We start from the raw sequence: 134462 nt of genomic DNA, 5'->3' as shown, positions 1-134462 counted from the left end.
TGTCCAGATCGCATTTTAATTTCCACAATCGTCACTAGGCTTCAGATAGTTAATTTTAGATGGTTGAAATTGTGCGTGTTCATATTTTATATAATATACTGGCAAAGAATGTGGCGGCCCGTGTGTTTTGAGGGGCACCATACTTTAAAGATAGGAAAGAAAATATTCTAACCCAGGGATCTCCGACTCGATTTCTGCACGTGCCCCTTTCAATGTCAATGAGCATCGCACCGGCTTACGGTCTTGTAACACTGTTGTGTGATCACCAGGGCCGGATTAAGGTATAGGCTAACAGGGCTGCAGCCCTGGGCCCCAGGCTGTCAAGGGGTATTATTGCCATGGGGCCCCATGCTCCCAGGGGGCCGCGTGCTGACAAAACATTGCGTGCTAAACCTTAAAAAAAATTGTTGCTAGCAGCACAGGAGCTTCCGTGCCTTGGCCTTCTTAACAAGGAGACGGGGATCCCACGAAGTTCCCGCGTCTTGACTAGCTAATGTTTATAAGCTTGTTTATACAAGAGTGCGCCATAGGAACAAAATGTAACGCGGCCTCCCATCCCCTTGTCGGTGAGGGGCCAAGATGTCGACCCTGGCGGTCCCGTTGAAGTGGAAGAACGGACACATTGTTCTCTTTCGAACTGGTGCCACCTTGACGTGTTTTATAAACTGTGACATGCCAGACGTCAAGCGAGTGTTGCCAAGGACCAGTCCAGCAAAGCAAATAGTACACAATATCTTTGGTCTATGTTCAACTTTTTGGCGGGGTTCCATATAGAGATTCCTCCAAAACCACCAATTAAGAACAAGCAACTAGAAACATGTAGACCTTCTTGAGACACCTCCAGAACCGTAAATGGACATTTTAAGGAGCCGGTATATGACACGCCCCTCATCAGATTTCGATAGACACGTGGCTGCAAGCAACTGGAGTCGGTGTCTGATATGTGAGTGTCAGGGAACACCCTTCCTTCCACAGACTGATACGATCGCTGTAATGGTTTCAGCACCCTTTGAGGTATTACTTTTTTTTTTTACTTTTAGTGTTATACGTTCAAACGGCCAAAATGTTCTAAATTACTGTATTTAAAAAGAACAAGATTATTCCAGAAAATATATCGCAACATTCCCTCTTTCAAAAAGGCGCCATGTAGATACCAGGGTTCGAAGATATATCCTTTATTTTCCCAACGAATGCCTTGAATGTAAATATGCTCAAATGGCAAAGTGTTAAAATAACATGTAATTTAGCTTACGTTTTGACTTATTAATATTAGAAGGGGGGGGGGGGGAGGAAGTGGCCTGATTTTGGAAACATTGTTTCAACCACGAATATTTATTTCTTGCCTGGATTGCTTCCTTTACTGTAAACGTAAGACACAGAGCAACAAAGGGCTGGTTAGACAACTTCGCATCGTTCAAAGCAGTTACAAGAATAAGTGCTCTAAATTATCATGGCAGTTGTCGAGCTGCAAGGCGTGCCCTTTAGAAAAAAAGAAATATTTTTTATTCATATAATGATAATTTTACGGGTATCCTTTCGATTACTGCCTAATTCCTGTCTGAGCTATCACGCCACTCGACATGTTAGAGAGAAGGTCACCTTCCCTCAAAGTTGACATCCTTATAAATGTAAATATACTGGCCTAGATATATACTTTAGAAATCGAATTGCAGTTTTGGTAAGATGAGTTTATTAACGGAATCAACATTTTTACCTGAGTTCCCAGTTTGCGGCATGCCTCACCTCCAAGATGTTGGGTGGGAACGTAACTGCTGAATATTTTCCTTAGCTGTTAAGTTATTTTAATTTTGTACATCAATACTACTCTATGAAAGTGCTAGAGGGATCGATTATTTGAGTCAGTCTCTAATCAAAAGTCGCCTCGGCTTTGTTGTCAGCGAGGAAAACCTTTCCATTGCATCCTTTGTTTAGTAAAAGGCTGAACAAATTTCATAAAATTAATGATATTAGGATTTTGCAAGGTGATAAAATATACATATCGCTGTTGCCGTCGGTGTTACTCCCTACCACTATTATCATTGCCATCATTATTATCATCATCATGGTCATTATTATCATCACTTTTGGCCTCATTACAGCCTTAGCCCTTGGCCCCAAAATGCCTTAGCCCGGCACTGGTGATCACATGCTGTCTCCCAGTGTGCCGGCTAAATATTTCACCTGCAGCAGTAAGCGTGCCGCAATAAATGGGCAGATTGATTTCACGGCTGTAAGGTAGTGCCTAATTTGTGTTTGGTTTGTTTTCCAAGCTAGTCTATCTAAAAGGCAGAGACCATGCAGTATTCATTGAGACAAAAAAACAAAACAAACAACAACAACAACAGCAACAACAACAAAAAGCTTGTTCCGTAGGTTTTTATTTTTTAATATAGCATAATATTTTTTTAAAACGTTGAACAGGACGTGAGAAAGCGTGCGGGTTCAAATAATATTGAGGTAATACATATTTTTTTATTTTCTCATAGTGTCAATGCTAAAATTAATATTAACTGAATTTCGCTAATGCCTCGTTTCCATTTCACAGCTCTGTGTCAAATCGGAAGACCTGTTCTGATCCAGGGCCAACGCCATCAGCAAGGTCATCAACCTCGAGTCTACTCAATCTACCCAGCTTCATCACCACCAAGGCAAGCTGTGGAAGCTCCATCTGTACCTCGAATGATGAGCTGCCATACACAGTTCAGGTCTGCCCTCCTCCACTGGACGATCTTTAGGTTGAAGGTAGAAGAATAGTTTCGGTTGGGCATTTCATTACCGAAATCGTAAGCTTCAACTCCATGATTGCCCTAAGGACACGCGTGGCAGATTTCGATTTGTTCGTGAGCGAAGGCAGGGCTTATACTCTTGGTTTATGTTTGTGTGCACACACTGCAACGAGGAACGGATCATTTTGATTAAGCACTCGAAGCGAACCAACATCAACGAGGCAGTTGCAATGGGCACGTTATGCACCAGAAATGAGTTCAGCTCGATAGAAAAGATATTCCTTCTCCTGAACATTCCTTGCATGTCACCGACAACATTAAGCAAATATAAAAAGAGCGTAGGGCTGAAGTGGGAAGACATTTTGCTTTCTGAAATGGTCACGGCTGGATAAGTAGAACGCAGAATGGTATGCGAATCTAGAGACTACACTGAGGATGGAGTACCGTACATAACTGTCGTCGTCGATGGCTGATGGGCCCACCGCAGTTACGGCCACTGAAACACGTCAAGCTCGGGTGTTGCTGTCGTCATTGCCTCCCGAACATAAAACATCCTATACATCTCTGTTCGTAAGAAGTAGCACAGTACTTGCAATTTGTACATGATTAAGAACGAGACTCCACGCAATCAGTTCAAAAACTGGGATGGGCATTCAGCTGCAATAGAGTCTGATATCATTGCCGAAAGATTTCGGAAAAGCCGCGAGATGCATGGAATACGAAAGAGTTGTGCGGATGAAGATCCCAAAATCGAGAAGGCCCTTAAATCCAGGATTGATTATGGAAGGATGATAACAAAGGTGGCTTTCCTTTACCCTGTCATCAAGAAATACACCAAGTCACTCTACGGCATTAGGAGCTGAGGAGGAAGGGACGCAAATCCTTTGACAAATTTTAAAATGGGAAGATTGACACTCGCGGCAATGGAAGCTATCTCTACATTCCATGCTCTCAAGCAGACAACCCAAGGGCTCGCCAGGAATCGGCAAAAAGGACCAAGACATGTATTTGGAACGCATGACAACTGCTCCCCTCACTACTGTCAACAGCCTCACCAGGAGACATCAACCACGTTTGAAAATCTCCCGTACATGCTATAAACAGACCTGATGAGTACTGCGAAAAATCTCGCAGTCAAAGATTCTTCGCTTACTCCGTACCAGCAATCTGGCAGAAAACTACATGCCTGTAGTCTCAAAAGTTTCTGGCGGAAAGCGCTTAAACCACGAGCGAAGAGGATCGTACCAAAGACGGTGTGTCGGAGCAGCAATCTCGTACAACGGTAGGAAAGTGTAGATGGCTTTTTCTTCCGGCTACTTCTTCTACCTCAAACGGTACCTTTGAAAAGTGAAGAGAAAATGTCTGGCCACCGTATCATCCAAGGCATTGCGCTCAACTTCTCGATGGAAATCCAAGGTGAACACGCCGCATGGGGACAGACATTACGAACCTAATGCTTAACAGTCTCACCCAGATATTTTTGCAGAGAGTCAAGCAAAGGTCCAAAGAAAACTTGCGATGCTTCAAGTCACCGGCCCTCAACAACATGAGCTCCAGAGAGTAACGGTCGGGCAGTCTGCGAATAAAAGGTGCGCTCTGAAAAGTAGAGATCTGCTGACAGCTTCCATGTTCGGAAAGGTTTGCAAGCGCTTACCAACGACGCTCTGCGGCACACTGGTCCATCGCCTTCTCAACGCGTCATTAGCCCTGACAAAAGCCACGATACGTGGTCAAGAAAATGAGCTTAAAGGAATTCGGGAGTACGAGCAAAAGACGAACGTCGTAGAAAGACGCGGTTTATTTCCGAGCACAGATCGGTGGCCGAGTGGCTAAAGCGCACGCCCAGCTCGACGCGCGTGGAGCGAAAGCTCGCGCTGCAGAACCCAGAGATCCTGGGTTCGAGCCCCACCTCTGCCCGTTTCGATCTGGATGAGTATCGTACGGCGTGCGGTCGTGTATCACTACTGCGTAAGCACGTTAAAGACGCCAGGGCCCGTTTTCTCGAACGCGAACCGTGGTTTAAAGTTAAATATTGTACCTAGAAGGGGGAATTCCAGGTCACGTGACTGGGAGAGCAGGGGCGCCGAGAGAAAAGCAGTACCTAGAAGCAAAATGGCCGCGGCGTCGCTTAATGAGGGCTAATAGTTCTGCTGAACATTCATTTCGATCTGGCTGTTATATTAATGACTCACCATCAACCTATTAGCACGTCAAGCAAAGCGATAGTTCAGAGGAATTACTAAACTAACCGACGGCAGCATTCCGCGAACGAATCACTCTTCAGCAGTCCGGGATCCAGGACATGACGGTCCATAAGCCTTGCAAGTGTTTTTATGGTGAGTAAAAAAAATGTTTTGCGAACGAGTGTTGGTACATATTTATACTAAGACGTTTAATTTGTTACACTATGCACGCCAACTCGTGAGCAGCAATTACTTTGCGGAGAAAGGGGGTTATCCTCAATAAAGTCTTCGTTCCGGGTGAACAGCTGAAACATTGTACTGTTTTTTTGTTCACAGTGCGCCGACAGTATGCCGACAGCATTGAGGTTTCTACATATCCCCGGTGGCCAGCAATTCAACGGTGACGAGAAGCTTAGCTTCTCGTCACCGGTGGATCGGTTGGGCAAACGGAAGAGAGGGCAAACAGTTGAGATCAGCAGGAATCGCAGAAACGTGCGTCGCAAGGAACAAAAACGAGACTACAGCACCGGGGTTGCCAGACTGGAAGGAACACCGGAAAGTTATGCGTTGTTTATGGCGAAACATATTGAAGGAAAAGTTTCTTACATTTTCGAATATTCGTCGACAAACTCTAGCATAGTAGATAAAATTTCTTCGTACCATCGGAAGCAAATATATTGGTCTTCAAGTACAACATTACTATATTTTGATTTAAAATACCATACTAGATCGATGACAACCAGCGGAAAAAGAGGATAAACAAAATGACTGGCTTGTTTCACCGATAGATGGCGCATCTTATTGCCCAATCAAAAATAATTATTGTTGTTCTATATCCAGCCGTTTATTACAGTACAGAGGTACTTTTTCCTTGCTGTAGTTCGTTTCAGCTTCGATCCAGACGCAGCCGATATGCTACAAGCGGGAGCATGTGGCCCAGAACAGTGCTTGCACTGCACGAGCACGCGTGCTTGGCAGGGATGCTGAAAGCCCGGAGCTCGCGCTTGTAGCTTTGGCTGCGTCTGGACCGAAGCTGAAACGAAGTATAGGTACCGTGGTTTACCAAAATGGGTTTACCATCGCTTCGAGAAAACCGGCCCTGATCGCTTTCCACATTTTGAGATGCAACTGAAAGCATGACCGGAGCCCGTAGCTCGCCCCACTCGTACTTTCTAGTACACTTTCCAGTACACTCTAGCACAGCGCAGCACTAGAACACTGTAGCAGCACTAGGCTAGATTTCCGACGCCATGTTCTTCCCAGAAGTGTGCGCGGCACGTGACTCAAGCATTTCCCCAACAATAGATGGCGCCATTTTTCCAGGATAGAGAAGCTTCATGTGCGCTAAAGGTACGTTTATACTCCAACGTAACGTCGACGGGCGCGGCGTAGCGCAGCGCGCACAGATACTGATTGGTCGCAGATATCGAGTTCCTGGTTGCCGGCCAATGAAAGGCGCGCGTTCTGCGCTACGCTGCGTTCACTGCGCTCAACATTCACCGAGCTCGGCGCGCGTGGAGCGAAAGCTCGCGCTGCAGAATCCTGGGTTCGAGCCCCACCCCTGTCCGTTTCGATCTGGATGAGCATTGTACCGGCGTGCGGTCGTGTATCACTACTGCGTGGTGCACGTTAAAGACCCCAGGCTAACGGTTGTACTGCACTGGCTAAATTGCTCATCCACAGCGAGTGACTCGTCGCAACTTTAAATGGCTGACCTATAGGCTGTATAAAGATCCCCGCAACCCAATTTGCTTTTTTTTTTTTTTTTCGCTCAACGTCGGAGTATGAACAGCCCTTTGTGTGCTCGACTGCTGAGCGCTTGCTGATGGAGAGCTCCCACAGTCCTTTTGCAACGTGCATTTCACACCACCAAGATTACCTGTGTTAGCAACCTGTATATGTGAGCTCGTTCTTGACGTGCGTGGTGAATGAAGAACTAAAATATAATGTCTAGTGATGGTTTATTGTCAATGAGAAAGGAAAAAAAAATATATTTTTTTTTTGTTCAGAGGCTTCTCGATATATTTAAAAGCTGTGGTGCGCCTTGGATCTAAATGCCTTGTTCCCGGTTAGCTGGCTGTGGAGGCGGTCTGAAGCCGAGATGACCGCTTGAAAATGTCCGTCCCAAAGAGCAGCAGTGTGCCAGTCCAACCGACGAACAGGGCCAGCAGAGCGGCGAACAAAACGACGCAGGGCCACAGCGGGTTCTCTGTTGCATCCGAGACTGGTCTTGTCGGAGTCGCCACTTCTCGACAAGGACTTGCCCTTCTGGAGTCGGTCATCGCCTTACCAGATTCATGCCTGTGGCTATAGTCCATCGCAGAAATGGCGGCAGCGTTGTGATTACGACTAGAGCCACTCGATATGGCAGCGTAGCTATATAGAGTGGCTCTAATTACGACCAACTGGTTGTGACGAAGACACAGTCGAGAGGGCTAGGCTTGGCTAGGCTGACCAGATTATTGTGGGCTAAAAAAGAACGTGCGAGGAACGCGTGCGAGAGAACGGTCCAGAAGAACATACAAACAAAATATACACTTTCTAGGCTTGATTTTCGTGTAGACAACTATCATATCTACATTTAAAGAAAAAATAAAAAAAATAAAAAATGGGTTTTTTGAGAAAATCAATTTCAAAAATGGTACTTTTTGGTTTTTGCATAATATTAACGTAAACGTACCGCAAATGATAGTTTATACAGCCAAAGCATTTTATAATAAATATAAAGAGCGTGTTCTGTGCTCTCCGTGGATATAAAAAATATTGCTGTAACCCAAGTAGATCGACAGTAATTAATTGTCAAAGTTCGTCAACAATTGACCGAGGAGGCGTTTTTGACATTTTTACAGAAAAAAAGCAAAAGGCCTAAAATTATTTCATGGTATTGGAGCCTTTTAAATGTGTCCACAGAGTGCTTTAAAAAAGATAATATAATGTGGACTGAAAATCCATAGCGGTACATCAAGCGAAACATCCCACCCACGACGGGTGTGAAAAACACTGCTTTTCGCCGCGGCCACTTTAAAAATTCATAAGTCGAGAACAAAAAATCCGACGAACTTGCGGTTTGTGTCGACTGAGGTTTTAGAAACGGCGCCATAACATATATTTTTTGCATCGAAATTAAAAATTTGACCCTTTTTGCCTGCACGATTTGAGATGAAACCACCCATATATATATATATATATACCGGGTGTTTTTGCGAAGACTTTCAGAAATCCTAAAAATTAGTGCGTTTGAAAAAAGAAGAAACTGTCTTCGGGAACAAACTACCAGCCACGGCGGACGTCAGGGATTGCGAAAAACACACTAATTAGCCAGCTAATTAATTAATATTTGTTAATTAACTTTTTAATTAGGGGAAATAGACATATGGTTCCAATTAGAAAGTTGCTGAGCGGTATTGAAAACCACTAAATCAGTCGCTTTCAGAAAGACTTTGAGCGCGTGAAAAGCGTAGTAGTGCACTAAAGTTACCGCTCTTTGAGCAGGTACAAAGCTAGCAGTTGCGATAAGGCGCCCGAGCAATTTTTCCGTCGCTTATCTAGCCCCAGCCTTGTACCTGCTCCACGAGTGGTAACTTTAGTGAAATACTACGCTTCTCACGCGCCGAAAGTCTTTTTGAAAATGACTGATTTAGTGATTTTCGATAACGCTCAGCAACTTTCTAATTAGAATCATATGTCTATTTCCACTAATTAAAAAGCTAATTAACAAATTTTAATTAATTAGTTGGCTAATTACTATGTTTTTGGCAATTTCTGACGTCCGCCGTGGCTGGTAGTTTGTTCCCGAAGAAAGGTTTTTCTTTTTTTGACGCTTTAATTTTTACGATTTTTGAAAGTCTTCGCAGAAACACCCGGTATATATATATATATATATATCAGTGTGTCGAACCGAAAAAAATACGGGTTCGGTTACGGTTCAGGTTCAGGTAAATTTATTTTGTTCCGGTTCAGTTCCGGTTCGATTAATTCAATCCGCGAACCGGTTCGCGAACCGGTTCGGGGCGCTGAACCGGTTCGCGAACCGGTTCGGAAATTATAAATGACAAATTAAAACATCAAAATAAATTACAAATAAAACATCTGAAATCAGCACATACGAAACGGGATACATCGTAGTGTAAGGCTCAGGCATTTTTACCAGGAATGGTTTATGTGCAATCAAAGATTACCTCACCGACGTTTACGCATTCGGACTTCATCTAATTGGGTCCGACGCAGTAGCTGTAAAATCCGCGACCTCCTTACAAACCCACTTACAAGTAGAACTCGCTAACTATCCCGCCACCTCGGCGTGTAAGCAATTGAAGGAACAGTGGGGAGAAAATACAGCTTTCTTTATTTGAACTAGCCTTCGGTAACTCAGATTAGACCCTTAAAGAAGTTTTCATTAAACAAGATACGGAATATGAAAAACACTTCACCGAACGCAACGCCAGAAGGACGTAATAGGATAAATATTAAAATAGAAGAGTTCGCTGTCTCACAAATATGTTAGCTTCCAAGTGCCTATACGAAACCGGATGCATTATTATCAAACTCCACAGCCTTTTCTTTTCTCATTCCGATGGAAGCAAGCTTCAAGAACTCGCGCGTTCTAGAAACGTGTTTTGAAATGGGCACACAGCAGCATTTAGGATTTACGAGATTGTAAGAAAATAAAATCCCGTGACGCGATTTTTTTTTTTTTTTGCACATTTTTAATTCCCTTTTTTCTGTGCAAGCCGCGACCAGCGGAATACTGGTTCCTATGTCAAGATTCATGGATGCAGCGTTTGTCAAGATTCATGGATGCAGCGTTTATATTCCTAAGACTGAGTGGAGAAGAAAAATATGTAAGCGATGTGTGTCTCAGTTGACGGCACTTAGAAAACAAATGGCATTGATAGCACATTCAATGTCAACAGCGCGTGGCCGAACCGTTTTGACATGAGCGGGTAACCGTTATTTTTTTCCGGTTCAGTTCCGGTTCGGGTTCATCGCGATAAAAATATAACGGCTCGGGTTCGGGTTCAGTTCCGGAAAAAAATACCGGTTCGGTTCCGGTTTTCGGTTCGGTTCGGTTCGACACCCTGATATATATATATATATATATAACGGGCATGGTGGCGGGAGGCCGAAGGCGTGGGTATAAAACTGAGAAGAAAAAAACCCTTAGTGAAAAACAGCAACAACGGGCGATTTAATCTTCGACGTTTCGGCCGGAGTCCGGCCTTCGTCAGGAAGACTTCCTGACGAAGGCCGGACTCCGGCCGAAACGTCGAAGATTAAATCGCCCGTTGTTGCTGTTTTTCACTAAGGGTTTTTTTCTTCCCAGTTTATATATATATATATATATATATATATATATATATATATATATATTGTAGGGTTCGGTGCTACTGCTCACCCGCAAGAAGGACCAACGAGGCAGATCTCATAGAACAGACCTTTACTGTCTGGTGGCAGTCAACCGAGTCCCGACCGCCGAGCCCCGCGCCTCCAACGTGGCTCGCGCGCACGTTGCGCGCCGGGCGCAGAGCACACGTTCTTTTGGCCCATGATGGGCCGCAGAGCCCACAAACTTCCCCCCCCCCCCCCCCCCCCCCCCCCCCGAGTTCGTTGGAGTTGACGGGGTGCTTAGAAGGGTTCTTCGTTTTCGTCAATGTTAATTGCGATGTCGGCCGGCGAGGGGGGGCGGAGGAGGGCGGGTCTTAGGCGCCGGACGACCGCCAGGGCCCGTTGGAGGTTATGTTCGTCTATGGCCGCGAGGCGCAAGACGGCTGCCCTGGCGGCGGCGGCCGACTCCCGGGCCCGGTGGAGAGCGCCGGCCTGGTGGGTGCCCCTGTGGATCTCGGGCACCCCACAGAGGGGGCACAGGAGCCGGCGCTCCTCCTCATCGTAGAACTGCACCGGGTCGTTGGGATGGCGGTCGGTAAGGGTGTTTCCCCGAAACGGCTCCGGGACTTCGGCCGGGGGGTCCGTGGTCAGGGGCCGGGGCTGGACCTCCCAGGGCAGGTTCGAGGTCCATGAGATGGCTAGGCCCTGGGGGCCCAGCACGGTCCAGGTTGCGGAGTTGCCCCGGCGTCGGTAGAAGGGCCGGCGGCGATGTTGTCCCGGAGCCGGAGGGCGACGGCCGTGGTGTCCCCAGGGTGGTGGTGGCGGTGGGGGGGAAGCTGAGCGTCTCCGTCGGTGGTAGCGAGGCATCTTGGAGAGCAGAGAGAAACAAAAAAAAAAAAAGGGGCCCGTGAGTGGTCTTCTACCGGGGTTTCTTCTACGAGAAAGCGTTCATAACGTTGGGCGCGGCAATAGACAAGTTAAATTTGCGAGGATACTATCCGCGTCTGCGCGTCCATCACACAAAACCCCGCGGAAATTCAGTCGGGAGAGCACTAGTTCTCGCTCAAGTCTATTGCAACGCGCATCTTCTTAGATCTTCGTCTTCGTCACCAACATCAGGTATAGTCCTCGCAGAATTAAGTATAACCCGGATCGGCATCACTCTCCACCTGCGAGAGAAGTTCGTCATCCAATTCATAATACCGTTTGAGGTTGGTGACATGAACAGGTCCGGCGTGTCGACCAGACTCACAATGAACAAGCGTGTACTTAAGGCGTGAGGCCTTGTTTCGCACTCGATACGGACCATCCCACCGGTTCGCCAGGGAAGCTGTGAAACCTCTGGAGGCGTCACTAAGTGGGTGTGTCCGCCGGAGTACAAGATCTCCAACTTCGAATTGCACGTCCCGGTGGCCACGATTGTACTGCTCAGCCTGCTGAAGCCGTGCGGCGTCCAAGCTCTCCCGGGCATCACGAACGATGTCCCTGAGTCTGCGTCGTAGGCTTCCTGCGAACTGACCGTATGAGCGAGCAGCGCCACGGTTGTTGGTCGTGCAAGTGTTTTCCAGCGGGAAAGTCAGCTCTTTTCCGAAATTAAGGCAAGCTGGCGTAAAACCTGTAGACCGGTTAACGGTTGTGCGAGTTGCGAACGCGAGCTCTGGGAGCTTTGCGTCCCAGTCAGGGTGACGCTCGGTGTGAGCTATTAACATCGATTTTAGGTTTCGGTTCACCCGCTCTGTGATGTTTGCCTGTGGGTGATAGGGAGACGTCCGCTTGTGTTGTATGCCCAATGCGGCACATGAGTCTCGGAACACTTTGCTGGCAAAGTAAGTAGCGTTGTCGCTAATCAATTTCGCCGGAAATCCGAAGCGTGTGAACGTCTCCATCAGAGACGACCAGATTCTTTTGGACGTCAGCGACCGTAATGCAAATAGCTCCACCCACTTGCTAAAGTGATCCGTGACAACCAACAAGTACTGGTTGCCACGCGGACTGCGTGGGAAAGGGCCCATGACGTCGACAGCGACGCATTCCCATGGGGATCGACTCACGACTGGCTGCATGAGACCAGGGGGCTGACCACCGCGCGGTTTGGCTTTCTGACAAACCGGGCATGAACGAGCGTACCTCAGCACGTCCTGACGAATTCCTGGCCAAGTTGCAGTACGGCTTAACTTTTCAAAAGTCTTGCAGCCGCTACTGTGACCAGCCAAAGCAGAGTCATGGTAGTATCTAATGAAGGACGTGCGAAGTCGGCGAGGTATCACGGCTCGAAATGGAGTGTCTGTGGAGCCACCCTCCTCGTCGTCGATCTGAGGTATGTACCGGAGGAGCAGGCCGTCTTCAGCCAGCAAGTACGAGTCAAAACCCATGTCAGCGTCTCTGTTGCCACGTCGGTCACGTGAAGATAACCACTCAGAGACCCTGCGACAAAGTCCATCGTTCTGCTGTGCAGCACGAAGCTCGTCTCGGCTAATCAAAGTACCCCAGCGCGAGCCAGCATCTATCGCAGCCACAACATTGGCATCCTCGGGCACGTGCTCTTCGCCGAGCGGAGCGCGCGATAAAGCGTCTGCAACTTTGTTTTGTGAGCCTGGCTTGTGCACAATAGTGTAGTCATATTTCTGAAGCGTTAGTGCCCAGCGTGCTAATCGTCCTGCCGGATTTTCCAGCCGCTGAAGCCAAGACAAGGCGGCATTATCCGACTGGATCACAAAGCGCGCGCCATCAAGATACATGTTGAATTTCTGCAGGGCGAATATGATGGCTAGGCACTCAAGCTCGCAAACGTTGTAATTCCGCTGAGCTGCTGTCAACGTATGGCTAGCAAACGCTACGGGTCGTAAGACACCATCAAAGTCTTGAAGCAGCACAGCACCTAAACCGTAGCCGCTCGCATCGGTTTGCAGCACAAACGGACGGTTGAGGTCTGGGAGCTTCAAAGATGCTGTCTCAGCAATAGCTCTGGACAGTTGAAGGAAAGCATTTTGCTGTGCCTCCGTCCAACGCCACTTGACGCCTTTGCGCAGCAGGTCGTTCAGAGGCCGCGTTATCTCTGCACAGTGGGGAATAAACTGGCGGTAAAATCCAACCATGCCAAGAAATCTCTGCAAACTCTTTGCATCATGTGGGGGAGGAAACTCAGTTATGGCCCTCAGCTTGTCCTCATTAGGGCGAAGCGATCTATCGTCGATTACAAAACCGAGTAGGTTAATCTTAGATGTTGCCAGTTGCATTTTTCCCGGGTGAACTGTCAAACCAGCATTCTGCATGCGCTCAAGTATAGTCCGAAGGTGCACAAGATGTTCTTCAAACGTGCGTGAAAAGACTACAACGTCATCCATACATGCCATGGCGTAGTTGTGCCGTGCGTCTCCAAGCACAATGTCCATAAGACGCTGGAATGTGGCAGGAGAGTTGCTCAAGCCGAAAGGCATGCGCACAAACTCGTACAACCCTCTGTAGCATGTGAATGCTGTTTTCTCAATGTCAGCGGGCTCGACCTCTATCTGGAGGAAACCGCGACTGCAGTCAAGAGTCGTGAAAAAACTCGCGTTTCCCAAGTTGTACATGATCGACTCAATCGAGGGGTACGGGTAGGCGTCACGAACGGTTACCGCATTCAGGCGCCGGTAGTCGACGCAAAGCCGAGCCGTTCCATCCTTTTTGGGGGCAAGGACGATCGGGAAGGCCCAAGGGCTCTGTGACTCACGTACTGCACCCGTGTCGATCATCTCTTGGAGCGCCTTGTCCAGCAGGGCTCGCTTGTGTACGCTGATTGGTCGAGGGTTGCAGCGTAGAGGCCGTGTATTCCCGGTGTCAATTGAGTGCTTTAAGACACCGGTTCTGCCGGGGTTCTCCGTGAACATCGTTGAAAACTCCTCAAGGAGTCTTTGGAGACGCCGCTTTTGCTGGTCCGTAGCAGGACACTTCTGCAAAGAATCGCTTACCGCACATGGGAGTCGCAAAGCAGGCGTTCTAACGCCAATGTTATCGACACTGACGATACAATCCTCTCGTCTGGTAAATGGAATCAGTTGCGCGTCACTACCCAACCGGTAGCCTTTGTTCGGAAAGTCCAGAACCAGGTTCTCCCCGAAAATGAAATCTCGCCCCAAAATAATCGGTACCGTGAGACCAGGTAAGCAAACGAAGTGCTGACGGCGTTTTTTCTCGTTGAACCCGATCTGTAACCTCACGGCTTGACTCGCGAGCATTTCTGGTCCTGACGCTAGCTGTAAGCGCGCGTTAGTCTCGCGCAGGTTAGCTTTCTGCTCTTTGCAGCGTTCAATCAGGTAGTCCCCAATAAGCGACAGACTCGCACCGGTATCAATCAGCGCTGCCACAGCTACTCCGAGCACTGTAACTGTCATACGAGGCTCAATTAGCTCAAGGTCAGGCTGAATTCGACATACCGATGGAAGTTTTGCCGAGTTGTCCATGGTCATCGCGGCCGGCAGGCGTTCAGGGGTCAACGCCACCGGCCGTACTCGTTTCCCGAAGCTGCAGGGCTGTTGCGCAGTGGGTCGGGGCAGTCACGCCGGAAGTGGCCATGGCGACCACAGCCGAAGCACCGCACCGAGTTGCGCCGGTCAGGGCCGTGCGTCTGGCTTGCCTGCGCTTGTCGTTGCGGCCCTTCTTGGTGTCCCTCGTTGGACCAGCGATCGGCGCCCCGGTTGGCATTGCGGGGGAAGGACCTTAAACGGCTTTCACCCTGCCGTAGTCTCGATCCAGCCGGCCGGGCACGTAGCCGGAGGTCCGAACCATCGAGTGGTCTCCCGCGCTCCCATTGTCCGAAGGCGTAGGAGTCCAGCGCACGGGGGGGACAGACCGCGCCATCCAGGGTTTGGCGCTGAGTCGGACCTCTTCTGGGCCCGGGAGCTCGCCAGGCACAGGACGGCTCAAGAGCTTCTTCAGGCGGTGGCGGGGGCCGATACTGCAGCTCGGCCAGGAGCGTCTCTTGTATGCCGTGAGCGTCCCGGGCCAGTTGCTCCAGGGTGGAATACGTGCGGCCATGCAGGTAGGGCCGGAATCTTGGGTGGCTCTGCTGCATCACCCGAGCAACCCTGTCCGACTCCGACGTCGTTGGGCAGGCTCTTTCATAGAGCTCCTGCATCACCCGTACATATTCGACGAGGGTCTCGTCCGGGTGCTGGGTCCGGCGCTCCAGTTCTCGCTGGACTCGAGACTGGTACCCAGGTGGAAGAAACTCATCTTGAAACTTCCGCCGAAAGTCTTCCCAGGTGAGGAAGGGGGCCACGATGCGCCACCAGCGCGAGGCGCTAGCCCGGAGCGCCACGGGCAGCACCCGCGCAAGGACGTACTCGTCCGAGGCTCCCGTGGCGAGCTTATAGGCCGCCAGCTCGGCCAGGAAGTCGGCCACGGACTTCCGGTCGTCGTAGCCCGTGTGCAACGGAACCGGCACTTGGGGTCGTGGCCCTTGCCCTTGGGGTCCGTGGTCAGCCAGGACCAGGCGTTGCGCGACCGTGTCGCACAGGTTGGCCACCCGAGCCATCAGGTCCATGGACGTCGGGTCAGGCCCCTCTCCGGTCTCGCCTTGGTCTGTGGCGGCTCTATGGCGGGTCTGCATCGCAGTAGCAACCGCAGAAAACAGGCAAACAGAACAAAACAAAACACAAAAGAACGGAAAAACACGCAATATACTACAATATGCACACTATTCACAACGGCCAAGCCCCGATGGCAAAGATGGCGTCCGGTGGCCGAAGCCTAGTCGAACGACCACGTAGGCCTATCGGGGATGGCGAAAGCGAGAAAACCGGGCGAACACGCCTAAAACGGGCTAAAAGCCTGCGGTCCAACCCGCGGGCGAGCAGTAGGCCTCGCAGCGCCAAATAATGTAGGGTTCGGTGCTACTGCTCACCCGCAAGAAGGACCAACGAGGCAGATCTCATAGAACAGACCTTTACTGTCTGGTGGCAGTCAACCGAGTCCCGACCGCCGAGCCCCGCGCCTCCAACGTGGCTCGCGCGCACGTTGCGCGCCGGGCGCAGAGCACACGTTCTTTTGGCCCATGATGGGCCGCAGAGCCCACAATATATATATATATATATATATATATATTCTTGCCTGCTCCGTTTAACTTAAAGACCCATTTCCAAGGAATAAACTTGACTTTGCTCTTGTGGAGCTGTCGCCAGCTTCCAGATGATACCATGGTGATAATGACGTGCTCGATCGATTTATTTGCACCTCCTGCACCGGTGCAGCAAAGTGTTGGGCGGCGTACTTCCGGTCGTATCTCAATCCACATGCCGGATGTAGACTGCCCTATACTTTTCTGCGCCTGTGCAGGACGTGCAGGGGAATCGAACGAGCCTACGGACACATGCGGCATAATGCGCGGCATCGCCCTCGGTCGGCTGGGAGAGGCGAGTGACTACCACACCTAACCCACCATATCGAAACTTTGTTTTCACGCGAGCATTTGCGGATAATAATAATAATAATAATAATCAATCAATCAATCAATCAATCAGTGTTTTTATTCGTGCCCAGGAACAACCTTGCGGTCTTGGTACAGGTGCACTGTGTTAACATGTAAGGCAGAACAGGGCATAAAGCAATAGTACGGACAACACACACAACGGACAAGCCCTAGAAAAATACACTTAAAAATTATAAAAAGTAAACACAAAGTCACAACACACGATAAGCCTAATGGTTCTACCGCCACCACCAATTGCTAGAAAGAAAGAAAAAAAATGCATTCAAGTGGGGAATTTCGGCGTGAACGCCGCAAGTTAGTGCATACAGTTCAAATTTAAGTGATGGCCTTTAACGTTTTTACAAACTGCAGCGTGTTATTGTTAAATATGTCGAGTGTTTCAGAAAAAGAAGAATTATAAGTATGCCCAAGTCTGGACACAGGATCGTGGAGGTTGAGTAGACGCCTGTTGCAGAAGGACGCATTTTGCCTTGTTGTTTTTAGAGGAATTTTTAAGAGTACTCTTGACGTCAATACCGTGCAATCAGTGATGGCGTGGACAAGTTTGTATAGAAATAAGATATCGGCAAGTTCTCTCCTGCGAAGCAGGGTAGGTAGTGCCACGCTACGCTGAACAGGGACAGGGACATCAGTAGTGGTGGGCACAATGCGCGCTGAGCAACGATGTCTATAGATGGAAAGAAACTTGTTCTGAACCCGTTCTATTTTCGAGGAATTTGTGGCACAAATTCCATTCCATACAACAGAAGTGTATTCAAGCTGTGGTCGACACAATGCACTGTAGAGTATAAGAAATGTGCAGGGGTTAATAAACTCTTTAGTGATGCGGCACGCACTCCCGAGCGTGCGTAGAGCTGCGTTCACGATGTGATCCACATGACTGGAGAAGTGTAAGGTGCTGTCAAACACCACGCCAAGATCTTTGATTCTGTTCATACGTTCCAAAAGGTTTGTCTGAATAACATATGGGAATACAATGTTATGTGTCTTACGAGTGTACGACACGACTTTCGTTTTAGAGCTATTTATCTTCAGGTCATTCTCCCGGCACCATTCATCAAAAGCATCAACATCTCTCTGTAGCAAAACACAGTCTCGGTCTTCTCGTACCTCCATGAACATCTTATTATCATCGGCGTACTGAAGAAATGAGGAGTGACGAATCACAGTCGAAACATCATTAACAAAAACTGAAAACAGAAGAGGTCCGAGAACGGAGCCCTGAGTAATAATAATAATAATAATAATAATAATAATATTTATTTACTTAGGAGAGCCGTGGCACCGTTAAAGGCGACAGCCCGTACCATGGAGGCCCGCGGTGCCAACGTAGCGCGGTGCCACGTCTATGAAGATTATGAGGGAATATGTACAAGGGGAGGACGACGGCGTATGGATGACAGAGAGGTACTGACGATGTTAAAATAGGCCCCGCGGGCGAAGGCGCGGGCCGATGTTGCGGGCGATGAGGGCCCAGTGGTTCCCAGTGGGCTGCTCGCTGGGCCGGTTCCCCGTCCAGCTGGCAGGAGTGTCCTGGTAAGCTCTTCAGGCTGGCGTCCGCAGGCCCCACCGAGCGTTTGGGCTGGGAAAGTTCTGGCGGCCCGGCGGTGATGAAGGCGACATGCATGACGAGGACGACCCGCTCCTCCGAACCACTGCGCCAGTCCTAAAGACCTGGTGGCGGCCCAGGCAAGAAAGCCTACGAGCCAAGGCGACACTCGACGGGCCGTCCGATGCACGTTCTTCATGGCAGAGTCCTGGCGGCTGACGGTGCGGTCGCTCGCTTCGGTGAAGGCAGCGGCTCCATGGGGTGGCCCAGTCGAAGTAGACGGCAGCCACCCACGATGCATTAATGGCCAGGGCCAGAACGCAGCGCCGCGGTCACCCGGCACAGCTTCCTGTCATCGTCGTCGGATAGAAGGTACTTTAAAAAAGCCACGCGCTGGCGTTCGTGACCAGCCCTGTAAGATAGATATTGCACGACCAACTCTATACTAATGACCACGGCATGTGAGTGCTCCCAATGGAAGAGCCTACTCCCGGTCAAGGGCCGAGTTTTAGCGCCGCCTAGTGACAGGCGTTTTGACTAGGTGGCACAAAAACTCGGTCCTCCTAACTCGTAGGGTTCTTCCGTTATCTGTGGGTGCGTACCAGCTGACAGCGCTTTCTGATGGGCAGGCTATAAAAAGCTCTGGGTAGGCTATATACACTCCGTGCGGGAACTATAGGGGGCGCTTTGAAAAACGCGCGTAGCGCCGCTAACGGAGGAGCTGGCGTTCGACCGTGAGGCGCGTTCAACAGCCTGCGGCGCCTTTTCGCATGCCAAGCTGTGGCGGCGGAAGCGCGCACGGACGAAACTTTTGCTTTTTGAGCCGATACGTTGAGGGTGACGTTGCGTGAATGCTGGGGCAGACCTAAGAAGGGCATTTAGCTGTTCTCCTCTTCTTATATATTGAGCTTTAGTCGTTATTCGGGGGAATTTCTCTAGTTGCGGCCAAAAAAGGAGTTGGAGCAATTTTCCGAAAAGCAAGACGGCCGCCACCATAATTGCTTTGAGTGGGAAATCTATTCCGCTCGTCGCTATAAACGTAGGACTGCTGGAACGATGATATTGGAGGCGAGTGAGATGTCCACTAAGTTTCTGCACGAAGTGTGCCAAGTTTCATTAAGACAGCAGGAAGAAATAAAGCTGTATGGTATATCCAATATTGGACCCAAAATGTTGTGTTATAGCGGGCTGTGCAAAGTGCAGATTTGGGCACACAGGTGCTTGGACTTGATAGTAACATGACACAGCACTTATTATACAAAAAAAAAAAGGTGGCATAGGGAAACCAGGTGAAAATTTGGTTTGGGCGGCGTAACTCGATGGGAACCGGTTTTGACCATGAAAAGGCTGTCAAGAGAATACCACTGGTCGGGGGAGGTGGAGACTTTAGAGGTAGGAAGGGACTAGTGGACTGTACTTCCAATTGAAACAACTTTACGAAAGGTGGTTCCAAAGCCGAGAAAACGAAGTTGTCGGCCAACACACGGTTTGGCCGCCAAGGGCTTTTGCGGTCAGCTGTTGTGTAATAACCTGTTGTGCTGTACGGTATATCCAATATTGGACCCAAAATGTTGTGTTATAGCGGGCTGTGCAAAGTGCAGATTTGGGCACACAGGTGCTTGGACTTGATAGTAACATGACACAGCACTTATTATACAAAAAAAAAAAGGTGGCATAGGGACTGGTAGCGACTGGTAGTGGTAGTGGTAGCGACTGGCCATGGGTGTGGCCAGAGCGAACCAGGTGCGTGTGAAGATGATGTGCTCCCGCTTGCACGGGGCACGAGACTGGGAGCTGGACTCGCACGAGACAGGGTCGGGACTCGATCGAAGCAGGGACCAGTTATGCTGATGTAAATAAGAGGAATTACATAAAACATGGTGTCAGAATAGAGGAACAACGAACAGTCTTCACCTGCTGCACAAAAAGGTGAGCAATGGCTGAAGCCAGCCTCAAACCTTCTGCTTCGGTGACATCGTTTATGATTCAGCCACCTGAACCTTTCTGCTTTACGTCACCAAATGAGTGGCCCAAGTGGAAGAAACGCTTCGAACGGTTCCGAACCGCATCAGGACTTTGCACAAAGCCTGAGGAGCACCAAATTGACGCCTTCCTTTATATAATGGGAGATCAGTCAGAGGACGTTCTCAGCACTTTCCAGTTGTCTGCGGAGGATTCCAAGAATTTTGACGTCGTACTGCAAAGGTTTGACAGCTACTTCATCCCAAAGCGGAACATAATTTTCGAGCGGGCACGCTTCAACATGAGATCCCAACAAGACGGAGAGTCCATTGAAGATTTCGCAACAACACTTCGTACCCTGTCGAAGGACTGCGACTACGGCAATCTGCGAGAGCAACTGGTGAGGGATCGCTTCGTTGTCGGCATTCAAGACTCAAAAGTCTCTGCAAAGCTACAGCTTAACGCCGAACTAACGCTTCAGACAGCGCTGGAAACAGCCCGACAAGTAGAAAGCGTGCGCAAACAACAGGAGGAACTAAACCGGGATCGAAATTCGAACGTCCACAAGATTTCTTCATCGGACAAAGAGAAAACTGCTTCTACGGCCCTCAGTACAAACAAACGCGAGGGTCCTGACGATAGAAGACAGAGGGAAAACACTCCATACCAGCAACGTCCGCTGACCATGCCATCAGACAACCGAACACGATGCAGGTGGTGTGGGAGAGACACGCATCCACGCACTTCGTGTCCAGCGCGCTCCAAAGTATGCACAAATTGCCACAATAAAGGACACTTCTCCGAGGTATGCCTGTCAAAAAGAGTGGACTTCGTAGAAGCTCCAGGTCCCAACGTCCGTTTCCTTGGAATAGTGACATCTCCGCAAGTTAATAGTTGGGAGGTTGATGTGTTAATCCAGTCCGAGCCAGTGAGATTTAAGATCGACACGGGCGCCGACGAAACGGTAATCCCACCAGCGGTGTTCAACAAGCTTGAACCACAGCCGCTACTGCAGAATCCACCTCGCCAACTTCGTGGCCCAGACGGAAAGGCGCTAGCAATACAAGGTGTGGTACGCCTCGCAATGTCCTACAAGGACCGAGTGTCCGAGCAGAACATTTATGTTCTCCAAGACGTTACCATACCCCTTTTAGGAAAGCCGGCTATCGAAGGGCTCCAACTACTTTCACCAATCAACAGGATCGAAACGACGGTAAACCCGAAAGTCGACTTTCCATCACTGTTCACAGGGTTGGGAACATTCCCTGGGGAATATCACCTGCAGCTCCAGGAGAACGCGAAACCGTTTGCTCTAAGCTCGCCACGTCGTGTCCCGATCCCACTGTACGAAAAGACGAAGCAAGAACTTCAACGTATGGAGGACATCGGCGTCATCTCCCCTGTCAGTGACCCAACCGAATGGTGCGCACCCATGGTGATCGTACCAAAGCGGACTGGAGCAGTGCGCATATGCGTTGACTTCACAGAATTAAATCGCTATGTCTTGAGAGAGTGGCATCCCATTCTGTCCGTCGAACATACTCTTGGCCTTCTTCAGGGCGCGAAAATCTTCTCGAAACTCGACGCTAACTCCGAGTTTTAGCAGATTCCCCTTAGCGACGAAAGCAAGAAATTCACCACGTTCATCACACCTTTCGGCAGATTTTGTTTCAACCGACTCCCATTCGGGATCTCATCTGCTCCAGAACATTTCCAAAAACAACTGTCAAGCATCCTTGAAGGACTCAGCGGTGTCGTATGCCTCATGGACGATGTTCTCATTTGGGGATCCTGCAAAGAAGAACACGACGAAAGACTCCGTAACGTCCTTGAAAAGGTCTGCAGTGCAGGAATTACTCTCAACAAGGACAAATGCTTGTTTGGTGTACAGGAACTCACGTTTCTTGGTCACCGAATAGACAGCCTAGGAATTCGACCCGACATTTCAAAACTCAAGGCTGTTATGGATATGCCACCGCCTACATCAAGAACAGAGCTACAGAGGGTCCTCGGAATGGCGACCTATCTGGCTCGGTTCGTAGCCAACTTCGCCGAAATCCTGCAGCCACTAACTGCGATGCTCTCAAAGAAGCAAGAGTTCGTCTGGGGACCAGTCCAGCAAAACGCATTTGACAGATGGAAAGCTGTCTTATCATCTGAACCAGTACTAGGCATCTACGATGCCAACAAAGAAACGGTAGTGACCGCAGATGCCTCATCGTATGGACTTGGCGCCATTCTCCGTCAACAACAAGACGACGGGAGGTTCCAAGTCATCGCCTATGCCTCGAGACTGCTGACAGATACAGAAAAACGCTACGCGCAAATAGAGAAAGAGGGCCTCGCGTCAGTGTGGGCGTGCGAAAAGTTCAGCGACTACCTCGTCGGGAAAACATTCAAATTAGAGACTGACCACAAGCCTCTCGTTAGTCTATTTTCTTCCAAGTCTTTAAACGATCTCACTCCACGACTTCAGCGAATGCGCATGCGTATGATGAGATACACGTACGAGATAACATACGTTCCAGGAAAGCAGCTCATGGCCGCAGACACGCTCTCAAGAGCACCTCTTCCCCTAAAAGAGTCGTCTGAACTGGAAGAAGAGGTTGAAGCGTTGGTCCAATTTGTAAGGTCAACCGCTCCGGCTGTCAATTCCAGCCTCCAGTGGCTCATTGACAGCCAGGAAAAGGATCCGGTTTGTCAGCAAATAAGATACTATTGCAAGAATACATGGCCCTGCCGGCGTGACCTGAACAACGAAGTTAAGCCTTTCTACACATTTCGCCATCAGTTCACCTTTGAAGACGACTTGCTTATATTCACAGCAAGGATCGTTGTGCCAACATCTTGCAGATCGGAAATTTTGCGTCTTCTTCATGAGGGACACTTTGGCATCGAGAAGACCCAGGTGCGAGCTAAAGAGACGTTGTGGTGGCCAGGAATGATGAAAGAAATTGAAGAAAAAGTTAAGAGCTGTCATCTTTGCATCGAAAGATCAACAAATAGAAAGATGCCGCTTAAACCCACCGAACTCCCCGAGAGACCTTGGCAACGGATCGCAATGGATTTATTCTACCAGAAGGGGCAGTGGTGGTTGATCGTGACCGACTATTTCTCAAGATATCCAGAGATCGCCCGCCTGGAGAATACGACCGCACAAGTCGTAGTGAACCATTGCAAGAGTATCTTTGCACGACACGGTATTCCAGAAGTTGTCGTCTCGGACAATGGCCCACAATTTTCACGAGTGTCAACCTCAGAATTCGCCACTTTTGCTAGAGAATACGGCTTCCAACATATAACCTCGAGCCCTCACTATCCACAAAGCAATGGACTTGCGGAAGCTGCAGTGAAAATAATAAAGAGCTCCTTGAATAAGACAAGAGACCCGTATGAGACCCTGCTGTCTTATCGAACAACACCCCTGAAAAACGGATACAGCCCAGCCGAGCTACTTATGGGACGCCGACTGCGGTCAAAGCTTCCCATCCCGAACAGACTACTGAGGCCAACAGCTCCAAACCTAGAGCAGCTCGCGAAGTTTGAAACAAGCTACCGGCTCAAGCAACGGTCGGCTTACGACAAACACCATGGTGTCCGCCATCTGCCCGACATAGTCGATGGAACAGACGTATGGGTTGTCGATCTCCAAAGGAAGGGAACGGTGCAGTGCCCAACATCAGAGCCACGCTCATATCTCGTTGACACCGGCCAAAGCGTCGTGCAAAGAAATCGTACACATTTCGTACCATACACCAATGAGACCACTCAGACCTTCACAAATTTTGTGGCTCCTGCCGATAGTGATGGGCAAGAAGTACCACAGGAGGGGTGCGAGGACGCATCACATCCTCACACAAGGACGGGACGCTGCATTAGACGTCCTTCTCGATACTTAGATGACTGATCATTCCCAAGGGGAGGGGGATGTGTGGTAGCGACTGGCCATGGGTGTGGCCAGAGCGAACCAGGTGCGTGTGAAGATGATGTGCTCCCGCTTGCACGGGGCACGAGACTGGGAGCTGGACTCGCACGAGACAGGGTCTGGACTCGATCGAAGCAGGGACCAGTTATGCTGATGTAAATAAGAGGAATTACATAAAACAGTGCGAGGTGCTGATTTTCGGCCCACAGGTACTTTGACATGACCGTAACTTGGCACAACACTTATTATAACAAAAATAGTTGGCATAGCGAAACCAGGTAGGAAGGGACCAGTGGACGATACTTCCAGTTCGAACCACTTTGCGATAGGTGGCTCTAAAGCCGAGAAAAAAAAATTGGTGTCTACAGAACTCGGGGTGTCAGTGTTTCCACATCCAAAAGGAGGCTGATCAAGAAAGAAAGCACACCACATAAACTTCCATACTCAAACGCCGATTCTCCAGTGATTCCGAGTTTCATGGTTGTTTTTGTTTAGATTTATATTTGTCACTTTTTTACCGTTCAAATCTTTCTTCATGAAGTACAGATTGCGTGCCATATTTGTCCGGAAATATCATCGACACGTACGATGGGGACGAAACTTCTTTAAAGGGCATTCCTCCATGAAATTGGCACTGCGTACTCGCGAGTGTGGAATGGCATTTCAGTTCGTCCCATCGGCGCTGACACATGTAGGCGTTACTGGTACGAAAACAAACGCAGAGCGCAAAGCGGCAGTGTAGAATATGTCAACCGTGCCGACACAGTGGCAGACATGATCGGGACACCAAATTTCTCGCGTCGTACGGCATGGCTCAATCGTTGTCGCTGTCCCACAAAACATCGGCGAGGTGAAACGTGAAACTTTGTCTCCACGAGATACGACGCATAACTATTGAAGCGCTTAATGACGCAGCACAGGCAGCACTTCATGCTGTGAAGTGTGAACCCAGCGCAACAGCACCACTCCGACTTCAATGCGTACCAATGTACGCGGCGTGGTTTCGGTTTCGTTTTCTCTGGGGAGCTCACTGCCTACCTTCGGTACCGGCCGCGCGGCGGCGCGCCAGTCGGTCGCACGGAGTGTATAGGGCTCTGGAGCAGTCAACGGGACTGTGATGCGTGTGTTCAGTGCTTCATGGTGTTTGTGCTCGTTTCTAATGTGCGGTTGTGGGATGTACGTAGTAGTACCTTCAAATACCAGAGGGACACCATTTACTAAAACATCCCCCCAAAAATTAAAATAAATTCGTGTATTCAGTTTTTAATACACAGCTGGCATCCTGAGGGTGAAGGAAATATATTTTTGCTATATTTAAAACCTTTTCTGAATAATATTTACGATATGTTTTGAATACCCTACGCGCATATTTTCACCGTGCAGAAAAATAATACAGATTGAATACAAAATTAATATGCATATTCAATATATTTCAACTGTGTTTCAAGTACAGCCTTTTTTTGCTAAGGGGCCGAGCCACTGAAGCGGGCGTTGACGAGTCTCCACAAGAGCCTATGCTGGGGAGAAGAATACAGTAACACTTAAAATGAAAATAACCTGTCCGGCTGGGTGATGATGAAGTGGAGCGAACGGAATAAGAGGGAACAAAAACTGAAGGTCGGTTATGGCGGCGCTCATGGACAGTTGCTTGAAAGCGTCTATACTAGAGCCACTAAATGAACTACGCTCGGAGTATCCGCCAACGACACAAACTCACCCCTGAAATCCGGACGCATATTTTTACGGTTCAGGCGATAGACACCCTAGCAACGACGCTCAAGCCGAATTGGGTGCTCGGCAATGCGCGGGAACTTAGATTTCTGATTCGGACGGCGCGTGTATAAATTGAAAGCGCGTTAACGCACTTGCGATTGATTTCTTAGATTCTTTATTTGTCCTCGTACCTTCCGGGCTCCTGTCATTCTAGAAGATACAGGTAGAGGATGCCATTCTTCAGATGCTTTTCTTGTACTTTTTTCATAATATGCGACAACTGATAACATTTCTATTGCCTTTATTCTTGCGCCTAGTTTAAAGATTTCCCATTTCTAACCCCCTCCTTTCTTGGTGCACTCAAGTATTTCTAAGGCATATTCCACGCCTTGTTCAAAACTGTCATTTTCAAGGAGCCTTTTATTAATTTTTCAGAGTAACCAAGACCGTGGTTTTCTATTTTTCTGGTGTGTTTTCATACCTACTCGAACTTGAACCATGCAGTGATCAAAAAAGAAGGCAGAGATCCCGCTGTAGTTACTCAGCGCGGTACTAACTGAATCAGATATGTATATCCAATCTAAACGTGCTTGAGACGATCCTTGAAAGTGTGTGAAACAGTGCGCGTGATTTGTTGCAGAGTCTGTCAAGTCACAGTCTCGAGTCAATGATCTTAAAACTTTCGCACTTGGATCCATGATGTTTGTTGATTGAACCCTGTCGTTCTTATTCAAAGGCAATTAAAATGACTCAGTACAATGACGTTAAATATGACGTGGCGTGGATTCTGGCTTGACAAAAAGGCTATTCATCTTTGCTGCGTTATTGTATCCATTATAACAATCATAAGCCAGCGCTGGTTTTGCAAGAGAACACTAGCTACCATGAGGCGACAACAGCCAGTCCCTTCGAGTATACTTATCATGTTGTACTTCATATGTTTTTTCTAAACAGAATTGCGCCCCCTGCTGAGTACTCAACAGCGGGACAGTGGAATACATTGTAGGAATCCATCCACAAGCTACATTCAGAAAATAAGGTAATTTGTTCGGACAGTTTTCCTTCTTGGAGGGCCACAATGTCACTACCATATTTCGGTACAAAGCAAAAAAGTTGGTATTGTTTTGTTCTCAAATTTATTTCTCGCACATTTATTGTGGAAATAGTGAAGGGACTTATCCTGGGTGGTCATGGTAGTGCTCCTATTTCTTTGTGTCAAGTTCGGAAGCTGTCGGAAAGGTGGTTTCACGATCCTTGAATATGGGCTCCAGCCGCGGCTTTTTGGGCTCCAGTCGAATTTGAGGCTTTATTGAGTCCACTGAAATTTCAGCTGCTTCAAGTACCTCCATCAAGTTCTCGCTGATGTCAACTTTAACTCTCTTGAAGTGCCGTCCTTCCTTCTTGCCAACCTCGGCCGACGTCTTGGTGTGTGCGGATTGCTTTCTCATTCATTTTCCTTTGTTCAGGTTGGGATGTTGGGATATCTACATCAGACCTGTGTTTCTCCATCGAACTTTCGTTTGAACTGCAGGCGGGCTCTTCGATTTCGACTGCTGGATCATTCCCCGCCAGCGTCGGTAGAACGCTGGTGGGGAATGCACATTGCAAATTTCCTCTACGTACATTTTGTGCTCGCTATGATCAGCTTCAGGTGTTATGATTCCCTGGAGTTTGGAAGCGTATGTCACAACACATTTTTCGTTTGTGTGACCGAATCTCCAGCACCGTGTGCACCGAGGAGTGCAGCGTTGTTGACGGATGTGCCCGATTCCTTTGCACCTAAGGCAGAGAGGTGGTCTTCCTGGGATGACGACGAGCGTGTTGGGGCCGAACACATTCAAGAGGTGCATGATCTTGTTGACTGTCATGTCCTGGTTCAGGACAAGCGTCACTTCTCGGGTTGTAGTTTCGATATCTTGAAGTCCTGAAAATATCCACGTTTCTCTTTTCAACTCCTTGATTGTCACAAAGGGCTCTGAAACCTTCCTCACTTCAGAGTCTCGCATCGGTATCGGCATCCACAAAAGCTTCAGTTTGATCTCCTCTTTGCACGGATCGATGATTATGCACTTCTTCCCTTTGATGAGGAACTCTTCGTAAGCCTTGATCTTGAGCTTGGCAGCAGCATTTCCGAAGGTCACCATCCATACGTGACACATTTGTTATGGGCTTAAGCCCAGGACTTCCTTCAGATCAACGACAGCAAAGATCGCTTCCTTGAAGTCGATTGCCATGTAAGGCGTTCCGGGGATATCGGCATGTATAAATAGAGAGTTTGTGACGAGTAAAACTTGCGGTATTTTTGGTAGAATAACCTTGTAGTCTGAGTCTGAAAGTTCCGCTGCCTTCTTGAAGACCCGGCCGTCAAATGCCGTCGAACTGCTCCCGGTGGAGCTCATCTCCCTCCTCGTAAACGACGTTGCCATCTACAAATGACCCTGGGCAGCTGTTATTGAAATATATTGTAGACAGGCAAAATATTGCTTCTACCATAGCCTCCTCTATACTCACAAAGCCTGGCAGTTCAATAACGGAGCCATAGAGTGCCCGGTCGCAGAATTGGAGCGTGAGGATCCGGTATCACAGAACATTTCTCGGGGAGTCTGGTATTCAGCGCACAGCTTTTGCAGCGGCGAGGACCCGAAACATGGTTTTCAAACCCAACACGAAAAGAAGCGGCAGCCCGATAAACGCGAGAAGCACGAGCGGACATTTTATCGCTAGGGACAAGTGTGTTTCGGTGTCTCGCCGCAGCGGGGCGCCCGTTACATGACTAACTGTCTGCCGCCCTACCTTTTAACTTTCGGCGGCCGCGTCACGTGACGGTCTGCCAGGCTTTGTCAGTGTAGAGGAGGCTACGCCTCTACTCACTATCACTTCTTCATTCTCCTCCCTCCCTCTCCCCTAAGCTACGCCACCGATTGGAAAACACTATGCAACCGCTGCCTATGTTGACGGCTGTCGCGTCTATCTCCACGACTCAGCCAATCCGCCGTGAGCGCCTTGCTAGGAGGTGTATCGCCTGCGCGTTAAAGGAACACTGACACCCCCCAAAATTTTTTTTTCATTTTTTGCCAGGGGCTTCATTATGGTGTCGGAGGACTACCCAATTAATATTTTGCAACAGAGTAGCGTATTTTTTTAATAAAGCCGAAAGACGCAACTGCTCGAAACCGAAACCGAAACCCGACGGAGGTCGGAGAAGTGGAGAGAAGAGAGTGAGTGGCGGAAGTCACGTGGCTACACCCGACCGTGCGTTTTTTTTTTTTTGTTTTTTTTGTTTTTTCTCCTCTCCGTAGCAGACGACACGACATGCGGTGTGCGATGCGGCGTGCGGGAACTGCTCGCCGGGCGATTCTTTTGCAGTTATGTTTGTTACGCTCGTTGTTCTGCACTCCAAGATGAGTTGTTTTGTACATTGAGGAGTCGGAGATGAGTAGCGAGTGCCCGTGGTGAATTTCCATGATCGGCTCCGAAAAGAATACACCCAAGATGTTGCGTGAAGAGCTGGCTCACATGTCCTGCGTCCGAAAAAAAGTGGCATTGTGCGACAGAGTTTCCGAAAGATCAACGGGATCGGGACCATTGGCTGGCTGCAATTCCTGTAGAACATATACGGGCACCTCGGAAAGCGGACGCTACCCGATTTATATGCTCCTTGCATTTTGTGGAAAGTGATTACATTGAGTTCGCAGGTGTCAAAAAGGAAATCACATACCATTTAATTCGGCGAAGTATCGTCCGCAACATTTGTTTGTTTCTTCAGTGATGATTGTAAAAAAAAAAAAAAGATACGTAAACATCGGGAAATGTTTGAAAAACAAAAAAAATAAAGTTTCACGGGGAATCGAACCCGGTCCTACCGCGTGTGAACCGGGCGTCTTTCCCACTGCGCTACTGGGGGATCTCTTTTCTGGTGGATTTCTTTCCTTTGTAATAATTAAGCCGGTAAACTGTAAGCTGGAAAGTTTGCTGTCGATTTTTCTCTAGCAAACGCACTCCCGAGTCGAAGTCGGGAAGCACCACGCTTTGGGGACATTCGCACCTAGTAAAGAAATCGTACGCGTGCATATTCAACTCAAAGTAGACACGTCGTGCTTGACGTTTGCGCGAGCGATGTCTTCAGCCACGACAAGGGAGCGACGGCTCGGCGACGTCTTCGTGCAAATCGGCTTGGTGGCCGGACGTGTCGTACGGGATGAATACCAATTCTTTTCATCAGTCCCAAATTCCTCTTTTAAAGGTAGACAGAATTCGCCGGTACCGCGAACGACAGTTCTGAAATAGAGGTCCCACGCCCGTCGTCCACTGCCATCGCCGTCCCCGCGAGTCCCACGATACGCGAAACGACGAACGCACAGAATGCTTCCGGTTCTCTGTGGAACTTTTTTTTTTTTTTCAATCAACGTATTTACAGCTTTTTAGAAGCCACAAAAAATGGGTTTCATATTTTTTTCTCTTTTTAATATTGAGTGTGTGCCTTCAGTGACCCACGACTTTGATTAAATTTGGTGGTCGCATCGATACCTTAGAAAACGGCCCGTGACCTCGAAAAAGAGAGTGAGCGAGACTCGAACCGGCCAGTTCTTGATCGGCGGTTTTCGGGCGGAAAGAAACCGAATTTCGAGCCGCAAATTCTGTTCTGGGTAGTTGAGCTCTCATATGACACGTACAACTAAAAACCTCGGCGAGCATAAATACCCTGTCAGTGTCCCTTTAACAACCTGCAGCCCGCACAGCTTGGATCCACCGAGACCAAACAAATTAAAGCCCCTCTATAGCTTCATAAAGCGTATCATCATCAGTCGCTGCGAGACCATTTCTTTACATTGCCTAGCCATTACTCTTCCCGTCTGAACTGTCTGAATAAAGTTGGATGACACGTTGCCCAACAAACACTCTTTTTTATTCATTTATCCTGCATACATCAAACGACTGGAACCACCTTCCAGCAGATATCGCAACTATACCCGATTATTTTCTTTTCCGCCAATCTTTGTTTACATTACTGTTTTATGAGCAACATGAGTAATTTTATTTTGTTTATTTTGTTCGTAACAGATATTGCTTACTGCTTTTGCCAATCGCAGGGTATTTTTGATATTTGAATTTCTTGCCAAATTTTTTTTTTGTTTTGTCAGTTCGTTTTATTTTTGTTTTCTTTACCCCTCCCCTCTACAATGCTTCGGCGCTTGAGGATATGTACAATAAATAAATAAATAAACAAATACGGTGACGGCGCCCCTTCTGGCGACGAGTCAAAACATAAAAGTTTATTTATATATTTACTGCGAAACAGCACTGCGAGATGGCACCACAGGTCTTTGTGGGACTTGAGCTGAACAAACGTTACTAAAACATTGCAGTTGGGAAACTGCCATAGAGTCTGCTCTGAAAAAGTGGCACCGATCCGTACACAGGAATCGAGCTAACGGCGATAGCACCGCTGCCATTTCTCCCGCAGCGGCCACGCAAGGAACTGCAGGACTATATCAGTTAGGGACGGATTCGATAGCGTCTGTCGTGACAGTTCTATTAGAGCCACTAAATCAGCTACGCGTAGAGTATCGGCACTCCGTTCCCCGATATTGTTGTGGGCGCCGGCATCTTGAGTCTTGCGCAGAGCAGACTCAACTGCCGACTCTCATCATTCAAAAGTGCAGCTTTCGGAGCATTAGATTTTGTGCTAGAAGGCTCATATATTATTACTTTGCTTTGCCGCAAACCATTTAAACATATATACAGGAAGGAAAAGCGTTTCCTGTAATTTCAGATAAAGCTTCCGACAACTGGCAACCACGGTTTTAAGCCACAGAGGTCCAACAGGCATGCGACGCCCAAACAGCCTGCTGCGTCACCCGGAATAAGAAGTCCTCCTATCAGAGACGGAGGGTGTGCAGTTTGTGGCGGCGCAAGTTGCTGCCGTGTTTAGAAGAGAAAAAGGCGAGGTGGGACGAAGTAGAGGGTGAGCCAGGGACAGAGGATATCGACTCGCATGAGTGTTTAACGGCACCGTAGTCCACTGACTCCTCTGGGCTGAGACGTCCAACGACCGAGAGCGCCTCACCTTTCAGGCACAGCGCGAGCATCGTCGCCCACTGGTCGCGAGGCCACTGTAGGCCCATGGCTAGACACTCGAACCTGAGGAGGTAGGCGTCCAAGTCGTCTTTTTTCTCATCGAAGGCCGCCATCCAACGCTGCGGACTGGTGAGCACTGCGCTGCTGGCCACCGAACTTTCGTTCGAGGGACCGTTCGCCCTCGCTGTTGCATTTTCGGCTTCCGTCAGCCGAATATTCAGCTCCATCATTTTTAATTCGGCTTGAAGCTCCGCTTCTCTAATGGTATATTCGGCTGGTCGCTTTTCAGCCTCTTGGAGCGCTCTGAAAAGCCGGTGTGCATTCGCCTGGTCGATGCCAGGCGCTCCAGGTATATTCGGCGGTTCTTTCGGAGCGCTCTCGAAGCTCCGACTCTCGCCGTCCTCCGAATCGGAGCGGTTTGAGGCGCTCTGACTTGGAAGTGGGAGCACGCGAGAGATCTGGCTGCCGACCGGTCACGTGACTCCAGCCATTCCGCCATTTTGCTTTTGTGTCGGAAGCGAACGGCGAGAACGCAGCTACTCCGCAGAAAACGTTATGCGGAAAACAGCCGTCAGTCTCGACGCCGTCACCGCAGTGTTGTGCTCCCCGAATTGAGGTGAAATGTCGTTGAAACAAAGACGTTTAATGTTAGGGGTGGCACCGTCAGTGCTGCTGGCGAAGCTAGCAGCACTGACGGTGCCACCCCTAACATTAAACGTGCCACCCCTAACTGACCCTAACATTAAAAGATTATCCAACGTTCAAATAAAATTTTTTCATCACATCTCACCACCGAAATGGAAACCAAGAGCGCGTCTACCGTTTGAACCAATCGCCAGACGAGGAGCCCGTTGTCGCCACGCTTCGACGGCGCACTTTAGTTCACCTTTCTGCCGCCGCCTCGGTGGGGTCTCAGGCATCGTTCCCGGCGCTATTATTACCGCGCCTGTTTGCTCGATTGGTGCGGCACCCAAACTTCTGTTCGGGCTAGAACTTGGTCAACAGTATCTGAGACGTGCCCCCCTCCCCCCCCCCCCCCCCCCTGACATCCATTTCAATCGTCGAATAAAACTTCGAAACTGCCTTCATGGTCCCTTTAACAGGACGCGAGCATGAAAAAAAAAAAATATCGCAAGTCCCCTTAACTTATGCACGCTTGCTATGATTCTCCACGGTGAGGTCGCCTCTCTCCGACGTTACACCATCGCCACCGGTCCTGTCGCGGACGCCAGTTTGTCACGGAAGTGGGGAAAATCTTCAATAAATAAAAATAATAGCCCACTCCGAGGCCAACAAAAATTACTTAAAAAAAAAAAAAGAATAGAGGTGCTAGATTGGACCGATGGCAGGCGATAGGTCCACGCCCGGTGCAATGTCAGGTAAGGAGGCGACGACACGTAGATGGTCAAAAACAAAACACAAATTTAATATGACTTAACACCAAGCAGTCGGTGGCGCGCGGCGACAAAGTAGGAACAACATAGAAATCGCTTAGCGAACTATCCAAAAACCCTCGGGAGTACATGCACTAACCTTCCGGTTAGTAACGCTAAAAACATTCCCCAACAATCCTCGATAAGATAAACTTAAAATTGATCGAACACGTTGGCCCTAGCCAATCGCAACATAAAATAAAAGTCTAATCTGTAGCCCAGACGCTGCCGAAGCCTGCCTTGGAGTCCCTGGTCGATGAAGAGGGGTCGTCACGGAGTCCGGAATCTTCACGCTGCTTGCAGGGACGACCCGACGCATTACACGCGCACGCGCACGCACTCGCACCGCAGTGCAAACACGCCCGAAGGCTAAAATAAGCTCAGGCCCGCAGGCAAACTAGGGTCACAGCCCTACGTACAGAAAATACAATCGCGACTCAAAAACAAGGCAATGACGAGCGGAGTCCCGGCCAGCTCCGGGCACTCCTAACCCCAAAGACGAACCACTCTTTTTCCCGCCAGTCCACGTCTTTATATTGAGACTAGCAGCATTTTCAGGGCTCGTAGTCTGGCCAATCAGCAATGAACTTCTTAGCGCCAATCACCGCTCTTCGTTTTAGCAAAGAAACTAAAAATACAAAAGTACAGTACCGAGAAACAATCCGCGAGAGACTTTGCCCGTCTGCGCGGCGGTGAACGCAATGGACCTTTTGTAGAAATACGCGGTGCGCATGCGCGGAGTATTTGATGCGCCTGGGTTCGAGAGTATCCAGTTCTAAACAATCCGCCATCTTGCTTTTCTCCATTTCGTCGTTTACCCTTAGACTGGGGGGTTTTTAGAAGAGCAGAAGTAACAGAAAAAACAGACAGGTTTCTGTTACTTCTGCTCTTCTAAAAAAAACCCAGTCTCAGGGTAAACGACGAAATGGTTGACTTCCACCAGCTAGCCTGTACTTTGACTCTTTTCTTGCTTTTCTCGCCTTTGCGCGCCTTGGAGACCATCGAGACTCAAGTTTTGATGTTGCGAACAAGGTGAACACGAGTCATCGTACTGACGACGCCCGTTCTAGATTACAACGTGCACCGCAATCATGCCGGTGAACTGTGTAGCCTTCGGCTACACAGTTCACCGACATATCACGTGTCGAACGCAACCTTCTTCTTTGAATGACCATCCCCGATGTGCTTGCCTCAACGAACTGTTCTTTTTGAGGTAGCTCCATACGCGGTCCTGGGTGAGGTTCGCACGGTCCGGGGGATGACGTACCCAGTGGTCAGCGTCAAACCGGCGCGAACGGGATGTTCTCACCCCGAGACATCGCGACTCAAAATGCTTCGAAGAGAAGCGAAAGAAAACTAAGAGCAGCAAAAAGAAAACGAACCGGTAGCACACAAGAAGCCTAACGTGGACGTTGTTTTCTCTACAAATACTCTCCAACCCAGTGCGCCTCAGGTTCGTCCATCGCCCCATAGGTGGCAGCACATATTCGCCAAAAGGTCCATTCGAGATGCCTGGTTGTGAGCACTGTCTTCGGTCAACAAGCAAAATTAAAATAACAAATACAACAAACCAATGCTCTCGGTCGGCTTCGACTTTCGAAGAATGGAGACACCATCCAGCGCTCCCATGTCCTCTCTCACCTGGGGAGAGTGTTCTTCCGCCCGGTTTCATAAACACCCGCATGGCAACGGGCACGACCGAAAGTTGACACCATGCATCTTCCACTGCTTGTGTGCCCGAGAGTTCTTACACAAAGCTTACAAGAAAACCCCGCGATTCGTGACAGTACACTCAACAGTTCGTATTCTCTAGGCGGCAGGCATCTTCAGCCCGGAGAGTATCCGATGATTTGATGACCTCGGTGTCTGTACCTTCAGCAATGCGATCGGTCGTGTCGTATGCTAGCAATCCTCATATCTGCGAGCGTTCTAAAATTTGTTTTCTTTCAAAACTCGATAGCTTGTTTTGTGTCCAATATGGCTCTGTGCCATCAGACTGATGGTGCGCACTCGTACACTGGCTTGTACTGGCAACGCTTTCATCATTGATCTCCATCAAGTCGATCCACTGACTCTTCGTCTTCAACTTTTAAGCACGGAAACTAATCAACGGTGCAGCAATAAAAAGCTAGTGGAACTGAAACTTCGTTTTCTACAATCGCTCGTGGGAAAAAACTATAAAAAAAAAAAAATCTTGGGCAGGGTCGTAGAGATCACGAGTAGTGAAACTCATGTGACTTCTGGCGAACCCACTTTTAGTGACGTAGATCGATGCCTCCCTTCTGACCGCCCCGACACATACGTCATTGTTACGTCACGGGGCACTGGCGGGCACTTTGAATTTTTTTTTTTTGGTGAATCGAGGTCTATGACGTCAATTTCGTTGTGTGTGCTCGTGCACACTGGGGCCTGCTGGCACGTGGAAAGATGATGTGCCACTTATTATGGACACTAGAATGTTTGGTTCAGTATCCCTTTAGGATGAATTTTCTGGGTCACCAAGAGAGTGGAAGAGCGCTTTCTTGCCATTTTCCCTTTTTCTCGTCACTCGCTCTCTTTCTACAGACATGTTTCTGCTCCTCTCTTTGTTGTCCTTCACACCCTTTTCCACTACTTGCACTTGGTCACGCCAACCGCTTCTGCTCCTCCAGTTCCTGCGCGCTGGATCCATAGCTCAGTCAGCAGTGCAATAGGCTTCCATGCCTGCAATCGCGGGTTTCGATCTTTGCAACCAGTTGCCGTTTTTCCTTTTCAAGACTGTCTAGCGGTTTCGGACTGGCCGACCGACACATTTCGTGTTTCCGCGGCTCATGAGGTCGGTTGGCTATATAAAGCTCACGCTTTAAAAGGAAAAATTGTTTTGTTCCTTCGTGTTTTGTTTTGCTGGCGTGAGCTTACCGAGAATTCATTTCACACCATGAAGCTTCTCTTCAATCAAAAAAGAAAAAAAAAACGTTTTTTTTTTTTTTGTAGGGCATAGATGCGACACGTGTGGCCGAACATGCTCGGAAGCCTCTTGTCTCCCTTTCGTGACACCAGGAGCGTCTAGTGTGAAAGCATGAAGGTAGGAAGCAGCTGGAGGCCACATGACGCCACCAGTGATGGAGCCAGAAGTTTAGAGGGACACGCCCCCAACGATGACCAAAAGCAAGAGACGCTATTGAACGAAAAAGTCAGCTTTCCTTTTAGTTCAAAAGCGTCTCTTGGTTTTTGTCATGGTTGCAGGCGTGTCCCTCCAAACATATGGCTTCTTCTCTGGTGGCCTTACGTCGCCTCCGGGAGCTTCCTACCTCCACGTGTGTAAGTCTGACACGTTCTAGCCGTGCGAGCGGACGCACGCTAGCCTCCGACATTGTCTGCTATTTGATCGCTGTCTATAGTCGTCTGCAATGCCCAGACGCGGACATAAAATCTGCGCGTCGGCGTACGTTTTCGTCTTCGTTCGTCTGCTACTCCTCCCCCGTCTAAAAAACTTACCCGTCTAAAAAACTTCTGCAGCGCTTACAAGACTCAACCATGAAAGCGGCGTTCAAGCGTTCCATCATGCACGATCCACGGTTCAATACAAACTTCTCTCAGCGTTTGTTTATGTGCGATAAAAGCAACCGTGAGGTCTAAATAAATAAAAATAAAAATAGATATGCAGTCATTGCCGTTTTTTTGTTCTTGTGATTTTTTTCGCACAACATCCCCGAGGAGGGTGGGTGAGCGACATGACGTACAATTAAAACGCGACCTAAACTTTTCACTTTGGCAGGCCACGTACACCGCAAAACTTGAAAACTATGTGGAACTTTTTTTTTTAAAGAGAAATAACGGGAATTCGATGCGAGCCGAACGCCCGATTTGCTCCAGCCGAATGGCTCGCAAATTCTTACCTATGTAGGTATCTTCTCGGTATTGAAACCACAGTTTCAATTACAATGGTCGCACAATTCAGAGAGCAGCGTGGCCGCTTATACGGGAACCAACATCTTTATTTAGCATCAACACGCTTAAACGAACAAATCAAGCCAGATCAAGCGACATACAGTAGATGAAGTGGGACGCTATGTGTAGGCCGCTACCGGTACGAACCCACACACCTAAAGAGCGCTTCCGAATGCGTGTACTTGTGACAGTTGTCTGCTGCAAACTAGGTCGGCTCAGGTAATCTTCCTCTATACACCTCGGTAAACGCAGAACGACTCCCACTAAAAAAAATACACGAGCTCGACGAGCTGCGCTCGTTCATCATTTCGAATACGCCGGCAGTCATTTTTGTTATCGTTTAAAACCAAAGTGAAAAGGCAGTCTCGGTATATTTTTGAATGCAATAATGACTGTATCTCGATTATTGGTTTCCCAACAATAAAAATATTATCGCTTAAAGTACTATTACGGCACGCAGATGCAATATTAAAACCAACATTTCACACGTCAATCATCTCTCCAACCAACGACAGCCAAGAATAGGTGCTCAGCTTTGCAGTCCCCGAGCGGGGCCTAGAGCAGGCCTACAAGCACCTAAATTGCGTCTAAGAAAAAAATATTTCATAAAAATTAAAACATTTATTTTGCACAAAAATAGTGTGTCCGATCTCGTCCATTGAAAAACAAAAATGTTCAATTTTTTTATTTTTGTTTTTACAAGCTTCACTTTTCCCACATATCACGGCACTCGACATCCCGTTTTTAGCGTGGCCAGTAGAGCCTCTAAAACCAAACTTGAAAATTAAGTAACAATTATTATGACTTGTGGTTTGGTTTACTAGTTCAAAGGTGCCTATTATTGTGTTGACCCAATTTTGAGGCAAATCAGTGACTGCTCGACTCGACAGTTATATGACAGGTGACGTGACCCAACTCGAGAATGAGAAAAAATTTGAATGTTGAGTTTGGCATGATATTCGTTTACCGTTTTCTCACGTGAAATTTTGAATTTGGAGTCTACCAATAGCATGCCGAGAATAAGTAAGCCTGGTATTTCGAAAATGCTTACCTTTAATATGGGCACCTAAAAAAAATATACTGCCGTAGCTCCGTTTAAATACCGCGCTAAGCTTTCTCTACAGGACTGAGTTATTACAAAAGCTGACTCGAACGATTGAACGGTTACTTTTTTTTTAGAGCGCAGCTTTTAGGCGCCCATTTCCCGCATGAGCGACGTCGGCGTCGCCGTCGGTGTAACCGTGAGGTCACGTGACCCCCCCCCCCCCCCCGAGGTCACGTGACTCTCCAAGGTCAGGTGACTCCCCCCCCCCGGAAATCACGTGACCCCCCCCCCCCCCCCCCCCCCCCGAGAACACCCGTGACCCTCAGTACCCTTCCTTCCTACTCCTCAAGAGCTGCGCTCTAATTCGGCGTTACAGGGAGTTGTAAACGGCTTTCCTTTTAATTCATTTACAGAGCAGACCAATAAACGCACTTTATATTCTCCACAGTTGCCCTTCAAACCTGCGAATTTTTTTGCCCCAAAATCCTGCGGTCATTCATTCACGCTTCATTTTTCAGTCTAATATATAGAAAACACGGTTGCTTGGGAAACTTCGACAAAGAGCGGGTATTGAGGTCACATATCGAAACTTTGGGGAGGGCAGCTGGAAAGGGCGTGGCGGTGAAGCCCGCTTACTTTCTACGCCTAATTGAAACGAAAAAGGGATCAATATGGCGAACGTTAGTGCTTCCATTCGAACACGCAGGACCGAAAACTGTTTCCAGGGGCGTTCAAAACAAGTTTTATAATTTGTATCATTTCAAGTCCTTGCACAACCAACACCAGAACCGAATGGGACCAATCAGACAGCATCATGATGTCCGTCATATTTCTGTACATGTTCTATCAGCGCTGAACCAATCATAAGGAGAAAAGTCCCAGTCACTTGCGCTTTTGACGGTGTTCGAATGGTGCGATTACCTTATACCTTCGGTTGCGTCAGGACTTAAGAGTTCATAAATGTACGTTTTAACAATCATTTATATTTCGCCCCACCAATAATTTATTTATAAACCTTGAGCCCTCCTCGATTCCCACTCTGACTTTTCCAAATGTTTATTGTGTTTTAGTTTTAAACATTCAGAGTCCAGTCTAACGCAGCAAACATTGTCAGTGCACCCCTAATTTTCTACACTACCACGTGCGATCATGAGGCGCCTTTTTAAGGTTCCACTTTTATGCGTGATAATTATTTGCGTTACGGGCGTTAAGGCTATCTGAAGGTCAAGCTGAGGTTTTTAGGAAGAAATAGCAGACGCCTGATTGACAGGCTTTCGTGTGTGCATAACCTCTAGCAAGCTGCCTCTCTTCCCATCAAATAGCAGGAGCACGTACTAGACTTCTTTTAGGTGGCTTTAAACCAAGGATCATAAAATACGTTATCATATATTTATAACTCTGGTTGACATAAAACCCCTCCGAGAGCAAGGCTAATTCTTTCCAAAACACCAAGATGTTTCGAAAGTCTTCAATACGATACAGTACGTCAGGTAAGTGCATGGCAAGTACATACAATAAACGAATTTACTTTTGCGGGCTAAGTATTTTGCGAACTTTGTATAAAGTTCGTGTTTCGGGAATATTTTACGGACACATAACTTTACGATTAAGAGTGATTTGCTGATTACCCGCTATCATAGGGTAACATATACCTGTGACGTACTTTCCGCAATAGTGGTCAAGTCGCGAAAATGAAGTTCTTTACAGTATTTAACCTCAACGTTATCACTGCAATCTAATGCATTCTGTATTCCAGTAGCCGAACTTTCCCTAAACGTTTGGGGTTATTTTAGAGCGAATCCGTTTATACCATTCGGCATGATCGGAGGTTTAACTTCGCACACTTGGAATTAAGAAATCGTTAGCTTCTTGGTATTCTCGTTATGTATGTTCAGGCACGTGCATGTGGTTGCGCGTACATATGTGTCTGTGTTTGTGTATGTACCTCTTTGGTTATGGAAACCCGTGTTCTTTATGCGGCTAGTCCCATTATATGTTTTTTTTACCCAAAGTGCATAACGAAACACTAACAAAAATGGTCACTGCAAAAACATAGCCTATGCCAAATTGGAGGCACAAAATTAAGAGGAATTACCATTGTTCTAGACTAATCAACACACTCAATCGACGAAGCAATCAACGGCGTCTCGTCCCCCCCCCCCCCCCCTCCTTCCCCCCCTCCTCCCCCCCCCCCCCCCCCCCCCCCAGAAAAAAAGAAGAAAAAGAAGAAAAATTAAGTCTAATGCAAGCTGCACGCTCTGTGAGGAAAATTAGGTGGTCGCTGGCACGGATTGCCTTGAAATTACGCAGTAATGTCTTTCTACCTATTTCGAAATTGCTAATTGGGTAAGCGGATAGACTTTCTTGTCTGTGCAACAGCTCTCAAAATAACTCTTTCATCGTGAGCAAAGTGGAAGAGAGTACGTTATATTTCGGCAGACAGCTACACGCCATACGCGACTTTTAGAGATGTATAATTACGTGACAGTTGCTAAGACTAATTGTCGAACATCAAGTGATTTTAAGTATAATGCTACACAGAAGGGTTATAGGTATATCATCTGTAAATTTTCTTGATATATTGACGATATACGAAAACTGCTTTGAAACACGTAGGTCGAACGCCAAACTACCAAAATACCTGTGGCTTTTTATCGAATAAGTTTAAAGACATGTATACACACCTACACCTCTGCGTATACCTTAGCGCTATTATACGGCGCTGGAAAGAGCGTTGAATTTGCTGAGGCAGCGCTGACTTCACATTCTATTAGTCTTAAAGCGCGGATTAGGCGCTGTATCAATACTAGGTTTAAGTCAGCGCTACGTCAGAGTTGCTCCGAGTGTTGATTTAGCGCTGCGATAACCAATCTTTGATGCGGCGGCCTTCCGTCATTTTGAAACTGTGCTGTTTTGTCGTCTGCATTTTGGAGCCAGACCCTATTGTCGCAGTGCTGTTTTGGCGTTGTGCCCTTTTGATATGTTACGCTCTGCTTTCGGGAATCGCAAGAAGTCTTGATCCAGATTTGCGATGAGTGAAGGATCCCTGTCCGACGGCGTTCTAAAGATCCTTTTCACTAAGCTGCTTTATAAAATCGGCCAATCAGCTATTGATGTTGTGTGCGCACGCGCTCTACGGCGTGCGCTGGTTCGCCGATTTTATAAAGAAGCTTAGTGAAAAGGATCTTTAGAACGCCGTCTGACAGGAGTAAGACGTTTCCCACGCTCAGTGTAACAATTTTGTGTGAATGCATTTCTTTGGCCTCTTCTTTTGTGCCATTATGTCCACGATATAGGAAGTCTTAGCAGCTTTCCGCAGTTCATGCCCTTTTGCGAGCTCCCGCCAAGCCACTGAAATTTTGCGGAGCTGGGTTCTGTGAGTGGAAACTCATTATGAGGGTAGGCTATCGGGCTAAGCAGGCTCAAACATGATGATATGTGCAGAAATGACCGGAAAACACTGAAACAACATATTCCTCCACAATAGTTGCCGTTCACTTTTCAGCGTGTTTCTACAAAGACGCATTTCTTAGAATAAATATCTATTATGCTGGCCTCAAAATAAGAAAAAGAAGAAAAAAGTGCGTTAAAATACTTGAAAGCCGCACAAACAAAACATGCACCAACTAGCCCAAGTTATCGTATCTCCCAGGCTATATCGGCGCACTTACATGCTCAACGCATGAGGCTTGCCGTGGCGTGGATTATCTACAAGATTATCTACAGGGCTTCGTCCCTTTGCACCACTATGTCCACGAGATTGGGCGTTTTAGCAGCTTCCCGCCATTTAAGCTCGTCTTGGAGTTCCCGCCAAGCCACTAGAATTTGGCGGAGTCGGCGTTAGTTGGGAACTCATTATGAGTGTAGACTATCGGACTTTAGCAGCTTGAAAACGGGCGGAAGCATGATGATGTGTGCACAAATGACCGTTAATAATGCAAACATCATATTGAGCCGCAGTAGTTGCCGTTCACCCTTCAGCGTATCTTAATACACAGCCCGTTATTTGAACAAAATATTATTTGCTACCTCGAAAAAAAAACAACAAAAAACAATGCCAATCACTGCTAAAATAGTTGAAGGCCGTACAAAAACAAAATTTACATGCAAAGAAAAGAGCCTCTGTGATGAGTGGCACTCCCATATTCTAGAGCTGTTTTTTCTTTCCTAAAACATGCACCAACGAGCTCAACTTATCGTATTTGCTGGACTATAGTCGGCGCAGTTGCATGCTAAAGCGATGAAACATTACGTTGCGTGAGTTATCTACAGGTGCGAACTGATGTCACAGAATACTGTTCCGCGCGCTAGACTGAATAGGTTTCGGTGACTGTTCAGTCACTGAAATCTATTCGCTGCATGTAGTGCAGGCAATACAAGGATTTGTTTTAAAGGTCTTTCAATATGACGAGACGGAACGAATTTTTTGAAGTACTGAATATATTAAAGATGATTTCTTTACAATACAATCTCCTTTGCGCGCCAATAAAGCGGGCATTTTCCAAGGCGTGTTTTGCGTGATGTCTTTTTACGTTAAGAATATACTTTACGTGCGGACTATACACCGGGATGCTTTGCACTGATTGCGGACTATCTGAGGCATACGTTATATTTTCGTTTCATCAGCCGAAGTTTCCACTTCATAGACAAAACTGCAAAAACACGGTAATACCTCGCTAAGACAAGGGTGTCGTCGACAGCGCCCGTGAAGGTGCGACAGCGCTTGGTGGGCCTCCGCGCCGAGCTGCGCGAGGTGGTGACGACGTACCGGCTGCTCTTCGACGAGTCCGGCCTGCCGGGCCTGCGCTTCGTGCTGGGCTTCCACCTGAACTCGCGGCGGCTGGTTTGGCTCGCCCTGTACGCCACGCTCTTTCTGCTCACCATGTGGGACTCGCACCGTCTGCTTGCCGACTACTATACCTACGACGCCAGTGTCAACCAGAAGGTCCTGCAGGCAAGGAGCCCGGATGCGCTATCTTTGCCACGAGAAGATTGCCACGAGGAGATTGCCACGAGAAGCGGCCGGCCGCCGAAATTGGAAAGGTAGAGCAGCAGACAACGGATGAGAGTAGAGCCACGTGACGGGCGCCCTGCCGCGGCGAGACGCCGAAACACACTTCTCCCGAGCGATGGAATGTCCGCTCGTGCTCCTCCCGTTCCTCGGGCTACCGCTTCTTTTCTTGTCGGGTTTGAAAATCATGTTTCGGGTACTCGCCGCCGCAAAAGTTGTGCGCTGACGACCAGGTTCCCCTAGGTTCAGCGAGAAATGCTCTGTGCTACTAGATCCTTGCGCTCCAAATCTGTGACTGGGCACTCTATGGCTTCGTTGTCGAACTGCCAGGCTTTGTGAGTATAGAGGGGGCTATGGGCAAACTAGCTGTCGACGTGAAAACAGTACAGACTTTAGACTCTATCGAACGCTTTACGGCGAGAAACAGAATGAAAAGAGAAGAGAGCACATGGGAACGTCGGAGCGCCGAAATATGGTTGGAATTAGTTGTTAGACGCCTTAGCTGACTTTATCTCTATTACTGCTCGACCTGACAATGAGTATTGAAGAGTCCAGTCCGTCAACTGGTTCTCATTCTTGACTGCTTGCCGTGGACTTAAAGAAACACTAAATTAAAAAAAAAATGTAGGTAGGACACGTAACTAAAATTTTTCCGCGAAAAAACACATTTTTTTGGCGGCATATTTATGTTGCGATTTCTAATATAGGTGGAGGTTACCACCCACTCCAGGCCCTACCCACTGAATGAAGGCCCCGCCAAGTACTATTGGATCGACTTGGATACCCGACCGAACACGTTCAGAAGCCTAATGTCTCCCTGTCGAGACGTGCGGTGCGTCTAGTTTGTCGTCTGGCACTGCCTGCTGGTCGTGCAGGCAGATGCGCGGCAGCGTCAGGCATCGCCTGATATGAGAACACAATCTACTACCACCTGCAACGCGTGCGAGATGCGAACAAAGAAGCAGCGTGCCCGAGTCTGTCACTGCCAGCGTCCATCTATTTCGCCACCGCCAATAACCGCCTGTCATGCCCCGAAGACGCGACCATGAAAGCGTCTCTCTAGCGTTCCATTATGCAGGAGCCACAATACAATACAGGCGTATGCCAGTGTCCATCGGTGTGCGTTAAAAAGCGGCCGTTAGAACTAAAAAATCGTTAAAATAAAGGTGCAGTTCTGTCAGCTTTTCCGTTCTTGTCTATTTTTTACATGGCGTCCGCAAGCAGGGCGGGTATGCGTCCTGACGCACAAATCGAAAAAGAATAAAGATTTATTTTGGCAGGCCCGTTGCGTTAAAATACTTGCGAGCTACTTGACTTTTGAAGCCAAATCTCCGGAACATGTCTAAACAAAAGTTGATGCAAGTCGAACGCCTCATTGCCTCCATCCAAATGCCACCGAAAAGTCTTACCTTTGTGGGTGTCCTCTGAGTACTGAAACCGAGGTCGCAATCACGATGGTTGCACATTTCACAGAACAGCGGGACCAATCTTTTTGGAACCCACATCTTTATGTAACATCAACACGCGCAAAGAAAAAAACTCAACGGCAGGACGCTCAGCTTATGCCCGCCTCGCTATAAAAGCATGGCAACCCCCCCAGCGCTTCCAAAGTCGTGTATACTTGCGATAGTTATTGGTGCAAAATATATCGGTTAATAAGACCTTCTAAACATCTCAGTGAACTCCAAACGACTCTCACTAATAAAAAATGGATAGACGAGCTCAACGACCTAAGGGGTACGCTTCGGAAATCTTTATTATACACAAATGTAGACACAATACGCCTACTACAAGCATCAGCTGAACATACATTCAGCGCATACACATACACAGCACATACAAACATCAATACAACGGCACACTAACACGATCACTACTTCCGAGCTCTGCGTTTCCGTCTTTTATACCGGTCGTTTTGAACGTACGGAATTTCCCGGTGATCGCCTAAGCAATAAAATATATTCCCAGCATGTTGATTTTTTTCCAGCAATGTCGTACCTCTGAGAGTATTTTGAACGGCTCAGGGCATGAATCTCTTAGTAAAAAGTAAACGCTCGATCATGCCGTAATTATTTGAAAGCCAAGAAATCGAAGTTAGAAAGCCAATAAATAAAGTGAGAAAGAGGGGTCAAACCGGTAACCAGTTTGACCAGGTAGGCCAATCTGGTGACCAGTTTGGTCAGTCTGGTTACCATTTGGACCAGTTCGGCGTCTGGTGACCAGTTCGGCCAATCTGCTGACCAGTTCGGCCAATCTGGTGACCAGTGCAGCAAATCTGGTGACCAGTTCGGCCAATCTGGTTACCAGTTAGGCCAACGCGGCGACCAGTCAGGCGAATCTGGTGACCAGTTAGAGGGCAATCTGGTGGCCAGTTAGATCAATATGGTTACCAGTTAGACCAGTTTGGCTACCAGTTGCACCAGTTTGATTTCCGGTTAGACCAGTCTGACCAGTCCAAATACCAGTTTGACCAGTCCAAATACCAGTCTGACCAGTTAGATTTTCAGACTCTTTCCAATAGGGGTATGTATGAAACTGCTAGCTGCAAACGCCGGCAGCCAATTTTGTAATTGTTCGAAACCCAAGCAGAAAATCATGAGCCATCCCATTCTGTGACCGTGGATGACCAGCGAAGCTGCTTAGCACACGACACCGACCCGCCCCGAGGAGCCAGAGGAAACTAGACACGCGCGACGGGACCGCCACCCCGGGAGAGCGGAAGGAAAGGCAACTGGGCACGCGAGCGCTTGGAAAGACGACAAAGAGAGGGCCTTGCGAGCGTAGACATGTCCGACACGAGTCGCACCGCGGCAAAACTTTCAGAAACCTTTATTATTTACCTGACTGTCTACTGATCTTGAAAATGGTGCCTATCATTAACTAATCTACTTAATGGACCTATTTAGAAATTACCCAAGCATCAAGGAGAATGCACGGAATGGTGTTCCACACGCCGCACGTGCCGGCGTCTGCAGTAGCATAGCCAGCTTTGTACTCACAACGCCGGGCAGTTCAACGACGGAGCATAGAGTGCCCGTTCTCAGATTTTGAGCGCGAGGATCTGGTAGCAGATAGCATCAAAGAGTTATTTCTCGGGCAACATGGACGTCAGTGCACATATTTTGCAGCGGCGAGGATTCGAAACACACTTGTTCGCTCGGGAGAAGTGTGTTTCGGCGTCTCGCTGCAGCAAGGCGCCAGTCACGTTGCTTTCCTCTCATCCGTTGTCTGCCACTCCACCTTTTCCATCTCGGTGATCGCTTCTCGTGGCGATCTGCCAGGCGTTGTCAGGCTATGGCAGCAGTAACTGTTCTAAAGCGAAAGCCTAAAACAAATGGCATCTTGTACGCGCGTTCGTCAGCGCTTTATTTTGGTTATTTACTTCGAATATTTTATACGGGAAAGGCGTGAGTGTGCGCCGCTTGCGGCGGCGCGACCGTAGTTTTTAGTCACTGCCCACGAAAAATCCACTAAACCCTAGTCATAAACTGCTTCGCTCCAGAAAGCAATTCAAGGGTATGTTATAAAACAATAATGACTACATCCAGATTGTTTGCTTCTCAAACGTACAAGGTATGCCCAACAAAAGGCTATCACGGCAAGGAGAAACAATTTTACAACCCTATTCCACACGTCAATCATCCCTTCAGTCAATGAGGGAGGTAAGCACACGGCACTCGGCGAGGCTTAAAGTGGGTCCTAACCTCCACCTTTTTCGCTAAGTTGCGTCTGGCGGCGTATCTAGAAACCAAACAAAAAGGAACAGTGAGTGTGATCAGGACGAGGAAGAGGACCTCCGACCGCCGTCGTTTCATGAAGGATACCATTTTTTAGAGCACCTGAGACTGGGTGGAAGAAACACGACGACGTCTCAATAGCGTGCGCTATTGATACGTCGTCGTGTTTCTTGCACCGAGTCTCAGGTGGTCTAAAAAATGGTAAACTTACACCAGCTCGCCTGCGCCCTAACTGTGTTTTCATGAAGGATATTGCCGTTTTTTTCTAAGCTCCATTTTACGTGACTTTCCGAAAGAATTGTATTTTTTTTTTCTTCAGTGGTCATATGGTATTTTTTAAGACTGATCGCATGCAATTAGTTCTCCTGCTTAGTTTTCCAGTAAATTCTTTGTGAATATGAACACAGCTATTGACACGCCATGTTATTTTATTTTATTGACATAAAGGCAAGTTTGAATTTGTCATATATGTCGATTTAATGTATATATGTTAGTCATGTACGACCATTAAACGTTTTAGAGGCAACTATAGGCGAACTGAAAAAGGAAAATGAAAGTCGAACGTTGCCTCCAATCGACTGCTAATTCAAATGAAGAACTTTCAAATGAAATCCTCTTTAGGCATTCAAAATCTGACTTGAGGTCACAATGAAAAAATTAACAAAAACGATTGACGTACTGCTGCAGAGCAAAGTGGCTGCCATGAAAATAGCGTAATGTTTGCACATTATAGGGACGTCGAAACAACCTTGGTATTTGTGAATATGCGGAGAGGAAGTCGTCTGCTACTTGCGCAAGAGTTACGGTGACGTCAGAACGACACCGAGCTCTAATTGGCTTTGAATGAAAGGATGATGGGTAGCCCTTAATGCTAGATTCATTAAGGTTTACGAACTATCTTTTTTTCAATCAGCCAATAGGAGTTAAGCATTGTGACACAATTGTAACCCCAAAGAAGCAGACGAACCTGCGTTTGCATAAGTTTCAGACACTTGCTAGTTCAAATCTTAAGGCGTAGAACGCATACTTTTCGGGGTTGCAGACGAAGCAGGTCCAGTTCCCCGCCGTCACCGTCTGCAACATGAACCCGTGGAGAAAGTCCATGGTGTGCAGCGAAAGCAGCTTCGTCAGCAAGTCGGCCAAGAGGCTCATCAGCCACCTCTGTAACGGTGTCCCCAGAAACGTCACGGTAAGCGAACCCGATATCAGCATGTCTAGGACATAGAGGCGTTGACACGCCCTTTTCAGCTAAACGCACAATATGATTAGAAATAGAAGAAAAGGATAAAAATAGCTTTCTGTGACGTTAGGACGACAAGCTCTGATTGGAAGGATTGTGGGTAGACGCAAGGGGTTAGCTGTTTTTGTCTCTAGCCACTGTCGCTCTCTAATAAAAGCAAGCAAGCATGTCGTCTGCTCCTTGTACAGGCTCTGGCGTTCGAGCGCCGAAATAGGAACGCGTTCAGCGGTCCAAATTTAGGTCCTGCGAGAGAAACAGGGGACAATCTTGCAGGCTCTGATTGCTTGGAGACAGGTGGTCAAAACAAAAGTGACTAGCGTTTGCTTTAAGATTACCATTGAAATTGGTTTTCAGTGGAACATTTCACGTTGTATACTTCAAAGCGTAGCTCCATCGCAAAAATTGTGAACATTATAGGGAGTTTCAAAAATGGGAGAGAACAGAGATTGAGCCGCGTCGAAAGCTGTGCTTGGAGCTTCTATCGAGTGATGGCTCAGCGTGCCGGTATGAAAATACGCCATAACGGCTGTGGCTGATCAGATTGCAAATAATCATCGTGTCATCAACTTCCGTCGTAAACACAGTAACAGAAATACATATGAGGTAAATGCGATTCTACACACCTGCCGACGTTGCGTAGCTCAGCTGCTTTCATTTGACTGTTGTGCCAACTCTGGGTATACCGATTCTAAATACATTTCTCGCAGCATCTCGTTAGTGTGCGTCAGATTGTGTCCTTGGCATGCTCTACGATATTGTACTAGTACTAATTATTCACGGCATAAAGCTACGCTCTCAAATTTCCTCAGATAACATGCACCAATAAATTCACCGTTAAGCCGGGGTCATATACTGGCTATCCATAATACAAAAGACCGTCTGCAGACACTGCATTCATCGTTTTACTTCTTAGTGTGGCTTTTCTGACACACTGAACATACCGAACATACCTGCGGACATGTTCGAAGCTTACGCAAGTATGAAGCAAACATGAGTTTAACATGCTTGAGGCGAATTCAGAAATTGATTCTGGCATCACGCCTGCAGCGAATACCATGTTTTTTGTAGGATGTAGGACGAGCAGCGTTACTGCAGCTTTAAGGAAGAGTTAAAGCTCGCTAAGTGAAGGAGCCAGCTTTTCCGGCTTGTTTTACAGCGAGCTTCGTGATCAAAATACTCTTAGCCCTGTGGTCTTTCTAGCCGACTTCAGATAGCCTCCAATGTCGCCGCCATTCTACATGCACTCTCTTTTATCGTGTACGAGTCACAGCTGACCAAAGAAGACCTGGTAATGACTGAAAAGCTGAAGACCTGGATCTCTGCCGAACAGCGCCGCAATATAAGTCGGGCCGACCGGCTGGGTCACCAGATGAAAGACATGATCATCGAGTGCCGGATTAAGGACGGCGACTGCCTCAGTACAAAGTAAGACGTCCATATAATCTGTAGGACGCGCATACCAGAGTTACCCCAAGAGGTTACCAGAACACTGGAATGAACCATATGCGAAAATCCCAGAAGCGCAAGAGCAAAGCACGCAGCAAATTTTGGGAACTTGAGGTGTTCTCCTTCTTGTTCCCGCAGCGTCTACCACGTGAAACTGGAGAGATAAAAAAAGAGAGATAGGCTAGTGCAGGAACATCTCAGGGATCGAAGAAGAGTAACCTGTCTCCGAACGATAGGGATCACGAGATGGATAGTGAGAGAGAGAAAACAGGTCGTTTCGATATTTAGACGGTGAGCTCATGTCTGTTGTGAAATTAGAAAAATTTTTTTTTATAATGAATAGTTGTCTATTGCAGTAAAACTGATTATATATACATTATCTCACACCTGCACGAGCAAAGCTACCTTCCACAGCGTTTAGTTGCTAGTCAGTTAGAATACACGCGGTACACCGGTACTGATGCTCACACTGGGGCAATTTGCCAAGGGTTATGTAACTGGGGCCTGACCGGAGCCTGAGGTCTGCAGCTATAGACCAACACGCAGCCCTGACGTCACGCAGCTGCGTTGGCGCTGTCGACGGCACTGCGCATGCGCAGACGCTTCACTTCACGCGAAATCGGTTTCTGCGCACGCGCAGTGCTCACACCTGGCGTGGGCAAACGCGAGCTTGTTTGTAAACAGCGTGTCGGTATATTTGTATTTGTATTTGTATTTATTTGCCATTTTGTCTTAGGGTGGCAGGGAAAAAAGGTGTATGAAAACACGTGACTCAGGTCCCGTACCCCATACAGGTTTCAAAGCGGCGCAGCTCTTACTTTGAACACACAGCATATATACAAATAAAACACAAGAACATAACAAAAATAACAAGAAATATGTACATTTCTAACGCAAGGAAATGTCTGGCAGAATTTTTTCACGAGACTTTATACAGGCTTGAAAATATAATCCTTTATTATTTTTTTTAAATGTATTTGCAGATCTTGATTTAGTTGCTATATCAAGAATTTGTGGTTGCATATTTAAAAGTTGTGTTAATTGCTGCTTCAATGTTTGTTCTCCATAATTAGTACTTATTTGGCCTCTATCATATTCCACACGTCTCAAGTTGTATTGGGTGTCTCTTAACGGAAATTGAGTAACAAAGCACTCCGTGTGCCTCTAAGAGAATTGAAGATTACTTTTGCGAAGTTGAAAAATATTAGCTGTTGGATAGTGAATAAATTATACTTCTTAAAATAAATGTACGTGTGATCATTATAACACAACCATGCAATGGACCGAATTGCTTTTTTTTTTTTTGAGTACTAAAAGTTTTTCAAGGTTGCTTTTTCATGTCGTTCCCCAAACCAATGAACAGTAATGTAGGTGAGAGTGCACAAGTGCACTGTATAGTTGGCGCTTATGTTATGTTGGTATTAAAAGTCTTAGTTTATGTAATATGCCGATTGAACGTGAGAGAGTAAAAGATAGTTTAGATACATGAATTGTCCAGTGCAAATTTTCGTGAAACCATACACCCAACAACTTTATGGATTCAACCTTCTCTAATTTGTTTTAATTAAATTTTATATCGATTTCATAATTAAGTGCCTTCTTTTTTGCCCTGAAAATAATATATTTAGTTTTAGAAATATTCAATTCAATCTGGTTTGTCACTAGCCACGTGGATAGTTTGTTTAACCAACCATTTGATACACTTTCGAGATGTCTGAGGTCATTGTGGAAAGAAGAAAACATTGGAGTCGTCTGCAAAAAATACCATGTCCGCAAAATGCGAGATATGTACAATATCATTAATATAAACAAGAAACAATAATGGTCCTAAAATGGATCCTTGTGGGACACCATACGCGATTTGTTGAATATCAGACTTAACGCCATTATAGCCGGTAAATTGTGAACGAGAGCTCAAGTAACTGCATATTAATTCTAGCGCTTTGCCCCTTACACCATAGGTACTTAGCTTTCTTAACAGTATTTTGTGCTTAATTGAGTCGAAGGCTTTTCCAAAGTCAACAAAATATTCCGATAGTATAGTACTTATTTTCTATATTGGTTATAATTTTATCTTTAATGTTTAGAAGTGCCTTTTCCGTCGATTTATTCCTTTGAAATCCAAACCGCTGTTCTAAAATTATTTTGTGTTTTGTAAAAAAATTTGTTAGTCGACTATTTATTATCTGTTCTAATAAAGGGACCATCGAAATAATTACGACACAGAATGTGTTTTATTATTAAATTTTTATGGGCTTTTTTAACGTTCGGCTTTAGCAGCCGGCTGTAGCCAAAAACCGACATTGAAAAGCGTTGCGCCCCCCCGGGGAACCATATTACAAAATCTTCAGTTGCCCGACAGGATTTGAACTCATCACGTGTATGTTTGGGCCTTGTCCCCTGTGTCGTCCGTCGTGACCGGTTAGAATTAGGGAGTTTTAGTAGACCGTGTTTCCCGTTCCGCTAGCCCTCCGCTACGAAGAAACCGCCACTGCGCCAGCGCGTCGATGGCCTTGGCTGTAGAGTTCCGGGTAGCGGAGGGGCTTAGCGGAGCGGGAAACACGGTCTACTAAAACTCGCTATTATCTGTAAAGTATACGCGGCTCGTCATATACTCGTTTTGACCTAGCCTATAGTTAAACGATTCCCTCAAACAGTCTTCTCTGTAGTACGACATACGGTGGCACTAACGAGGTAGAGGGGCTTAGAGCGATAAACTGGGGTTCCGGTCTGCACTCGAAAGTGACCCCCATAAGGCGGCTGCCATCGTACGCGAATTTGACCACTCGTCACATGACCAAACCAAATACGTGACGTCACAGGAAAGTTGGCAGCGCCCATGCAGCGGCTGGCCCAGCTGGGCCGGAGCTTGTCCGATTCTTTGTTGGTTGTCGTTCGTCTCGGCAAGTTGATTTCAAACGCGGAAGCCGTCGTATGAGGCTGGTCGAAAGCGACCTCAAAGTTCAGCGTGGTGTCTGACGTAGGTATAACGTGAAAACACGGAGGAACGGTGTGCATTTCGCTGGTGATCGAGGGGATATTGCCACGGAAGAATCTGCCCTACGTTGCTCGGACCTCGGATTGATTCGGATACCGCTAGGATGAAATTTAAGACGACGTTTTTGTGCCCTGGTTGACGTGTGCAATATTGCCCTGGTTGACGTGTGCCCTGGGAGCGTGTGCAATATATTTGGACACACCGTTTAGCGACGGAAATTGCGTGAGTCGTGCTTGGCAGTGGGCAATCGTGGTGCCGCTTCGTTCAAATGACCGAAGGCTAGCTCACTTTGGTTGTGCGGCGCACCGGAGAGCTGCCTTGAAGCTGGTAGTTGCCGTGCCGTGCTAAATGATGCTGTGCTGCTTCCCAAATTATTCCGGCGTAGACGTGCACTTTCACGGAGCACAGGTGTGCGGCGTACCGAAGGGCTGCCTTCAAGCTGGTAGTTCCTGTGCCATGCTTTAGGTGATGCTGTGCTGCTTCCCAAATTGTTCCGGCATAAACGTGCACTTTCACGGAGCACAAGTGTTGCAGTTGATATTGATTCCACTGGTCTGTCGCACGCTTCGTCGACACAAAGGTGTCATCAACACACGTTACCCGAATGGACATTTCATTGCGCGTGTTACCTACCCAGTCCACCTGTTCACGCCGCTTTGCGAAAACTGTCTGCAGCGGCTCATTACCAGAAAAGTGGTCCCATATCCATTTCAGTTCAGTTCGCCCACGGCAGTCGCCAAACCCCGAGGGAGAGGATTTATTCGGACAGAATGCCACTAAAGCAATGCAGCTTCTTTAGTGGTCAGGGTAGTCTCTCTTCTGTCAGTTTTGTTATATTGTCACGGGTGCTTGCTCCAGTCCTATCTTCTATATATTTACTATTCTGGAAAGTTCCAGGCTATGCTCAGCTGTCATCGTATGTTCGGGTGGAGGTGCTGGGTACTTTACCCATAGGCCTTCACTCTATGTGCACCTTGGCGGCTCTTCAGCCGAGTTTCCCGATAACGGGACACGGGTGGCGGACTATCCCGCGTCTTAAACCCTTGGCGAGCCGTGAACCATTTACTATCCCGAGCCCAGCAGAAAGACCGCAAGACGAGCAAGTACCACAAGGACGAACCTCGAAAATACACCACGAAGAACCTGAAATCCGAGTCGGTCGCTCCTACCAGCAGGAACCACCGGAATTCAGTCTTTTGCCAGAAAAATCCGAAGCTCACTAAGCCATGGATGAAGAAAGAATTAACAATTAAAACAGGGACAACACAACCACATCTTTCAACTAGCAACAGACGCGTAAACTTTCAACAGCGAGCAGCCGACTATACCCAGTAGGAGTAGGGGAGAGAAGGAAAGATAAAACACGCGAAGTGCAAGTCAGGGTGGTAGGGTTATCTCGGATTTTAAAAATTCGAGATAACAGACAGTGGATGCACTGTCAAACACGAAAAGAAATTCATTCCATGCAAAGAGAAGAAAGTTTACTCCATCCCCTTGAGCTGTGGCCATCAATACATAGGACAGACCGGCAGATGCACCAATCATTTCAATATGCACCAACCATTTGCATATGCATCAAGATGCACCAACCATTTCAATATTTATCGACATGACAGACCAAACCGTCGAGGTGGCGGAGTCCTTATCGCTGTAGACAGAAGAATCACAAGTCAAAAGGTTTTGTCTCACAGTGCTCTCGAGATTGTTTGGGTTTCTTTAACTTGTTGTTTTGGGTCCTTTTTGATTGGCGCATGTTACCGTCCTCCCGACGCTTTCCCCGAATTTAGTAACTTGCTTCGTGATGAACTGTCTATGTTGTCACTGAGTCACACCAACAAACCTATTTTTCTTTTTGGTGATTTTAATTTTCATTGTATAGACTGGAATGCACTACGAGTTGTTTCTCACTACGAGTTGTTTCGGGGGATCTAGTGTGGACCGCGATTTTATAGACTTGTGTTTTTCTTTTAACCTCACCCAGTTGGTTTCCTTCCCTACAAGGATCATTGAAAATAGTTCAAATATTCTGGATTTGGCACTTGTCACTGATCCTCTTCTAGTTAAGGATTTATCTCCACTAGATGGCATTAGCGACCACAAGGCTCTTCATTGTTTTCTTGATATCAAACCGTCAAAGTCGACGTGCATTTCTAAAAAGATACGTTTGTACCACAAGGGGAACTATGAAATGATGAACTCCGAGCTCTCCGACTATTTTGTTTCTTTTAATGAAAACTTCGACTGCCATAACGCTGATGAAAATTGGCAAGCTTTTAAGACCAAATTGTTTGAACTTATTGAAAAATACATACCGTGCGCAACAATTCGAACTACCACGTCTAAACCATGGTACAATAATTCCCTTCGTCGTCTATCTAACAAAAAGAAAAGATTTTTCAGGAACGCTAAAAAAGCAAATACACCAGAAGCTTGGTCTAAGCATGCCACTTGCTCTTTTGAATATAAAAGTATGTTGAGAGAGTGTAAACGCACATTCTTACAACACACTCTACCTAATATGTTACTAAACAACCCTAAAAAATTTTGGAGCTTTGTTAATGAAAAACCACACTCAAAAATCAATCTAGTCAATAGCTCTGGTGATAACATATTGGATAGTGAATGTGCAAATATTCTAAACAGGGTATTTTCTGATGCATTTACCGTTTCTACACCCATTACTGGAATTCCTCCTGTTACAAAAAAATGATTTTCCAATGGATCCTGTTATTATAGACTTTCAAGGTGTAATCAGCATTATAGAATCCCTCAAAATGTCTTCATCATGTGGCATAGACGGTATTAATGCGAAGGTTCTAAGTAACACTAAATTTGCATCCGGCCTTTACCTCACAAAAATATTTCAGCAGTCCCTTGATACAGGTGTGTTACCTTCCGACTGGAAAATTGGTAAGGTCATTCCGGTCCACAAGTCCGGAAGTAAAACATCTCCACTAAATTATTGGCCAATATCACTCACCTCCATCTCCTGCAAGATCCTCGAGCACGTCATCTACAAGCACCTGATTAACTTCCTGGATTTCTGCAACTTCTTCACCAACGCGCAGCATGGCTTCCGGAAACACCTGTCTTGTGACACCCAGCTACTTTTTCTCACTAACGACCTGTTTAAAAATCTTGACACTGGCTATCAAACTAACGCTGTTTTTCTTGATTTCGCCAAAGCTTTTGATAAAGTTCCACACAACCGCCTTTTCTTTAAACTTAGTTCTCTCAAACTGGACCCTCCTGTTCTTCAATGGATTGAATCATTCGTTACTCATCGCTCTCAATTCGTTTTCGCTAACAACACGTCCTCCTCTTTCTCTCCCGTTTCTTCCGGTGTTCCACAGGGAACTGTGCTTGGCCCCTTACTCTTCTTAATCTACATTAATGATCTCCCTCTTCACCTATCGTCCTCTGTTCGTCTTTTCGCTGATGACTGCGTTGTTTATAGACTAATAAAAGACCCAAACGACCATATTTCACTCCAGAACGACATTAACAAAATTGCTGAATGGTGCCGCACATGGCAAATGTCTTTTAATATTAACAAATGCATGCACCTCTGCTTCACACGTTCCTCCTCCCAGCCCTTAAACTCTTTAACACTCAACAGCATTACCCTTCAGACTGCTGCACAGTACAAGTATCTTGGCGTCCATCTAACCACTAATATGTCCTGGAATGTTCATGTAGACAAGACAATATCCTCTGCAAACCGTTCACTTGGCTATATCCGTCGCAATTTCAAGTCTGCTCCTTCTAACCTCAAACGTCTCCTTTACGTCACGCTTGTTCGCCCTAAACTAGAGTATGCTTCAGCTATCTGGCATCCCCATCAGGCTCTCCTAACCAACGCAATCGAATCTGTTCAAAATCGTGCTGCTCGATTTATTCTTTCTGATTACTCTCGCTTTTCTAGTGTCACTGCAATGAAATCTCAATTAACCCTTCCTGACCTTTCCGTTCGTCGCAGAATTGCCCGTCTTTGCCTTCTTCATAAAATTTACTACTCTGAACCATTACGACAGTCTCTCCTCAGCCCGCCCAGCTATATTTCTGCAAGAGTGGATCATTCATGCAAGATCGCCCGTCCCAAGACCACTTCAGCAGCCCATCAACATTCGCTCATACCAGAAGCTATTGTGGAGTGGAATGGCCTTCCCGATGACATCGTCACCATCACCGATAACGCGAAATTTAGAACTGTACTAACCAACCACTCCCCTCTATAATGCCCCTTGGGGCCTTGAGGGTAATTTTAAATAAATAAATAAATAAATAAATAAATCACAGACTCCGCGAACATCACAACGAAGTTTCTAAGGCCTCTCCAGATTCTTATCATCCTATAGTCATACATGCCCGTTCGTGTTTGCGTTGTCATCCCCTCTTTGATGACACAAAAATCCTTGGGGGGCATGACAGCAGATTCGGCAGGGAAATCATAGAATCATTCGCCATGACCACAGCAAAAAACAACGTGTCAAACCCTTCCCTCCTGCTGAAGAAAACTGAGGTTGAATTTTTAAAATCCGAGATAACCCTACCACCCTGACTTGCACTTCACGTGTTTTATCTTTCCTTCTCTCCCCTACTCCTACTGGGTATAGTCGGCTGCTCGCTGTTGAAAGTTTACTCGTCTGTTGCTAGTTGAAAGATGTGGTTGTGTTGTCCCTGTTTTAATTGTTTATTCTTTCTTCATCCATGACTTAAACCAACACGCTCTTCTACCAAGCATGACTAAGCCAACAATGACAAACCTGTAGCAGTGAACCGCGTCCACTCCCACCATTGTTTGTATGCCCGACACTCCGACGCCCTTTCACGCATGATATATGAAGATGTCGAGGGCTGGATTGAACAATATGACCGTGTTGCCCGCCACAGTGGGTAGACAGACAACCAGCTCCTGCAGAACCTATACTTTTCGTGGAGGAAACTGTCAGGCACTGGTTTGAAAACCACGAATCTTTCTCAACGTCATGGGAAGTTTGCAAGATCAATCTGAAGTGCATATTCATCAGCCCACATTGACGAGAGAGAGCCGAATTGCTGATTCTGTCCAGGACACGGCCCCAACAAGAGCATCGATCGCTGCCTTCGTGGAGGATGTTTTGCGCCTGATCGAGCACCCACGACAACCCTGGTGCTACAGAAGTCGAGAAGATAAGAATCCCAAACCCCTCATGTTAGGGACAGCACCTTCGGCAGCCTTGTCCGCAACCCCACGACGACAGTCGAAGGGTTCGTATCACCGAGACTTCCAACATTGAATGTACACTGCAGGCCGAGCCTGTCACTATCAACAACTCCCCAGCGTCTCGACACTCGAGTCATCTAGCTGCAACTTCGACGCCAGATTCCCAGGCATCCGTAACATCATCCACATTGTTGTCCGGGAGGAGATCAGGGAGCTACTTTCTGCTATTAGTTGTCTAGCTTTTATTTTGATTGCCGAGATTGTTTCGGAACAAGTTCGACTGGCATTTAAACTGAAAACTTTTTCAAGCAAAGAGGCATCCGACGAACCGAGGGCGACTTATGTCACAAAGTGACGACGTCCACCACCGGCTACCAGTTAATATTCAATGCCAATTCAACGAGACACCCCAACGCCGAAGCATTCCCAACATCGGAAAGAACCAGTGTAGGTTCTTGCTGAACAAAGTACATTAAGGAAAGCGTAGGTGCTGCAAATGGTCGACCGAACACCACTCTGCTACCACTGCATGAGGCCAACCATGTCTACTGGAGGTGCCGGTACCAACGAATAGGCCTGCAAGAGTTTGTGCCGAACGACTTTCGACCACGTCTCGAGGAGCGTCCGCGGGACATTGAGGATTATCTTCGGCGACCTTTGCCCCTGGTGCTGACCTTACCCCGAAGCTCCTGATCCCCATCACCTCGACAGGAAGTAAGCACGACAAAGCAGGTGAGCGGCAATGCAAGGACAGTTGATTTGGTGTTGGTTGTTGTCCAAGAACAATACCTAATAATTTGCCGACACCATATATCTGTGTCCGTGCAATGAAGCACACAATTTCCAACTTTGACGGAGAATGCCGCTGAGTGACTTGAAGAAATAGAATGGTTGGTTGTTCTCAAAAGTTGACACCAAGCATCACCCGACTTCACTTTGCCACACGAGACTTACACAAGTTGCAGTGGTCGCGGGATGCAGAAAAAAATCGCCATTACGAAATGGAAGTGAAATGGCTTGGATAGCAAGCAAACACTGTTGCCTGTTACCAACCATCAAGTCAACACAACAGCAAAAGGCACAGCCACGTAAGCACTACATGCCCGAGCTTCCTGCATTGACGCGGAGAACTACCAGGAAAATTTGCGGATTAGAAGCCAGCTCTGCAGCTTCAGTGCATCAAATGTCAGTGGCCGCACAAGACGTATGATTACAAGACGACATCTGTCGGTCAAAGCTGCCACTCGACCAAACTGAACACCGACGTGCCAGGATTGTCATCCGACAACAAGGAGCACAGGTACTACGACTGGACGCCTGACACGAGACTGTCGCAGAAAGAACTCGTTATGGAACCATTTTCCTAAGAATCAATAATTATGTAATTCAGTGGAAATAAACATATTTGACACACTAACCAGATAAACATATTTCCGCTCGCCTTTACGTCTTCAGAGTCTCTACGCAAAGAATTATGTTCACGGCACGTGCTGGAACATTTGAGGACACCCGCATCTCTGACCCCTCAATATTAATTAATGGGACATACCAGACTGGCAGACTGGTTGCATTGGGCTGCACTCGTTCCACTTTTCCTGAACATGTGGCACGTCCGAAAACCAATTTATTCCCTCCAAGTGCCTCTGTAGGCACTGCAGAGAGGATACTTAAAGCTACGCACGTGATAACATCAAAGCATACGGACATTAATGAGCACAAACCAGGACCAGCTACCGAAAACAAATATTACACTAGTAAGAAATAATTATTGCTGCAACTTGTTGAGTGCAAAAACAAACACACCTCTGAGCATCTAGTTTAATAGTATGGATGCATTGTTTAGACCCTTTGCAGAACCCCATCAAGCAACACAACTGTCGCCATTTTTTTTTCGGCGTAAAGCACACGAATGGGTCCCAGTTCGCATCGAATGCTAATGCAGCATTCCAGTCCAATAGGCGCTGAGCCGAGTTCACAGTGATGGCGGACATAACATTCTTGTCGAACAAATGCCCAAAGTATGAAAGCCTGGGGTAATTGTAATAGTAGCTACTGTAATTCGTTTCATCACAATTTGGCAAACGGCAAAGGCTACAGTCTCGGTGAGCCAATTTGCACGTTGGAGAGAGGCACATGACAACATGTCATTCAGAGTGCTCGTCTGCACAGATTTGTCACACACCTTCGCTCCGTCTCTCTGATTGGCTCGAGGGGGCTGTGGCGGTTGCCCTTTTCCAAGTTACAATGATACGAAGTATAGGCAGCCCACACTTTTCAAAAAGGTCTATTGAAGAGACCGAAAGGAATGGTCAACATTTTTCAACAAGACTGCTCTTCAGGCAAGGGATGAACACAAATGTGAATAATCTTATCCAGGTAATTAGAACAAGTAAATAATTGACCGAGTAATGCAATACACTCTTGATGAAAGAAAGGATTGCTGCAATAAAGTTTAGAAAAGAGAAAAAGGTGCAGTTAATCTATGCATACACCAAAACAGTTGTTCTTATAGCAAGTCGAAAAGCTTTGAAGCAGGTGCCCGCAACGATTTATTCATCTCTACACTCAATAAAACGTCATCCTCGCAGCTGGAAATAAGTGTGCACTTCGCACTCACAAAAAAAGGAAGAAAAGCAATCAAATGTAGAATCGTCGATTAGCACAAAAGGTTGAAGATCGCAGGAGTTTCCTCGCTAAAAGTTGCTATGGTTATTCGGTGACGCAAGGCTGAAACAACTTCCCCTAGGCCCTAACGCGACGTATACCTTTCGCTTTGATTCTCGGACATTCCAACGTTCAAACGAAGCTAAAAAAATGCGAATATTTTATGCATGAGTTATATCGTAAAATTGTTGATAAGTGCAAAACGTAGTAACGGTCGCAGGAGCTTCCTCGCTAAAAGGTGCTGTGATTCTGCAGTTACCTAGGGCTGAAACAAATTCCCCTAGGCCCTACATCCGACGCATACACTGTTAGAAAAACTCCTGTCAAAATATGGGACACATACATGCTAACCTTGTTGCCACAACATGTACTGTATTACCGGACTACAGAACATGTTCCATACTTCTTTAGTACGGGACATGTTGTTGCTGTATCGGCAGCCACAACAAGTTCCATACACCATCATCACGGAACAAGTACTGTATGCTACAGGAAATGTACCATCGTGGCACACAGCAGCACATGTTCTGTTGCAAGCCATGCCAGAACATGTACCATTTTACGAAGTACATTACATGTTCCAATGCGTCCAAAACGACACAGGTTACATTTCTTGTACGTACGGAAAAAGTTCAGTCTTGTTTGTGATAGTACTCGCCCCGTTTTATATTACTGCCGCTATTCATGAGTACATCCGGGCTTTGTATGTCACATGCCAATCTCCTCCTTGAAAAAGTTGATATGCGACATGCAAAACAGGGATGTCCTGGCAGTTTGCAGGCGCAACTTGATGCACGTCTTTGCAACATAAAATTACCTGCAATGCGCAAATGTTCCCCAAACTTGTATGTATGAAAAATTTGAACTGTCGTATCTAATGCGAGCACTATCCTGAAAACAGAACAATGAATCTGTGACATATATACTCAATAGAACAGCCAGGAATGCCATGAGAAAGTGTTCACATGCTACGTCAAGTTTAGAGAGCATTGTACATGTAGTGACGGGGATAAATGCAGATAAACATTTGTAAAAAAATCGTTATCAAACTAAGTTCACGCTTGGTCCTTTTGGTTCCAACCCATAGCAACGGACCCATTGCAAAGAAGACTGAACAGTTTGCTGCTTCAAAAATATTTACATTTATTTTTCTTTTAAATGACTAGAGCAGATACACAATAAAAAAAAAAAAACACAGTTCATGCCGCAAATATTTTGGGGGGCAGCTCAGCCATAAAAAAAATATCAAAGTGAGCAGTCTCCTAAAAAAATGTGACCAAAAATTATGCTGACATGCTACATCTCGGAAAGAACCATCTTGGCCTATACAACAAATTGTAATATTAACAATAGAAAAGAAAGATTAATCTAAACAAGCACCGAAGTTTCTTTCCACTTCTTTTGGAACTTCGAGAACTCTTGGAGGGCTCCCTGCGCCTTCAGATGCACCAGAGCAACTTTTCTTGACGACTGCCTGCGGGTTCACTGCCACAAGTCGCCTGAAAAAAAAGATAACATAAATAATGGGTGGGATTTCTTAGAGGAGGATGTATAACAGAAGCTAAGGAGTTCCTGGCTCCTTCTTTAACTTCCCTATCGGTTAGTAATCCAATCTGGACAAGTTCTAAACCTCGTCTATAGTATACTTTCAAGCCGAGACACGCACTTAATTTGGACAGTCCGTGCAGACACCATGAGCCTCCAAGTCTGATCCTTGCATCAAGACGAATTGTGATTGTACACAAAAAATAAAATAAAAAAAACGATTCAGCTTACTGGCATCAGTTCTCAGTAATAACTGGACACATTTCGGATCTTGTGTCAGCACACAACGCTAAAACATTCTACAACCCGAGACGGAGGCTACAAAGAAGGACGAACACATCCGTCTCAATTGAAACGTATGTCTTCGAAGCCTCCATCTCGGTTTGTAGAATGTCATATTAACCAGCTCGCCTGTCTAGTAAAGTTGTACCCAACGATACTTCGGTTAAAAAAAGGAATTCACAGTACCAGTAAATGTAATATTACAAAAAAACTTGCCTGGAGTGCTTGAGCAGAATATTCTGGTTATTATTAGAGGGAGGTTATCATTTGAGCCCGTTCTCGTTTCGCCCTTCTCAATTGGCCCTTCTCAAAACAACCATTCTCAAAAAGATCTTCTCTCTTGGACCTGGCGCATTTGGTCCTTTCCCGTTTCGTCCTTCGCATTTCAACCCTCCTCATTTGAGTCCGTTCTCGTTTCGCCCTTTTCCCCTGGCCCTCTTCAAAACAGCCATTCTCAAAAATATCTCGCTTTGACCCGTCGCACTTGACTCGGTCTATACGAAAATCGTTTTTTTTTTTTTTTTTGGGGGGGGGGGGGGTTATATTAATAAGTACATTGATATATTTTGTGCGTGCGTGTGTGTGTGTGCCACGCTACAGGCATACTCTCTCTGCCAAGGATTTTAGCAGTGCGTCGAGATCGTCGTGAAAAGCTACTAGTTGACAATAAAACAGACCAAGTATTTATCGCAGCCAGATCATATTCCGAAATGTCACGTTTTTTGGGGTCTCTCGACCTGGGACAATGCCACCACTTCTATATTGCAGTGTTTCTCAAATGGGGGTCGCGAAGGCGTCTATAGGGGTCCGCGAAGCCATGTCTTATCAGTCAAGCACGACAATATTAGTTGTCTTTCTTCACGTCGTTAAGAAACGTTCCAATTTTTGGGTGAGTACTCTCGTGCGTGTATCAATAAGTCTACTTCACACTAGCAATTAGTTATATTCATTTATTAAATCATTATCATGATAGCCTATACCTTTCTATTCCCCTCACCCCGAGCGGGGTCCTCCATCATCTCCGCCTTTCTACAAGGGGTCCGCGAAACATCAATGGTTGAGAACCACTGCTAATATGTATGCTATTTCTGTTCAAACAAAGTTTCCAAAATAAATGTTCATCGATTTTTTTTTAGTTTGCTTAGAGGAAGGGGAGGACGCGTCATTGTACGATTCTCAGTGCGCACCTCTACACATAACATATACCTAATGGTATGTTGGGGGCCCAAGCAAGGTAAGGCTCATCAACAAAGCCGCGAAGGCATAACAACGTTAGAAGCATGCCGAAGTAATGCCATTCGGTCGTAGGGCTAACGGGCAAAATGAGAATGGGTCCAGTTGCGAAAAACACGATTCGGATCTTATGAGAAGGTTCAGACGAGAATGACCAAATGAGAATAGGACGAAATGTGCAAGGTTCAAATGCGAATGGGACGTTTTGAGATACACCCATTATTAGAATGCTGAACATTCATGTCTTTTGGTTCATATTACTTATTCTAACTGATAAGCATAGCCCGGTCACAGGTATATTCGTGTGCCCCTGCAGCACAAAGGCTCATGTATTTCAAGCCGATCGATACTAAGGCGGATTAAAATATAAGTTGCATGCTCCGTACGATGCACAAGTTCTAGTATTGGTTCTATAGGACAATGTATCTGAATACCAGATTCATCCTGATTCTTTCATTATATTGCAACATAATAATATGACTTACAGAGAAACGGTCCTCCCAAGCAGGTCACGCAGTTACTGCAGCACATCCAATTAATATGAGCAACGAATATTTTCAAGCGAATTGTGAATAAGGGTGTCTAGAAAGCAGCACGTTAACATCAGGCCTTTGCCTTCCTTAGTTCGAAGTTTCAACAAAAACATGGTACAACATGTTCCAGGTTGCTGTTGAACGTGCCAAACAAACACAAATGCTAACGCTAATATGCTGCTCTACAAAACATATTTCTTTCCGAATTGCTGCCGAAAGTTAGACACTTTGTTTAATGTAATTGACAATGCCTCAGCGAAAGTGTGACCAAGCTGAATGAAACCCTTAATATCTACATGGGAATACTGCAATACGTTTGAGGAATCGTTATGCGCCTGCTACACCGAGCGTTTTTTTTTTTCTTACAGATTTGTTTAAAATAAAAAAAGCCATGAAAGCTACACTTATCCGATTTGTGCGAGTGAGTTATACGCCCAAGGGGTATTTGGGGGTGGATAATCTTCGCGATAAGTCGGATAATTAATTAAAATTCGTTATTTTTTTTTTAATTACTGAAAATAGTCATATGGTTCCAATTAGAAATTTGCTGAGCGTCGTCCAAAACCCCTAAATCAGTAATTTTTAGAAAGACTTTGAGCGCGTGAAACAAGCAACAGTGTGCTGAAGCTACTAGTGGAGCAGGTACAAGGCTGGGGCTAAATAAGAGACAGAAAAATCGCACAGGCGCCTTACCGCGACAGCTAGCTTTGTATGTGCTCCACGAGTTGTAACTTAAATGCACTACTACGCTTCTCACGCGCTGAAAGTCTTTCTAAAAATGACTGATTTAGTGGTTTTCGATAACGCTCAGCAAGTTTCCAATTGGAACCATATGTCTATTTTCACTAATTAAAAAGTTATTTAACAAATTTTAATTAATTAGCCGACTAATCGCAAAGATTAGCCACCCACATAATGTCCCCATTGGCGTATAACTCACTTGCAGAAACCGAATAAGTGTAGCTTTCATGGCCCTTTTTAAAGGAGCTGTGCAACAATTTCAGGGCTTTGCTTAAATAATTGTGGAAGTTGATGCCTGACACTTCTGCAGTGAACTACAGAAAACAGATTTTGCCTGGATACCCTAGTTTTTATTAAAAAAAAATGAAGAAGATCCAGGTTTTTGCCGCCTCTCAACTCGTACATCGTCTTCCGGGTCACGTGCGCAGTGACGTCACTTGAGTAGGCGTGGGGTTCCGGAAAAGTTCTCTCTTTAGAGCCATCAGCGAGCAGCAAGAACTCATCCGCTCACGACCGCGTGAACACGTGCTGGCGGGCGCCCCGCGAAATATACGGTGAAAGGAGGAAAGTCACATCCGGGTCCGGCCATACCCGTCCTTGCCCGTCCGGCACTGTCCCCCTCCCCCTCCGGCTTCTGGCGGCTATTCGCGGTTTTGTGGACCTAGGATAGATGGCGCCACTAAAACTCCGTATAATAAAAGTTTTGTCGATGAGACCAGGGTTTTGACGCATTTATATATATATATGTTGGAACGACAAGATTTATAGAAAAGTTACCTTTTATCGAGCAGGTGTTCGCACAACTTGCTATCTTTTTTACAACTACCCAAGTGACGTCACGCCGCTTGTTTCTCATGGCCGCCGCTCGTGGCTGCAGGTCGGGAAATATTCTAAGGTTTGCCTCGCTATTACGCGGCGGAATCGCAACATTTCGATAAAGGAGGTGTGTTTTCTGCCATTTGTAACACAGTGAACAATATCAAAAGCAGAAAATGCCAATTCTTTCAACGTTAAAATCGTTGCACAGCTCCTTTAAACAAATCTGTAAGAATAAAAAAAAAACAAAAAACGCCCTGTATATGTACAGTACTCCCTAAAGGAACACGCTACTGTATTACCTCTGGAGATTACATCAATCCATGACGTAGCGCACAAAATTGTTGCATTAAGCAACATGTTATAGTTGTCGTTTGGCCACCGACAAGTTAGCACTTTTACGAGGTAATGAACAGTTGGTGTGTTCCTATAAATTTCGGAAACATTGCACATTGCCAAATGAAAACAGAATTTGAACTTTTTTGACTTGTACCATATTATATAATGTAAACGAAATATGTTTCGAGGGCTCAATATTTCCCGATTGAGGTCAAAGTTGAAGTTTTGGAATAATTTGCGGGTTCTAATTTTCACCATGCGGTGGGATCTCAATATAGTTTCCAATGTGTTTACATTTTACCAAAATTGTTCGCGGGACCTTTTTTTTTTTTTCAAATTGTTGGCGATTTGCGAAAATTAGGTTCTTGCGAAAAATAAGTCGATTACAGTCTTCGAAATTTCTAATTTTGAGCCAAATTGGCTTTGCCGGAAATACGTTGAAGAGCACACCATCATTCAAAAGTATGCCAAACTGCTTAGGATGTTGGCAAGGACACAATATCAGATTAGCTACATAATTTATTGCTAAAGGCCTATTATGTCATTAATGCTGTCAAAAAGTATTTAGCAGTTATTACTGTTTCCCAGACAAAAAATCGCCTATTTATTTCTTCATGAAATGCAATATCCACTAGACAATTCTACCACCTGAAGGAATTAGAACTGTCCATACGATACATTTTTCCAAAGGAAATTCACAGCGCACATTTTTATAACTGAAAGGCACATCTATAGTTACCTCTAAACGAACTTCAACGCTGCTAGCAGCTCAGCAGGGTACTTTAGGTATGTGGCGTACATCAGCTTCATGGCAGAGAGGAAGCTGACTCCTTCGAAGCACCTGGTGCCGGCAGTCGAAGATGCTTGTGCCTGAAAAAAAGTCGATTTTTTTAGTCATAAAGGAACGCTGAACCGAACGTTTATGATTTTAACTGTGTTGGAGAGCATTAATACCTGGGACTTCGGGAGTTATATTGTTTTCAAACATGGCACACCTTTTCAGTTTTTATCTGGGGAGGAGATTCTCAGTTTCTTCCGGTTAACATGTATACCCATGAGTTTTATCGCTTTATTCCGGTGATATATACAGTATTTTCCTTTAAATCACAAAGAGAAATCGCACTCCGTTGAGGTGAATGAACTTGATAAGCGATAAAAACAAGTCAAATCCCATCCTCAAAAAAAAAAAAAAAGTGAACTTGACATTTAAAACCCAATTACAATTCACGAGCATGTCGCATATTCACGAGCAAGCTCGTGAATTGCGAGGTTGGTTAGGTCATGATGGGGCGAAAATATTTGTTTGAGGGGCTCTGCAGTATTTTTATTGGCAGAGCGAAGCTCTGCCACTATGGCCAGGATTCGAGTCGTCCAATCAAAGAACATCAACGCGCGTCGTGCGTACAGCCACTTCTGGTTGAGCTGCACGACGTCGTGCATGTAGCATTACTCTACATAAAAAGGGTGTCCTCAGGCCATAAGCGGGAGTTCACTCTGAGCATGCGCAGCGTTCAGAGAGCTCCGATGTGGCGTCCAGTGAATACCACCTATTACAATAAAGGTTTCAACTCGACCGGGGTAATTTCGAAGTAAATTCGTTTATCAGAAGCTCAAGTTATTTAGGAAATATCAGTCCTGAAAAAATGGCATTAATTTAGTACGCAAAACGCCCGGAGCATCCGCGGCACGCACACGAGTATTACCACGACGATGATTGATTACTGACTCAGCGCGGATAAGTTTACTGGGCGACTCAAAATATCGCACGATAATGCGTTACTATTCCTAAGATGCAAAAGCCTGCACTATTTCTCTGCATCAAGCAGGTGCCACCCTTATTTCACCGCATATTTAGCAAGCTGCCAAGATCGCTCACACGGTCGAGTAGCAGAGGAACGCAGTGCTCCATTATGCTTTCAGACGCATTTAAAAAAAGAAAGTGAAAACCAAGCTCCGTTTCTCAAACGCTATATTGAGAATATATTACGCTTTCGACCTTATGAAAATACTTCGTTCCTTAAAACATAACTGACCAATGTTCACGCCTTCTAATCCAATCTTCCCTCATCCTCCAATTGCCCCATCCCCCTCCCCGATCAAGCGCTAAACTTTGAACCATGTGAGGTTGAACTTGGCGGCGAAACAAGTTTAATTCGACGCGCTGAAGCACGCATGTTGACAGCGGCTTGGCATAATAATGCGAGAGTACTGCGAAAACTGTGCCCTCCTAGTGCCCAACTACTAAGTAGGAATAATGAATGCTTGGAGTTGGGCTAGTTGGTTTTACATTGATGGTATGCTGCGCTGCGTAGTTACGCGAAAAAAAAACTGGAGAAATGAAGTTAATGCAGAAGGACAGACAAAAACATGCATGAATTGGCGCAGACTAACAACTGTTTAATTTCTTCCTCTTTTTTCTCCCCCGACCCGTATTTCCAAAATTGCGGCTAAGAAAACGAATGGCTGATGTCTTGAATTTGTTGGCTTCTGAACTTGATGGTGTTTGCTGTAGCTGCCTCTTTGATATACGAACTGGAGGGTGTGTTTTTTGTAGCGTTTACCTGGGGCTTGATGTTTGCTCCGACAAGTTTGGTATCTTATAGAGTAGATCTATTTCTTCTTGTCGCAAAGCTAGTGATGGCTCACTAACGCACGCTCCGTGTCTACCCGAGGCCATGTGAAAAGCCTCGATTATTTCACGCTTTGTTCTGTCCTTTGATCTGGCCAAGATGGAAGTAGTGTCAAGGAGAGCTTTGCAGTTGCATTTTGAACAATGCGCTGCAAGGTTGCCAGGTGCTTGCAGTTGTCCGCATGCATGGTTGTGCTCCCTTAGTCTCTCGTTAAGGCATCTTCCAGTCTGCCTGACGTAGGATCTTCCACACGACAGTGGTATTTTGTATACCACACCTTCGACACATTCAACAGATTTGCTCCTGTGTTTCACCTGACACAGTGCCTTGCTGTTAGTCTCGTCCACTTCATTGTTGACCTTCCTGCATAATCCTTTGAGCCTGAAAGGGGCAGATAGTGACACTGACTTCGTACCTTGCGGCGATGTTTTTTATCCTGTGTGAAAAATTGTGTATATATGGCAGTACCACCTGTACATGGCAAAAGGAAATAGAGAACTACAGGGGTTTTTCCAGAAAAATGGAGTCAGCAAGTGCTTTAGATATGTAGACGATTTTTTGGTGTGTTTTCCAATACACATACTAACAGACAAGGTATGTTCAAAGATCATGGAGAAGTTTCGAGAAGCGCACAGAGGTCTGGATTTTACTTTTGAGTTACCTGAGAAAAGCAGCCTTCAGTTCTTGAACATTCACATGACTTTTGATTACAGACACACATGCTGGATGTACAAAACTAGAGGGAAAAAACGAATTCTGCCGTATGACTCTGGACACACAAAGTTAGTAAAGAGGAGTGTTGCCTCAGGATGCATGTGGCGAGCAATTCAAAAATCGTGTCACCACAAAGTCTCAGAAAGTTTACAGAGGCAGACAAGCAGACTACACGCAAGCGATTATCCTGAACCCATACTGGTAGCTGACGCAGAAAAATGTATTTCCACACTCACAGGAAAGTGCAAAACCAAGGAGAAGATCTTGGACAAAAGACCAATGGTGGTACTGCCATATATACACAATTTTTCACACAGGATAAAAAACATCGCTGCAAGGTACGAAGTCAGAGTGTCACTATCTGCCCCTTTCAGGCTCAAAGGATTATGCAGGAAGGTCAACAATGAAGTGGACGAGACTAACAGCAAGGCACTGTGTCAAGTGAAACACAGGAGCAAATTTGTTGAATGTGTCGAAGGTGTGGTATACAATATACCACTGTCGTGTGGAAGATCCTACGTCGGGCAGACTGGGAGATGCCTTAACGAGAGACTAAGGGAGCACAACCATGCATGCGGACAACTGCAAGCACCTGGCAACCTTGCAGCGCATTGTTCAAAATGCAACTGCAAAGCTCTTCTTGACACTACTTCCATCTTGGCCAGATCAAAGGACAGAACAAAGCGTGAAATAATCGAGGCTTTTCACATGGCCTCGGGTAGACACGGAGCGTGTGTCAGTGAGCCATCACTAGCTTTGCGACAAGAAGAAATATATATACTCAATAAGATACCAAACTTGTCGGAGCAAACATCAGGCCCCAGGTAAACGCTACAAAAACACACCATACAGTTCGTATATCAAAGAGGCAGCTACAGCAAACACCATCAAGTTCAGAAGCCAACAAATTCAAGACATCAACCATTCGTTTTCTTAGCCGCAATTTTGGAAATACGGATCGGGGGAGAAAGAAGAGAAAGAAATTAAACAGTTGTTAGTCTGCGCCAATTCATGCATGTTTTTGTCTGTCCTTCTGCATTAACTTCATTTCTCCAGTTTTTTTCCGCGTAACTACGCAGCGCAGCATACCATCAATACTAAGTAGGGTCGGGCAGTATGCCGCCCCGAATCAGGAACTACAAAAGGCCTAGCTTTATGCAGCTGGGAAGACGAGACGCTACACGCTGGGCATCCCGAACTTAGAATATACGACACCCTTAGAGATAGTAAAATAACACTGCGTTAGGAACAAGTTAACGTATACGTACCTTGGAAAACAAAGCCGTCTACGCACCGCTGAACGCCTCTGACGACGCGATAACGACGTCAAACTCGCCTTCCGAACGGGCAGCAGCACTCCGCAGCTCACGGGCCCACGCCGGCCGGCAGCGGCTTGCGCATGCGCGGGTGAGAGATGTCTTCCTGCGCGCGGCGTAACACGGCTCACGAGCACTGTACTTCCGCGGTCTGATAGAGTTCCATAAAAATTGCTGGATATCCGGCACTTTTGGGCGCGTTCAATTCGCTTATACCAGTTGAACCGACTATAAACTGTAGTCTTGTAAGGCTTTTTTTATTTATACGGATAAGCTCATACTTATTGCCTAAATAGCACATTTCAATGCATATGGTACAATTCCCGTTTTTGAAAGCAAACAGCACATTGTATGCATTTCCAGAAAACGGGACATGTTCTATTCGATTTTTCCACGTAGATTGATGGAATTTTCTAACAGTGTACATTTCGGGTCGATCTTCAGACATTGCAACGTTCAAACAAAGCTAAGAGAATGCGAAAAGTTTATGCTAAAAGCACTCAAAGTTCTATCGATCCTCGAACAGATCCCGAATCAGAGCACCGGTACGGCGATACGGCTGATGCTGTCTCACAGATGTTAATACCCAGATGATCCAGAGCGATCTTGCGCAAAATGAGTATAAAGTCTTATTCCTTCATATTTTCACATTGTACCTGCGTCAGCGAGCACCAACGTTATTAGATTACCTCAGTTACGAAACTGCTCATAGACGCCGCATGCACGAACAGTAACCCCCCTCACGCATCACGACTCGCCCAGCGTCGCTCGACGCGCCGCCAGACGGCTGCTTTGGTAACTGAATCAGGATACGATCGTTTCAACGTTACTAGAAACGTAAAAACCAACAAAAAAAAAAAACTTTTTGTAGTAACTCTTATTGGAGTTTAGTACACAATGGGGGGCGCGTGATGTTTTCTAAAATCTCTTGTTTGCTAGGTTTTGCGGCACAATAATATATTTTTCATACAACCATGCCTCAGCGGTGATTTCAGGTAGCGCGTCCCGACCTAGGCTCATCTTAACTTCGGGGTGAATTCGCGGCGCGTCGGCTGGGGGTGGCATCCCTGTAACCCTTTCCCATGTATCTGTTTCGGCTCCGAAATGGCCGATCGAAGCCATAGTAGATGTTAGGTGCTGTTCCTCGAGTGACCGCTGCAGGGTTAATGGCGGCGATGTGATCGCCATTTGGCGCTTCCGCTGGGCTCTTTGGAACGCATAGTTATGAAACGAAAATATAGACGGCGCTTCGAGCGACGCTTGGCGGATTGAAGTGAGTGAGGGGGGGTACCCCCCTCCGCGGGAGTTCCACAGCTGAGGTAATCTAATAACGTTGGCGAGCACGGAAAAGCCCGAAGTCGTCGGAAAGCCGCTGCACATCACGGCTACCGCGCACCAAACAAACTCGCATCCGCCAGCTCTGGGCGCTGCCATCTTACCTGTGACGTCACGGCTCTTGGGAGGTCACGTGACGAGTAGTCACATTTGCGTAAAACATGGTGGCAACGGGGGGTGCCACTTTCAAACTTCCGGTTTTTCACTTTAAGCCCCTCTACCTCGTTCGGTGGCACAACCAACGTAAGGCGTCGGCATACGACTCGAATCCTTGAAGCCCACCGCGGTGTAATAAGCTATGCTAGCTCAATGAATTCCTTCATTATACAATTATAGTTAAGCATTGTGAGCAGGCTCATCACTAGCGCCGTCTGCTGACGTCTTTTGTGAACAAAGGCAAGCCTGGCCCAACGAGGGGACACTGGACGACGCTCCCGCCAGACCTCGTTGCCGCCATAACCGCCGTATGAGTTCGCCGTCGTTGTTAAACCCCTTTAAGTAACGTTCAACCATGTCTCTGTCATCAGTGCCCTCACAGCATAACAATCAGGCGTCAGATGTCATCCGTTCACATGCATGAGTGACGTCATTGTGGTTACCTATTGTGACGTCTTTGTAGAACCGAATGGGAAGGTCCCTAGGAAAGTGAAATGATTGTTTTTTCGCTAGTAGATTAACGCCGGCGATAAACCAATGAACATGGATTATGTAGGGAAATGGTTCCAAATAGATATAAAACTCAGCATTTCAGGAAGAACTTTCACGACCCCTTTGAACTCGCTCGATCTAGTGCCTTTAGTAACAATGGCTCTAGTTCACTGTAAGGCGAGACAAAGCGTAGGTTGTTTGGCGTGCACGTAACATGCGTTCGGGAATGCACGAATCACTGAAACATCTTGTAGGCTGGCAAATTTGACCTTCTATACGCAATTTTTTTCTTCTATTTTCAGCTTGCTGGAACTTCGACGAGTGCCGCGTTACGGAAACTGCTACTGCTTGGGCTGCAACAGCAGTCGTTTCAGATGGCAGGCAATGAAAATATCAGATCCTGAGCAAGGTGAGGTAATATTCCATGTTCGTGTGCATTCGACAAATATTAGTGATCTTAAGTGGTCAGCCGGACTGTTCGGGACTCGGTAGACAAGAGGTGGGATAAAAAGAACAGCGTCCCAGCTGAAACCGGGTCAAAGAAAATTCCGAAGACACCTAAGCACATCTTATGTGTTGTCAATGCGAAATCAGTACCGGCGTGCGGTCGTGTATCACTACTGCGTGGTGCACGTTAAAGACTCCAGGCTAGCGGCTCTACCGCACTGGCTAAATTTCTCATCTACAGCTGGGAGACTCGTCGCCCCTGTGAGGTAGACCAAGTTCTAGGCTGTATAAACACACACACAACCCAATTTTTAATCCGAAATCATGAATATCGTTCTTGCGCTCCCTTAGCTCGTCTGCGGTCCACTGGCGTGAACGACCACGTTTCCCTACTGCCGATGTTGCGGCCTTCGACTATATACAGGGTGCGGCCGTAAAAACTTTCACATTTGGCACGCCTAGCCAAAATCGAATTTCAAATGTATATACCTGCAATTGGGCACACGGCCGCCGTTTATTCTAAAGATTTTTGAATATTTTTTTCAGACGTCAGCTCGGGAGTAGCGAATTATTAGGAAGATAACAAAAATGGCAGACGTGCATTTTCTATGGCCTATACCCGCTCGTTCGCCGTCTGCAATCTGGTTCGCGACGCCGCTCCCAGGTGGCGCATTGAACACAAAAACGCGGACGTGTTTCCTGGTTCTCCTACTTCTCTCGACTGAGTTGCGGTGAGCGGACGTGTTTCCTGGTTCTCCTCGAGCATCCGAAGCTAAGTGCCAGTTTTTCTTCTTTTCTCTCTCTTTTTTTGAGAGTTGATTGGAAATGACTATGCGGTAGCAGTATTAGGTTTGAACAGCAGCAGTTAACGTTAGTTTCGCAAAGTAGGCTCTGTTTGAATTTTTGGCGGGAAGGGACGGTTTGTTCCCGGTCTAAACATGGGTCTAGATTTGGGTCGGCATGACAAGGGTGGGGACGAGTTGGTGCAGTGCGAGGGGTGTGGGAGGTGGTGTTACCTGGAGGAGACGGGTTTCGGGAGCCTGGAGGTGGCGGCGGAGGTGAGTTTCGAGTGTCGGCTTTGTGTGAAGCTTCAGCAGGTAACTGGGGAATGGGAGGGTAGAGTTCGGGAGATTAAGGCCCAGCTTAAGGCAGAAGGAGAGAAGCGGGTGGGTCTCGAGGCCCAGGTAGAGGAGCTGACTAGGCAGCTTAATCATGAGAGGGAGCAGCGGGTCGGCCTCGAGAAGCAGGCGGAAGAGCTGGGGGAAGTATGGAAGGCGGGTTTAGAGGAGCGTAAGAGGGAGTGTGACAGTAGGGTAGAGCGCCTGGAAGGGGTAATTCGAGCGAGTGAGAGTAGCGAGGGAAGAAAGGAGGTAGTGTCAGTCCTAGCGGGACGAGCCACCAGTCTGCAGGCTGGGGTCCCTGGTGGTCGGGAGTCCGGCCTGTTGGCAGGCGGGCTCGACGACGCTGGAGAGCTGATTGAACCTCAGCTCAATGGCGCCTTCGAGCAGCAGGCGTCGGGCAGTCAGGTGACAGGAGATAAGTCGCAGGACAAAGGCGCGCAGGCACCAGGGGGTTCTAGGGTACTGGTAGTGGGGAGCTCTAACGTAGCACGGGTTAGGAGGGGTGTACATAACAGGGTGAAGGGAGACCAGAGGGTAACCGTAGAGGTCCAGCCAGGGAAGTGTATGGTGGATGCTATGACCGCAGCACGTGAGGGGGTGTGGGATAACCGGGAGGGAAGGAACCTAGTAATAGTTCATGCGGGGCTTAATGATGTGCTGAAGGGTAGGAGCCAGAACCTCGGAAAGCAGCTAAACGTGGGAATACGTAAGCTGAGGGACGTGTCTGAGAATGTGCATGTGGTTGTGTGCACCATTCCAGAAGTTCGGGGGCAGTCCGGGTTAACGGAGAGGAGGGTTGTCGAAGCCAACGGAGTAATTAAGGGTATGAGTCGACAGCTTCGGTACGACGTAATGGAAGTAAACAGAGAAGTGTACGAGGCTGGCTCCCGCCCTTTTGCAGATGGCATTCACTACAGTGAGGCCACGGGATACAGGGTGGGGGATAGAATGGGCCGCACGGTGACTGCTTTTTTGGGGGGACCGAGGGCCCTGGGGGCACTGAAGTAACTGAAAACCCAACAAAGTCAGGAGAGGCACCCAGGGTTAAAAAGAGGAGAAAACGTAAGAACAGGTATAAAAAAACAGCACAATCAGACATTGGATATATTAACATGCAGGGTGGTAGAAATAGGTTAAAATGGGAAGAGGTAGAGGAGCAACTAAGAAAGGAGGATTTAATGGTGTATGGGTTTGTGGAAACACATCTCAGAGACATGGAGCAGCCACCTTGCAACCCTGACTATGTGTGGGAAGAATGCAACAGAATGGAGGGAACGAGGAAGGGAGGTGGAATTGGAGCATTTATTAAGAAGAATATGAACTTTCAAAGGTTCAGAAAGGAGTGCGCCGAACACTTGTGGCTGAAAGGAAAAGTCGCTGGGGAATCAACAGTCCTTGGAGTGGTTTACTTATGGACAGGGACAGGTGCTAAAGAGGAAAACAGAAAAATGATTGATTGCATATCAAGAGACATTAGTGAACTAGGGGAAGGCTCCGAAATAATTATTATGGGAGACATGAATGCCCATATTGAGGGTCTGGATGGGTATACGGACTCAACTGGAAGCATATTACTAGAACTGGTGGAAAAGCATGATTTAGTTTTATGTAATACCAGTCAGAAGTGTGACGGGCACATAACTTGGGAAACTGGCAATCTACATTCAACTATAGATTACGTACTCATGTCACACAAAATATATGGTAAGTTACAAGTAATGAAAATAGATGAAGAAGGTTCCAAAAGTCTTGGTAGTGATCACAAACGTATTAAGCTGAATTTTGCCAGAGAAGTAAATGCTGAAACTAGACAACATAATTCAAAGCAAACTTTCTGCAGCGACAAAGAGTTGGAAATAGTTGTTGAAAGAATTGAGGCAGCAGTTTCAGGGCAACGGCATACAGATTGGACCTATGAGAGCCTAACTAGGCTTTTTGCTCTAGAACTAGACAAAGTTAAGAGTAAACGAAAGGGGAAGCAAGGACATAGACCAAAAAGTTGGTGGGACAAAGAAGTGAAGCAAGCGATACAGAAACGTCAGGAAGCCTCTAGAGAACACAAGTATTCCAAGCGTAGTGGGGAGTCCGAAACGGAAGTAAAAAGAAAATGGGACAATTTTATAACATGTCGCCGAGAGGCATCCAGTTTGATCAATGCGAAAATTCAGAAAAAGGGTGAGGAATGGATGAGTAATGTAAGTAAGAAAGATAGAAACGCTGCCAAGAAGTTTTGGGAGCACTTGAACTCACTCGGTGAAACGACGCAAGCTAGACAGAGGTTCATACTCTCGCATCAGGGAGATCAATTAGAGGGAGATGATGCGATACAATATATAGGAGCAGTGATGGAGGAGAAATTTCGGGAACGGGTACATGTGGAAGATAGGAGAACCGAAGGAAGTAGCAGTCCAGTTTGTGACATCGCGGATTTTAGACAAAGAGAATGGGAAAAGGCGGAACGAAGAGTCCCTAGTGGCACGTCGACAGGCACAGATGGTATCCCTATTAAGCTGGTGAAGAATTTGGGTCCTAAATCTAAGGCAAAACTAAGGGAGGTAGTGAGTACCATGATAACAAAAGGAAATATTCCAGATGAATGGAGGCTTAGTAGGATGAGTATGATATATAAGGGAAAGGGAGATAAGTCTGATATTAGGAATTATCGTCCTATAACCGTGACACCGGTTATTTACAGGTTGGTAATGCAGATTATAAAGAACAGACTGGAGGAATGGGTAGATTGCGAGGGCATACTGGGCGAGTTACAGAACGGGTTTCGAAAACAAAGAAGGTTGGAGGACAACTTATTTTCTCTAACACAGTGTATAGAAATAGCGCAAAAAGAAAACAGACAGCTCTGGCTGGCATTTCTGGATATCAAGGGTGCCTATGACAATGTGAACCAAAGAAACCTGTGGGACATAATGGAGAACTTAAACCTAGATGAAGGACTAACAGCACTATTAAGGAACATTTACAAAGATAACAAGGTGATTATAACATGGGAAGGAAAGGCGACAGGGAAAATAGAGATAAGACGAGGCCTTAGGCAGGGGTGCCCGTTATCGCCTTTGCTGTTTATGTTGTATCTGAGAGGATTGGAGGATAGACTAGAGAAGAGTGGGCTTGGGTTCAACCTTTCTTACAGTAAGCTAGGCCAAAAAATTCAGCAATCCTTACCGGGATTGATGTATGCGGATGATATTGTACTAATGGCTAACAACAGGACAGAGTTGCAGGAATTAATGAGCATCTGTGGTAGGGAAGGAGAGGAGTTAGGTTTAGAATTCAGTAGCGAAAAATCGGCAGTCATGATTTTTAACGAGGATGAAGTTGAGAGGCTGAAGATACAGAATATTACAGTTGAGAGAGCTAGTAAATACAAGTATCTAGGAGTATGGATATGTGATGGTGCAGAATATCTCAGAGATCATGAAAAGTATATAATAGGTAAGGGCAACAGAAATGCAGCTGTAATGAAAAATAGAGCACTTTGGAATTACAACAGGTATGAGGTGGTGAGAGAGATTTGGAAAGGGGTCATGGTGCCTGGCTTGACTTTTGGAAACGCAGTGCTATGCATGAAATCCGAAGTGCGTGCGAAACTAGAAATAAAACAGCGCGGAGTAGGTAGACTGGCTTTGGGGGCACATTGCAAAACGCCAAACCAGGGAGTACAAGGAGACATGGGATGGGCATCATTTGAGAGCAGGGAAGCGGTGAGCAAGGTAGAATTTGAGGATAGGTTGAGGCTAATGGACGGGGAGCAATGGGCACGAAAGGTTTTCAGCTATTTATACATGAGGAGTGTAGACACCAAGTGGAGACAGCGCACTAGGAAATTAAGAGGAAAGTTTTTGGGCTATAGCGAAGATACGGAAGAGCAAGTCTCAGTTAAGAAGAAAGTTAAGGCCACAGAAAGAGATCGGTGGCTAGAGGGAATGCAGGCAAAGACGGCTCTGGAAAGCTATAGATTAAACAAAAGAGTTATTGCCAAAGAAAGCATTTATGACAATTCTAGGGGAAGCTCATTGCTGTTTGAGGCAAGAACGGGTGTTCTGCGAACCAGAACATACAGAGTGAAGTACCAGGAAATTGATACAGTGTGCACTGCTTGTGGAGAGGAGGACGAGACGGCTGAGCACTTGATACTCTACTGTAAAGGGCTTCACCCTATGCCTACCGAAGACAACATAGATTTAATAAAGTCATTGGGTTTTAGAGACAGCGAAGGGAGAGTGGATTTCAAGACTGTAGAGATTACCAAGCAAAGATTAAGTGAATGGTGGCAGAAATCGAGAGAAAACTAGGTATTTTCTTATTCACTGATGGCAAGGGGGTTTCATAGCCTCACTTTCTTTGCACTGCGGAGTGAACATAGATTTCACATTTAAATATTCTAAGCTTAAATGGTAAAACAAAATGGCTAGGTGGCGTAAGCTACCGCCCGATCCAAAGGGCTCAGCCGTATTCATCCATCCATCGCGGGAAACGCCGCACGAAAGGCTGATGTCGAGCATGATAATCGCGATAAAAAGAGATTTTAATGAAATATAGGAACGTTTACGCCTTTTTACTTGAAATTTAGAAACTGGCGGACGCCCTCGTTTAATAGAAATATATTCTAAAGCAGACGAACGTGTGTCTTCCTTTGTCGTTCGCTTATGTGTTGACCGGTCCGTTCCCGGTGAAAGCTCAACTTTGGAATCAAGAGTGCCGCTGCTGAGGCGTCTTGGTTGCTCCCATTTATTGTTTTTGTTGCAGTATCTGCTGCAGTTATTATCAAAATATTTTCCGCACCGCCCTGCGATGCCGCAATCCTCGGCAAATGAGTGTGCCCAGGGAGTGAAGTGGTACGTGAAGCGGAACTCGGTGGCCACAGCCCAACGAAAATTTCGCACTGCATATCGTAAACGCCCGCCTTCACGCCCCACAATTTTGACTTGGGAGGATCGTTTTGCGAGCGAAGAAGGAAAGCCGTTTACAACTCCCTATAAAGCCGAATTGGAGCGCAGCTCTTGAGGAGGAGGAGGGAAGGGTACTGAGGGAGGGTAGACCCCTTCTTCTCCTCCTCCCCTCATTCTTTAATATACTCCGGGGGGTCACCTGACCTCGGGGGGGGGGTTGAGGGGGGGGGGGGTCAAGTGACCTCGGGGAGGGGGCCACGTGACCTGGAGGGTCACGTGACTTGAGAGGTCACGTCTGGGTCACCTTGGGGGTCGCGTGACCTTGAGGTGACCTTGGATGAGGTCACGTGACCTCGAGGGTCACGGGACCTTAAGAGGGGTCACGTGACCTTGGGAGGGGTGACCTTGGGAGGGGTTACGTGACCTTGGGGTGACCTTGGTTACGGCGACGGCGACGGCGACGCCGCTCAAGCCGGAAACGGGCGCCTAAGAGCTGCGCTCTAAAAAAAAAGAATTTAGTCAGTGAACGTGAGAGCCTGCTGAAAAATGAGGAGCTCATTGAAGCGGTGCTTGCTGTCTTTGAGAGCGACCTGTTTGGCTTGTTTGGAATTTCGGAAAAAAGCGTACGACGAATTCCGCGGAAAAATAATTTGCACCCGTACAGGATACAAGTTTTCCACTGCGGCGAAAACGTCCGACGTTTAGAATTTTGCAAGGCGGAGTTGTTGCAAATTAAGAGAAACCCGGGGCACCTGCGATTTCTTTTATTTAGGGACGAAGCAAACTTTCACCTTGATTGACGTGTGAACCGCCAGAACAGCAGGATATGGGCTCGCGATAACCGTCATGCCGTGGACGAACGGCATCTCCATTTACTGAAGGTGACAGTGTGGAGTGGGGTTTGCCGTGAAGGCATAGTGGGCCCTTTTTTTTCGATGGCACCGTTAACGCAGACGCGTGCTTGGAATGCTGAAAACGGAAATGCTCCCTGAGCAAGGTATCACATGACAAAACAAACTGTATATTCATGCAGGATGGGGCGGCTCCCCATTAGGCAAAGAGGGTGAGGGCATGGCTCGAATAACACGTTCCCTCGTCGTTGGATGGGTCGGGGATCAGACTACATGGACTGGCCTCCACGATCCCCCGACTTAAATATGTGGGACTTTTTCGTATGGGAATTGATAAAAGTACTTGTCTTCAAGAAGAGGATCCCCAGCATGGAAGAGCTGAAAGAAAAAAATTGAGGGCCCGATCCTCGAGATCGACGATGGGATGCGCGAAATGGCTTTCCTGGCGTACGAAGCTCGACTTCGGCTTTGCGAGTCTGTGAACGGCGGGCACATCGAATCGACCGAACCCTAGTCGTTTAAAGGGCCGCTGCAGCATCAACAAAAAAAGCGTCTATTTCGCGCCGCAAAATCATCCACGTGCGAGCACCGTTAGTTGCGTTATCGTACTGCTACTGAAGTGTACAAAAAAGCAATTGAAAACGCCAAACTAGAATTCATGACTCATAGCCTACCCGCAATGTTGATCAACAATCCTAGACAATTCTGGAATACAATAAACAAAAAGACGCAGTCATCTATCACACTAAAAACCGCAAATGGTGATTGTATAGCCAGCGATGAGTGTTTAAATTTATTAAATAGTACTTTTGCAGATTCATTCTCTACTGATAACATGCACGATTTCCCTTCGCTAGAGAGTGCCGATTACTTGCCCATGGATCCTCTTTTTCTTGATTACGTTGGTGCCAGTCATATCATAGATAAACTCAAACTGTCATCTTCAGCAGGAGTGGACGGTATTAATTCCAAGTTTTTACAAAACACTAAACAATACTCCTCAATTATTTTAACAAAATTATTTGAACAGTCTATACAAGACGCTGTTCTCCCATCAGACTGGAAGGTAGGGAAGGTGGTACCCATTCACAAGGCTGGAGATAAATATTCCCCTCTTAATTATCGTCCGATCTCAATAACCAGCATTCCTTGCAAACTTTTTGAACATATAATTTTTTCTCACCTTGTGAACTTCTTAGAATCTAACAACTTCTTCAACAATGCCCAACACGGTTTTCGAAAATCATTTTCATGTGAAACCCAACTGCTATCTTTCACGAATGACCTACATCACATTCTGGACCGAGGATCCCAGGCGGACTGCATTTTCCTGGATTTCGCCAAAGCATTTGACAAAGTTTCTCACAATCTTCTGCTTCTAAAACTTTCCAAACTTAACATAGACAATAACCTTCTCGCATGGATACAGTCTTTTTTAACTCAACGGTCTCAATTTGTCACTGTGAATAACAATAACTCCTCTTTTGTCAAAGTTGCGTCAGGGGTTCCGCAAGGGACAGTCTTAGGGCCGTTGCTATTCTTAATTTATATTAACGACCTACCCACTAGTGTCTCTTCGTCCGTGTCTCTGTTCGCTGACGACTGTGTACTCTACCGTGAGATTCTCAATCATAATGACACCTGCATACTCCAATCAGACATTAATCCTATTTACCATTGGTCTGACTCGTGGTCCATGAAGCTTAACACTAACAAATGCAAGGTCATGCGTGTGTCTCGCCAGTCTCAGGACTGTCCTAACTATTTCCTTAATAATGCTCATCTAGAACCGGTATCTTCGTACAAATATTTAGGCGTACATATAGCTTCTAACCTTTCATGGCAAACACATATTCAGCATATTTCAGCTAACGCTAACCGCATGTTAGGTTACATCAAACGAAATTTTTCATTAGCCCCTGTCTCACTGAAATTAACTCTTTACAAAGTTTTAATTCGTCCCAAGTTAGAATATGCAGCTTCTGTCTGGGATCCCGGACTAGTCACTCTCGTATCTACATTGGAAGCCGTTCAGAACAGATCCGCTCGTTTCAACCTCACAAACTATCACCGCACCGCTAGCGTCACCTCTATGAAAACAACTCTCTCATTACCACCTTTATCCCTACGTCGTAAAATTTCTCGTCTTTCCCTATTCCATAAAATGTATCACCATAATTCTTTCCTGCGCGACAAATTAATTGCTCGGCCTGTCTATGTTTCCTCCCGTCTTGATCATCAACATAAGGTGGGCATTCCTAACTCTATCACAACCACGTTTTATTCATCTTTCGTTCCCCGCACATCCCAGGAGTGGAACCACCTTCCCCGGTCGATCGCCATTATCACGGACTCTGAGCTCTTTAAAAGTACAATAACTAATTACTTTATTACTGAGTGTGTCTAAATATGTATTATGTTATTTGCATTAACCTTCTTGTTGCTCTCCCCCTCTATAATGCCTTCGGGCCCTGAGGGTATAATAAATTAAATTAAATGAAACATTATTTCAAATCGCCGTGACAAAAGAGGCGTATCAGAAGATGTATTTTTCAAAAATAAACAATTGAATGAACGCACAACTTCCACTTCCTGACCGAATTTAAACTATTGGTTTCCCTCTTAGCTTTGTCTCTCGTGCTGCTTGCTGCACGCGGAGAGCAAAGTAGAGGCTGCTGATAGAGGTACCAATGGAAAACCAGCAAAAAGACGACTATCTCTCTCAAATACCAGTCATTTTATCACCGGCCCGCCGAAATGACTCTAGCGCGGTAAATATTGCTCCAATTAATATGATTTCTTTTTTTTGCAAATCTGTTTTGCGACATGTGTGTTAATTATAACCAAGCTGTATGAAAAAAAATATTACTTTATGAGTTACAGCGGCCCTGTAAAAATCAGAATGAAATGATAACTTAAAACGAGCTTGTCTGCAACGGTAGCAACACCACTTGCCATTTCAGGCTGTTAATAAATGGTCTCGTCACACCATTGTGTCTTCTTGCTTGCATGACGATCTGTCAAAACTTAACTTGAAACAGGTAATTTCAGCAATCGTTCATATATTTCGTTAAAATCACTTTTCATCGCTATTATCTTGCCCGACGCCAGCCTTTCGTGCGGCGTTTCCCGCGTTTTCGCGTTCAGTGCGCCACCTGGGAGCGGCGTCGCGAACCAGATTGCAAACGGCGAACGGGCTGGTATAGGCCATAGGAAATGCACGTCTGCCTTTTTTGTTATCTTTCTGATAATTCGCTACTCCCTAGTTGACGTCTGAAAAAATTAGGCGAAAAACTTTGGAATAAACGACGTTCGTGTGCCCAATTTCAGGTATGTACGTTTGAAATTCGATTTTTGCTAGGCGTGCCGAATGTGAAAGTTTTTACGGCCGCACCCTGTAGATACCGCAGGCGCCGCCATGTTCTTCGGCACCGAGAGGAGCAGAAGCGGCCGCAGGCGTTGCTTTTCCGGCAGCGCCTGACACAAAGCGGCGGCCGACCGCGCGCTCTCGTGAAGTGGCCGCAGCCCCCCCTCCCCCCCCCCCTTTCCCTTCCTCCGGTAACGCCTGACACGAGAGCGGAGAGCGGCGTCCGAGTGCGCTGTCTCTTAAAGCGGCCGCCAATGGCAATATAGGAGCCGTTTCGCTCAGCCAATGGGAAGATGGGCATTTCTTTTGCGTTCTTTCGCGGTTACAGACGCCGCAGGCTCCGCTCCATAAAAAAGTTATTGCGTTCGCCTTAAAAAACAAAAAAAAAACAAAAAGAAAAACAGCGCATAGCAGAATTGCATAATCCTAGGGAGCGTTTTTTCGAGCGTTATGACGTGCGCTTCACATGGCGTTTACATCTGTGCGCGCACGATGTAATCGCATGATGTAACCAGAGACATGTGTGCGCGTATAATGTACTTGCTGATAATACGAGCTGAAGCAGTCCTTCATGCTTCTTTGGCATGGCTGACGGTTTTTGAAAGAGCTGGTTTTCACAAGTCATTAAATGAAATATGAAGTTGAAGTCTCATACTTTGAACTCTGACAAATTGAGAGATAACAGAGCTTGAGGGACCGCACACGAAGAAAAGGTTTCGATTCGGTCTTCCAATTCACACTGTATGAGGAAGTACGTTAGCCGATTTCATCAAGCGAAGTCTGGCCTAGAATTTCAACTAAAGGCTCTAAATTGTATACCCACAACCAAGACTAGACTCTATTGCGCTGTTTTCACTTTTCAGGTTCTAAAAGCGTCCGTGTCACTAAAACGATGTGCACATAAACGGATGGCTACAGATAGTACGGCAGCTTTGTCGTCGTTGGTAGGGATTCAGCTTGCTCAATAATTTTGGGAAACAGTTTGGCATATGCTCGACGGAAGTACCTTCCTTGGCAGTCAAGTTCGACATCCACGGAAACTATGCAATTTTCGTCATTCCTGAAGTTTGAAGTGGACGCGATCTTAATTTTTACCATCTCTCATTATCATTCATAAATATTGCGAATGTGCTCTAATTTTAGAGCGAGCTTCAAAATCGTCGACATAGTTATACCGGTCCTCTCGTTAAAACACGCTTCCTCAGAAGAACATTTTTACTGTTTGCAACAATAGAAAAAGAAAAGAAAGGAACGCGTACGCACTTCCCGTTCTCTAGAACTCATTGATGGGTTCGTTTAGTTTATGAAAAAATAAGAATAGATACCTAACAAAGCGGGAGCGTTAGTGGCACCCCAGTGTTCAAGCAGTCTCAGAGACAAGAAGGCTTTCACCTTCTTTGCCTCTGCAACCGCGTTGCCATTGAGACCGCAATGCCATTAGAGCTGAGTTGACACAGACAGAATGATGACGGGCGTTTCTCTCCGAAAACCCGGCCTCAAGGATGCGCGTCTAGCCTTCGTGCTTGCTTTGGCTGCATGCGCATGCATAAGGTGCACCAGACGACGACGCGTTATGGAAGTTATAAGAATCTCACGCTGGTGACGGACCATCCGAAGGACCGTCCTGCCTTTTTAATTTGTTACCTTGTTTCTTCATCAGATGAAAGAAGCCTAATCATCAGTGTTTTTAGTTATAAAAGTGTTGTAACAACTTTTGTATTTTCAGTAAACACCGCTTAGAATTATTGACACGTTAGCGTTAGTACCTGCATGATAAGAATAAGCTGACGCCGTCCGTCTGTGAACCAAACAGTGGTAAGGGAAACGCGCCGCGTAGAGGGGCAGAGAGTAGTGAGGAACAAGGGGGAAAGGGAGGCGACGTCACGGGGCTGAAGCCAATGCGCGTGCGGATGCTGGGGCGAGTCTGAACCTGCAGGTGTGCGGAGCACGTATGCCTTGGCTTGTGCTATAAAATAAAGTGAGAACCAAGTACTACCGCTGGTTCGAGTAGGTGTCAAAAGATTTAAAGTAAGCTCAATTGGTGTATTCTTAGGGAATGAGTTATCATGACCCTTAGGGAAATGCCATGCACGTCTTCCTTTGGAAAACGCTAACACTGGCTTCGTAACGAAGCCAAGAAGATGCAGCAAAGAATAGAAGAAGCAAAACAGATAGCCAAGAGAGAAAGTCAAAACAGAAAAGTGAAGGGATCAGCGTTAGAGTTTCCCAAAGGGAGACGTGTGTTACGTTTCCCCAAGAATCATGATAACTCAATCCCTAAGAATCCATGAATGGATCTTCCTTCATTAGTTTTTCTTGGTATTCACTACCTATAAAACACATGTTTTTGTTTGTTTTTTAGCAGAACGACAATCGCTAAAAAAAGAAAAAAAAAGAAAAAAAAAAAGCAGCGTTCACTTTTTTATTTCGCACCAAAAACGAGCAACCCCGTGATCTGGAGTTAATTATATGCCGAAAATGTTTATCATAACCACGCGCTAGGGTTTTCAATAGAAAAAGCATGCACCAAGTTTCACACACTCTTAAGGCTTGGCTATTTTCCTCATCGCAGCGATTGGGCACGAGCCACTACCCGAATGCATGTCGAGGCCTTGATTGTCATATGACCTCAAATCAAGAGCTCGTGTCATGATCGGCATTTAAACATCGTCACCGCGGGGATCGCAAAGCTTCATAACGAAATCCTGGGAATGGCATTGTTGTCAATGCTAACGGTGCCACCTTCACAAATTCGTAATCAAGATTTGCAGAGAAACTAAAACGAATCGTCCACATTTTCATTGAAATAACGCAATGTCAAAGAATGTTCTCGTTCAGTCGGATTGTGTGCGAGTATACATGGGTTCAGTTGTGCCAATAAGCTTGCGTAAGGTGGGAGACATGGCGATAACTCACTTTGGGGGCTCTAAGCATCCTAGGAATCCATAAATCATAACGATGCGCTGCCGATTTTGCTATTCAAAAGAGCAGTCAAAGATCGAAAACACCGAGGTCATCTCCGTCGATGGGAGGAGCATTGCTCCGGCCGATATGCGACCAATGAAAGCGCGACATTTTCTTGAGATTGCAAACACTGTTATTGCAAAATGTTTGTGCTTTTGGAGATGATAAAAGCAATTATGACTAGTCGAAAAACTGTAATTTTTCACGGATAGGAAACGTAATACTGCGATAATCATCTCAAGACTAACACACTATGTTTTTTTTTTTTTTTTTTTTTTTTTTTTGTCTTTTACTAGAGTAATTGGTCCGGTTGTCAGTTCTCGAGGTGCGCTCACTGGGTGTAATCGTAATCCGGGCTGTATGGGCAACGAGCTGTGCGCATTCAAGATTTCGCTCCGCGGTTCTATTGTCGGAAGCGCGAGGATCCTTCGCTTGCTATTGATTGGCAGTGGTCCTGGTTTCAGAACATGCTGCTCCCATCGCCGCAGATGACCTCGGTGTTTGGCGATCTTTGATTGCTTTTTTAATGAGGATATTGGCCACGTATCGTCATGAGTTTGCGATTTCTAGGATGCTTAAGCAACGGAGTCAGTTATCGCTATTCTTAGGCGATCTCAGACACTTCTCCCGGGCACCTATTTTTGTAGGAATTTCTGGAACGCTGCTTTGCTGCTTTTTACGTAGCCTATTGTTTGGCCAACGTAAAACTGCCCTTCAACCTTGAACTAAGGCTTTTTTTTTATAGAAACTTTTCAGTTCCTGCATCACGAAAAGAATATATATGTACCGGATCCTTCAGAACGACAGCGTTCTGGTATTGATCGGATTATTTGTCGCTTAGAAATACGGCTGTGTAATTTTTTAAAAATATGTATTTGTTCAGTGACTGAGTGATTGATCGATAAATTCATAAATCGACTGATCGATAAGTTGATGTGAATATTTGACGGGTTTATTTATGTATTATTGCTCATTCACTAATTCTAGAGCACAGCTCTTAGCTAGGCTACCCTTCCCAGGTTGAGCGGCGACGGCGTCGGCGTAACCACGCGCGTTACACTATGGAACGTCAAAGTTTCCCCCTAAATTTAGCTGGGAAACTGAATTAGTGTTGAGTTCTCGTGACGTCAATTTCCCCGCTGAACTTAGCGGGAAAATTTTCGCTAAATTTCTTGCTAAATTTAGCAGGGAAACTTGGCCTGCTAAATTTAGTGGGGAAATTTAGCGAATAAATTTCCGCTAAATGGGAGGCGAGGAGGAGAAGGGGAGGGTACGGAAGGGGAGGAGAAGTATACCCTCCCCTTCGTTCCCTTCCCTCCTCCTTCTGAAGAGCTGCGCTCTAATTTCGCATTACACAAAATTGTAAATGTCTTTCCTTTTTTTTTTCATAAAGTCATTTATGTTTGCTTGTTTAGTTTCACTTATTCTACAATATTGCCAGCCGTGAGTACGGTTGTCAAGGTAAGGATTAACACCGATCAAATAAATAGATGTGAAAGAAATGTAAATATCAACTACAACAACAATGTGCTACTAGCGGATGACGGTGCTGCTACAACGATTAATTATCTTATACAAATGCGATGTAACGAATCACAAATGATAAAACATATGCAGTGACCCCTTGAGTAATTGAAATGTAAAAATTGTGCTCCGCTATATGATGCGTAGGTCTTCTAATGTCGCTGAACATGGAGCCCGACGAGTTCCTTCCGCTGACCGTGGAGGCTGGTTTCTACGTGATGATTAACCAGGCTGGCACGGAGGAAGAGGTTTTCGACAATGCTGTGTTCGTCCCGCCGGGAGCCACCACCTACATCGGCGTGGTCAAGGTATTGTCACGAATGAAAAGGTGACGACACGAAGAATAACTAAGGAAACAGAAACGTTTAATGTGGCGAAATTGTGCTGAACCAAAAAGGAAACGGAAAATAACAACAGGGAGTCGCGGGCGTCGAAATCGGCGTAGCAGCAGGTTCGAGTGCAAGAGCAAGACTGTTCGCTGCTCGTCATGCGGAGCACCTTTTGTACGGGCGTGGAGCTCTGGAACAATCGGCGTGAATAGTTCGGCGCGTAGAACATTCGGACCCCGAACAAGCAACAGAGTTTTCGAGTTTACCGGAACGCGTCATTTACACAAATGACAATAAGGTACGTTTGCTTCCAGGAATCTAACTTCTGCCCTTTGCGTGCGAGCTAGACACGATAACCATTCGGCCACGGACGCTCTTCCTCAAAGGTGTGCGTGGCATTACTCCTCTTTTAAAAAGACCATCGTCTCGATGCAACATGCAAGGAAACGAAAAAGAGGAAAAGAAACAAAATATGGGGAAATTACGGATGCGGATGAAACACAAAAGCTGATAAATCGAGCGTAGTACGGGATCACAGTTCACAGTCTTATTGAGCTTAGTGCGTCCTGAGGCACGAGACGTGGACGACTTCAGGTCGTGGTACGCGGCATGGTGATGTTCTTGTTTCTTCGAGCATCACCACGTAGTTGTGATCTCCGACTCGACGAAGTACCTCAGAGGGTTCGAGGTACCGTTTCAGGAGATTCTCACAGACCGCGGCGGTGAATCGGTGTCCACACCCACACCCCGTGTCCGGGTTAGAAGTAGACGTCCCGACGACGATGGTTGTCGCGGCCGGCATCAACAGGTTGTTGATCTTGAATTCAGATTCTGACGAGCTAGCGGACTTGTCCTGCATGGCCGTTGTGAAACCTCCAGGATGTCGTCGCTTCCGTAGAGACTTTGTCTTTGGGACAACATTGCGTCCAGCATCATCGTTACTTTGCAACCTTGAACCAGCTGAAATGGTTTCACCCCGGTGGTCTCTCGCACGACCGTGTTGTAAGCAAACGTAATGTAAAGTATCACCTCCTACCACGCCTTGTGCTCTACGTCGACGTACATTAAAACCATCTCGGTGATTGTTCTTATCAAACGCTCCGTCAGTCCATTGGTCTGCGGGTGGTACGAGGTGGTACGATTGTAGCGGTCAAGCGATAATCACGGGCATGTCTGGAGCACAAAGACACGTCACAGTAAAGGCCTGTTCCCACATGCAGCGGAGCGCTACAAGCATAGCGCTTACCTCGCGCTAAGCGCGTGCTGATGGGAGCGTTCACCAGCTTTGTATTCCACCGTCGAAACTGTTGCTCATGGCAGACGATAAGTAGCTGACGGCACGTGAGGAGCGCTACATCAGCGCTTCGCTGCATGTGAGAACCGGCCTTAATGCATCGCCCAGTGACATGCAAGGCGTGGCGCGTACTCGACACGAGAGCACGAGCTCTGCCTGAACAGTGCGTGACTGGTAGGGAACGTAGGTTCGAGCCCAAGAACGATACTGGTCGTGGTTTGCCCCGAGGAGTCCCTTTTGTACACGCGTAGGCTTCTGGAACAATCAACGTAGACAGTTGGGCGAGCAGAACATTCGGACCTCGAACAAGCCAACAGGGTTCTTGAATCTACCAGAACGTGACATTCATAGAGATAATGAAAAGGAGTCAAACGTCGGCCCTTTGCGTGGAAGCCAAGCACAAGAAGTATTTGTCCACGGGCGGGCTTGCTCGCAGGCGAACGTGGCAGCAGGTACCTAAGCTAGTATGCCAAGGAATTTGCACGTGGAATTTTCTGCATCTAATGTTATAGTTCGTTTGCGATAAACGCCAACCATTTTGCTGAAAAGCCTTTAGTTTTTGTCTCTTGGCATTCTTCAGTTATGCTCGAAGCATGTTTGCCACATACATACGTATGTTTCGAAGATATCTGCCCACGGCTCTTGCATGACCAGTCTCACGGGATCTTCACATACAGAAGAAGCACGCCTCAGACTCAGTCTGCTGCCTGTCTTTTGTATGATATATAAGCAGTGTGACCGCGGCTTTCGAGAGCACATGGCATGTCCTGCACAGAGGGAGTTCTGGAGATCCATACATTGGACTCCATCACTTGTCTTGAACTTTACAAACGCCCACGTCGGAGAGCGTGCCAAAACCAGAGGTCGGCATTTTAGGTCGCCCTCACTCACCCTCACCCTCACAGCCACACTCACCTAAACCCCTCACTCACCCTCACCCTCACAGCTACATTCACCTTCAGCCCCTCACTCAACCTCACCCTCACAGTCACACTCACCTTCAGCCCTTCACTCACCCTCACTGAACCTCACGGCCCTCACGCACTCACCGCCCTCACGGCCCTCACGCCCCTCACGCCCCTCACCGCCCTCAAGGCCCTCACGGCCCTCACGGCCCTCACTCACTCATGGCCCTCACGCCACTCACAGCCCTCACGTCATTCACCGCCCTCACGGCCCTCACCGCCCTCAGCGCCCTCACGGCCCTCACCGCCCTCACGGCCCTCATCGCCCTCACGGCCCTCACGCACTCATAACCCTCACGCCACTCACTGCCCTCACCGCCCTCCTCGCCCTCACGGCCTTCACCGCCCTCACGGCCCTCACGCCACTCACCGCCCTCACGCCACTCACCGCCCTCACGCCACTCACCGCCCTCACGCCCCTCACCGCCCTTGCGGCCCTCACACCCCTCACGCCCCTCACGCACTGATGGCCCTCACGCCACTCAGGCCAGCTTCAGATGGGGCAATTTCGCCCAGAAACTTTACGTCGCAACGCCCGCGATCACACGCAGCAACCAATTGCTGCGATTTGCCATCGTCATCATAAAAGTTTATTTTTCTTGCACTATTTAGACACAATTACACGTTATAAACGTGTTTTTATTCATTTAAATCTCATTAAGAATACCTTTCTGAAACAGTTTATTTCCAAAAAACGATCGATTTCAAACCAGAACCAAGTCTTTTGGTGTCATCATCACCGGCACGAGGTATCACGTGAAAATTTTGTGTCCCTGATTGGATGCAGCCGCTTCAAACGTATTCGAATTGCTCCAAGTTGCTTGCTTATTTCGAGCCGGACCGATCTCAGTAATTCGTGTCGATCTAGGGAAAGCTAGAGAACAACCCGCCATTAACACCAAAATTTCTGAGAAAGATGCTCGATCTGAAGGGGGCCTCACGCACTCACCGCCCTCACGGCCCTCACACACCTCATGCACTCACCGCCCTCACGGCCCTCACGCCTCTCATGCCACTCACTGCCCTCACGCACTCATGGCCCTCACACCCCTCACGCACTCACCGCCCTCACACCACTCACGCACTCACGGCCCTCACGCCACTCACCGGCCTCACGCCCCTCACGCACTCATGGCCCTCACGCCCCTCACGGCCCTCACCGCCCTCACGGCCCTCACGGCCCTCACCGCCCTCACCGCCCTCACGGCCCTCACCGCCCTCACAGCCCTCACGGCCCTCACTCACCCTCACACTCATGAATATTCCTGGTTCAGAAACTCACTCACCCTCACCTCACCTGTGAAGATGAGGGTGAGTGAGGGTGAGTGAGGGCCCTCATGAGTGAGGTTTGCCGAGGTATGGCCAAAACAACACCCGCCATTCACAGTGTGTCTTAGTCATTAGTGACTTATCGTATATTGTTCAAACCAGAAGGCGAAGGTCGCTCTTTACCTTATATTTTGATTTAAAGGATTCGCATCGCTTTAATTCAAAGTGCGTTTCAATAACACTTTTTCAGAATAGTCGCACATTTTTTTTTTTTTGAATTATGGGTAGTGTCGTTTTAAGTGTTTATAATTTTTATTTTGCAAGCGATCATTTACCACCTTAGGCGATTGGCCAAGGAAGCTCCGCTTCCAAAATCTTTAAAGCTATGATTACGAACAGCTAAAAAAAGGCAGGGCGTGACTTCTTGTGTTCTCGAGACTTGGCTTGGAACACGTTATGCGACGTTCTCCTCGTCTAAAGCTGCAAGCTCATTGGCTGCGACGCGATACTTAGATGCCACTGAATTGCAACGTCCTTCGGTTCTTAAGCTCTCAGTGCTATTTAACGTTACATTGACACATTGCGTTATGTTGCTTGACTGGACCGACACTCAGATCAGGGGTATTACGAGGGTCATTACAGAATTATACGCACTTCTCTTAGCAATTCTGCTGGTCTTATCAGCGATTTCAGTATGTTGTCGCTTTCTCTCCATTCACTGCTGCAAAGGTGTGAGCGTGTTGCACCAGCTTGTGACTGCGGTGCGAGAAACAAATGGCTGACCCAGTTGTGATTAGAATGAAAGAAGGGCAGCGTGGGCAGGGGTCAGTTTTTCGTTGTCTTAGGTTGTGTCTAGCACTACTTTTTATTCGAGACTTTCTGCAGAGTATGTACGAAGTGTTTTATCTCGGACAAGTGTATTTGAAGGGATATCTAATTTTAAATACAACGCATAAGTATCAGCCCCGAAGAAGCTCTAGTACGCTCGTTGACGTCCATGATTAATAACGACACTAACTGTGCACATTTTTTTTTTTTTATAAAAGAGCACGCAAGTTTGTTGGAAGATGGACGAAGTTAAGTTAAAATCTCCGTGGTTAGGTCCGTGGGTAAGTTTGTCTCCTCTGAAAGTTGCTTAATATAAACCTTACAGACAAGGTACGAATAATTTGCAAATTACCCACATACATAAAAAAGGGAAATATTTTTCAGCCGTTCAGGACTCGTTGGATATGAGCGGAAGAACTCATCATCGAATACCCTGAGTGGATAGTTGAGCGTGTTGGTGTCTAAATTAAGAAAACACAAGAGTAACATAGAAAAAAAGACTGGCGTCTATATTGTCTTTTCCGTGTCCCTTCTTTCGTTTAAGGAATGCTCTCGCCTTTACTATTTCCAGACGACCTCTAAAAACCTTGAGCCACCTTACAAGAGCCCCTGCCAGCACGACTGGCCCGAGAAGCTCAAGAAGTACGTCGCCCCGGGAGTCGTGTACACCAAACGAGTGCGTATACGGCGTATTTTGATTTGCATGCACTCTCGAAGCTTGCAAGAAACAGTTGAGGCCCGTGCGATGGTTGTGGGGACATCAGGATACCCTAGTATACACGCTGCACGTATGCTGGCGCACTTAACGCTGAAAAATTATCTCTAACGCTCTAACGGTATATTCGGCGGGTCGTTTTTCAGCGGCCCAATTCATGTGTATCGGATCTGAGAGATTCGGGAGCGCCTCCCGATACGAGATAGAGGAACGGCACGCCAGTCGAATGCTCGGCAACGTTTCCGAGCGGCCAGAGCACTGTCACGGAACCGGATAACGAGGGCAGCTTAAGAAACCGCTCGACTGCCATGGCGCAAGATAACGCCCGATATGAAGGGTTTTGCCAATGCCTTTTATCCGTCGGTTCAGCACCCCTGAGGGGCTACGTTGGACGTTTACACGTACATTCTAAAAAGTCACGGAAGGTCGACGTATTGGCGTCTAATTCTTGGAGGCGATTGCCTCCACAAACGTGTCGCCAATACGTCACATTCGTCACCTTTTTTAAGTGTACATGTAAATGTCTAACCTGCACGTCGCACTACCATCGCCATGTCCACTTGCCCGGACGGAAAATGGCAGCCTTCAATGCTGAAGCTGGTCTTTGCTGCGAACATCACCCGTCAAGCGCCGAGCATTTCCTCTACTCACTGGAGAGCACAGTGGGATCGGTGTGACATCAAACATGGCGGCGTCTGACACTAAACCTTTCGAACGTATCGGCTTCTTTGTCTTTCAACCTCACAGTGGAAACGGCTAAAGTGGCTAGTGTCGCGTGACCGGTCGTCTGGCACGCGTTTTCGCCGCTGCCACTTGAAGTCAGAGCTCGTCAAAGCGCTACAAGTGAGAGGACGGCGCGATTTGAAAATCTTAGAGCAGTCTGAAAGCGCCATTGATTCTACTTGGGGCGCCCGACTTCGACCAACCAAATGGGCATCGGCTTTTGAGACTGCTCCATAAGGCTGGAAAGCGACCAATTTAATATATCGTAAGAAAGCTTGAGGTTTTTAGTGCGAACTTTTTCCTGAACCATGGTGAGTAGCAAATAACACCAAGTGGTTGCGCATTAGTCCTGAGGCAACACCTCCCTTAAATAAAGCCAAAGGGCTGCAGTTCCAGCGTCACCGGAAGAAGGCTAACGAGAGGAAGAAAACTGTTACGAGCGCTGCGACAGTGCTCTGTTGGTACTCACTGTTATTCAGAGGGAGCACAAGGCCCTGCCGAATGCCGACGCTGCAGTCGTGTCAGATCTCTTCTTCAGACGACATCGAAAATGTAGCACTACGACCTTGGTATTTTTACTCCGTTATACATATTAGGGAGTTTTAGGGAACCGTTTTTGCACATCCGATGCGGTACGACGGGCCCTCCGGTTCGCACTGCGCCTGTGCGCGTCTTATGCGGAAGCACATGCGCAGTTCGTACCAGAAGGCCCATTGTATCCTATCGGACGTGCAAAAGCGGTTCCCTAAAATTCTCTATTAAGTCTTACCGCAGCCGACGCCACAATACGGTATAGGGAATCAAGCAGCACCCATGGTATATCGGAAGGGCGCTCGTCGTCTTGGCCGTAGCACCAACCAAACCGATTACAAAAACAAACGAACGGGGCTGCGGTTCTGGTGTGCTTCGCTGCAGAATACGCCCCAATGCGATCTTGCACGTTTCGCGGTGTCAATTGACGAAAGAAATGTGACGTGACGCATTTGTTTACTACGCACACACAAAAAAAAGTCGTTCTTGAGAGGTTTTTTTCATTCCTCAAGCACTCTTTCAACTTGTGAAGAAAGGTTTCGCCTCATTAACTATTGCCCTGTGGCGTACAAGAAGAACAACTGACGATAAAGAACTTTTTTGCATAAAAAATAGTTTAAAAATAACCTATAGGTTTTTCACGAATAACTCTTTTAGAAAGTCATTAAAAGAGCGTTTAAGGTTGAAAAATATGAACAAACCAAAGAACCTCTAGGAGCTCTTTCACGACGAGATTTTTTTTAGAGTTTGCCGCCTGCCTCAAGGTGCAACGGTCACCGCAACGAGGCGCTGCAAAAGCATAACCCCGTTTTTTTTTTTTTTTTTTCTTTTGGAGATTTGCGGTTCTGATATGTCTTCCGACCCGTGCGCAGGCCTGCGACGAGTACTGCTACCAAGTACACATCTTTGAGACGTGCGGATGCCGCTCATTCAAGCACATCAGGGTCCTGGTGCCAAACGTCATGAAAGTACCGGTCTGTTCCGACGTCCTCAAAGGTAGATCTTTTATACGAGACAAGTATTTTATGAAAAACGACCGGCAGTCTGCCATTTCAACAGGATTGATATTAGACTGTGACTGAAGCCACCTTATACTCCGTTCACTCTTAACAAGGGGTATACACAAGAGCGAGAAATCTATGCTGGGATGTGCGTGACGTCGACAGCAGTCGCAAAGTCTTCCTCTGCTTCCTCGTTTACTCCGAAGAAATGTCAGGGGGAGGGATGTCAGCGTTTGGAGTCCGTTTGAGCGGTTTCCACACTTGATACCACCGCAGAAAAGTTTGCTCAGCTCTATACATTTGACAGCGAATATTTTAATGACAATCTTTTCTTGAAAACAAGCTGATCCGCTGCCAAAGCAGGATTGTTTGTGCCGCCCGAGCATCCCTGCCTCCCTCCGCTGCGTGATGCGCGCGCAGGGGAGAAATCCCCGTGATTTCCTTCTCGTGTGAATATCCCTTAAAGGAGCTGTGCAACGATATTCAATTGGAATGTTTTTCTCTCTACACGAGCTTACTGGCACACCTGGGACTCAAGGATACTCACACGCAACGCCATTGGCCAAGAAACTCCTTTGTTGCGGTGTAATTTCGAGGACAAAAGCGATCATTTTCATTCAATCTCTCCTTTGCAAAATTTGATGACGTAACTCGGGGATCGCAGTACACCCAAGTGACGATATTTGAATGCGGTTCATAGATTGGACCCGAGCATTGCGTGGGCACTCGACTTAGGCTCGTGATAATTACTAGCTCGAGAAGCGTTCGGGTAGTGGCCCGTGTCCAATCGCTGCAACGACGACAACAGCCGAGCCATAACAATGTCTGGAACTCAGCGCGTGTCCTGCGCTTTGCCAACCCCAGCGCGTGGCTATGAGCAACATTGGCGGCATATAATCGGCTCCAGATCACGTGGCCGCTTGTTCTGGCTGCGAGTTGAGGGGGTGAACGCTACTCGTTTTTCTTAAATTTTTTTTCTGGGACTTCTATTGCGTGGGGTGAAAAACGAACGCGTGTTTCATAGGTCATTAACGTTAGGGATCCGTTTTAAGCGGTATTTGTGCAGAGTACAAAAATTGTTGCACAGCTCCTTTAAAGGGATACTGAACCAAAGAATTTAGTGTCCATAATAAGTGGCGCACGTTCTTTCCACGAGCCAGCAGCCGCCGGTGTGTGCGAGCACACGCAACGAAAATGACGTCAAAGACCTCCACGCGCTCTTTAAGAGGACAGTGAAATGAACGGACTTCGGGCCGAAGGAGAATAAAGACAGGCTTTTCATCTTTACAAGTGAAAGCTACGTGCTTGTTAGATCAATAGAACTATTGCTATATTACCCAAGCATCAAGGAGAAAGCAGGGATTGGTGTTCCACGCGCCGCACGTGCTGGCCTCAGTAGTAGCATACTTGTACACGTTACTAAAAAAAAGTAAGGAATTACAGTTACAGTTACTCAGGTCTGAAATGTAATTTATTACAATTACAATTACCCTTCCGTAAAAGTAAGTGACCGTTACTCCGAAAAGTAATCCGTCACTTTCGCGGCGTTACTTTCAACTTTACTGCACTATTAATAGGAAACAAACGAAGAACATTATAGATTATGAAATTGTTTATTGTTTGATCAAGTCACACTTTGTTGATCTTCAGCAGTAGCTGACTCTCAAGAGTTGCATCCGACATCTTTCCCCGCTTCTTTGTAAAGATGTCAGCCGCCACGCTGAATACCCTCTCCACCGAGGCACTGGATGGGAGCGCAGTATTATAGCGCACAAATGCTTGACGCACGGCATCGTACCTCTGAAGTGAGGCGATGGAAGTGCACTCTGCGTCCTGGAGGAAATGCAAAGCTTCATTCTGGGAGATGGAACTTGACGCCGTTGTCATTGCAAAGCTGAAGTAATCGCCGGAGGAGTGGTCCGCGCCGTCTTCCTGGGTAGATGGCGTGCCAATCGCAGTTGTGCTCCTTAGCAAGGGCGACTCAGCTCGTCCGTCAGCTGCTCATAGAGTAATATAGCAAACGTAAAGAGAGGACACAAGAGCCGATTCGCGGCCCAGATAGTGCGTTTAATACCCTCCGCTATGTGGCGCTTTTCTGTAATTTGGTTAAAATTAATTAGAACTCTTTCTGTGAAAAGTATTTATTTTTTAAATGACAATGCTTTAAAATTGTTTAAAGTACTTAAAGGGAAGATGGGGCACTTCTACATTTGAGAAAAAACGCTTGAATTGCGTTCATTTGGCCTTTAGAATAACAGATATCAAAATTATATTTCAATGCGACGCGCCGGAGAGCCACAAGAGCACTTTCAAAATAGGGCTGAAGCCCCGCCCCCCTAGCCTTGGGCAGCCAAAAGGGCCGTCGATGACGTCACGGACAGCGACTTTCTTTCGCGTTTTTCTCGCGTTTAACAATACTTACGCAGCAAATGGTTTGGGTATTCGGGTTCACGGGGTAAAAATACACTAGAATTAACTTCTAACTCATTTTTTCCAAGAAGCTCCGTAGCTTCCCTTTAAAACGACTAAATAATTTAAATCAAGTACGTCATAAAAACCACGTGATGAATGGCGCCTGCCATGGCCTGCCTGCCTGCACGCCGTCGCCTCTGCATCATTCTGCATGGCCTCTGCTCGTCCCTGCGTCGTTCGTCTGTGCCGTGCGTGCCGTCCATCTGTGCTTTCTGCTGCATCATGTTCGGTTGACTTTGCATCAACCGAGGTGACGCATGACCGCCCGCGTGCTCGCATGCTCGGCGTGAATTCGTGCAGCCGATCGGTTGGAGCTTCTCGCGCTGTTGTTTCTGCCGGGCTGTCTGGCTGCACTTGAACGTGTGTGCATGTTGATTTTCGATGAAATTGTTTTAAAAAAAGAATTTAACTTACGACCCTGCACACGACATTGTCCATGGGTTTACAGATGACGGTGTTAAACGAACCTCTGACATTGCAGATAGAGCCTTGGTTGTTATGCTGTCTGAAATTCCAGGAGGTGCGTTTAGCCTCTTGCATACACTGTTGTGCACACTCCAACAACGTCTTCTGTTTAACGCAGTCTCATTTCTTTCATTCGGGAGCTGAAAAGGGCGGTGCAACGATATTCAATTGAAATGTTTTTCACTTTACACGAGCTTACTGGCACTAGTGGGACTCGAGGATACTCGCACGCAACACCACTGACCAAGAAACTGCTTTGTTGCGCTGTAATTTTGAGGACAAAACCGAGTGTTTTCATTCAATCTCTTCTTCGAAGAACCTGATGACGTAGCTGGGCGGTAGCAGTACCACCCAGTGACGATATTTGAATACGGCTCATAGAACCCGAGCATGGCGTGGACACTCGATTTGGGCTTGTGATAATCGATACCTCGAGAAACATTCGGGTAGTGTCCTGTGTAGAGTTATTATTCATTCGGGTAGTGTCCTAGCAGTACCACCCAGTGACGATATTTGAATACGGCTCATAGGACCCGAGCATGGCGTGGACACTCGATTTGGGCTCGTGATAATCGATAGCTCGAGAAACATTCGGGTAGTGTCCTGTGTCCAATCGCTGCAGTGACGACAACAGCCGAACCGTAACAATGTCTGGAACTCAGCGCGTGTCCTGCGCCTTGCCACCCCAGCGCATGGCTATGATCAACATTGGCGGCATATAATCGGCTCCAGATCACGGGGCCGCTTGTTCTGGCTGCGAGTTGAGGGGGTGAACTCTGCTCGTTTTTCTTTATTTTTTTCTGCAACTTCGATCGCGTGTGGTGAAAACGAGCGGGTATTTCACAGACCATTAACGTCAGGGCTTCTTTCTAAGCGGTATTTGCGCAAAATACAAATATTAGTGCATCGCCCCTTTAAGACTGTTGACTTCACAGTAAAGGCTGTGGTCTCTGGTTAGGGGGCTTCAAACGTAAGCTTCGTGTGTGTGGTGATAAGCCATTTTTTGAAGTTGACAACGAACACGTTTACTTTGTCTTTGATGTTCCGCACCTTCCAAAAAACAACCAAGAGCAATCTCCAAGCCCACAAACTTTGCATTGGAAATGAGGTCATTGAGTGGTCTTCTATTGTTGAACTTTATTGTTCTATTCATGAGATGAGCTTGCAATTGGCTCCGAAACTTACTGAGAGACACATTTTTTTCAAGAACCTTTCTGTAACATGGAAGAAAATTGTGCCCCACAGGTACTGAGTGCCTCACTCTTTCTTGCAATCATATCCCTTGTTTATGCCAAGGAACTTCCTGAGGCAGCCATGGCTACAGCCTATTTCTGTGATAGGATGTGCATACTTTTTGAATTGTCTAAATAGCTAAAAAATTTAAGAAGACAGGACAGAAGCTGCGTCATGCCATTCTGAAGGGAGAATCTGAAATACTTGATTTTCTCCACCAGTAACTCGGATGGATTTCAGCATGGCAGTTCCAAAGTAGGAGGAATCATTGGGTGGCAAGTTACTATGAAACGTGTCCTCATGCTCTGGGATGAGCTTTCAAGCAGCCATGACTTTAAGTTCTTACTTACACGACGCCTGCAGCAAGACACACTTGAGAACGTTTTTTGGAGCTATATGCGACAAATGCTGGGCTGCAACACGAACCCAAATGTGCATCAGTTCACCTCAGGACTAAAACACCTCTGGATAAAGAAACTGTTCGAACTGTCGGACAATGAAAACGTAGAGGATGATAAGGCTGACCTCCTAAAGGAGTTGCAAATATCTTCGCACCATGAAAGTTTAATTTCAGACATTGTGAAATGTTTCCAATTGATAACTTCCCGCCACTAGAGGATATTTCTGAGCTGGCATCAGACATCAGGTTTAACATAATTGATGACTCGTCCACTTTTTTATTATGTTTGGGGTTATTTGATCAAGCTTTTGCTTGAACAGACAACTTACAACTGTGGCTGTTCTCAGCTGCTATCGGATAAGACTAATAACTTGACCAGGCCTCACCAGTACTGGCTTGTTCCTAAAGCCTACCACGTGCCTGGAAAATTCTTCGGGAATATAGTAGTACCATCACAGGCTGCCTTCATTTCATTCAGCAACTGAAAAATCACTTTTTTCCCCATAATAGACAGTGTGACACATGTTCGAGGAGTGTGTGCAGCCTTGTATAGCACACTTTGAGTTCTGGGTGGTTTTAGCCTTTGCGCAGAGGAGTACCACAAAGGGTTTTTAAATTTGTTTTGCAGAATACGCCTGTGTTGACATGTTTGATTTCTTAACCGGAATTCGGACAAAGTTCGGTTGCACTCTTCACTGGCTAGTAAGAACGAGACAGATTTAACTGTTAATAGTGTATTAACAGAGGCGGTTGCCAAACCAAAAACAAAAATTGCTTATTAAGTGGGCGGTGCAGCTTGCCGCTCCAAATATCTGTTTCCCTTCAGCGAATGTGCATCACGGCTCCCTAACAAAACTATTTGTCCACTTTCTACAAAATTTCGATAGAAAATAGTGTATAGAGGCTAAAAGTATTTGAAAGAAAATGTATCCACTTTTGTATCCACTGTCCATAGTTTTTTAGCCGCTTTTTTCTGAAGCCATATTTCTTTTCTGAACAATTTCGGGGAATGTTTACGGACGTTGAATCTTGTCAGATTTCGAATAGAGTTCTCATTGTTTGGTAATGGCTCACCCGCAGTGAGTTTGAGGCTATGCAAATTGGTGTTTTTTTTTATAATTGCCGGAAATCGGAAATTTGTACTATCCGGCGTGTGCTTCGCACTGTTATTATACTCTAATGACCGGTAATGATAGCGATGTCTTATTTATTTCTGCACTTGCTTCCCGTACCCGAGTCGGCGTGAAAGTGAATGTATCGTACAGCATGTTCTCCGTGGAAAGGCTTTGTTAACTTGGTTCCGCTAAGAATCTATTACGAATTGTACGATATGCCGAAGTCCTTCATATTCATTTATTTTTGTGAGTATCGATCTCCTTCGTATAAAACATAGAGAGCTTCTGAAGTAAATCATGTATACATGAATGTGGCCCAATAAAATGTGTTCGAACCCCTTACTGTTGTTCACCCCAAAATGCTCCACCAGTCAGGAGTCAATGCGGCGATTGTGTAACTTCAATGCTTTACAATAGAAAAAGAACAAGAAATGTATGTACTTCTGCTTTGTGAAGTAAGTTGAATGACACATTTTGCACGGACTCTATCGTAAAAAAATAAACCAAACGTGCGTCTGTATTAAAAAAAAAAGAAAACAGCGGCTTCGGGAGTCAAGGAGCTCCCGAGAGCCGAGCGAGGCGGAGAGGAAAGAGAGAGCGAAGGATACTGGAGAAACCGGAGCAGAAACGCCCAAACCGAAACCGAAACTAACTTGACCGGAAACGGAATCAGATTATACTTAATACCGCCCGCTAGGAGCGCTACCTGTCACTGGTCTATCTGGGCCGCTGGGGCCTATGGCAGTGTCCGCTCTTTACCTTGTGTATATTACTCTATGAGCTGCTCGGCGAGAGCTTCACGCCTCGCGAGATCGGTGACCCAGTTCGCTTTGAAGCGCGGGATGAGCGCTGAGGCCAGCAGGAGCTCCCGGTCGCCGTGCAAGTGATCAAACCTAGAAGACCAATATGTGCATCTACATATAAATCATTTCACAAATATCGCCAATTTGAAGAGAATGAACGTCGGTCAAGACGCCGGTGGCTAAGCTGTTTTCAAAATGTGCGTTGCAAATGTGAAAAAAAAATCAATCTGATTTTTATATTATTAGACATAACCAATGCAAACACCAGGGCGCTCCCATATATAGACTAATAAAAACGAATGTTAAAACAAGTAAATGTAGGCGCACGTATGCCATACTTACCGCTTCTTTATGCCGTTTAAAAGCGCATGGACCAGCGGCCGGCGGAACTGCAGTCCAGTGTTATCCAGATGGTGAAGACGCAGTTGTAAGACGGTTATTGTTGGGAGCAAATACCCGATGTTCATGCTCTCGTCTTTCTGTATGACATCAATGGCGCAGGCCAGAGGTTTCATGACCTGCACGAGTTACGTAGCAGTAAAAAACAGATTATTAAGCATGCCATACGGCAGCGAGGCAGAAAGTTGTGCGAGTTGGTTAAACATCTTACAAATTAAAACACCGCAAAAAAAAAAAAAAAAAAAAAAATGAGACAGGAGAAACAAGGAAGGCACAAACAGGCACAGCCCTGTGTCTCGGCCTTTTTGTTAATTTTGTCTGAGTTTCTTAGTTGTTGCGCTGTTTTATTTTGCATTATGCGATACAGATTCAAACCGCATTACTTTCAGGACCTGTTTACTCCGTAGGAATACACAAATAAATACATCTTCACAATTTGAGCAGACATTGGGGTAATGCCATTTCCCAAGAGTACCAAATATTAAGTAATAAGTTTAAACCACATATAGATTATTCATAAGTGCATGTCGAATTGTTTCCGTGACCACAATATATTTATTCTAGTTTTGCATTGCAATTTTTTGTTCATAAAACCTAGCGTACACGAAAATTAGTATTCAAGGGAACCTGCACTGGATGCCGAGATGACTATTTCCGGTTAACTTCCCGCCGAAAAAATATATTTAAAGGTCCCCATATATTATAAAATCGAGATTACGGTCTGTTATAAAAATATGTTCTGAGATTCGGGCTTCTATTGTGAGCATGCAGCCTTGAGCGGTTCTGATCATTAATATTTCACAGCTCAATTATGCACGCTTAGCTCTCATGCAATAGACGCGCGAGACGCAAGAATGCAACACCACGGTTTCCTTCGCACCCGCGGACGTAAACGCACATTTGGATTTGCTTAGAAATATTGTATTGCAGCATTTCAAGGTGCCTTGAATATAATATTTGTGTTCAGGCACGTAGCCGAGGGAAAGGCCCATGGGGCCCGCCCCCCCCCCCCCCCCCCCCCGAAATCTTCCATTTTGCTGGGACCTCCTCTCCCCCTACCCCTCATACAGCATTTTGTCATGGGCGAGCCCCCCCCCCCCCCCCCCCCCCCCCGAAACAATATCCTGGCTACGTGCCTGCTTGTGTTGTATGTATCCTTATGCAGTGGGAAGTTAGTCATTATAATGGACGTCTGGTATATCAGCTGTGGATAAGAAATTTAGCCAGTGCAGTACAGCTGTTAGCCTTGGGTCTTTAACGTGCACCTCGCAGTAGTGATACACCACCGTTCGCCGGCACGATGCTATACAGCTCGAAACGGGCAGGGGTAGAAATTCTGCAGCGAGAGTTTTCGCTACGTGTTCCGAGCTGAAGTGCGCTAACCCACTCGGCCACCGATTTCCCTTGTAAACGCTTTGACAGGCGTTTGCACACAAACGAAACGTAACTGATCGCTTTGGCTATCCTGTGCATTCAAACATACGTGGGCTGAAAAACACGTGCTTTCAAGTGGCACACCGATGTCGTACATTGACTTTCAATGTCGTACACTGGTAAAAATTAAATAAGAAAATTTTTCTTACCCCATAGTATTCCTTCATGAACAGAAGGTCTCGCGGTCGCTGGAACTGCCGCACATGCAGCGCCCTGCACAGCCCGTCGATGTCCTTCCCATCGCAGTCCAGGGCAGTAAGGCAGTCTAGGGCGTCAAAAAATGAATTCCACCGCGTAGAGACTGGTCTCAGGAGGCTCTTCCCGCAGTACTTCATGATGGTTTCCGCTGCGATGGCCGACTGCCTTTGTTTGCACAATAATGCATGACACGTGCCGAGGACCGATCTAAAGGGTCTTGAAAAAATCTCGTGCCGCTCAGCCTCCGACGCATCCGCCGTCGCTACCAAGTTCAAGGTGTGTGCAGAGCACCGACGGTGAGGAGGAAGGCGGGCTTCGCCTGCGGGTACGTTGTCTAGCAAAGGCGCCACCTCCACGGCCTCGGTGAAGGCTTCGTCATCTTCGTCGTGACGCGCGTCTTCGACATCCTTTTCGCCAAAAAGTCTGCACGAAAAAGTAAACAGAAATGTTTGAACCGAACTTGCGCCCACAAAATTAAAGTGCGATTGACATACCTGAAGGCTTTGACAAAGTTTGCACCGTTGTCCGTTATCACCTTCGTAACCTTTCCTCGCAGACCGTAGTCGTCAAAGGGGTAGAATTTTGTCCAATTTTGTCATAGGTGACTCGTCCAGTCATGCGACGGCAGAGGAGAACGGCGGATTTCCTGCTGAGGGAGGGCTCAAGCCAGGGAACGGTAGCCGCCAGGTAGCTCCTGTAATGAAAAATTGGTGTATAGAAGATAACCCGTATATTTCGCCAATTTTGCTCCGTCAGGTCAATACCAGACACGCCGTGTTTTAATAGCATTTAACTACAGAAGCACAAATAAAAAAGAAAAAAGAATTGTCAAATACGACAAGGTCATTTGGCCAAAAACTGGTCTACTTCAAGGTGGTAAAGACGTCAGGGAGACCGTCCAGCTGCCCAATCTCCAGCAAGGGCTGTCTACCTCTTGTAACGCTTAGAGCCTTGTGACCTTCGAGCTGGCACGCACAGCCTAAGCACTACTGCAGGCAGCTAGCGAGTGCTGGAGCTCGAGGGTTAAAAAAATAAAACGCCCCGCGTTCTTGTTCCTTTTCAGCTACACGAGACCTCACATTGAAAGCATGCAGCTCAGGCATAGCCGAAATACGGTTTAGATAAGTAGTGAAACACTGTAAAGGAACGCCCCCCGTATGACTCAGAAAACGACGAAAGCGATCGGTGCTTTGGGGAAGACATCATATGTCACGTCTGCTTTAAAGGCAGTTGAGAAACGCATTATTTGAGCTCACGCTGATAGCTTGAACTGTTTTCCAAGCTATTATGAAACAAGCTGAAGACAAACGGCATTATTAGAAAGCAGCTACTGCTTGTTAAAAATCGATCAACGCATACTAAAATTCAGGGTTCAGTAAATAACTGTCTTTTGAGAATGTGTGCCAACAACACAGCAGTAAGAATCAGTGCTATAAAAATGTGTGCGCTTTCTACAGGCAGGTGACCAAAAACCCTTACCGTCGAAAGGTCGTCCAGCAGTCCGCTGTCACCGTCACGTATGTCACCTCTCCCAAAGTTGCCTTGAGCCGCAGCTTCATTGCGTCACAGCTGGCCTCCATTCGCGTCATAAGCATCCTTCGAGTCAAAACGCTGCTGTTCGGCGCCAGTGATTTCACCGTTTTCACAAAGCTCGGTGCTTCAACAACTGAAAATGCTTATGACGTATCCACAACGAATGTCAGGATAAGGTCGTCAAGCTTGCTTTGCGACACTGCACCTCTCTCAAAACCAATTGTCAGCTGCTTCTGAACTGTCAATGGGGACTCGGGCGCCTTCCTTTTTTTTAGGAGACTTTCAAAGCCAGACAGCTGGCTAGGCTGTTGCCGCTAAAAAGAAAAAAAGAACAAAGACAACACTACATCAGTATACCCCAAATTGCAGGTGGGAAATTAATTACTTTCTACAGGATCAATATTAGAAGGTCCTAATTTTTGCAAATACGCAATTAAAAACGATTACAAAAAACAAGTTTACAATGTTGAATACATTGCATAGCACCGCCCTGAAAACATTTAGTGCTACCAAAATATTCGCGAAACTGACACCTTCCAAATTACAATAAATATTGACCCAAGAGAAATGAGATGCGCGTGTCTAGTATATTCGTTATGAAACTAATCAAGGTGAACTTACCTGAACGTGTTTCCTCAAGTTGGCGTTGGTCGACTTCGCACATGACAAGAGCTTCTGTTTTGGTTTGCAAAGCAAACATTCAAAGGTGATGTTACCGTCACTCCTCATTTCGCTCACTGAAAACATAGAAACTAGCTGAGGCCACGGCGATTACGGGCAGCGGTCCTCCATGGCGAACGCAAAAGACAGGGTTCATGACGACACCCCGGTTTATATACCATCGGTGGTGATTCACTGTAGAACCAGCAGGCCTCTCGCCTCAAGTACGGAACCTCCACTCCTATTGTCACAGCTTACGAGCCTACTTGAGAAATCATATGCTGATTAGATATTTTTAGAAAAAAAAAAAGAAAAAAACAAAAAAAGCGATAAGTTTTACTTTAAGATTCTTGTTGGAGTGATAATGCATTTTTTGTTGTAGAAGCAGAAATACAAAAATAAAAACAAAAACACTGTTACGTTCTCAAAGTGCTCTAAGAAACTTGACCTATAGAAACAGGTACGAGCGTTGTAGGCAACAAACATCGCACCTGCAGGCGTAAGTCGCTGTCCTTTATTGTAATAAAAACAGCAAGTAAAAAAAAAAGTACAAAAGACCAAAGAGCCCCGGAGAGCTCTAAGAAACCTTATGCATAAAAAAAGATGCGACACGGATGTAGGAAACATGGCACCCACAGGCCGTATGTGGTTATTCTCATATGAGCCAGCGCTAAAAAGGTAACTAAAAAAAAAAAACAACGGAAAAGTTTCTAAAAGCACTTGGTCGCGGTAGGATTCCGCAAAAAGCAGGACAAACACGAATCAAAACCCTCTTCTCGATAAAAAGATAGGATCTTTCAAACAGCATGGAGCGAGAATGCTTGTTGCTGCAACACCTCCAGTTATTGGAACATAGCTTTTAGTCAATCTCCGGGTTGAACGAAAAAAGGAGCGTCTCGCTCCTCCGGCGTTGACACATTGGTAATTGCTGTCTATTATGTTCATACCAACTCCAGCTTCTGGAGGGCAGTATGTGTTCCTCTCCCCTTCATTGAGGATAGCGAAGATTGAAGGAAGGAAAGGCGGACGTGGCTTTAGTTGGAGGGAAGTGAAAGAGGATGGATTTTCACTAGCAAAAAAGGGTAGCGTGAGCAAAGTGGCAAAAATGATATATTCTTTCCATTTTTTAATGCGTTTATGCAGGTTTTAGAATGTATTGCTTTCGTACCGAGTCCGGTTCTTCCCATCAGTGTGCTTCCCCTCGTTGTAGGCAAGCAATCTAAAGAATCAAGCTAAAAAAGGGTTTTTAGGGTTTAGGCAATGCAAAGAAAAGCTTCCACAGCTCTTTGCATGTGGGTGTGCGCGCGCGAGCGACGGCAGGTTTGCAGTTGAGCTTACCGGAACACTTTTTTTTTTTCAGAAATTGAAGATGTTTTTTCCTGCGTTCAAATTTCCCGCTTTTTCCGCCGCAAATTAAAAAAAAAGTAACGAATTACAAGTAATCCCTTACAGAAATAAGTAACTAAAATTACTTTACAATTACCCTAGAAAAGATGTAACGAATCCGTTACAAAATCACAGATAAATGTAACGGATTACAAGTAATTTCGTTACTAGTAACGGATTACGTACAAGTCTGAGCAGTATAGTAACTTTTCTAAAGTAAATACCTAAAACAAATGGCATATTGCACGCTCGTTCGTCAACGCTTTAGTTTGGTTATTTACTTCGAATCTTTTATGCGAGGAAGGCGTGCGCGTGTGGCGCGTGGAACACCAATCCCTGCATTCTCCTTGATGCTTGGGCAATAATAATATAGCAAATGGTCTATTAATCGCTTACCTTTTACACCAGACACCACAGTGTAGATGAAAAACTTGTCTTTATTCTCCTTCGGCCCGAAGCCCATACATTTCACTGTCATCTTAACCGCGAATGGAGGTCTTTGACGTCATTTTTGTTGCGTGTGCGCGCGCACCGGCGGCTGCTGGCTCGTGGAAAGAACGTGCGCCACTTATTATGGACACTAAATTCCTTGCTTCAGTATGCCTTTAAGCTGAGACTGCAGCCAAACCTACAAGCGCAAGAGAGCCCGCGCTCGTGGTTTTAAGACACGCATTTATAGCGCGAGCGCTTTTTCATAGAAAAAACGCTTCAAAGCAGCGACCTCGAGCTCTCATACCTATGGAACACTGTACTTATGGCATTGGCGGCTTGAGGGGGATTCACCCGCGATATATTTGTAGCCTTTCCCTCATAGATGGCGCAAAACGTTTCTGGAACAAACGAGTTATATGCTCGCAACTGCGCATGCAGGTCGGGCGCTCGGGGTAAGCTTGGGTCACGGGCTCTTCGCCGCCGATCTAGGCGAGCTTGATTGCGTTCGCCCGGCGTCCGCCGCTACCGGCAGGGGCCAACGGCCTGCGCGGAGCACGAGCAATATAGTCAGAGAAATGGCTCTGACTTCCGGCTGCCTCCGAAGTTGGAGTGACGTTCGAACCATTCAGACGTATTTTTGTTCACACACAATTTGCTGATGATGTTGTGAGTTGGCAGCGCACTCGGATTTTCAGCGTTTGCAAGTGTGTCATTAGCGTGCAGATGAAGTCGCTCACACAACTGTCGCCTTGACATCATGTAGTGACTTTGGCGGCGTCCATTGCTTGTTTGACGCTTGGAATTTGGTTTCCGATGTATAGGCAGCGGCGTGTTGTATAATAGATTTTTGAAGCGCGCATTTTGGTGTTAGTCTTTGCTCTACTGAGTTCAGCCTTCATATGCGAGCCTGTAATGAGTAATATCCTATTATACACGACCCAGACAACACTTGGACATCCCCAGGATGTCCTCAGGACAACCTTTCGAGGACATTATGATGTCCTGAGGATGTCCTCAAATGATCCTCGAAACATCCTAAAAACGTCCTATTGTCCGGCCTCAGGACATCCTCAGAACGTCCTCAAGAAGGCAGCCAAGGATTTTTCTAGTACATTTTTAGGACGATGCACTGCAGGCGCAGCTGTTCACTGAGCTATTAGGATGCTTTCATTTTTATTGTTTCTAGGTTTTCTCCAACTGGATTTTGAACCTCAAGATGCCTGCAAGAGCTGCCAGCAGAAAAAAAATGCATTGTTGTGCATTATTTTAAAGTGCAATTCACTCACTAATTGTAGATTACTAGTCGGTGAGAGGCTAAGAACATAGGGCAAGGGAAAGGAGGAAGAAAGCTGGCGGAATGCTGAAGAGGAGAGAAGAAAACCTCTCCCCTCCAGCATCCTGTCGGCTTTCTCCTCTGCGTATTTCCTTGCGCTATGTTCTTAGCCTGTAACTATGAGCATGATCGTGCCATTCAATATTACAAACAAAGGTAACTCTTCAAGAAATACTTTATTAGAGAGCAAATGTTATACATGACTTTCTTCGATGTCTGCACCAGACGTGCAGTCTGGCTTCGCATCTTGGCCAGCACTAGTCCGAATAGTCAGCGGGATCTAGAAAAAAAATATTCCATAAGTCAATTCAATTCAAATCAATTCCATAAAAACAAGTAATGTGAGAAACTTATCATTATGTCGAACACCTCCGGCCTTTGACTGCAGCTTTTTCAGTTTCTCTCCAGCGTGGCGCAGCCATACTTTGATGTTGGTCTCCACGTCAGGTTTGTTTGCGCACTCAACATTTGATTTCACTGCTCCTAAAACATTGATTTGTGATGACAGTCCCAGCAGGAAGCTAAGATGGTCTAGGAAAAAATCACAATGTTCGTGCGAGGAAGATATCCTTGCTACCGAGTCTACTTTCGCACAGTTGGAAAGTTCGAAGTATTCGTTTACGCGTCGGCATCTTTCCCGCCGAAATTGCCGTTCATTGCTTTCTGCCATTTCGAACAAGTACTACATTTAAAAAACACACTAACCTTTGTCACTGCCTTGCATTGCTGCTATCATCAATTTGGATGGAACAGCGCGGATATACAGACTCGCAGCGCTGACTAACAACTCAGTGGTACATTTCTTCTTCCTCAAATCGTCATCATCTTCTCCTTCGTCGTTAATGAGAACATTTAAAATTTTTAAGCACAAGAAACCAAATAGCCAATAAACATTAATAAGTAAATAATAAATAAATAAATGACAGCTAAAAATAAATAAAACTAAGAAAATAAAAAAATAAAAATAATTTTTTAGAAAATAAATTACAATTAAAAAAATTAAACTTAAAAAATTATTTCTTTTAACTTTCTAGGCTTTATTTTTTTAGTTGTCATTTATTTATTATTTATTAATTACTGTTTATTGGCTATTTGGTTTCTGGTGTTTAAAAATTTAAAATGTTCTCATTACCGGCGAAGGAGGAGAAGATGACGATATGAGGAAGAAGAAATTTATCACTGAGTTGTTAATCAGCGCTGCGAGTCTGTGTCCTTCTTGTGTGCCTGTGAGTGTGACTGTATCCGCGCTATTCCATCCAAGCATGAATTACCAACTATGAATTATCAAGCCATCATCAACCTCGACGCTACTTCTGTTTTTGTCCTGGCTTGGCTTAGCTTGCTTGAGTCTTTCGGATGGGTGGATAAATGCCATAAAGGTACACCTTGTAGTAGGCGGTAGCTTGCGCCACCTAGATTGAATGTTGCCAATGGAGCTGAATTCCGAAATACTGAGCAAATACAAAACAAATAATAATTGTAGTGCGTCCTAGTTTTATTAAAGAATTGTTTGATGAAAACTATAGTTAAAAGATGTCCTAAACTTACGCAACTACATGTAATAATTTGTATGTGAAATTTAGTTGAGCAGTGAACGTGAACTTTGTGTACTACCGCCATTTCATTCATTTATTTTTTTTAAAACGTAATCATATTGAGGACGTATATATTACCTCTAACTTTGTATCCTTCGTCCTCAATAAGTCCTCGGAAGGACGTTTCTAGGATGATCCAGCGGTTGACGTTCTCAGGATGTCCTGAGAACGTCTTGAAAACCGTGAGGACGTTTGTACCTTTTGAGGACGTCCTGAGGATGTCGGGTGTTGTCTGGGGAGTCTTGGTCGTAAGCAGAAAACAGCTTCTGACCATGGAGCCATTTTCAGCGCTTGTACGTACGGTGCGTGTTTCGCTGGCTTTTAGAATCGACGAAAAGGTACGTGCTGAACTGTGAAGATCTAAAACCCCTCGGTGTGTTTGCGCCTGTTTGCAAGTAGCGTCAGGTGCGCCAGTGCACGAGGCGAGTGGCTCGATTGGCCTTTGGAAGCAAATGGCGGCGCGGCACGTAAAGGTGTATCCACACGACGGACCAAATTGCTCTTTTGGTCCGCGGGCCGCGCATCACGTGATCTTACGTCACCGGTTTTCGAGGTCCGCCGGTGGTCCGCGGCCCGCGCTTCTGAGAAATGCCAAGCGACTTTTCTCGTCCGGACCTTGGCGGAGGACCGCGGCGTTTTTAGTATAATTGAAACGCTAAGTCTGGCAACAAGCTGACTTTTATTGTTTGGATTGGAATCCAAATCCAAAGTCGTGTTCTTTTGGCGCCAACTGTTGAAGACGAAGAAGACGAACCTTTTGTTTTGCGACGATGCAACTTTTCACTTCATCGCGCTCGTGGAGCAATTCCCCGCTCTGCGGGACAATAGTCGCGACGACTACTCATATAATCATCTAAAGATGTCCCCATGCCTTTTTCGCTTCACTTAAGTCCTCCTCGTCCTCAATAGTCAACGCCAGGGCCACCGCGGCCAAACGTCTCTTTCGTTCTTTCGTTCAACCTCCATCTTGGCTCCTTATAAATAGCCTCAAGGCAGCTCGCTGCATGCGTTTGGCGGAGCTGTGAGGTCGAGGGTTAGACCGGCCCGTTCGCTCTGTCGTCTGCTCTTTTGGTCCGCTGTGTGGATGCTCATTGCAGCCGGGCGGCCCGCGGGCCGTGCATCACGTGATCAATCGGTCCGCGGCCCGGTCCGTCGTGTGGATACACCTTTAATGAGCGGCCCTTGGAAGCGAAAATAGCATGCGCTTCTGGCACGTGCCTTGCGCGTTTGCACAACAATGGTTAGCGGTACGTGTGAAAAACGCCTTTATCAAGGGACTTTATGAAGATCGCATGCTGAGCAGTGTGATCTCTACAACCGAGCATTTTGTAAACAAAAAGCTTCTGGCCGGTGCAATCCTCAGCGTTCGTGCTTAGGGCGCCAGTATTTTGCTCACTTTTCGAAACGACGAAAAAACATAGCAATATGATTATAATGCAATTAAACGCAAATGGACAAACGAGCTTGACAAGAATGACGAAAATAATCCCTGCAGAAGAGGAACAAGAGGGACAAAGGACAAACACAAAACTCCAAACACAGCTAGGTGACTGGTGCGCGACCGATTTCGTAAACATAGAAACGGTGCATAAGCATCTTTCAGCATCTGCTCACCAACGCTAATAAAGCGTCTCTCTCTCTCTCTCTCTCTCTCTCTATATATATATATATATATATATATATACAGGGTGTCTCAGAAAACGCAGCCCTAATCTCCCGCGCAAACTAAGCATGGCACATAAAAAGGGTTGATGCCGTGTTGGTGTCTGCCCAACAGCCTATTTAGAATAAATGAGAACGCTTTTGAAGAAAATTATTTTTGTTTTCTAGAAAGTAAATTTTTTTTTGTTAATATTAAGGCCATAGTTTCAATAAGAAACAGACTGGGCATCAACAATAACCCCTATACCAACCCTTTTTAGACAAGTATAACGCATGCCGAACATTTTACCATGTTTTGAAACAACCTTCATTTCTGACGCGTGCTCTGGTTTCGGTTTAGAATTTTCTTTTCCGCATTCCCAACATAAAGCGCGAGACACATGCGCGAAAAATCCATCCGATCCGACGTCCGATCCGGCAATACGACTGCCTGATCCGAAAAATTTGGTCGCTTCAGACGTCGGATCGGCGATCCGACGTGCGTCCAACGCGCCAGATAGTTTCGCACGGCGGACGGATTGTCGGATGCGTCCAGCCAATGACAGCACAGCTAGCGCGAACGTCATGATGATGTACTGGGTCTGGCGGGACGAATAAGAAAACGGGACGGGCGACGGGAAGCCGGACGCGTGGAGATCCCGCTGACCCATTCGAAATAGATGGCCCGGCAGAGAATGCACGCGCCAGCGAGAACGAGCTCTTAACTTCGCTCGTGCAAGCTAAACCGTCAATCTGGGACCAGAGATCTATGAACGCGAACCTCCGCTGGAGTGCTTGGATCTCCTGGGCGGAGCCGAACGGATTGTCGTGTCGCATGCAAGGTCGGAAGCGCGTGTCTCAAACTGTCGCGTGCGGCGATTCGGAGTGGCGTTCGGACTGTCGGATCGGACGTCGGATCGGACGATTCTGCCGTCTATGTGTCTCGCGCTTAACCCTTGATTCCACCATGAAGACGTAAATCTAAGAACTCTAGGGCTCTTCTTATCCAAGCGCATCTCGGCGGCAGCTGTCCTGCCCTCCCCCCGACTGCCAAAGGGCAGAACCTTATCGCAGCGTGGCTTTTTACTCCCCTGGCCCCACGTGCGCGGTACGCTTCAATGTTTTTTTCAAGAGAGGTAAAAGAGGCGGGCGGGAGAGACTGGCGAGTTGTCTGGATTCGGTTCCGCGCTTCGGCCGTCGGAGGGCAGGAGAGCTGCCGCCAAGATGCGCCTGGCTAAGAAGCCGAAACCAGAGTACGCGTCAGAATTGAAGGGTTTTAAAAACATGGTATAATGCTCGGCATGCTTCATACTTGTCTAAAAAGAGTTGATATAGGGGCTATAGACGATGCCTAGTAAGTTTCTGATTGAAACTGTGGTCTTAAAATGAACGAATAAGAAGTTACTTCCTAAAAAGAATTGAAAGACGTTTACAAATCTTTGAAATCTGGAAGTGGAGTGGAGCTCTTGAGGAGGAGGAGGGGAAAGTATGGAAAGGGGGGTATGCCCCTCCTCCCCCATCTGAAGCCCCCCCCCCCCCCCCCCCCCTATCCTACTCTCCTGGTCCCCTCAATCTAGCGGAAACGTTTTGCTACATTTCCCGCTAAATCTAGCGAAAAGTTCCCCGCTAAATTTAGGGGGGGAATTTTTCCAGTAAATTTAGCGGCGAATTTTTTCCCCTAAATTTAGCGGAGAAATTTCAGGCTAAACGTAGCGGTAATATTTCCCCGTAAAATTTAACGGGAAACTTTTTACTTAATTGACGTATAACGTCCCGTGTGACGTCACACGTGACGTCACGTAACATAAAAAAGTACACAAGTCTGTTTCATTGTAAAGTGATGTCGTGAGTTTAGCAATACGACGAACTGTCCGACGCCACGCCGTGGTCACTCTTGCTACACTACGTGAGTAGAAGTGACAGGATCGCGCTCGATGCGCCACCGCCGCGGTGTTGCACGACAAACATTTTCTAGGAGACGTGCTTGGCGCCACCATGTTGTGGCTGAGTTCGGGCACAAATCGACCAGCAGTTCAAAGTCCAAGTCCGACTGAGACTGCTGTAGGCGAAAAGTCATCATTTTGATAGGGCCCAATCGTTACGTCAGCCCTATCGTATTATGTTTAAAATATATAAAACATTATGTTGTCGACGTTGACCAGGCACTCTGAAATTATCCAATTCCTTTGTTATTCTTTCTCTGTAAACTGTACTGCTTAATTATCCGCCTCTGCAAAAACAATTCCTGTGACTTTTATTTGAACAAAAAAAAAACAACAAAACAATAGGGGCGGTTCGGAAGACGTTTAATATTGTAGAAGCTGCAAAATCAGAAAAAGTTATCTCAGGACCTATGTTCTAGTTCTTCGACGTTCAAATGTTCTGTTTCAATTTCAGCTGACTGTGAAAGGACGGTTGAAGCTCAGATCAACCGGAAACTTGTCACGTGCAAATGTCTTGCACCGTGCGTGTAAGTTTTTTTGTTTTCGTTTTTTATGTCCAAACAGTTGCAGTTGACAAGTTTCTTTATGGATAGGGTCATTTCCCTGGCGGGCTTTTTCCGCGGACAAGTTTCTACTAAACCGTGACGTCACCATTTTCCGATTACAAAAACATTCATTATAATCAGGAACATGTCCGCGGACATGAAGAACATCTTTTACGGAATGATGAAACTTGTTTATTACGTGGGAAGATTCATACAATACATGTCTTGCACATGCCGTTATCGCACCTTGGTGCGGGTCATTCTTACTCGTTCTTTCTGGAAAAACGAAAAAAACCCAATCGGTTGTGTTTAATGTTTGCTGTTGAAGATACGCAGTTCCAAGTCCGACAAAATGGCAGCAGTTGTGAAGTCAATTCAAGCCGTGAATTGACTTTGCACCCTTCGTGCGCCATGTCTGTCGAGTGTGCAAGAGTTTACTTTACTGAGGTATGAAGTCTGAATTATAAAACGTAAGGGTGAAAGGGCGTTTCCCTATTAAATTTGACTCATCAGATTTGAAGATGTTTCTTGAGGTCGAGGGACGCCATGTTTTGACATTGAATTCGTCGAGAATGTGCGTAACAAAACCCTTCACTTCTTTTATATTTATTTGATGCAGGATTCATTACTATCACACCACTCCGAACAGTCTTGCTTGGACAAGTTATCTGGTAAGTACAATATGAAAAATAGTTTTTATGGTAAATTGTTGTCCTTAGCAAAAATGTGCAGTGTTTCGTTCAGTAATATGAGCAATTAAATTTAGTAATATATAAGTATTCGGCATGCGAGAACTTCCAAAAGCCACCAAGCAGGAAACAACAATTTGCAGAGATTGATTGCATATCCAACGATGAGTAAGGCAGCCACTTATACTCTCAGACGTGTTTATATGACGGTACCACGATCTGCGCAACATGAAAATACCACCCCTTTGAATTTCTTTAATTAATTCAGAGAATGTGAGGGTCGAGACTCTATATTGACCATGCCTATGCGGCCTTGAGGGGAAATCTGGTGCATGAGGTTATGCGTTTTGCCACCCATAGAGTATTACCGTTGGGGCGTGATATTGCTTGCCATTGCCATAGCCAAACTTAGTACGCCGAGTTCATCGCTATGCGATATTCGCACTAAAATATGGGAGGTTCTGTGGTCATTGACAAAAAAAAAAAATCGAACCTCGGGTCCGATTGTGGTCAAGGGGAGAGCGAAACGGTTTTCGGCCCCTGATTAGACGTGGCGCCATAGCATGCACGTTATTGACCAATGAGACATCTTTGGCCCGTTGGCAATATTAAAATCGGGCAAAATTTGATGAGATTCTGCCTGCGTCTGATCTCACCATGGAGGTAGGAAGCTTTTGAAGGCGACGTGACGCACCAAAAATGAAGCCGGGAGATACTTTCAGTTTGGAGGGACACGCCTGCAACGATGACCATGGGCAAAATACACTATCGTCTGAAAGAGTGTTGGCGATAACGCGTTGCAAGTAACAGCGTCACCGCTGATGCGCTAGTTTTTTCGGTAAAGTAATAACGTACACGTTACTTTTTGACAAAAGGAAGGGGTAATGTACTTACATTACTTATTCCAAGTAATCCGTAACGCAGTTACGTTACTCGTAACTTCTTCACAAGATTAACAAAATTGCAATTTAATTTTTTTAGTGTTTTTAGGCGCCAAGCCATGTCTTTTTTTTTTGCGATTTTCTTTTTTTTTTTGGCATATTGGACTGACATGGCAAAAAATATAAATTGATTATGTTCAGAATCTGTGTGAACAATATTTCTTCAAACATGGCGATTATCTATACATATACCGTCAAAACAGTGAAACGTGTTGATTAATGATTATAGTGCGTTACTTTTTGTCAATAACGGTAGCGGTAACGCGTTTCTTTAAATTTTAAGTAACGTAGGTCGGTAATGGGTTTCTTTTATTTGCAAGTAACGATCGGGACGTATTTCTTTACTTCCTTTCGGTGGTGCCTATAACACTGGACAGAAAAAACAGGTCATTTGGCGCCAACTTCGGTTGTGGTCAAACTTGGGGGCGTTCTCGCCGACCGCGCCCTCTACATCCGGCTGCACTTGGGATTTTCACGTTTGGCTGGCATGAGCCGGTGTCTCGCCTCCTCTTCAAACCTCTATGGATCTCACTAACCCGCGGCGGTTGGTTCGTAGTACGCGGCCATCTTTTTTTCTTTTCGGTCTGTCAGCAGACTACGTGCGGTGTTTGTTTCCTTTCCATCTGCGAACGGCGTTTAGTTCAAGAAGAACCGCGTTCTTATCTCGCGTAAAAGGATGAACAATCTACGAACGTTATTTTCGCTCACTCGGCAAGAGACAAATGAGATCTCACTCTCGCGGTGACCAAAAACGGACCGCATGAGGCGCTTTGTCCAGTTTGTTTTCCACAAACCTCGGAGTTAATTTAGCACGTGGCCCGCGGACTGCATTCTTTACGTAAACTACCTCGATCGAACCTAGGGCAGATATTGGACGAGAAATGCGTCAGCGTTGGGTGGGGACCCGTATTCATTTTGGGATTCACTGATTGAACACTAGCTACAACCGTATGCTCACTAGCCGTTCGGCTGCTTCAACCGAACGCGGCGTTAGATCCACGAACAAATTCAGTGAGTTTCTGAGAAACGAAAACGGTGTTTTTTTGTTGTTTTTTTCCCGGGCAAATAAACTACGCTTCGCAGAAAGCTCAAACTACGCGAGAATGTGACTCTAGCGGTTGGGAAAGAACGCAAAAGTTTGAGAACATGACATTACCTTGATAAAAAGACTATTAAGAAAAAATGAAATTTCTCTATGAGGTCACGCCAGCTAAGCCTAATATCGTTAAAACAAAAATTTACACTATGGAAGCGCGTAGCACCTATTTCAGTGAAAAACAAATAGTTCTCATCAAGAAAGAAAATATTGTTTTCTTTCTTGCTGGCAATATTTTGTTTCGCAGAAATAGATACTACAGGCGCCCGCAGTGTCATTTCTTGTTTTGACGATATTAGTTGGGCTTGGTTGGACGTCGGATCATTCTCACAATGTTTGAGTTTTTTGCGATGATTTGTTTACTTACCCGGGCCGAGAAAACACGGTTCTTGTTTATCGGGAACTCCCTGTATTTCATGCTGTTATTGTCCCTATGAGTTTAGCTTTTAAATTAGTCGCTGAAGGCGCGTTCGCCTGATATCCTATTCAATACTAAATCCCGCCTTTTTCAGAAAAAACTGAGGTCTAATGAACCCTTTGCTGGAAAGCAGTTGCGTTTATTGTTTTATTCGACCTTCGATGTATAGTTACAAACACGTTCCGAGAGAACATTGATGAAGATGAATCTTCAAAATAATTAAGATATTCTCCAGAACAACGACACCAGGAGGAGCATAAGAGGGACGCTATCTCGCCGAGCGGACTAAGAATGACGCAATACAGAACGTTTTTTACGGCGTATTTATGTTAGGAGTACACTAAAGGGGTGTCGTTTTTTACAGTTTCGATGAACTTGCGCAAAAAAAAAGTGTAAAATATTTTTTCTTAGTATAAAAATAATTTAGTCACATACTCCTTACTCGTTGCCTCATCATAAAAAGAGACGTTTCGCACATTCTTCGTGCGCTCCTCGAAGTAGTTCTTACAATATTTAGTTTTCGAAGGAAGAAACGATGTTCTTAGGCTTTTGAAATACGTGTACGTCTTGATCGAAAACATAAAGCTAATCCAAGACGCACCTATATATATATATATATATATATATATATATATATCTTAATTCAATACATGAATGTGGAAACCAGTAACGTTCCAGGAGGAGTCGGACCCCTTTTTGCTAGATTTTTAAATAAAGACGAGTATATTTACATTCTCCCATAATTAGAGCTACAAATTAAAGAGAGTAATTATGACTTGGCACACGCTTTTGGATGCTCTCCCCCAAAATAATTTTGCAGATACACTTAAGACTGCTTACGTGTAGGAATGCGAAAGCATTCCTACATGAAGCGCATTTTTAAAAGCAGCACGCGACGTCTTCCTTTTTCACACGGCGCTCCGGCGGTGACGTCACGCTCCCCCACTGCGCAGGCGCGGCGCACCCGCCGGCTCCACGGCTTCCGTGACGATGCATTTGCGTTGCTTTTCTTTTCTTTGTGTTTCATTTCTGAGGCACGTCCGCTTTGACCTTCGTCACAGCTTCCGTGACGACGCATCTGATTAGACGCGTCGCAGCCAATTGGAATTTAGGAGCCGCTTTCGCTGGACAGACAACGCCGGCTTCGCTCCATGTGGCAGTTAATGCGTTTGCATTAAAAGGTTGCCGCCTCGTTTCTCAGCCAATCCCGAGTTGAGCAAGACCTTCAGTCGCCGCAAATCTTCCTCCCTGACCCGTCATCATCAAGGACATCTGTCACTTCCTGGCGATGATTCATGCGGTTTTCTCTATACACATTGCACGCATACGGTGAGTGACGGTCTTGCTGACGCATGGGTGAATATCGAAAACCTTGGCAGCAATCCTCTTGGGGGAGGCCATTAAAAAGGCCTGTGCCACATCATGATAACTTCCCTAATTTGTGCGCTAGTTGGATGAATGATCAGCTAGATTATCTATGTACATCATATGCATAACAAAATATTTCTCATTTACGTTTTCTTGCGCGTTTAGTCGAAACATGAAGAAATAGAATATTCCTGGTAGTAACGGTACTTTTAACTGCAAGACACCTTGATGATCTCGCCCCCTACCCAATACTGGATTCTGGGGTATGATTAGAACTGCAACTATTACACTTTAAAGTCTTTTGCCACGTTTGCTTTGTTCTAGGTGAAGCCGGAATATAGGCTACAGGAAGGATCGACCGATCGCAGAAGGTAAGTTTATCCTTAACTTCAAGGTTGTTAAAATATGCGTGCTTTTTGAAAATATAGTTATAATTGAACTGCTCCACTTCGTAGAATAATAGCACTATGGAGGTGTGTCTTCTTATTAAATAAAGTTAAGTAATTTAATGTTTTTGTTATAACTCTCAATTTGCTACTCAACGGAATATATATGTTTTGTATGGCACTCCGCAATCACACTTGTGCTGCACATCTGATGCAAAGAAATAACAGTAACAACAGGCCAATGTTGAAGCAAAAGTTGTGCACATTTTCAAGTCGCAAAGTCCAAACGTTTCTCCGTGGCAGTGGCGCCTTTACCTTTTGGTCAGACCACTATTCCATTAATTAAATGTTGCCGGATGTGTTTTCACTGCTACCACTCTTGTTGTTAGGCCCAAAAAGGAGATACAAAAACAAGTTTAAAAAGACGCCTTAATCGCAGAAAAATTATACAAGCATCAAACATCTGTCCCAAAATAAATTATAGTTTTCTTCGTCGTAAAAATATTCTACGCATCGCGAAACGCTCTTCCTTCGCCCAAATGTAGCGCTATCAATCAAAACCAGATGCGAAGTTTCAGAGCAAATCGGTATATCATTCAAAATCTATAACGGATTTCTAAAAATCTTCAATAGGAAAATTGCGTCCGTTTCTACCCGTTTTTAGTAACTGGCGTCATTCAGCACCATTTATGCGAGAGCTCCTATCACGTAACTTTTGTAAAAGATAGCGGTCAGTTCTGAAACTTGGGCGTCTTTTTCGGCCCACAAGCGCTACATTTGGGCGCTAACTGAGCGTTCAGCGATGCGTAGTTTATTTTCGCAATAAAAAAACAAACAATGTTTTTCTATTTATTGTTTTTTTTTTTTGGGGGGGGGGGGCTTATAAGCTTTTGAAAAGAGTGAGTTAAATCCTAGAAAATGAAAGAAGTTGAAGTTGATATTCGTTGTCAAGTTACAGTAGTAAAAAAAACAAAAAACACATAGACTTCGTTTTTTTTATCAATTGAGTGACCCTCTAGCATGCATGGGCTTTGTTTTTATTCAACAATTTAGTCATTTCTAGTTTATTACTTTTCTGTTTCGTATCCCCAGTCTCGGGTTTACAACTTTGCTCAATTTACACCAGCTAGCCTGCGCCCTCACCACTGCTTCAAATACTCCTACTTCTCCTTCATTTTTTTTTTTCGGGCAGAATTCATGCCAGGATTATTATTTTTATGAGAAGAACCACGGTCCTGCACAGACTCAAGAAGCCCAAAAGTACGGTAAGCGTAACTTTATATTTCAAGAATAATGAAAAAAAAAAATATATATATATATATATATACACTCTTTTATATACATTCTTTTTTTTTTTTTTTAAGCTTCGTTTACACTTGCGGATTCGCAGGCGCATCCGCGCTTGTGGCGAGCGGATTCTGGAGCCGGGAGGAGAGATCGACCCATCGCTGGTGGAAAATCTGGATATGGGTCACAAGGTGACCCAGATTTTCCGCCAGCGAGGAGCGGATTCCACCACCCTGCTCTAAATTCCTCTCGTCGCCGGCGTGGATGAGCCCTCGAATTCGCAACTGTAAGCGCACCGTTAGGCAGTGTATGTTCGGTCTGCATTTGAGGAGTGCGACGCTGGGTTACGTTTTAGATGAGCGATGCAGTCAGTGCAGAAGAACTGGTAACCTGGGGAATTGAAAGGGGCGGTGCAACAATCTCTCTACTTTTACTATATACTGCTTAGGATTTCTCATGCACCTTCATAACCTAATAAAACACGCGTTAGGATTTTTCTCTACGGAACGTGAGTTGCTGTCCTAAAAATCGAGGAAAGCGAGAAGCATTCTCCCCTTCACATAGCAGCCAGACCAATTGGCCACGCGTTCTGATTCCAGTTCTATGCCACCCATGACTACTTTTGCATGAATGGGATCGCAGCGTACCGAATCGAGCAGGGACCAATCGCACGCAGCCTGTGTTTATATTTCTTCCGCTTCTACCCAACTGCTACCAATCAAAACAGTCAAGTCTCGATTCGATGCGCTATTGTCGCATCCACGCAAATGCCGCTAATGTGTATCATAGCCAAGAGCTCTGGCGGGAAAAGCACATGGCACGCGCTGACCTCCCCACGATGCAGAGTTTTAAAATAGGGGGCCCCAACGATAGGGGCCCCTAAGGAATAGGGGGAACTATCGCAGCGCCACACGCGCTGCCGGATTGTAGAATGGGGTTTTAATACGTGAATGTACGGAGTACAGTGCCAGCTGAAGTGACTACAGCAGGCACTGCACTCCGTTCGCCTTTAAAGAGGCCCTGTAAAGCGTTTCTGGCCATTTTCTTATATTTGCATAGCGTTCACTTGAACTTGTGTGTGGGACTCTAGCAACACATTAAAAATAAAATAAGAAGATAAGAATTTTCAGCGCAGTTTTTTATTGTTCATGACGCCATCCGTCTGATTCAATAGAAAACCGAAACGAAAAGAGCGTGCAACAACCATGCGCGATCTTCCTAACAGTTGGAATAAACATCCAGTTATAAAGATGTGAACGCCCCACAGATTTACGGCTGTTCCAAGCAAAGGTTGATTGAGAATCACGTGTTTAAAAGGATAAAAATGGGATAAAAACGGGTCATTCAGCCAGTTTTACCTCCAGAATTATAAGTTGCCATTATCCGGCGCTCAAGATCAATGTTGTCACTGAACACTCGTGTTTGACCCTGATAGGCACGCCCTTCGAAACAGCATTTGGTTGTCTACATCCTTTTGCAGTTCCCCTACGGGGCTGTGTTTACACATGATCTATGGAACACGTGTTTGTGCCCGAAATATGGCAAAGTTCAAGCGTTCACTTATGAGGAGAAGTGCAGTAAGTAAAGTAATTACACTTTTACAAGGTTTAGAAAGGTAAATACTATTCGGCGCAACCTGAATAACAAAAATTATTCATGTCATTTTCCGGTAAAGAGACAAAATAAACACGAGTTTTTCCACAGGAATGCACAGGAGCACCGCAAAAGTAGACTTGTTGCTGTCTGCTTCAATTTGAATCCCGGAAGTCGCCCAGACACTAGAACCAGTTTAACCTGTAACGTAGATTAGTATTACATTACGGAGGTTTGATCCTGTCTAAGACCCTGTATTGCAGAGTTTCCAACTGCACGATCGGGGTCCCATGGGGGCCCCATATTCTAAAACTCCTTATTCTTATGGTTCCGTCAGTGTCACCATCGGACTCCAGCAACCGTCTGAGTGCTCCTCGAAGCACGGATTATCACGAGTCTAAATCGAATGCTCGCGCAGTGCTATTGTCCGCTTTATGAGCTGTATTTTTATATTGTCACCACAAATTTCCTACGTTAATAATTCAAGTTAAAACTGCGCCATCACATTTTGAGAAAGAGCGAATGGAAAAGGAACTGTTTCAGTCTGACTTAGCTGTCTTCGCAGAGAGCGTTCGCCCTTTGCCAAGTTACAGAGAAACTAATTCTAGAAATCGTTCCTATTCCACTCACCTGCACGCAGGTCACCAGTCTGTTCCGAAGCATCGGTGGCCTGATGGGCTTCTACCTCGGCTACTCGTCATTCCACATCTTCCAGGTGCTCGAAGTACTTTTTGACGGCGCCTGGTCCAGCATCTCCAGGATCCTGGCGCGAAGGCGCCGAGCCCGCGAAGCACGACAAGAATCTATTATCACACTCTTGCCGATTAAAACGCATTGATCCTTTAAAAGTAAAATTCGAGATATATGCTTGTTCAAGATGTATGCTTGTGTGTTATCTTTCTTTTAGTGGGACAAGAGTCCTTAAAAATTGGGAACTTGCGTTATGTTTTTTTTCTAGCCCGGGGGTAGGTTTGTGACTCCGGGGCCACTAGAAAAAGGCGAAAATGGTCAATTAGACTTCGATTTACATTATTCGCAACTCCAACGCCCTATAGATGGTTGGACGGTATTCGCAAGATGGCGAAAAAGACTGGGATAGATTCTTCAGGCTTCCCCGTGCACCGGTCGTGGACGCTGGTCAGTGCGCTAAAATTACTTTATTTGGCTACAACAGGAAGTGGCGAGGGCAGGAGCATATCACAGGTTACGGTGATTTTAACGTGTTAACGTGCGTTGAGAAAATGAACATGTTGATTTTTAAAAGAGTACGGAAAAGAAATGACGTGGCCGCCGCGAGCTCTCTGCCTCTCGCTCGAAAACGAGAGCGAGAGAGCGAGAGGTAGAGACGAGAGGTAGAGACGTCAAGGGCCTCTGCACGGCCAAGGGTATTGTAGTTGCGAGAATTGCCACTTGTTGGTGTCAACGCGTGACAATTTTGCCCAGTAGTATTTTCCCTATGGTTTATGCATACTTGAAGAGCACAATCCAACGTTAAAGTCCATGGTTACGCTCGCAAAAGCTATGGAATCCGCAAAGCGTGACGTAACCAAGCTAGGCGAAGCCGCGGCAGTTTCATCAGCGAGTTTCAACGCTGCTCAGGTTCTTCAGAAGAAGCACATGAGCTGCTATCATTTTGGCGACTGTCACTTTGAAACGAAGTGCACGCACATCTGGGACATCCTTAACCATTGCAGGAAAAAATAACACATTGCCAAGGTCTGCAGAACGAAAACTGCAAGCTCTAGTCAACGTTCGTCTGCACCAAAGCAGAAGGGACACCAAAAGAGTGGCTCAAGCAAGTCAGCTCTAGTACACGTCGTTGAACATCCAGAGCGCGAAGAGGTTTTGTCAAACGACGGGAAAACCTACAACATGTGGACGTTGGACTCTGCTAAAAAGCTCAATCCATTCTTGGTTAAGCTGGAGCTTCAAGGTAAGCCAATAAACATGGAGCTCGATACCTGTGCAAGTGTCTCTATGATAGGAAAGAGTACACTCCACCAGGAATTTCCTAACCTTCCCTGCGAGGCTTCAAAGGTCCGTCTGAAAAGTTACACCGGAGACTTGAAACCTGTGGTCGGGAAAGTCATTGTGACTGCGAAATTCAAGGACCACCACTTCGAGCTCCCACTATTGGTCGCTGAAGGCTATGCTCCTACGCTGCTGGGACGGGATTGAATGGAAGCGTTGAACATGACTGTATTCAACGTTTCAGATGTCTACTTCGTCAACGATGTCCAACAGCTCAAAGATAAGCACACACCACTCTCTTTTCTGACGAACCAGGAACATTCCAAGTAGTCTCGGGGAAACCGCCAATTCGTGAAGGCTCCAAACCACGGTTCTTCAAGGCACTAAGTGTCCCGTTTTCCTTGCTCGACAAAGTGTTGGAAGAACTCCAGAGATTAGAGCGAGAGGCCACCCAAATTGCCTCGTGAAGTCTTCCGACTGGGCAGCACCGATCGTCCCAGTCATAAAGAAAGACGGTCGCATTCGCATATGCGGAAATTACAAAGTGACTGTAAATCCTATTGCAGTCTTGGACCAGTATCCAATTCTAAGAGTCAAGGAGTTATGGGCGAAGCTTTCAGGTGGCATCCAATTAAACAAACTTGACTTGAAGAACGCCGGCCAGAAATTGGTCATCGATCCAGCTTCACGAAAATACACCACAATAAACACTCCGAAAGGGCTTTTTGTGTACAAGAGGATAACATTTGGGATCTCTTCGACCCCCTCAATCTTTCAGAGGGAGATGAAAACCCTGCTCCAAGGTCTCAACCATGTCGTCGTATATTTCGATGACATTTTGGTGACGGGAACGGATGACAAGGACCATCACAACAACCTCACTAAGGTATTCAAGCGAATGTCAGACAGAGGAATCATGCTAAAATTCACCAAGAGTAAATTCACGATGGACGCTGTCGAATAGCTGGGACACATATCATCGACGCAGAAGGGCTGCACCCTGCTCCAGGCAAGGTCGAAGCAGTCCTCAAGGCTCCTGCACCAAGCAACGTCAAGGAACTGCTGTTTCCCTGGCTTGGTTAACGACTGAAGGAAGTTTATCCCGAGCCTATCTGCTGTTCTACATCCCTTGCATCACCTACTGGCAAGTGGAACACCATGGTGCTGAATGATGAACAAGAAACTTCGTTCACTTAAACAAAAAACAAACAAAACTTCTGACTTCGACCAGCGTGTTGGTCTAATACAACCCAAAGGAGGACCTTACACGTGACGCGTCCCTCCTTGGTCTTAGAGCTGTTCTGGCCCACCGCAATGCCCAAGGCGTGGAACGTCCTATCGGGTTCGCATCCAGGAGCCTACAGCTGCCCGAAAAAAATTACTGCCAACTGGACAGAGAGGCTTTGGCCTTAATCTTCGGCGTAACTAAACTTCGTCAATACTTCTGGGGAAGGCATTTTGAAGCAGTTGCAGACCATAAGCCGCTGCTTGGAATTCTTGGCCCAAATTAGGCCATCCCAGATCGAAGCTTTCCAAGCGTGGTACGCTGGGCCCCCATGTTATCTGCGTTCGATTACGCCTTAGTGTACCGCCCCGGTAAGACAATTTGACATGCAGATGGACTGAGCAAATTGCCATTAAAAAGCAAGCACATCACCATGGAGCCGCCAGCTGACATCTTCACGTTGGAAGGGTGCTACCCTCGTGTGCTATCATTAGCCGTAGTAGCTCAGGCTTCATAGGACGGTACTCTCTTGTCGAAGCTTTGTGACAACTTGTTGGAAGGTAGTAACCTCCCTCGGGAAACCGAATGGATGCCTTTCAAATTTCGAGTGCTCTTGTGCAGTCTACAAAAAAGACTCCGTGCTCTGGGGAACCAGAGTCTTGATCCTCGCGTCTCTTCGACCGGAAGTACTGAAGCTCATTCACGAAAGTCGCCCAGGCATTGAGAATATGAAAACTATCGCCCGAAGTGTCGTATGGTGGCTTAACATCGATGAAGACATCTGAAACAAGGTTAAGTCTTGTGCGACTTGTCAGGAACATCAGCACTTACGTCGACAAGTGCAGTCAACACCTTGGCCCTTTCCGGAGAAACCGTGGTCAAGACTGCACATTGATTTCGGTGGACCTTTACAAGCTCATTATATTTCGGTTGTCGTGGACGCTTTCTCCGAGTGGGTTGAAGTCATGCCTGTGTCTTCTCCGTCTTCAGGAGCAAATATAAACTGCTTAAGGATCATTCTGCGACTGAAGGAATACCAGACATTATTGTATCTCACAACGGAACAGCTTTCACGGGTGCGAAATTAATGGAGTTTCTCAGAAGAATTCAAATCCGGGGCATCAAGGTAGTACCGTACAATCCCGCATCAGACTGTGCTGCTGAACGCGTAGTTCAGTTAGTAAAACTAATTTGAAGAAGGCAGACCCAGGCGACTTTCAGACCAAGATCGCCAGGTTACTTTTTCCGTACCGGACAACACCTCATGCCCTGACAGGTCGACCTCCTGCAGAACTACTCATGGGAAAGATGCTGAGAACCCCTCTCAAAGCGCTGCATCCGAACCTTCGAAAAAATGTTGTTGTAAGGGCGACTACGCGCCCTAGTGAAAAAATACGCCAAACCGAGTGCTGGTGTGACTTGATATGACATCAGACTTTTCGCAGATGTGATTTGGGACGTTTTCACACCAGCAATCTGGTGTTCTGCTGTGACATCAGCAATCTGGTGTTCTGGTGTGACATCAGGTTTGTTGACCAGAGCACCTGTTGACTGGGTGTGGCTTTACTCACAAAAAAGGGTGCAATGGTAAGTTTGACAATAACGCTGGTGTCATAATTACTTTATAAAAAAAACAAAGCAAAATTCGGAAGCTTTACTGTTGTACGGAGTTGGCCGTGATCAACTGGAGCTTGCCCGGAGCCACTACCCGGCGTCGAAGAATCGGACGCCCTGTCGTTCCGCAATTCTTGAGTTTTCGGCTTGCGGTTGACTCGTGTCTTAGTTACGCTGATCCGTACCGCGTACCCCTCCGCGCCAGTTATCTCCTCTTCTAAGGCATCATATTCGACACATGGCTCGATTTCCTTGTCCACCTCCTTCAGGGAAGCTTCCTTAAGTAGAAGAATATCAAATCCTTCTTCGAGTTCGCCGATGTTGGTTGAATCCGTGGCCAGCAGGACGCCAATCTTGTTGATGATCTTTGTGTGGTGGCTCGCAGGGTAGTCCCCTTTCGCTTCAGGCGGTCGACGCTCTCCTGGCTCGTAGTAGGCATGATCTGGCCGTTAATTCCCTGGTTTCGGCAGCAAACATTGAATAATTACTAGCTTTCTTTGTTGTTCTGCTACCAGACCAGTCCTATCTTTAGCTCGTCGGAAGTCAGGAAAGCGCATCAACGCACTTCTTTTCAGCGTCGACTCACACAGAAGACTCCTTTATTTTCTCAAACTTTAACAAGAATACTGGCGGAAAGGGAAAGACAAACCCCAGAAGAGGTGAGCGCCCACAGCTGCTCAAGGTCGCCCGGGAAAGTTCTGGCGACGAGGGGGACACTTCTTCAGCACAAAAGAGCCCGCCGCGAGGTCTCCGGCGACCAACAAGACGGGAGGAAACGAGGCACGACGTCGGGGGAAGGGGCGTCACACAAACTAATCATAAACACGCTCGTGGACGGGGGAAAAGTCAACAAAATACAACACTGGTGTCACATCAAACCGCGTGGTGTGCACAACAGGCTGCCTGGTGGGCACATAAGCCCGAGTGGTGTGACACCAGACTTTCTTGGTGTGCCCACCAGGCTGGTGTGCGGTTACACTTGAACTTTTGGTGAGCACACCAGGTTGGTGTGCTTAATAAACCTGCATTGCTGGTGGGCACACTAGGCCGGTGTGCTCGATACAGCAGAGCGAACATCAGCCAGTGGCTCCGTCGCCCAGCCAACACCCAGACGCCATAAAGAGCCGAATCAGACGAAGCCAACCGATGATCCCTCGCCCCTATCCACACCTCCCTGACGTGCCGACGCTTCTTGGGCTGGTGCTGCGCTATCTGCGAGGCTGTGGATAGAGGCAGACTCCAACAATATTTATATCTTTATTGACACTCCCGCGGTCGGCCGCTGTACTTTGTCCTTCTATTTGTCTGTTTGTGTACTGTTAGTAATATGTAGACGATGACGGAGAAGTTGCGCCCACTATCGACCATCTCCCGCCAGGCCCCACATTTGCTGGCCCGGCCTCCATAAATATTTTGTCTATTCTATAATATTATCCTGTTCTGTTATTTCTGCTGCAGAGACCATCAACCTCTAAGAATATTTAAGAATCTAGATGGTACCACGCTCTGGCTTGGCAAAAGACGATTTGAAAGCCAAGCCAAGCAACATGCCCTTTTACGCTTTCGCCGACGACTCCTCACCGTTAAATAACGCCCATTAAACTTCCGCTTGAGAGTCCCTTTTATAGTATGTCGGCGCACTATTCCCTCGCACAACTTTGAGCGGGAATTCAGAGGGGAGACAGCATGTACATGTCCTTCATCAGCGCTCAAGGTGAAGCTCGGCGGCAATATCTTGCGTCGTTGTCCCAAAAAGCTGTCCCCGATCTGTGACACGTTCAAAAAGGAGCTTCAGTTCACTTGGGTTGGACATTTATATGTACGCTTTCAAAGGTGAGGAAAGTCACGCGTTGGTGGCTGATTGGCGGAGGCAATGGCCTCAACCAATCGGACGCCAATACGTCACTTCTGTGAGCTTTTGAACTGCACATGTAGATGTCCAACCTAGTCCTACTGGTAGGTGTCATCCTCTGCGTTCGCGAATATGACGCGTTCTTACTACCGTTCCAAAGCTATTAGCAGAGGCGCTCTGGGCTGTTGGAATTGCGCGCTTGGTTAAGCATTATTAAACATATCCGGCAGGCGGTCGTGTTAATAAATGCTAGACATTTTTCACTTGATAAATTGCTCACTTAACACGTAAACTGATGCAGCCATGTCCGATGGGCAGGCCAACCTCACGTTGCCGAAATAAATGATTTCGCTTTTAACATAGTCCCTGTAAACTGTGTTTTTTTTTTTAATTTGGCACCTCAAATCGCCCATGGAGCCGAACCTAGACTTTTGGTTGATTTTAATCGAGGAAAACTTTAAGCCCTTCTGTAGGCTGGCTATTTATTGCAAAATCTTCGTATCTTCGTTTGAATCCTTTTCGAAGTGCAGATAGGGGTTCGCTTTCAATTTGTCCTATACGCGTTGAACACTCGGATATATATTTGAAGAAAACATTAAATAATCTGCAGCTATTTAATGATGAATTTTTGCAATCAACTTCACGTGATTTTAGTGTACAAACTAGTGATAGCCGTAACTGAGGGCCTAACAGCCGTCACCCCCCCCCCCCCCCCTTTTCTTCCCTGCCCAGGTCACAATCACGCGGCCGTACGCAAACCATGACCCGACTACACTTCGGCAAGGACTGTCGAAAAAGTAGAGGAATATAATTGTTGACATAGGGGTGCGCTTATTATACCCCAAAAACTTTATTATTGGCCAACCAGCAGAGAATTACATGTTATGCTATAAAATGTGGATACGTGTTTGTACGAATTTAAACTTATGCTTGACGATGCAGGGGGTGAATATTACTTGCACGATGTAGACGTTTTGTCTGACTGATTATCACAACACATTTATTGTGACAAGTCTATTTGTGATGAGCAAACAATTAGTTCTTCGTGTTAATTACATGAGTATCTAACGGGTCTAAGTAGGGTTAGCAGGCCCATCAGCAGGCCATAGTTATCAGTTTCGACAATCTTTGCAATGACATCAGAATATGTTGATGTTTTAAATGGATGTGGCTCTGATATTACCTTTGACTAAAGGCAGACTGTTTCTAAGAAATTACCTACGTTTATTTTTTTGGCTAAAGCACCTTCTGTGGCGATCTTTTTTTTAATAAACCAATTACAGTGGGTTGGTTTAACTACGAGTTTAGGATAGAAATAGTTTGTTGCGATGTAAGAGGTGGTCAGTAAGCTTTGCCTTCTAGGTAATAAGGTCTCTATTCACTGATTGAATTGAAATATATTACATTTAAATGAGAGTTTAGAATCTCATTGTTTCCAGGAGCACATAACTTTTTAATATTGTGTCCATTAGCAGCGATGCAGTTCCGCTACCCGCGCTCTAGTCTCTGAAGGCCGTCGTGTAAGAATGAAGGCGGCTGCCGTCGACGCCAACCGCGCACTGCATTTGTAATCTCATCGTCGGGCGACAACCATGTACCCTTCAGATGTCCCTTTATCTTGGAAAAAAGCTAGAATTTTGATGGCGCGAGGTCCGGGCTGTAAGGTGGGGGAGGCATAACACCTTACAACTGCTGTTTCACCAACGCGGGGTTGGTATCTTCAACAGCCGCCCGCATTCTTCTTTGGCGGCATGCAGATACAGTATCGTTCTGTTAAGAACGGCAAATAAAGCAGTCCGTACACCAGAATGGGATTAGTTAAACTGCACTCGTCGTCGTCATCGTCTTGCTCGTGCATCGTTAATCTTGATACATCCTCTTTTATCTCATTTGTATTTTTAACTGAGAATGCAAACAAACAAAATCATTAGAGAAAAAAAAAGAACGGAAAGGAAGAGAAAAGGAAAGAATAGGAAAAAAGAAGAAAAGAAAAACTACGAAATCTGCTGTAATGATTTATCATAGCTTAGTCTCCGTGGAGGTCGTTTTGTTCTGCCTGACGTGCGTGAAGTGTGCCCATTCAGCCACTGAGCTTGCTTGACGTCCCCATGCGCCGCCTAAGCTTCCTGCTCGTTTTTATTGTCCGTCGAGGTGATTCCGGTGGTCCCCCATCTCCCACTTCTTAGTCGTCGTCATTGTCATCCTCACTTGTTTCTTGAACGTATTTTTCACACGTTTTCAAGAGATGTAGCCTGTTGCGGCGGAACATCCTGCCATCTTCTGTGATGACGCTGCAGGACATAGAGCTAGGTAGGATTGCACCCTCGCTTTTGTGGCCCATTTTTTCTTATTATAATCTGAACAGTCTCCTGGCTGCAACTGTCCTCGATGTCGGCCTTCTACAAAATTCTGTTGATGTTTTTGTACAGGCGGTGCTGGTTCACTGGAGAAGTCTGGAACAAGTGTTCGAGTTCCGTGGCCCATAAGAACCTCTGATGGTGAGCAGCCGTAATCTGGCGGAACCGCACGGTAGCTGAGAAGACCCAGCCAGAGATCCTCCCTGGTAGCCTGCGCCTTTTGGGGCAGCCGCTTGACCACCTAAAAGCCCTTCTCCGCTAGGCCTTTGGAACGGGGATACCGAGGGCTTGTCTCTGTATGAATAAATCATACCACACAGAAAAGCCTTTAAATTATTTCGCAAAAAACTGTGATCCTCGGCCAGTGCAGACTTCTAACGGTATTCCAGGACGTGAAAAACTCGCAGAAAGTTTGGCAATCACGCGATTAGCAAGTACGTCTCGTAGCTCCTCTACTTCCGGAAAATTGGAGCGCGCCTCATAAACAGCTGGGTAACGTCTTCGAGCCAGTTCAAACAAGTCTGCCCAAACTCGGCCCCAAGGATGTCCAGCATACCTTACGTGTATGCAAAGGCTCATTTTGCTGTCTGTATGCGAAGACTTGGCCGGTCCCACATTGCCTGATTAGTGCTGTGATGCCCGTATTTATGCCTGCCCAATAAACAAAGTTTCTTGCCCCTGATATGCACGTGTTGAGCCTTAGGGCACCGTGATGTATTCGTTTAAGTGTTTCTTTGCGCATTGCTGTGAGAATTACTAATTTGTTTTTTCGTTCAACAAGACTCCGTTGACCACGGAAAGCTCTGTCATGACGGTCTTTAACCCACCTAGGATTAGTTTTTCCCGTATCTAAACAGTTGATCGCCTCCTGCATGAAAGGATCATTTGATGTGGCTGTCTGTAGGCTTCCCAAAGTCCGGATGCATACCAGTGTTAAAAGCCCTGCGTTCGCATGTATTTCAACGTCGGTGGAGCTTTCTTCGATCTGGGACTCGCAAGAGATGCGAGAAAATGCGTACGCGATCACCAGCTTCTTTGCCGAAAGAAACTGTAAATTACACTCAAATTTCAACAAACAAAAAAAAAAAAGAAAATAGTCTTTGGAACCTTGGTGGCAATTCATCCAAGTTTTTCTTTTGCAAGAGCGATCAAAGGTTGATGGTTCGTTTCAACTAGTACTTTCCTTCCTAGTACCAAGTCGTCACATTTCTCGAACATAAATACAATTCCTAATGCCTCCTTCTCAGTCTGGACATATCAACGGTTTGTGTGTGTAAGTACTCTTGACGAATATGCCACAACGTTCAAATCCCATTCGTTATGATGGAGCAATGCAGCACCCAAAGTCAAGGCAGAAGCGTCCGTTGAGACCTTGATAGGACTAGCGGGATCAAAAATTGTGAACACCGGTGTTTCAGCCAGCATTTTTCGTACTTGCCGTCGCTCACGTTCGTGCACCCCCAACCATTCAAAAATAGTGTTCTGCCCAATGAGTTTACGCAGGGACTGAGTTGACAGAAAGGCAAGTGTTTGTCAAAGTAGATGACAGCCCCTAACAACCTCTGAACTTCTTTTTTACTTGACTGAGTAGGTAGCGCAGCAACACACTTTACAAGTTGTAGATTTGGCTCAATGCCAACGGCACTAGTATTGTCCCCTAGACAGATCATTTCTTTGACCACAACGACACATTTTTTTCTTCAATTTTAGTGTTAGTCCTTCAGCTTGTATTGCGCTGAGCACTCCGTGCAAGCTGTGGTCATGTTTTGCTTGTGTTGCACCTCGTATTCAAGACATCGTCAATATGCACCCGGACGCCTGGAAGGCCATCTAGAAGGTAGCTCATTGTACCCTGAACCACTTCTGGAGCTGAAGCGAGTCCAAAAGGTAGTCGCAGATATCGGTATTGCCAAAAAGGAGTGCTGAAGGTGCATATTTAAGATGTACATACAGTAGGCAGAAAAAGTTTGCGGGACGCAGGAGCATTAGCCGAAATGAGTGATTGCGCCTTCTGACGGCGCGCTGCCGTCCTCAAGATTCACACTTCGAGAATGCGCTTCCTTTCGTGCTCGCGTTCATGTCTTTTTTACTCGCTTCCGCTGACGTGCCCGAGATAACCGGGACCGGCACAAGGGGCCGCTTTGTCAGCCATCATGCCGCGCGTCTGCCTTAGCTACCGTGATGGGTGACGGAGCTCGCGTATGCTACAGGTAACATTTCGCGGCACCTAGTATCAGTTTCTGTTATCTCGTTAGCGTCCAACGGAAGCGAGCAAAAAAAGAAAAAGCAACAAAAAAACAACATGACCGCGAACAAGAAAAGAAACGCATGCGCAAAGCGTGCGTCTTGAGAGCGGCAACGCGTCGTGAGAAGGGGCAGCGTCTTTTCAGCTGGCGCTCCCGTTTCCCGTAAACTTTTGCTGCCGACTGTACTGACATTTAGCGGTATTGGTTGAAAACCGCTTTTGGAG

General features: G+C 46.3%; 2 protein-coding genes across 2 annotated transcripts; one reads left to right on the top strand and one right to left on the bottom strand.

The window, feature by feature from the left end:
* Window positions 1-10524: 10524 nt before the first annotated feature.
* On the bottom strand, window positions 10525-14796 carry LOC120847928. Its single transcript, XM_042286393.1, has 2 exons — window positions 14650-14796; window positions 10525-11101 (listed from the first exon to the last, which is right to left on the bottom strand). Exons 1-2 carry the CDS (start codon window positions 14680-14682, stop codon window positions 10535-10537), a joined length of 600 nt encoding a protein of 199 aa, XP_042142327.1. The 5' UTR covers window positions 14683-14796; the 3' UTR covers window positions 10525-10534.
* Window positions 14797-47506: 32710 nt separating this feature from the next.
* Window positions 47507-123811, top strand: LOC115329792 (acid-sensing ion channel 1C). The gene is made up of 12 exons (XM_042286262.1): window positions 47507-47533; window positions 48129-48275; window positions 49597-49751; window positions 73075-73181; window positions 88101-88261; window positions 93210-93314; window positions 95480-95603; window positions 115105-115177; window positions 115815-115866; window positions 120032-120078; window positions 121286-121358; window positions 123614-123811. Exons 1-12 carry the CDS (start codon window positions 47507-47509, stop codon window positions 123809-123811), a joined length of 1269 nt encoding a protein of 422 aa, XP_042142196.1.
* Window positions 123812-134462: the final 10651 nt, after the last annotated feature.

This window comes from Ixodes scapularis, unplaced genomic scaffold (genome assembly GCF_016920785.2).
Source record: "Ixodes scapularis isolate PalLabHiFi unplaced genomic scaffold, ASM1692078v2 PGA_scaffold7__128_contigs__length_106722199, whole genome shotgun sequence".
NCBI classification, from domain to species: Eukaryota; Metazoa; Arthropoda; class Arachnida; order Ixodida; family Ixodidae; genus Ixodes; species Ixodes scapularis.
This window is presented reverse-complemented; position numbering and strand designations above follow the sequence as displayed.

What these genes read in the sequence shown, in the direction of transcription:
- LOC120847928 (XM_042286393.1), bottom strand. Translation starts at nt 14,682, where the DNA reads ATGACCATGGACAACTCGGCAAAACTTCCATCG. An exon ending in ACTCGGCAAAACTTCCATCG is followed by an intron (nt 11,102 to 14,649) that starts GTATGTCGAATT and finishes CTGCTCTCCAAG; the next exon opens with ATGCCTCGCTACCACCGACG.
- LOC115329792 (XM_042286262.1), top strand. Translation starts at nt 47,507, where the DNA reads ATGTTATTTTATTTTATTGACATAAAG. An exon ending in GGCGACTGCCTCAGTACAAA is followed by an intron (nt 49,752 to 73,074) that starts GTAAGACGTCCA and finishes TTCTATTTTCAG; the next exon opens with CTTGCTGGAACTTCGACGAG. An exon ending in CTGTTCCGACGTCCTCAAAG is followed by an intron (nt 95,604 to 115,104) that starts GTAGATCTTTTA and finishes TTTCAATTTCAG; the next exon opens with CTGACTGTGAAAGGACGGTT.